The following is a 115,206-nucleotide window of genomic DNA, read 5'->3' on the forward strand; positions in this document are numbered from 1 at the left end:
AGTATATCTACATGTATATATCTTACCTATATCAACATATATATTTCTTGAAGTATGTTTTATCTCGTGTCTGTCTGCATTCCGGCTATAGCTATTAAAATCTTGGAATAAAGAATCCGTACCGAAGATTTGATTACCCCCCGTTCACCAGTCCGATGCCCTACCCAATAGGCCACAGAGATTGAGTTCTTCGCTTACTGATTTAAGTCGTTATGTGAGAGCACATACCCAACGGCTTTGCATACCACGCAGGGTGATTGCGTCAGTAAGTGATTGTCATTAGTTAGCTTACTAAAATTTTCCATTTAGTAAGCTCTCATCACTTGTCATTGATTATAAGCTGATTTCTAATACCCGGGCAACGCCGGGTAGTACAGGTAGTCTTAGTATATACTAAGATATCTATATATATATTTCTCAAAGGTGATCATGTGTGTATCTGTCAATGTGCGTGTCCAGCTGTAGCTATCAAAATCTCGGAATTGAAATTCTGCATTCTGATGGATTTGATCTCACAGAGATTGTTCCCCCAAATTCAAAATTCAGGCGCTCTACCACTGAGCCATACAAAGCGTATTGATCTAAGTCGTTATCATATACCGTATAGCGTATGCACACGCTAATTATTTTAGCATCGCGCCCACACGTTTCGATGCCACTATTAAGAAATATTTTGGAACCCAAGTATATGCTTCTTCATTTTTCATTCGTTAGGGCTAATTTGTTCCGCCCTACGATATCAACAATAATTTATCTCGAACTTAAAATTTGATGATTTGTGTACTGATCCCACGACCAAACGAGCGGAGCGAAGTTTGAGTTTTTATGATAAATGCATGTGCACACAACTTACGAAAATTATTCATCAACAACGTCGCAAACCCTTTTTTCGAAATCTCATCAACAAATTTAACCATCGTTTTGTAAAGTCGTTAAAATATAATAACGATACAAAACACATATAAGCCACGTCAAGCCTACAACATCTAACTAAAGAATTCTACTTTTGTAGAATTCTGACCTTTCGTAACTACTTTTTCAACAACCAGCAGTACCCTTTCTTTTTCCCCCCATTATTACTTTGGTCGTGGGCTGTATGACAGGGGAATTTCTAGTAATTATACATAAATGACCTTTCGACTTCTCTTCAATTAACAATTGTCTTTTTAATTATTCAATTATCATGTTGCTTGTTTGCAGATGATGCTATTTTATATCATACTAGTGACAAGAACGCTAGTATAAAACAAGATCTATCTTCATTAAAAGCCTGGGTTAATAAATGGCAAAAGAAATTTAAAACTGATTAGTGCACCTTTCTACAAGTCGGTAAACATATCAATCACTATCTTGGATACATTTTTTATGGTAGGGCACTTACTAATGTGTCTTCCCATTCTTATCTAAGTATGCTATTACAGTCAAATCTAAAATGGAATTTCAGTACTTAGACAAAATGGAATGGACACTCAGACAAAATAGCAACGAAAGTTACACAAAAGCCAACCATGATTAGAAGAGTTTTAAAATCAGCTGACACCCCTATTCAAATTAAATATTTATCTTTGGCCAGACCTTTGCTTCAGTATGCTTCTCACATGTGGGATCCTTATGAAAAATCAATAAACAACTTAAAAGCTACATAACAAAGCATTAGCTGTATTTTCAAAATCAAGAGACCGATTAGCTTTAAAAAACTTAAAAAAAATATTGGTATTGAGACGTTGAGAGAGAAGGCGAAGGAGAGAGAAGGAAAACATAGACTATTTATTAGGCGTTGAGGGAGCTATTTATGAGGGGATTGAGCCACCATACCAGTGTGATAGCATAGGTTATAAAACTCTTCAGAGAGCAAAAACCTATACACTATATATAAAAACCAAGCTGTGTTAACAGTCTTTTTGGCCTCGTACACTAACGAAGCTTGAAAGTATTTAATATATGCACATAAAGTTAGAGACAACACAAACCAACACATCTAAAACAAGTTCTTACTTGGGTCCACTTTTCTTAATTACTAAGATATTATGTTTCCACACGCTTTTACAAACTCGGTAAGTGCAGTCTTTGTGGGAAAACCCAATAATGAACTAGAAAGTCATAGAAGTTTTTTAACTTCTATGTTGAAAATATTCATGGCTATATCGAGACAAGGGACATTTCCCGCGTTGAAGTCATCACAAACATAATGAATTTCCCTTGACTTGGAAAAATTCCCGATCGAAACGCCATCACGAAGTTTTTACTCTATATTGTTCGCGAAGACGCATTGTAAAAGGTCTAATCGGTCAAGTTGATATATCACGGTTTAGTGTTGCATTACAATTTACTTGTAATCGCTAGAATGGGCCTTGTTCTATCTATCGTTTGAGAAATATCAACTCGCAGTGGTTCAAAGACACAGATTTGCGCAGGATCTTAAACTATGCCCATTCAACTGGCTATGCACGAAATTGCTGTCTACCGAAAAGTTAAATTCGTCTGGGCGCAGTTTGTTTTTATTATTCTTTTGGGTTTGCCAAAAAGTTTGAACTTTATATGTATATGAGGTTACATGAACTTATATGTATATGAGCAGTAAAATAAATCACTATTTTAGCTTCTTTGATTTCTTGAACTGTAATACATACCGGTATTGCCTTTCGCCTATAGTTATTCCTAAAAGAGTGTATGTTTCTCTTCTCTTCTTCTATCGGACACACTAGAGCAGGAACAAGTGGTCTGCCTCATAGATTAAAGTCATTAGCCAGTATTTATCAGTAGTGTTTTACTATGTCACGACTATATGTTATAGCAGCATGTTAGAAGCATCGGTATGTTACGAAAGCAGTTAGCAAGCAATCTTTAATTTACGTTCTCTGACAGTTCGTGGTAAGAAGCTGTTATGGTACACTGATTTTTTGGCGAATATTGTAGGAGGTTCTCCCTTTGCTGCAGCCCTAGTTGTCGCCATTTCAGTAGGATGGTCTTGTATAAGCTCATCAAATGAGCTTGACAAAGCTTTATGGTTTTCTTCATTAGACAAAATGCGGTATAAGAGAGTATGTCTTATTTTCATGCCTCTATCTGCAAGTGTGTCAATCTCAAGCTTTTTCGAGCAGCAGTAATGCTTTCTCTTCCCTTGATGTTAGAAATATATCTTTTGGCTTTGTTCTGCACCATCTCAATATCTTGAACTAACTTGTTGATGGGCGTGTCTCAAACTGAGCTGGCATACTCAACATGGGGTCTACAAAGGCTTGTATACGCTAGAAGTCTGGCTTTCTCTGGAGCATGGTGGACTGTACGTTTGATCATGCCAAGTTGACGATTTGCTTTGGATATTTTATCCTGTATATGCGAGTTAAATTTTAGGTCTTATTGTTGTATCACGCCAAGATATTTAGTTTCAGCAGCAATCTCAAGAGGATTGTTGTCCAGATAGTAGTCTGGCGGAGGAGATGCCACAGTAAGGTTAAATACCATTATCGAGCATTTGCTTACATTAAATGACATACACCATTTGGATGACCAGGCTTTTAAGGCGTCTATGTTGCGTTGGAACTTTGTTTTATCGCTGGCAGTATTGACTGACTGGTATATTAGAGTATCGTCAGCAAACAGACTGGTATTACAGTTGACAATATCTGGCAGGTTGTTTATGTTTACGAGAAACAAAACTGGGCCAAGCACAAATCCTTGGGGTATTCCTGATGTGACGGGTAGTTCATCGGATTGTTGACCTTTAATTAAGACCTTTTGGTTTAGAAAAAAGTCATGGACCCACATAATTATTTGTTGACTGATGTCTGGGATTTTGGCTAGTTTACGCATGAGTAGTTCGTGTGGCATCTTATCGAACGAAGGCTTTAGTAAAATCTAGAACCAGTGCAGGGACAGTACTCCCTTCATGTTAAACCATTAGTTCGATATATGGCCACTCTTGTCGGTCTGTCCTACAGTAAATACACAGTAATCCAATTTTAGTTAATTTTGTTAAATTTGAAACAATATAAGCGGATGCCCAGTTTCTCCAAATGGGTGAATTTTATCTTTAGTTCGCAGTTTTAGAGTTTTTAATAATGCACTCGCTGTTTCAGCTGTTATATCGTATTGAGAGCGAAGTTTTCTATAGACATCTGCGCAGGAATCTCCTTGAACCCCACAACTGGCGGCTCCCCGGAGAGAAAATTGTAGGCGAGGTCTGTTTTCCTCCTCTGACCAGCCATTGTGTTTGGCAATTGCTTCATAATTTTCTATAAACTGATCCACATTTCCCATATCATCAAACACTGGTGCAGGAATGGGTTGGTGAGTTACCGTCTTGTTAACCTTCACTACTTGCATTACTTCTTTGGGGTCAGTGCCACTGTCATCCGAGTCAGAATTGACAAGCAGTTGTGCTTTCGTCAATCTTTTCTGTCGCTTAGTCATATTTGTACTTAATGGCGTTACGATTTTCTGTGTTTAGAGGGCTTTTTGGCGCCTAGTGTTAGGTTTGCCCATAATGGTTAGTCACGATTGCTCTATGAAATATCCCACCGCTGCCACCACTGAAGTAAAATCAGGGCAACTCCCGAACTAGGCCAAGCAGGAACTGATGCTTGGTTATAGAAGCTTAGGCACCTCCAATTCAACTAGCCTTCCATCACTGCCGGCGTAATAGCCATTAATACCGACTCACTATCACAGCCGATAGCAGACTGTGAATATACCGACGCAACCCCAACAAAAGCCGATAAATCAGACTCTGTATAACAGCCGATAGCAGACTGTGTATATACCAGCGCAACTCCAACAAGAGCCAATAATACAGACTATATATTACAGCCGATAGCAGACTGAATACATACCAGCGCAACTCTAACAAGAGCCGATAAATGCAAACTCTATATATTACAGCCAATAGCAGACTGTATAGAGACCAGCGCAACTCCAGCAAGAGCCGATAAATCAGACTCTATATACTGCAGCCGATAGCAGACTATATATATACGTATATACTAGCTCGACTCTACCAAGAGCCGATAAATGCAGACTCTATACATACAGCTGATAGCAGACTGTATATATACTAGCGCAACTCCAACAAGAGCCAATAAATCAGACTCTATATAACAGCCGATAGCAGACTGTGTATAGACTAGCAAGCCAAGCTGTCTAAGTTACAAAAAAGATGTGTTGTACTTGAATAAATTTATTGTGATATCATAGTATGTCTCATCATGCTAGCCAAGTCTCGACTCCCCTCAAATGCAAAAACAACTGTTTATATAAGCGAGCAGAAGCAAACTCAACATATGATTGGTGGTTACAAGTAGTTGAAATTTGTAGGTCAAAACGGCAGTTACTTTTCAAAAAAACAAACGCCATTTACAAGTTAATACATAATATAAAAATCTTGTTACATTTTTGTAATACATTAATTAATATGAAAAAAAAGTTAATAATAAAACAAAGAACCAACGAATATTCTTTTTTGAAGTTCAGAGGATTTTCTGCTTGTAAGCCCAAGATAGTGGGCGCCTTATAATTCCTAAAGCGGGTGCATTTTAGCTTGCATTTATTCCGTTCTTCGTTAGCCGTTGGAACTTGAATTCTTTAGTTAGATAAATAAGCCCTGATTAACTCGCTAGTCTAGTTTTAGTCCTTGCCCCCGTCCTTTCTTCGGCCCTTCTCAGTGTCGCCGAGATTTAATGAGGAGTCGTCCTTTTGCTTAAGTGGTAAAAAGTCTTTTTCGTAAATTTACTACACTGCTTCAAGTTTGTGTTACATTATCATCTCATTTTTAAGTGTCAGTATAGTTACACATAGCAAGAATTTAGTATTTATGACTATTGTGAAACAGTCATAAATTGCCCACCTCATAATCTGGTTAGATACAAAATTAACCGAGTACTCAACTGTTGATTCAAGTTTTAATGCTTTATAAGTAAGTATTAAAAACTAACAGAAGGATCTAGGAATAGAATTGAGTGGCATTCAAACTGGTTGTTTCTTATCTTTGAAATATGTCCAACTCTGCTTCCTAAATACGTTTTGCATTTTGCATTACAAGGTCTCTAAGTTTTACACAAAAACATACCTATTAAAGTTTAACATATCGATACCTTGTATCTTTAAAACAGATAACTATTTAGTTGATAGCAGCACCAACTGAAAAGCTTCCATAACACCAGCATTACTAGAGTAGTTACTAAGATCTAAATGACAAAATCTGTTATAATGAAAAAATAGCTAGCAATTCTGGGTATGAAGTAAATGGTGTCTCTAAAGTGGGCTGAGTGAATATTTGTTAAACTTTTACCAGTCTCTTTTTTTATACGATTCATGCAAAGTAAAACCAGTCATTTCTTCTCTCCCCCAAATTTATTTTCTGTTTCATTAGTAATCGAGTTTCATTAGTACACCATGAGCAACCTTTAATACTAGTAGCTTATTTATAAGGCTTACTTAGTAAATAGAGTCTTTGGTGTTACATATTGTATAAAACTTCAAGGTCTTAGCACTCCTAGTCTGTTTTTGTTGTTGTTTAGTGTAAGAAGTTGCATATTGTTGTATCAACAATATTTGAGCTCTTTTTTCCTTGATACCTGCTTCCGTATAAAGTAATTTATATTAATGCTAGTAATTTTGCCTACCACGTATAACTAACAGAACGCTGTTTACTGTTTTGGTATGAATAGGCAGTAGCTACTACTATCAGTTGTCATGCCTTCTATTTACACCAGTTATGCCAAGTGCTCTGTTATTCTTTGCTATGGCTTTGCTGTAGGGATGGCCAATCGAACAGTGAAAGATGCACATACCGTTAAAGGGACTAATCCTCAGTATTTGATAGAGAAGATAATTCGCTCCAGAATATATGAGTCTAAATTCTGGAAGGAACAATGTTTTGCACTGTCTGGTAAGTTCATGCTACTGTCGTTCTATGGTATTTAGTTGTCAGGTCACTCAGAGTCAGGTCACTCAGACCTTCAGCTTTGCCTATTCAATTCGTAACTTCGTTCATTAATATTACAGTACAGTCTAACGAGTACAGGCTTCTGAGAGTCTCATGAAAAATTGGCGTTTGAACAAAAGATTCGTGATTTAGCTTCACTGTAGACCAAAAGTTTAAAACTCAAACATCTCCAGGAAAAAGGGCTCGCTTACCAACAGATGGCTCTCTTTTTTATCGTTAGTATTCAACTGTTGTATGCAGACCTACGAAATACCGACAGTGTTTTGTTTGGCGTAGCTTATTATTTTATTGGAATAAAACACAAGCTGTTTCTACACATTTTCGTATAACACAGTTCTGATAGCACCAGTTTGAGGTACAGGGTTGCTAAAGTTACTGCAATACATTTCCTAGCCTAACTTCTCTAATAATAGACTATTTGTGCAAAGTTCAATTACTACTATTTTTATATGGAAACGCATAAGTCTTTTTCGGTCTTGAAACAGATGAAAATTTTATATCGAAGTTTGAAAAATCACTGTTTCCTGTAGCCTTCTAGAATGAGTTGTGGTTGAAAACTGAGTTTTCATATTTGAAAGGCTTTATGTTATAAACACAACACAATAAGCAGTTTTTTAACTTGTGAACTGGCAGATGTTTGTTGGCAGGTTTGCTGCTGTGATAGAGACTAAAGTATTTTCGACCTTCAACTACAGGCTATATCCTTCAATTTAAACCATAACTGTCACGAACAACTTTTATCGTATTTATTAGGTAAATCAGACACGCTGATTCCGATTTTGTACTCAAAATAAAGATTAGTCCACTAACCTTCAAAGTCATTTAGGCTTTTTTAAAGCGTTTCAATGTTCGTTTCGAAAACAACACAATCGGCATTACAAGCTCTGACCATAAATATGTGACGAAACCTAGCTTTTTCAGGAACGGAAGTTAGGAATGTTTAGTCCGATTTAGAATAATAGAGATTGGTGTCTTAAAACCCATTGTTATCTAAATCCAGCCTGTTAAATAATTTCAGTTTTTTATGAAAGGTATATAAACTATTTAAAATTGCTCGTAGCTTGTTACATGACGTTTAAATGGGCTGAACGCCGAGAAAAGTGAACTTAAAAAGCGCGGTTTTATCACAAGCTAGCGTTGTTATCGCGCTTTTTTAAATATGCAATGCTAAATAGCTTATCTACCTTTCAGAAAAGACTTATATTATTTTTAAGGCTTAATTTAGATAATAATGGATTTTGAAACACCCATCTCTATTATTATTCTAAATCGGTCTAAACATCCCTACATAGCTTCTGTTCCTAAAAAGCTAGGTTACATCACGTATTTATGGGCGGAGCTTGTTATGCCGATCGTGTTGTTTTCGAGACCGATATTAAAACGCTGTAAAAAAGCCTTCATTACTCTGAATGTTAGTGGACGAATCTTTATTTTGAGTACAAAATCGGAATCAGCGTGTCTGATTTACCTAGTAAATACGATAAAAGCTGTTCGTGACAGTTATGGTTTAAGTTACTAAACAATTGTTGGTGGTTGGATGTCACTCTCGGTTGCATCTTGCACTTTCTAAATTCTAATAAAGCATTCACTTTGTCTGTAGCCGAGCTTCTTGTGGACAGGGCCATAGAGCTGAGGTATATTGGTGGTCACTATGGTGGCAATGTAAAACCAACACCATTTCTCTGTCTAATATTAAAGATGCTACAGATACAACCTGACAAAGACATCATCATAGAATTTATCAAGAATGATCACAAGTTAGTAGCTCATTGAGCCATTTTGTTAGTACACATCTAACTAGGCCATAGTATTCCAGGACAAATTTGCCACTCTTAAGTTGTATTATTCACAATATCTGGATTACCACTAAACTTGATGTGTATATTGACAGGTATGTTCGTGCTCTGGGCGCCTTTTACATGAGGATGACAGGCTCTTCCTTAGACTGCTACAAATACCTCGAACCTTTGCTTAATGACTACCGGAAAATTAGAATGCAAAATAAAATGGGAGGTAAGAAAAAATATTGGCGTCGTTTGCTCGGCCAGCTGCACTTTGATTGTTGCTTTAGTTTGGAATTATGTCGTCTTCTTCAGGCTATTTAATACTTTCCACCATGTCTTCTGATCTTAACTCTTTTTTTGCACTTCTGAGCTAGTCGATATTAGCGTCCAAACAATTTTTTAAGCAGGGCAAAACTTTTATTACGCGTTGCATTTCGCACAAATGATGATAAACGTTTAGCTGCATGTGCGCTAAGTACAACTTTTAGCCTAAAACTAGTTGTTCATATACCATCGTAAATGTAAGCCTTTTTTACAAAGTACTTTTGTCAAAGTATTAAGATCGCGTTAAACAAGGAACTACTATTAGTCTAGTTATTAATTATTTCTATGGTGTTGCTTTTTAAGTTTTAACGAAAAAACTGAAAGTTTTTGAGTTGGAAAACAAACTACGATACGAACAGAAACAATGAAAAAATAAATTGTTATCGATGTAACTGAACCATTATGGATGATTTATGGACGATTTTATGGACACTCTTCTACTGATCACTTGCTATTACGGGTTCGTAAAGATCAAGAATGTCAAAGTGGCCGACAAATGAAGGTGGCATTCAATTACATGGTGGCGCTCTATTTTTCAACCCTTATCTATAGTGGCATTCAAATAGAGGTGGTGTTCAAATAAAGGTGTCATTCAATTAGAGGTTTTATGGTAAATCCGATTTACAACCCCAAATTGTTTCTGAATGAGTCAGAGTTCTTTTAATGAATGTTTGTTTATTTCATATTGTTATTGCATTAATTTAGCCTGTAGACCAGTTCAAGGTAAGTTACTCAAATCCATTAGGTAATTGTTCTACTACCCGTGTAATGCCCGGCATTCGGCTAGTAATATCATAAGATTGGGTTACATACTTTGTAGTAGCAAAGCAAAGATGTATATACCTAATAGTAATATAACATAGAATTATGTACCTAATAGTAGCATATAGTTATATTACTAATAGTAGCATAACGTGGAGTTATACACCTAATAGTAATATAGCCAGGAACTAGGGCTCTGTCTTCTGAGAGAAGCTTTGCTATTTATATGAATGTCAGAGTTAGTCTAGGTTTGATTGTTTCGTGATAGTATTTGCTATAGACAAAAAGGAAGGAGCCAAACAGCTACAGCTCTATCTCTGAAACTCTAAAGTAAACTTTGCGGCAGTAAATATAAAACACTTTAACAAAATATGCAATTTTCTGTAATGTCCATTTAAAAATATATGTTCAATTTATTGTTGTCTAACCTGTGGGAAAAACTCCAAATTTATAGCTTTACTGAATCTTGCGTGCCCGATTTATCTTGCCTTGAAAACATGAATTTTTAACTTTTCAAAAGCTAATTTTAGCAAGGCCATAAGCTGACAGATTCCATCCGCATTATTGGCATTTTACAAGCGCCCTTGAATAGTGCTAAACTTGTTCATTTGTTTGAGTATATGAGACAAATGATGTTACCAGTTTTCTCATATTCCGTTGCAACTTAACTGCTAATCATGCGATTCCAAGCTTTCTGTGTCAACAATTGAATAAATTAGTAAGAAGTGGTTCCTCATGAAAGAGTTACTTGCATAGATAATCGATGGGTAGTAACTATTTGTAATATCTGCTCAGAGCTCACTCAGGACTAGTATGGCACTATTTGTGTTCATTGTAATTGAATATAATACTTCAATCATCTTTGCTATGCACATCATCCTGTGTTGTTTCTCATTTTTTACAGACTTTGAATTGTCTCACATGGATGAGTTTATCGACTCACTCCTGCGAGAAGACAGGGTGTGCGACTGTATACTACCCCGTATACAGAAGAGATTGGTGCTTGAGGAAAACAACGAGCTCGATCCAAGGATAAGCGCTCTTGATGATGATATGGATGACATTGAAAGTTCAGATGAGGAGGGAGAGTTGAGGGTGGGTTGGCGTGTGCTGGTTTTGGCATAGACTGGCAATTCTCAACTACCTGCATGATGGTACATTTTTCATACAGCATAATACTGTCAGTGGTATTTTGTGTTAGCAAAAAAGATCCTTCGATACTCAGGGTTAAATTTTTTGCTGTGGTGCCATATTTTAATTACAAAATCTCGGTCTCAAAAAAATTTAATCGTGTTATCTCAAAAATAAGAAAACCTTTGATAGACCTTTCTTTAGTTTCTTTCATCCTTTTCACGCGTTCTCGGTGTGAGCATGCTTGTCTGTTCTGGTGGCATGTACTGATATGGAATTTTTGCAAAATCGTATTGAAAATGATAAAATTTTTGAGGTATATATCGTTTGTACATTCATCAATATCAAATCATATGCAGGCAATGCTTATAATTATGATGAAATATCACTTTCAATATCATGTTTTTCATCTGGCCAGGGGTCATGAACATACAGGCGTAAAGGTGTGCCCACTGTTGCCTATTCAAAACACTTACATGTACACATACAATTATTTATAGGCATGCCTGTTTAGAATGAAGAATATTTTTTGCAAAAATTATGATTGTTTTTAAACAGTTCTAGGAAGATTCATAGCTTGTTAAGGTCGATCATCAAGACCTAATGATCAACTTTGGCAGGTTATGAAACTGGCAGTAATGGACAAATAGAAGAATAATAGACAAGTACAGTCAAACATGGATAACTCGTCCACGGATAGCTCGAACACATGGTTAATTCGAACATTTCCTTTGGTCCGTTCCCACGTAATGATAAATTGCTATAGATAACTCGAACTCAACACTGTTAATTCGAACTGTTTTTTTGCCCAACGGCTACCGAAACGGTTGTTATCGCTTTAGAAAATCACTTTATTCAAAGCCATAGAGGTAAACTTCATCTTTTCGTAATTCATAAGCGTCGTTATTACCACCATCGGCAAAATATTTTTGTCAACGACTTTTCTAAAGGTTTGGTGAAATTTGATTTATACTGCTACACGATGAATAGCACGGGCTAGCCGGGTCACGCGCGCAAGGATTTTCGCCACGCACATACAAAACAAAAATCGCATGTTGTTTTTGTTTTGTATGTGCGTGGCGAAAATCCTTGAGTGCGTGACCTGGCTAGCCCGTGATGAATAGTTTTCCGACGTTGATTCCGTGTTGAATAAACGTCGGAATGTTGAATGTTTAAAACGTCTTAAAAATTGTTGTAATTAAACTTTAACGTTGTCTGAGCTACAAAAAACTATTCATCGTTTGACCTAAACACAGAATACGTGTGTACATTCAATAAGTATCTATTAAAAAAACGTGAGTGATATAGAATGTACCGTAAAACCTCGTAAAACTTCTTACTGAACTGCCTCGGAGTGTTGCTCTTAACGAATCCCAGGTAAAGTAAGATAATCTTTGCATAAACTTCAAGAAAAAACGGCAAAATTGATCGTGGGTAAAACCCCAAAAGAAAAAAATGTCTTTTCTTTTGAGCATTTCAACAACGATCAAGTTTTGCCAATGTCAATCTGAAAAACGTCCTGGCAATAACATCACCTCAAACAACAAACCAATCTCAAGTGATAGAAAAATCTCTATACTTTTTCATAAAAACGTTTTAAACTTTACATTTGAAGCATTTAATTTGAAACAAGCCATTTGTGCTTTTGATTTATATTATAGTTTGTATATGTACATGTATCTACTAATAAATAAGTAAATATATGGACTTGTGACAGTGCTCTGATAACTTGAACGCTCTGATAATTCAAACACTTTTGCTCGGTCCCTTGAAGTTCGAGTTATCCATGTTTGACTGTATGTGTACCTGGCGTGTTAACTAGCTTATATATAGTCTAATTTTCTTTGTTTGCACCAGTTAGTTATAATTAACGTTTGCATGAATTTCAGATTTTTGTACATCCTTTGGATGACCAGCAAACTTAAAAACAAGATTGTCATTTATTAACATGGAAAATTTGTCCAAGTAGTCAATTTTAGACTTCGGTGATGAATTTGCTAATAATTTTTTTCAAGTTCATGTATTGGTTATTCACACAGCAAAATGTTGTTGAGCAAAGAAAAACATTTCATGCGTAATTTTTGAAAACTCACTATACAGTTTTGATAAATTTCGCATACATTTGCTGGAGTAAAAAACTGTACTTTCTCATTTAGCATACAAAAACTAGATCAACTACACATATTATCAGTTTTGATGCATTCTGGGTATACAAACTGATAATTGTGGAGGTTAGGACTACCGGGTGAAAATTAGTAGGTTGCCAGCTTTGCTCTGATGAGTAATATTCCTAACCAAATAGATTATTACATACAAGATTTATCAGATATTCTGGCCCTATTCTAGTGCTTGTGCTCTATAGTTTTAACCATTGTTTTCTGTGAAGGCAAAATTCATCAAATATAGCAAGTTACCCTCTGCATGTGGAATGCCAGAGGAGCAACTATTTGCTCGGTTTTCCAATACGTATTCCTGTAAAGGAAATCCTGGCGTCAAGCTGCATGGTGGTAGATTGCTCATATTCTGATTGCCACTTGACGTTGCTTGTCGCTTTTGTAGTCTTTTATAAATATCAGCTTAATGTGTCTGCAGTTCAAATTTTGCAGTTTTTTGATGCTTAGGAAATGGCTGCAAAGCAACGAGAGCGAGAAAGCCCCCGTAGACGATCTCCTGTGAGGAAGCGAAGCAGGTCGCCTCAGGCAAGACGAAGAGACAGGCATGACAATAGACATGGAGGACATGACAGGGACCGACACAGACGGTCTAGGGAACGTGATAGGGGTGTCAGGGATGATCGGGGTGTCAGGGATGATCGGGGTATCAGGGATGATCGAGGTATCAGGGATGATCGGGGTGTCAGGGATGATCGGGGAGAAAGAGATCGTGGAGAAAGAGACAGAAAACGACCTCGCTCGAGATCACCAAAACGAAGTGATCGACCAAGGTAAGGCAGGCTCACATAAAAATATTTAACTAACATTGTTGAATTGTCGAGCTCTACGTACTAATTGTCCCAGTTGAATTATGAATATGGCGCCTGGGAAGCGATATGACACGCGTTGCCTTGGTTCAATTCTAGTAGATATCCCCAAACTCAGCTGTACTGGTCAGGTGTTTCAACTCGATGCCATTTAATATTTGGACTAATGTTACACACTAGTCGTATCGATGTTTGACATTTTTATAATATCAATTTTGGCATTAAACACCATAGGACAATGATATTCGAAGTTAGCGCACTTGCAACTAAAAACAATGCAAAAGCCCAATCCAATATGTTCATGACACATACAAGGTCTGCACTTTAAACTCCCAAACGGTTTTTGATTTATTTTCATCAACAATAGTAATTAAACAAAAGGAAAAAGCTAGACATGTGATGAAGCCCATAATACACATTAGCATAGCTAGCCGTGGCGTCGGGCTTGTCATCATTGCATAATCAAGATCAATTCTATGAATAATTAGCTTTTATTCACTTATTAAAAGATGTAATTTAAGTTGTTTCTTCAAACTGACCACCTCTATTTTTTCTATAGTATTAGTGAGTTGGTTCCAAAAATGACCTGTTGGTAATCCAACCTGCGATGGCCTGCACGGGAAGATTGTGGGAGATTTAGACAGAAATTTGAGAACCTAGTTTGATATATTGTGGAAGAGATGTAATTGCAATAAAATTTATGATGGGCTAAAAGTATAATGTAGTATGAATATAGTGATCTGATAGGTAGTATGGATGAATTGAAAAGAGATTTGGTGTAGATGAGGTTTTTTGTGAATGGTTCTACCATGCGCTTTTGAAGTGTTATCAACTTCGTAAGATGGGTGGGAGGTGCTTTGTCCCATGCCTCAATGCAATATGAAAGTTTGGAATTAACCATGGAATTGTATAACGAAAGCAGAGGTTTGTGAGGTAAATATTCAGATGTGCAGTCGATCAAGTCTGATAAGGATCTGTTGTTTTAGTAAATATTCGATGCATTTTTTCCAAGTGAGATTAGAATCGATGAAAATACCAAAGAATTTTATTTGATCTGTTTGACAAATTGGTTTGTTGAAAATGAAAAGGGACGAGTGCTATCTAGATGAGATTAGTTTCTGTTTTTTTTAGTAGCATGAGAAACTAGTCTTATCAACATTTAAGGTGAGTTTGTTATAACTCACCTTAAATTTTGTTATATGAACTACATGTAATAAGAAATATTTAGAAGTACGCAACATGCCTTATGATTCACATTTGTTTTCAGCATCTACCTTACAATGCTTGTTTCAATTCGTGATTACGTTGACTTTGAACCAAATCTGCTCATTGATTTGTTTATTTATATAAAGACTTAGATTATGTAGCAATAGCTGTGTTTCTTTGTCTGCTTACATTAAAATACCATCTAACATCTAATTTATTTGTTAATATCAAGATGATATTTATGGATTTTTGAGTAATCATGAGGTCTTGTATCAGATTAATTTTCAAACACTGCCTTGCAGCAGGAGACATAGGTCACGGGAACGTGGAGGAGCAAGCTCAAAAGACCAACTTGATATTGAAGAAGCTAATGCATTGCGAGCGAAACTGGGACTGGCACCACTACGCCCTTGAGCACTTAAGTTATGACTTGTCATTATAATACACAATACATCAGAACACAAAGTTAATTTGCTACATGATATTTATTTCACATGGTCAAATCTACTTGGATTTCAACATCTTTGAAGCCTTGCCATAGAGTTGATTCCTCATCCCGCGTCTTGCTTGTTTGGCTTTCATGAGTTTGTACCTACAACAGTGGAAGGGAAGAGGGCTAAATCATTGTTAAGTCACAGCATACAGCCAAACCTCAACATACCGTGGAATGAGCGCAAAAATGTTGTAACTTCATTTAGAACATAAGGGAAGTTACAACAATTTTGCGCTCAGCCCACGATACGATCATCTCAATATACGTATTTTTCATCACGATGTAAAAGTTCAGCAAACATTAGACTCCGCATCTAGATTAATTTCAATATATGACCTTTCGAGTTTCTCAAAATGAAACAGTTTTATTAATTAGTGTATGCATAAGCAGCTGTTTTCATATAGTTGAGTCCATATATAAGTTCATATATAAAATATGTTATATATGAATAAGTTTATATTCATATATAACATATACGTGCTTCACACATTTTTAGTTTCAACTTCTTGTTACAAAAGTTTCCAAGGTTATCGAGCAGCTACATATATTGATGGATCAGAATCAATCCAAAATAAGAATACTTGAAACAGCTGCAAGTTTAAGACTGCGCAGGCTATACTTCGGTTAATCCGTGTTTAACATACAAGCGCATTCACAACAAATACTTCTCGCGATTATTACTTGATTTAGTTTTGTCCATATAGTTTCGCGTTTTCACATTGTTTATTTACATTGCGTTTGATTTAACGCTATATACATGCTATTTTCTGGCATTTCGATCATCAAGTATGTGAGCTGTGGAAAAAATTAACTAACATTCAATGTATTTTGGTGGAAATAATTGTTCCAACATACGATAGTTTTGACATAGAAAAATTTCCTTATGATTTTTAACAAGCACAGGTTGTTACTTAGCACATGTCAACTAAACTAAATATTGCAGAGAGAGTAGACACACCCTTTTAATTAAAAGACCCAAAGACGCCTTTTAATTAAAAGACCCAAAGACGCCTTTTAATTAAAAGACCCAAAGACGCCCTTTAACTAACATTAAAATGAAATGGTTTTTCCCTAGTGTACCGCTCTTGTACTGACTCTACCAACATGCCGAATAAATAAGCAAGACGCATGTAAAAATGCTCTTGTGCTCATAGCATGTATTCAAAGTAGGATTATCCGCAAATAGCTACTAACAAAATTAGCTATTACAAATACTTGTTGATTAATTCATGGTTTCATTACAAACTCGATCTGAATATGGAGATAATTAAATCAGTTGTACTTGTGAGATTTATAGATACATGCCTATTGAAAATGGCTGCTATTTTAATTGCAAGCGCAGTCCATCTTGTTCAATTAGCAGTATTATGATAAATACCAAGATAAACTTGTCACAAATTTTAGCGCTTTAATAACAAAAATTCATTTAGCAAGTATGGAGATAGCCCTACAAGATGGAGATGTGCTACTATTTCATGCCAACAATGATAGTTTCCAAATGACAATGAAGAGCGTTAGCATTTCTAGGTTACTACTGTCATGACGGATATGTTGACGTGAAACAAAGTAAAAACTATGTAAACAGAACTAAAGCAAGCTTAACAGTCATACCTTTGGCAGGTTTGACTGTTAAGCCATACGTAAAATTTAACCATTTCAAGTTACAGTGAACACAGCATGAAAGAATTTCATAGCAATTAATAGCAAGTTTTGAAAAGTTATACGACTACAACAAATACTTATCAAATACGCTGAAAATAAAAACTGGCTACTTGTGGAAAATCTATATATTTTGTGTTCTTGAAACTCATGCTAACATTAAATTTTCATTCAATTCTAGCATTGAGTGAATTGTAACTCAGAGGTTATGCATTATATTATTAGTATTAATTAGTAATTAAACAACACTTGTTTGGAATCTTTGTTGCATTTATGTTGAACGCTTAATATTTTGTGCATACAAAATAACTCGTCCCATTTATGTGGCACAAGTACATTGCCTGTTCTTATCACTTTTGCTAATTTGTAATGCCGTTAATGACAAAGAGAAGTTATGTTCACATAGAAATATGCAGCAACACAGTATAATTTTTTAACTCATGTTTTTGCAATAATGTAGACTTGCATATAATAACAGGTTCAGAGTGGTCACAATAAATATGACTTAAAATGCATGAGTTATTGCCCACAAATAGTCCTTACAATTACTTAGGAGGTAGGTGAGGCCTTTGTGGCAAATAACTGGCAACAGCATTGAAAATCTACCATAGTATTAGGAAATCTTACATTGGCAACCCATATGAATAACAGGAGTTGTCCATGCAATCTATATATAAATCTCAAGGTTGTTGTCATCTGTTCAGATGTCTGCCTGTCCTGTTATAGCTATTAAAATCTTGGAATAAAAAGCGTGCTGGATTTGAACTCACGAAGATGGCAACCGCATGTTTCAAACCACGCAATTAACCACTGGGCTATACAGTCCTTAGCATTCTAGCTATCTTATAATATACTGTATGCACACGCCAAATGTGCACTTTTGATTATTAACTAATATTACCTTTGCATTTGTTTTTTTTAATTGTTTAACTCATTTTTTGTGAACACTATCTAATTTTTTAATTTGTAACTTTTAAATGTGCCATTACACTTGTATTTCCGGCTTTCGTAAGTTTTGATTGCTAAATCGGTCAATAATTTTCCCACGCCAGACAATTGTATTATCTCAAGTAGGAATAGCCTCTACATTCTCTCTCCGTTTGGTCAGACAAAGTACCAGACAAAGACAGTCTGATATCTCATTTTTACAATATCGAGAGGTACCAGTATGGTCGTATTCAGAGTTTTGATAGATAGCTTCTGCTGGAATAGTAACCTTTCTTATAACTTTACCACTTTTATGCATGAAGTGTTATTATTAATTCAACATAATCCAGATTTTTATTTCTCAGTTCGTATTAATTGCACCATTACCAAATCATTTCTTATTGTAAACGTAGCAAAACAGACTTAATTTAGCTATTACTTGCTAATTATTTCACATTTACATTTAAACACTTTTATAGTTGTTTTATTTTGTTTCTCAATTCATTTGACCTGCTCAAAACATTTTCCTCATGATATAAAGTTTGAAAGTTACAGTTGTTTGACGAAGTTTGAAAACCTTTACAGTTGTGTTATTTTTTCTCTTACTTTTCTCACAATATGAAGTTTGAAAGTTAGAATGGTAACTGTTGTTATATGTTAAATAAAAATTAATTTTTTGTGCGAAAAGTTTTCGCCGAAAACTTTTATTACCAGGCAATGTCGGGCATTCATCTAGTTCTAATGATCAGCTTTTAAAATTCTGGGCGCAGTTTGACAGTTAAGTCAAAATTATGCCAGGTGTTAACCAAGCTTTTTAAAGAAATATATCCAAATACATAGTAAGATGGGTGAATGCTTGATAATTTATTTAATTTTATTGCTACATGCAAGTTTACTCGTCTATTTAACCAATTTAAAATTTTTAACTTTTCGCCCCGAGTTTAACAATAAAAAGTAGCCTGAGCGCTATGTATCTTAAAAAGAAATGCACTTTCAGGTTATATTAGCAAATTTGAGCCAAGTTCATTTTTATTGCATTGGTAAAAATATTGCAAACGTAACAGTGCTTTATTATGAATTTTTCCTAAGTTGATGTGTAGCATTGCTAAAAATTTAAAACAATACATTTGTAGCTGAATAGAAGTCCTGGAAAGCTGGAAAGAGTAGATCATCCATACACTAATAGTAAAAACCATCCCATCACCTAAAGAACAACATGGATGATATAACGATTTACTCAAGAAGTATCAATTTATGCAGAATATTTTTGACAGCCTGCTGTATCGTAATTATTAAAAATACCTGTCAAAGTCTGTTAATGATGCTCGTGTTGCTATTGCTTGCTGTCTCTTGGCCCAGCTACTCTCAGCCCACTTTGTTGATATATCTGCAGCATTCCAAGCTTTTGTAACTGTGCCAGTCCTAGCACCAGGTCCAATTTTGACAACAAACTTTGTGAGCTGCAATGCCTTGAAATTAATCATTTGCCTAGCTGCTCCGCTGCAGGGTCCATCAACTAGAGCTCTACAATGAAATGCATACAACTATTAAAATTTTTGCGAATGCAAAAACTGTATCAAAAAAGCATTGTAAAAGAACACTCGTTCATAATCCACAAGCTATGGATTCATCGGTGACTCAATATGATTTTGGACATAAATTAGTGGCCAGCGATGTTACGTGTGTTTGGCAAAACACCCATATATTCAGTTATATATATTTAGTTTAAACAAAACACGAAAAACTTTTTATTTAGAGGCACAAACAGAATTGTCGTGACTCTGAAGAGCAAAATCAAGCTGGAAAAAAAGTAAGCAGTTTCACGGCTCAGCGCTTCTCCAAGCGTATAGTGCCGTTAGCAGTAGGCCTGACAATCTATCCAACATAATTAGTTAAATAAATGGTTATATATTAACAATAAAACTTTGAGAATTCGGGGTCCGTGTAAAAATGATTGTGTGATTCAACGGCTTATCAATACATAGTATAGCGGCCCTAGTGAAGAACGCCAAGCTTTTCTATGGCAAGTGACAAATCTGAGCGATGCATAAAAAGCATATCAATTGACATCATTAAAAGAGAGAAAAACGAGTAGTGCTTAGAAACTTTATTCAAAACTTTTACAAGAGGTGCAGTTAATAACTTTACTTATTGTTGAATGCAAATAATCAGAGGAATATAGATCGTTACCGGTTCTGATCTACAACGTCGACGATGACAACAAGTTTTCCCTTGCTAGGCCCGGCCGCTACAAAAGCGACTCGCCCCACTTCAACAAACTTTTGATATACCATGTTTAGAAATCAACACAACTTTTTAACTCAGCGTGTCGGAAAAGAACATCAACTAGCATGCGCAGAGGAACATCCGGTAGCAATAACATTTCCGTCGAGTTTTCTTCCCTCGCCAAATAGAGAAGTCTAAAAGAGTGTCAATACCTATACGAGTTGTTTCTCTCTTTTACTGTGTTGTGCGACAACTCCTTATCATTAGATTCTCACGTTCCCTTTTACGAGTAACATTATATACATGTATTTGTAACGTTAATACAAGAAGCAGGTTCTGGTGGTTGGTGACAAAGGGGTGACAAACTGCTAGGCTAGTTTTACATATACGCTGCAACATCTTCATGAAATTCGATTAAATAAAAGATTTGATTGAGCTTCCCTATGTAGGGGCTACAGTACTAATAATTCTATGATTATATGTGCTGTTTCATCATTAATTTACTAATATAGATTTATTCAAATAGTTTTAGTAATGTTTAGAGATGCAGTATTATCTTTTTACTAGTCCTAGGTAGACTGAAATTCTCATATTTCTGAGTGGTAATTTTAGATGTAATCAATGATATAAAACCTCCAACATGAGGGTTTTATATCATTGATGTACAGTGTAAGTGCTTTGATGGTATAAACTAAAAACCATCACTTTTCAAAATATACAAAAACTGAGATAGCGGGTATTAAAAGCATTAGCTATGTGTTTGATCTCCTCCAAACTACTAACATGGAACTTCTCATCTTGTAGCCTCATATCTGTATGAACATTTCTACATGCTCCTCTGTTCTACATGTTGAGAATCTTCACCTAACATTTTGATGACTTTCAGCACATTTATTAATAGTTAACCTCATTGACCTCAACTAAAAAATCTATACGTTTGTTTGTAAATAAGTTTTCTGTACGCGTCAAAAAATTGCTATAGTTCGAAGAAAAATATCAGAAGGTAATTTTATATACAGTAAACCTTAAAATGTCAAACCATGTCAAAAGTCAAATGTCAAAAGTGTCAAACCTTAAAATACAGTCAAACCTCAACATACAAAGCTTACTCATTCACATATTTGCTTCAAAACAGTCATATGCTGTAGTAAATAGTCTTGTGAGGATACATTGCTTAATTGATTTCAGAGCCTGCAAAAATGGTGATAACTGTAAGTCACTTTCTATAACACGACAACCAAGGCATTATATAAAACTGTAAAAACTAAATACCGAAGCTCAAGCTATATGTGAAAGTTAAATAAATAATAAATAAAGCAATAATCAGTAAAAGGAGCTTTTCACCATTTGAGACATTTAGATGGAAGTGTAGGCTTAGTGATGCATAGGTTATATTGTAGAGTGAGGGGTAAAAATATATGGCATAACTTGTTTTAGCTGGATGTATTTTACATTATCATAATTAAATTTTACATCACATGCCACAAAGTTTTTATGTTGAGGTGATTTCCAGTCCGCTGCTTGACTAAGTATCTTTTGTGCAACAAGCATAGGCATAGGCATAGACATAGACATAAACAAGCATAGACATGCACAAACTTGACATGTCAAATTTGCTCTCCTAAATAACTGGGCAATGCTTTATTGTGTTCAAGAATACAAATAACGATAAGTTTTAATATGCATGGTTTTTAGCAGAGGTATAAAAGAAAACGGTAAACTCTAGAAGTTCATTGGAATGTCCTTGACAAACAGCTAGTAATATGCACTAGTGCTGATTGAGCAGATTAATAGCGTACACATTCCTGCATTGCATATATTATTTACTCTATAATATTCTCTTTCAGCAGAAATGCTCTGCTGTGAGCACTTATTGGTTTGTTATTACTTTCTTTAGGCTAAATTCTTAAACTGTAATGGGTCTCTTTTATAAACAATTGCTATTAAGTACATGAGATATTAGTACTAACTGCATTTGCTGAATCAAATTTCATTGTCAGACCAATCCTTAACATGTTTTCAACTAATGGCAAAGCCAAATTTATGTTTACTTCTAGTTTGGTGACAGGCTATACAGCTTAAAATATCATAGCAGTAATAAGGCAGAATGAATGGGCTACTCATTCATACACTTTCCCAGATGTGTAGGTCTTGAGAGACAAAAAGAGACGATATATTTGTTAACCGAATCGCAATAATAGAAGTTTATTCATGGACTGTCTTTGAACCTGCGCAGACATATTGAAATCGCGCTTAATTTTGTATTGAATTCTGTGAACTGCCTGCAGTTTGATTGCTCTTAACAAAAGGCGAGTTATAAACACTTGAGTAATACAAATAGTAAGCTGTATAAAGTACTAAATGCTGTTCGCTTGGCTACCAATAACATAGCAGTAAGTAGAGCTGACAGCATCTCTAGCCAAACTGAATATTCTATTGCATTTTACTTTCATGGTGTCAAGAACACTTTATAGGTAACGACTGTCATCTACCTTCCAAAATAAGTAAGTCTTTCTCTTCTTTGTACATCACTGCTGCATTCACTGCTACATGGCCTTACGAGAGACTAGCATTGTTATTAGAAGTGTGTTTTTACCAATCTCTTTGACATTATGAAGGATTGCATCACACTCAAAACAGCGTTGGATGGTAAAAAATTATTGGGCAGGCGCTAGCTGCATTAGATGTAAGACTATGTAGTAAAGATGTATTGTGTAGCTTGGTGGAATTTTAATATATGTTTAAAAGAGGGCACGTGTAACAAGATAACCTTGCACTCATAAATTCCTATTTGTGAAGAAGAATTTTGAACAGTTATGATATAACTTACAATCATCAGCCATGGTGACTTAGTTGGATATTATAAATAGCTCATGATTAACGCTATTGACTAGGGCTGCCTGAGTAGTGTTTGATACAGCAGATCTAATAACACCTGCCAAGCCTGCCAATTTGATTAACAAGCACTCTTACTGTTTGCTAGATGATGTGGTAAAGGCTTATTACTCGTCCTTTGCTGTTGTTTTTATACGGACACGCAAATTGAGCAGAGTTGGATGGTTTCATCAGAATACCTCTCAGTGCATTGTCTGGCCTCTATAATGGAACCTTTAGCAGTAAAATCATTTACAAATGCTGAACTAGTAATTGACTGAAATCAGCAACAAATATGACAGTGTCGTCAGTCTAAAATCATTATGTATTACTTATGTAATTAGTTTCTTCGTTTCTATATATACAAGTGTCAGTTTCATATCATCATTGCTTTTCTCTCTCGGAGCATCTATTGTCTTAGCATTCGTTCTAATTCCATAGTGATATGACCCAAGACGATTGGTTTGAAAGCATTCTATAGATATAAACTATTTGTTTTATTGTGAGATTGATCTATCGTGATAATTTCTGAATACTTGATTATACGTGGATTACGCGGCCTGTTGCTAATACACAGCAGAAGCTATAGTCTGTGGGCGATCTAGCATAGCTGCTGGTTCAGTCGAAGAATTTACTCCTGATGCCAACTATTCATTAAAGTCATCCAAGGTTTGTGTCTCATCTGTCAGACTATCAGCAGTTTTATCGGGGTGCTATATCTGTAAAGTAAGTGTTACACATCTTCTGCACGAGTTATGACATTTACCTGTAATAACATGACCTGACCAGTTTCATGGAGTCAAGTCCTAAATTACTTCCGGATATACACAAGAATTCATTATTTTCACTAAAGGTAGGTGATGGATTTGATATACATTTAATATATACACATATTTTAAACGCGTTCAGCAGGTTATAATTTATTACTAATGGTAGAGACTGGAAGGTATAGGTGATTACTATCGACGGAAAATGATGAATATAAATTTGGTTCAGGCAAGATATTGAACTGTTCACCCATAGCGAGGCATAACACTGTCATCAGACCGATGCTTATATATATGTGAAGGGTTTCTGTTAAGGTCTGTACAGAGAGTAAGATGGGGAGCTTTAGAGATTCATAGGGCTTATGATATTAACCCATATTACTTGAGGGACCAAAATGACATGCTGCCTAATTGGACATATTCCTAATATTGCAAAGGCTGGAAGAAAGGCAACCTATGAAATACAAGTTGGAATGTTTGAAAAACAATAAATACTTAGAAATCTGAAGCAAGCCATTCTTTAACATCTCTATGGCAGCAGAAAAACTAGGTTGTGTTAATTGGCCACTGGAGAATCATCAAGCAGCAGTATCAAGCAGTTCTTCATGAAGCATCCTGAATTGTCAGGTATATATACAAATAAATGTACATTCCTATGACCATCAGAGGCTGTTCGTAAGTAATAAGCGCTATTGTAGAAACATTCCACAAAGCCTCAAAATACGCATGATAGACACAAGACTGGCGAAGAAGTAGGAATGGATAAGTACGAAAACCTGGGACCAGTAGGCGAAGGCAGCTATGGAATGGTGCTCAAATGTAGGCACAAAGAGACTCAACAAATAGTCGCTGTGAAGAAGTTTTTGGAAAGTGAAGATGATACAATGGTGAAAAAGATTGCAATGAGAGAAGTACGAATGCTAAGGGTAAGTTTAATATATTATATGAAACTTCCGTCAACTATTTTGTCTGAAATAAGTCTGAAAAATAACTCCTGTTGGTTTGTTTCATAAAACATATTTACCTTGGAGCTATGAGTAAAACTTGGTTTATTTATTTCCTATTCTGATTGAGACTGCTCGTTTCTTGCAAACTCTATAAAGCAAGTACGTATAGTATTTTATTTGGAGACAAACCTCCGATTTCATATCACAGTCGAGTCTTTCTTACAGTAAACCGACCAGCCTGCATGTAAAACCATTCGGGATTCGTTTCCAATACTTAAAACTTTTTTAGCACTATATTTTGGTGATGCGTTCTAGAAATGAGCGAATTAATTAAATTTGAGCCAGTTAGTCAATATAAGCATAACACATGTAGACACTGTAACAGCTTAGCATCAGTAGCGTGGTACCTTTTAGAAAATATTTGAGTGTAGGGCTAGAATCACCCATGCATAACGGGTAGCAGATGTGATAGTGCCAGGCATTTGGATACACAGACATACCACATATTCACAAGATCTTGTTGTAAAAACTACTTGCGCTGCAACCCTGTTCAATATCATTTCAACATGTTTCATATGGAATATCGATGATGCGATTGTGAGGTGAGTAAAAAGGAAACCAGAACAATGTAAAAGAGTATAATATCCTGGCAGTGACTTTACTAAAAATCAATACTTTCACCATTATGCTCTTTCATCTGATCAACCAGTAATGCAGCAATTAACTTACAAGAGAACCTATTAGACCACATAAAGGTATTGATTCCGGTTCAATGCCGGGCAACTGCAACAAACAAATAATAACTACCAAAATAACAATAGGCCTATTAGACTACTGGCATTATCAAATTAAAGTAAATAATTTGGAAGACACTGCGCAAAATGCGAAATTGACTGCTTAGAAAAAGAACTCGGCGTGAAGTTAAAAATATTTTTCATTTGAGCCACACAAATGAATTCCATTTCTGCCACTGAAAACTGTCAGGATTCGTCTCATCAGTACACTCGGTGAACATGAGAACTTGTCTTCCTTCCTCCTCCTTATACGGGTCTGTAGAGTGACTAATACATCGTTTGCTTGATTCCGCTTGAAACTGTTTGTATTTTGTCGATTTCCATTTATGAGTGTTCTTTTCATAGTCGCAAGGATCAGTAACCACATAGCCTTTCTCTACCACGTAAATAACCATTACATCAGCAACTAATCAATACTAAATAGCAGTGTCACTCGAGTCGCATGCATGCAACGACACATACATGCAAATAAACAGCCAGACCTTTTTTAGGTATCAAATTGGATGTACTATTTAAACACCATTTTAACTTGTTTTCATGCAAAGCAACTAGAAAATTCCTTCCGTTGTATAAACCTGGAGTTATGTACTTTTAAACCACTCAAACTAAACTAAGAGAGTCTCGCAGACTAATCAAAAGGATGCATAAGAAAGATTACTAACTGGGATGAGTAGAACCCGAATAAAAGAAATAATGCAAAGGGTACCTGAGGCTGTGAGACATTCTGAACCCATACGGAGTTGTCCTGATTTGAGATATTCTATCATCGTATCCCTTTTATGCATCTTACAGCCGATATAGCCAAGAAATATCATAGCTGGAGTTTGTCTGAAGCAAACCGTTCCACTGTTGGAATTGAAGTAGCCATAAGCAATTGCCTCCTCGCTTGGGACAAACACCTCATCCTTCACTATATTTTTCATGTACCAGTCAAACTGCAATATCCCATAGCTGATGACAACAGTGCAAATTGTAGCTAGTTAATGGGCTGTCATCAACTAAAAACAATAGACAACTAGTCATACAATCTGACCAAAGCTTACATCTCTTGGACAATTCTTCTGTAGGCTTTTTTCAACCATCATTCGCCTTTCATCTTCTTCATCCAAAACAATTTGCTCCTGATGCACTCGGTTGAAGATGGAGATGTACTTTTCCGTAAAATACCGATGTGCTATATTATACCTCGTCTTTTCATCCGGGCTCTGCGAAAAGTTCATACGAGTAGATGTTGGTAGGCATTACATATCTTGTCACGTGTCTAAATCTAATTGTATGTCTAATCTAATCTATAGTGTCTAATCTATAATGTCTAGTCTAATCTATAGTGTATAGTCTAATCAATTGTGTCTAATAGTGTCTATAAAATGAGGGTGAGCCAGGCAATTAGTCCTTTGCACAAACAAGAATAATTAGACAGATGCGAATACGAGTTTAAACGTGCAAACATCTCTCTCCCTGATCATGGAAGCCGTCTTTTGACATTGCAATGAGTATAATAAATTGCTACATATAGCGTAGAATGAAACGCTGTGCCATGATACATATTAGTCTGCATTTAAAAAGCTATATTAATTTATGTGAGGTAAAAGTTAGTTCTTGCATTATTTTCAGCTCATACAACAATTGTATATGTATAGGTATACAGTGTTTGCGTCATATAAGGTAGTACACAAAACTTTACAGAGAGCAACAACAGAATTTATGTAATATAAATTTGTGCATAAATATGAATGTACTCTGTCATATGGCAAAACACTAGAGTGACCAGTTAGCTTCACAACCGTTTAGTCTCTGACTGTTACACTGATCTCAAGCAAATTGCAAAACCAGTTTTTAATCTTACGATGCTATCCCTGTCTTTTTGAAGTTTCAATATTAGTTAGTGCAGCAAGCAGTAAATAGAAAATAATTGGAATTGCCAACATGCCATTTAAGCAATGATAGCACCAATAAACACATTGGCTTATTACCATCTGTAATGATACCACTTTGAGTGTGACTGGTGTTAATAGAATCATCGGCCTATCTTCATACCAATGTATGCCAAAAGGGTAAAATTAGGGACTTTTGGACATTTATTTGAACAGTTTGCCATTCAGGCACCTGCCATTGATTTACAGCTAATATAACAGCCAAAAACATTATTTGAAGTTTAAAGACTTCCAATTGATTATTATAATACTACAACATTATATAGGCTGCTGGCAAACTAATCTCACCGATTTACTTCAAATATTTTGAATGTGTTGAATCTCCCAGGGTAAAGGTTTTAGGCTATACAGTAATAACAGCGTCTGTATCAAGCAATAGTAAAACCCTTTCACACATTCCTCCCGATTGCTGATTTTACTTACAAAAATGTTCATAAGTTGGTGTTCCAAAAGTTATCAGATATTGTACATGGACACGCGCTAGTAATACAGTCAAGTGAAACTAAACAATTATATTTGTACACGTAGCTTACAGGGAGTTTTTGATGAACGTTGATCTTAGCCACCCTCGAGCAGGGCACCACGAAGGCTCCATCACCACACAGCCATGTGGCAAAGCTGATGTCAATAGATCCGCTGTAGTTCATTCCATTCTTTAAGGCGCCGAGCTTCTTAAGATATGACTGTAATATGCAAACACAACGAGGGTGTGGAGCACACCAGCTGGTAGTCAAGTATTTACACTCAACAATGAGCTGACAGGGTTCTACACTACTATACATATATATAGAAAATGGTTCGCTACATAAGACATTTTATAATAACCTTATGGAGCGCAAATGCTGCCGTGTCGAAAGCCATAACTGCGGATGCCTCATTTTCTGGTTTGCTGGCCAACTCCTGGAAGCTGAGCTCATAGGGTTCGACGTTTAAAAACCAATCAAATACCCACTTTCTTTGTGTCCACGATGTTTCGGCAGAAGCTGTCAGATCTGTCAGGTAGTCATATGTTGGCACAGCTATTCTCTGCAAAATTGAAAAGAATGTCTAGCCACAGGATAGGATTGGTCTCTGACCAGTGATTAGGAGTGAATAGTTGTTATCCCATGTACTCACCTCTGGATGTTGTTTAAGAACACCGATAAGAGGAAGGAGGTATCCATCGCTAACAACTACGGTATCATCAATAAAAACTACAATGTTGCCTCTTGCTAAATGTCCAACAACCAATTTGTTTTTGAGACGGTTTTCAGCGTGGCCATCAGCTATATGAATGATTGGACGATAATGAGCAAACTCATTGAGAAGGAGTTGTCGGTGCTCTTCCGTCATGCTCTTATCAGTAGCAATAATTACCTCTTCAAGCAAGGAGGGATCTGTGTAAGCTATTATGCTATTAATAGTCTGTGTTATCACAGCTTCCTCAGAAGCCTCTGTTGAAACTATAACACTCAGACGGACTGCTGCAACAGCAGCAACATCATCAGGGATCTCTTTGCAACTCTCAGATCTTAGCCCACTGGCTAATTGTACTCGTCCTTTAGCAATCGTGCTGAAGTCATAGTAGTTAGATGTCGACCATCGCCACATCACCACAATAACAAGAAGCAGTCCTAGCACCACATAGAATCTCGCATTGGCCTTCATCCTTTGTGTAGCTCCTAAAGACTCCCTTCATGAACCAGACCTACAGAACACTTAGTCCCACAATGAAGCCACGCTTAGAGTAGTATAATACAGCTGACCAGAGTTTAAGAGGCTTGTATAAATGTCTTAAAGCGAAAGACTAGTAGATTATGTATTCTTAACAATGGATAGAAGTGTAACATGGTCAAGCTGAGTAGTAATCTAGCGCTCTTACCTTTCTCTCTATCAGCTACACCAGTCTCATGGTTAGTTATCCTTATAATACTACAAAGGAAGTCGCCATGTTGACGAGTCTATTCATGTAGGCTATGACTAAAGCAGAATAGACAATTGCTCCATCTAACGCATTCATGCATTGCTAAGCCCTATCCGTAGAAAAGCCGAATATGTAAAGCCGATGAACGCGATAGCTTTTCAGGCCGATGCTCGCAGGATTTTATGCATTGCAATGAGAGGCAGATTTAAAATTTGTCAAATAGAGAAACTGCTTAGTAGGGCATTTGATCATAGTTCTTAACTATATGTATACAGTTATCAAATGAGAAATTATATTGTCCAAAATAGTCTTGCAAGATGGCGTTTACACGCTATTGTATTGTTTTAGCAACTCCGCCATGAAAACCTAGTCAACCTTATTGAAGTATTCCGCAAGAAGAAACGTCTCTATTTAGTGTTTGAGTTTGTTGATCACACCGTGTTGGATGAGCTAGAGAGGTGCCCTACTGGTCTCGATGAATCGTTTACCAAGAAGATTATTTGGCAAGTCCTACGAGGCATCGAGTTCTGTCATCAGCACAGTGTTAGTACACGATATTTCTGCTGTGGCGCTTCAGTAGCGCCTTCTCTAGCAGACCATTATAGTATACCTAGTTAAAGTATTTAATGATTCTTTTAAGGTGTACCCTTTGGATTTTTTAGGCGTAAAATTCCGAAGAAAAGAACAATTAATTCTATAATACAGTCAAATCTTTTCAAGCTTGAGCTAGCTCGGAGACGAAATACAATCAAAGTATACTGAGTGCAGTCACATTACTGGTGTTTACATTCCTTCAATATCGCTATTCAGAAGCCTTCAGACAGATGAAATATTGTTTACAGTCACTAACGATTTTTAGGTTTGGCTAACTTTGATTTTCCTTGCGCAATTAATATAGGAAATGCTGCCCTATTATGATGCGAATTGAGTGAGATAAAAGACGACGATGCTATAATGAAAAGCAGAACAAATCATTTGATCTTACAAGCTACTAAGCAAATATTGACGATACACAAGCAGCACCAACACTTAGCCCCGAACAATATCATCATGTGCTGGAATAAAACCATCAACAGATTTACTTGTTTTATAAAATGTAAAACAAACCGAACTGGTGTATTTATTTAATCTTCAATGAAGTTTGTGTTACCTCGACTTCTGTAAGAAATGTGCTTTACGAAGTGTGTACATGATGTGTGAATAGAATCGCTCAGACCAGCAACCATTTGATATTTTCTTAGTTGTCTGCCTAGATTATTTGAAATAAGCTCTCTCAAGCTATTATGTTAATGCAAGAAAGAAATTGTAAATATTTCAATTGGCTACATTACCACTTACCCAGTTTACATTACCGGGTTACGCTGTAACTAGCACCAAGCTGTTCACTTAAACAAGACTATCGCTATAAAATGCGTATACATGTACTAGAAAAAACTACCGTAGCAGACAAATCACCGTGTCATGCAAATCTTACCAGATATGTATACTTGTATGTTACATGATGAAATAACATATTTGCTCAACTCCTACCAGCGTTGATAGTTGAACTCTTTATGCATTAATGGAACAGTTGAGGTACTGTAGCTATCTATTATTTTCCATAGATAATACACAGAGACATCAAGCCAGAAAATATACTTATCAGTAAATCTGGAGTAGTCAAGCTATGTGATTTTGGTTTTGCCCGACTGATGGCACAACCCGGTGAGACGTACACAGACTATGTAGCGACGAGGTGGTATCGCGCCCCCGAGCTCCTAGTTGGTGATACCAAGTATGGCAGAGCAGTTGATATATGGGCTGTCGGCTGCCTTGTCTCAGAGCTGCTAACAAGTGAACCTCTTTTCCCTGGAGAGTCAGATATAGATCAGCTATATCACATCATTAAAACACTCGGTAAGTTTACTGACTTCATCTGCTTCCTCAAATAGGATAAAATGTTAGCTTTATGAAACATACGCGATTGCTGGCGTATCGAGAGTCTCACTGTGGAAGCTTAATTTTTTGTTTTGGCCATAAACCTGGGCTCACAAGATTAGAGAAGTGAATTGAGAATTCTAGAAAATTTATACAAAAAGATCTTTATAATGTTCGAGCTTGTCAAAATAGAATTTTTGCTAATTATCAGGCAATACTTCATATAATTGTATATAGCAAACAATTAGATAAGTTTTTAATATTTTTAATGTATTCAATATTGCATGTGTTGCTTTTGTAATAGTTGAGTGAGTTTAAAAATTGTATAGTAATAAAATTTGCTGACTTTCTACATACTTCAATATCAATGAAATATGACTAATTATGATAAGCAACAGCATATGATAGACTTAAACTATCTGACAACAGGTGCTTGAAGGACGGGTGGAATAACCATGTACCAACAATTATACTACAAGGGAAAGGATTTGTTTACATGACTAATATTGAGTAATCTTGAACAAAGTTTCACAAAAAATCTTGGATATAAAAACTCAGGGTGGTATTATGGTTATAGTATTATGCATCTCAAATAACATAAAAGTTTCCATTTAGTTGAGTTGATAGCTGACTAGTTGAATGCCCGGCGCTGCACTCATAATAAAAATGGGTTTTGCGCAGAAAATTAATTTTAATTCAACATATACAACATTCACCTTTTAATTTCACATTTCAATGGAGGCGTTTGTTTATTTCTGTGTATGCTATAAGTTTAATCAAGTTTATGCTATATATGCTTAATATTTTTAGCAATTGAGGGAAGTCTGGGAAAATATTTTTCTCCTAGTAGTTCAAGCATGCTACTGAAGCGTAAAGTGTGTGTATGTCAATCAATCGCCATTAAAGATTGGCGGGTGTAATAAGTATGTCCACAATTATTCCATAGCATGGTACAGTGGTCATGTGGTGTGGTTAGCACGCGTATCTGCAAAACAGATGTTGACAGTTTTAATGGCAATGCGAAGCCATTTTTTCGTGTGTATTTTATCGCTATAACTGGACATACGACAAACAAACCAACAAACGCTTAGATTTATATATATAGATTACTTTTGGCCTGCACTACAAGAACACTGAATACGTATTTAAATGCTATAAAAAATTACCGGAGATTAAAATAAAGTTGTCTTTTTGATCCTCTTTCTTTGGTTTACTAGTTGTCTCAACAGGACTAGCGATATTGCGAAACAGACCAATTCCCCATAAACAAGTCCTATTTTTGAAGGTCATCCTAAACCTTGGCGAATATTGAAATGCAGCCGAGTTTGTTAACTGGTCATAACATGTCTGGAAGCACTCAAGTTGTATGGTATTGCGCAATATTATGATCGCCAGGTGACACAATAAACAGTGTGCTAGTACGTGCATTTGATGATTACAGATGGTTTTATTATCGACTATAGAGGCGCAACGCCCTTAAACAATAGAAATAATCAATCAGCTCCTTAAAGCTTCTATGAATGCAGACCAAGTCGATCACGATAACTTTGTAATCTATGTAAGATTTTTATGCTAGTTTTGGCAGGAAGAACACCAAATTATATCGATTAACATCCGCCTTGTGAGTAGCATTGATTTACTTTAGTGACTCCAAAAAGAAATTGACTTTATTGAAATGGAAAAAGCTAGCCGGTCACTATATGTTTTGCACCTGCTCTGCACCAATTGACCATTGTATTATGCGGAGTCCTATAGTTGATGACTTTAACCTTGAAAAACCTCTTTTTATAGGTAACCTCAACTCCAGACAGGAAGAAATATTCTATAAAAATCCATTATTTGTTGGTATGAAACTACCAGAAGTGAAGTCAGTCGAACCGTTTGAGAATAGGATGCCAGCAAAATGTTCCAGAGATGCAATTGACGCTATGAAGGTAATTTAGTGATATCAATTAACAAATACAGTAGTTGTTACATGCCTCTCAGTAACTACACGGCTGTACCAAATTTTGAGACTGCTATACAAACACAATTCTTCACTCTCTCCTAAAACTTCTTAAATTTTCTGACAGACCCTGTGAGTAATTAGCTTTGTTATTGTGGGAGCATACATGTAAAACATGTACAAGCAACAGCACATTAGAATGATGAATAAATGCAGCAGTTTCCAGTCAGTGCAAGTAGAATTCATCATCAACTGTAATTATTTGCTAACCAAAAGAAAGCTGCAAACTGTGTGCAACACGTTTTAGAAAATGCTGGCATTAGATGCAGACAGAAGGCCTACATGCAGTGAGATTCTTCAGCACCCATTCTTCACCAAAGATGCCTTTGATGAGCTGTTTCTTCAAGAGCTCCGAGTAATGATATTAAGAGAAAATGAGAAAAAACCACTAAATCGAGTTGCTGCCAATATGGTAGCTGATGACACAGCGAGTAAGAAGAAGGCAAAAAAAGGTTCACATCACAAGGTCAGATGAGATAAACTACAACACGCTATGCTTTGCAAGCGACAAGGCAGCCTTTTTGCTTGACAAATGTATCCAAACAATATTTTTAGGAAATTGAAATGGAAAAGCACAGAGGCTACAAGCACAGTCCACCAAAACAGGAAAAGAAATCGGAAATGAGCATGCCAGCGATTTCCCCGCATATGCCTTTAATAAATGGTTCATCTCCAACACTGAGGTACTGAGTATAGCTCATTTCATAATTAATATGCAAGGACCTCATGGCACTGAATTGCTCTCTCTGAATTTGTCTATAATCTTCTGTAAGCTAATGAAATGGAGTGAGAGTTGAATGGCAAACATGCTGTAGAATACACACGCCCATGTTAGTATATAGCATTAGATGACCAAATCATGATGTTCGACTGAATGAGGCAAACTTTTTCAACATAAACCCTGATTTGCACCATTTACAAATGGTACAGCAGCTAATCGAGGACAAGAGCATGCCATTATTATTGTAAAATAAATTGAACAAAAAAGACCTTGCGGAAGCAAAACTCCATAACAGTGAAACAACCTGACGCGATGTCTATAAATATTACCGCTGCAGCTACGTTCTAAGTTTAATACAAACCATATATTAGCTGGCGAAGTTATCAAATATTCATGTTGGGATTTGCTAACCGATTATTAGTTGATCTTGTACTCCAAAATGAACGCTTTCTAAACTAAATTCCCGATTGTTTGCTGCAGAGCTAACAACAACAACTCACTAGCCAAAGGAAAAGGAGCAAAGCAAAAGACGAAGCATCATGCCCCAGACTTAGGATTTCGCACAGAGAAAACTTCACTACATGACAAATACTCACCCAAAAAAACATCAAGTGGAGACAAAGGACAGCGATCTGATGGCATTGATGATAGATATGAACAAAATGGGTTATCATTGCCCGAGTTACAAAGGGGAGATGGTTAGTTAGGCTGTTTAAAATAGTTTACATGTTATAACAGCATCCAGACCACCTTTCATTATTTACTTGTAAGTTAGTATCTGTCCAAGCAATGTAAAAGATTGTGATTCTGTAGCTTTACATGTAGTTTGCTGCAGAGTACATTGTACACGCATACTTCTTTGTACAGTACATACAAAATAAACACATCTCTTGAGGGTATATACTGGAGATACATATTTCTTTGTTCAGTACCGTATATATTGTCCAAACCTCCTTGGGGGGTGTATACTGTACATACATCTCTGGGGAGTATATACTCTGTGCGCACCACTACCCTGAGTATATACTAAGATATTTTTTAATGTTTGCAGGTCCGCATAATAAAACAAAGAACCAGAAACCTGGAATAAAGCGTAGCAACTCACCACAATTTGCCACACCCAGAACGGTATGTACTCATTTCCAGTCGACTGAAAAGAGATCGTAGATGCATTCCACTTTATTTTGGCTACAGCCAAACCTCAATGTACAATGTACAATGTACCAATGTACCTCAATGTACAAAATTGATCCGTTCTGAGATTTGCTTCGAATGCCACAAACATTTGTACATGTATATCGGAGCAAATACTATTATAGAAAGTATATTGTATTGTTTTGTTCCTAATCTAAAATAACACATACTTTAATTAATTAAATATAACTTTGAAACAAGCAAAAATCAATACATTAATAATCAGTAAAAATGTTTCATGGCTAGAGAGATGCATAAACAAATGAAGTTTTGGCAATGCTTAGGTTAAGTAGCAGAATGATAAAAATGCAAGGAGTAACTCGCTATAGTTGACACTAAACATGGTTTGAATGAATTTAATATACATGCATACATATATTTTTATTTTATATTTATAATTCCTACTATATTTATTATCTTTGCTTCCATTATTAAAATGTTTGGAGAAATTTACAACAATGTATCCTGAAAATTCCATTGCATGTGAAGAGAAATATTTGCGTAAATTTGTCATTGTCAAAACATTCAAATGTAGAGGTAATCATAAATTGAGGCTCGACTATATTTTATTTAAAAACATTGGGAATACATGATATGAGATAATGGAATATTTTGCAGGTTCACTCACAGCTATCCACAGAAAGCCACAGCCTTCCATCAGTGTGAAGAGATTAAGTACAAATGCTATCAAGCACCAGAATTGGCTTACAGGCAGTAAATGTATAACGCGATGGTTCAGTGTATATATGCTACTAAAGCAGGATCACACTTACATTCTCTAAAGTCTAAAAGACAGTGCGGCATTCAGCTCTGCTCCTCAGTATTATATCAACCTCGGACCATGCGCCTCTTTAACATGAACCAACATTATCTATTACCATCATGCCTGCCCGCATCAATCCATACACTTTTTTATCAATATCAATGAATGTATTTTTTTGCAATAAATATTTATAACATGCAAAAATCCCTATCAGACTATTTTACATAATAATCCGTTAAGTGGCAATGAATCTGTTCCAAAATATATCGCTAGTTTAGAGAGCATCCTTGACAATGGCAGCCAAAATCGAGAGAATCTGGTGACGACAACAGCAAGTTTAAAAATCATTCTATAAAAATGGCAACCGATTACAATGCCAACAAATTTAAGAAGAGAACACGCTCACAGAAATATCTCTATTGAGCTAGAAAGTTGTGCATGACCACATACCCGACCAGCTTGCTCAGAAATGTCAGCTTGTTTATAGTTGTTTATAGCTTGTTTACAGTTCTATATCTAAAGAGCTATTCGGTAGCCATAGACGTATTTTACAGCATATAGGACTGTCTATTTGCTGAAAGTGCAGTTTGCTAGCCGATACAATTGCCAAGCCATAGAGATATTTTTGCTAGCCCATCTGATCTTTATCTAGCTCATAGAATCCTCCTCTATGTACTCATCAGAGTCTAAATCGGAATCCTCTTCACTTGTAACATCCGGGTCATTCGCCTGAGCCATGCACTTCTCGCACCCGCACACAAAAAGGTAATTCTCTCTGCAAGCGAACAACAACACTAATTCGCTAGGCAAAGGAATCGTTGACTCTATCCAATGAATGACAACTCCACATCTACACAGACTAACATTACAAGCAATGACCGACCATTGCTCATGGCATGATAACTGTTCGATTCATTTAGGTAACTACTGCTTTGGACCGATGCTTCAAAGTACAAAGAAACAAATATCTACCTAAAAGTTTGTATGATGAACTTCAAATGTTTTTTAGGCTTGTAAGCTTCCTAAAAATCAATTCAACAAATTTTTACCGTCTTAGATACAGAAATTAAGATGCCCCATTCTTGCATTAGACACAACAATACAATGTCACTACTACCTCTCTCAGAGTGATTCACCATCTAAATGAAATTAGTTCAAGTACATATTATTTAAATGACGAATAATGATGAGATAGGGTAGCGATGTCAATATTCCAGCCACTCTCCATGATTCATCTGAGAGAGGAAGCCTTTATGAGCTGCTAAGCAAGATATGTGACCGCACAAAATTTTGCAATAAGGGCACTAAATGTATGAAACTGTAGTCTTACTTAAGATTTTTCTGCCGGCTGTGTCGACTGCTGCCGAGCATGCAGTCATCCAAGTATGAGATGAATACTTCCTACAAGCACATAGGGAGGGAATATATATATCTGCAACAGTGCAAGTGCAACAATAGAGCAAACGTACAACAATAGAGTTCTGATGTGACAGTAGAGCTCATGTGTGACAGTAGAGCATACTTGTAGGACGATGGCGTGACAGAAAAATAAAGTCATATGAGAACGATGGAGAATGAGTAAAAACCTGATCAGGAAGGATGTCCTGAGTAGCAACAACTCGACAGACAAAATTGTTGTAAGGAAAATTGACTTCAGCGTTGGGGACACAGCTGTGATTGATAGCGCTCTGCATCGAGTAGAGACCAGAGCCTTCACAGTCGAGAAACGGATGAACATTGTCACAATCTACCAAGAAGATGCAATATAATGTATATTAATAATTATACCGTGTATATAATGATATATTATATACACAAAATAACACGTAATAGTAATATATACATGTATAACAGTTCGGTTTACTAAAAAGAAATTACTAACAGCAATGCTAATGCAAACAGCCTACAGGAAGAAAAGAATCGATGACCTACATTGCTCAATTCCATCTTCATCTATGTATGTGGAGTCAGCAACTCGTATTTCTTCCCGCATCATGCTAATAAATTCATCCAGCTGATCTTTTAATGCTTTGGGAAGGTCCAGCTCATTGCAATTTCTCTCCCAAACTTCTAGCGAGCTTTTAGAGAAAATGTAAAATGCAACAACGGGAGACCTTGTACACACGGCAGGTAATAAAATCCTAACATGTAACCCTAACAATTTGTTTTATAAGAGGCCAAAATAAGAAATCAGTTTGATGCAAGTGGATATGGGCCAGATTCGACTCAATATTTTTGATTTAAAATGCATGTAGGTTTTGGCAAATGAAACCATACATAACTACGGATATCATCAAACTCCTGATATCATGGCCATGCTTTTTAGGTAAACAAATTATCTGTGGGAAAGGGTAGGATGCATCTCATACACTAGTCAGACTAGAACTATAAATTAATGAATTCACACAAACTACAGTAGTACAAATGTATTCTCCTGATTTCTCCTATTTTACTGATTGTTACTGTTTTCATTTCGTTTTTACAATGAGTTCAGTTTTTTTACATAGTTTTATATAATGCGCTCATTTTAATGCTATATTTAATTGGTTGTGGCATTTATTATTAAGTATTTGAGTTGTGCAACAAATTAAGTGAAGTACAATGCATTCTTATAAAATATTCGCTTCCAGACATGACAGTTTTGACGTAAAAAGAATATCACATCAGAATAACTTTGAAAGTTGGGGTTTAACCGTATAATTTGTATAATTTATATGCTTATGTGAACCCTGATTGAGATAAACTAAACACTAGCCAAGAAAATTTTGCTATCGATATAATTGACGGTGCTTTCCTATCCAACCTTACTCCATGAAAAACTTTAGTCTATTATGTGCAACTGTCCACTATTACAATATATATATTATAGTGGTAATTCAGCGCTAGCATTAATTTTGTTTTATCAATCTTGCACATGTAACTACAAAATCTCCTATATTTATTACACTAGGGGTATAGCAACAGCCTGAATTATTTGAGTTTTTTTCCTTAAAGCGGCTTGAAATATTATGTAAACACAAGCAAACTTCTATAGTTAGCCGAGTTTTAATGAACCATCAGGCAGAAGAGAGACCAAAAAAACAAACTGAAATTTGGCCTATGAAAGAGTTATCAGAAAAAATTTCTTATTAATGTTGAGTCAAACCTTGGTTATACGTGAAGTAATTTTGGTTTAATCAGTCCTAAAAAATATTTTAGACAATACTAGCCAAAAATAATGGCTACAATGACCTAAAGGAATCCAACACAGAAATTGGATGACATTATTGGTGACAGCATTGGTCTCAATGCTGTCTGAGTGAGACCTGGCTATGACATCTAAGAATAACAATATGGTGAGAGGCTATAGGAGTTAATATTGGAAATAATCAAAGCACAAGGTGCTGCAAGGCATGACAGACCTCGTACCGATGCCTTGTCCATTTCTTCCAACCATTGCAAAGAGTGAGCGGAAACCATCGCAAGTCAACCAGTCTGGAACAAGTTCTCCAAAAAGTTGTAATAGCATCTCCCTTAACACTTCGAGGTTTTCCTGCGTAAAGTGAACCCGGAGAGTCATCTAATCTCTGAAGTTCGTTATAACGGTGAGTTGTGAGATATGTACTTGAACAGTCCCAATCATTCACGAATTGCAAACAACCCAAAGCTCAAGAAACATACTACCATTATTTAATAAGAATACTATAAACAAGTATTCACAAATAATATTAGATGTTTTCAGTTGTACCATATCTCAACAGCTTCTTCACTAGAAGTTTATGAGCGCGGAAACTAACTCAACTTTATGTTTTAATGTCTTATGAGTGATGAGGGTAACATTAATTCAAGCTTGCTCATTTTTAGGCAGCCAACTAAATAAATTAATAGCCGCTACCTTGTCATAAAGTCGGAGAGAGTCAGAATGTTTGCTAGTATAATTAGAACTTGCTGAGGGATTTCCACATGATCCGATTATAACGAGTAGTCCATGTTAGCTAAGCATTGCACATGAAAAGTGAGTCCGTGGTTTTCTGTTATTTTAATTATTAATTGTTTAATGAAATGATTGATTTTAACGTCATTGTGAGTAGAATCTTTAAAGTACAATATGCATAAAATGAGATAAAGAGAGTCAAACCAATGCTTGAGTTTTTTCTCAAAATTCTACAGCTCTTTGCATAACATTCCGAAGGAGTTGTTCACTCTTGCCACTCCTTGTTCAACTCTTTACGAGCATGCAACTAGCCTTTCAGTCTTTCATATTTCCCAGAATGAAACAGCATTAAACACGGAATAGAAAATGACTTAAAGATCCAACTGGCACAACATGCGTCAATTTATCTTTCATATTGGTTTTGACTACAGACTCGTGACTAGCATGGGGAAACACTTGAAACTTTAAGTTTTCTTCGAAAAGGAGCTTAAATCTTGCAAAACCTAATGGTATGCTGATGAAACTGAGCAAAAGGTTAGTTACATAGCGGCAGTAACGCGTTATATAACTACATGTACTGACTGCTCGACAAATTAACAGCAACACCTAGAGGTTGAAGGACACCTATGGCCTAACAACTTACAACAAACTGTGGACCCAGCAACTTGTGAACATGGTTGGTGTCCTCTTCTTTTGATTTGCTACAAAACTTTTCCAACTTTGCTAATAGAACATCTTTTTTGTCAGCCTAAAATCATAACTGAAACATAATCAAAAGATGTAAATGTCTTCTAGGTCATACATAACTGACTGTTAAATCTTCCATGCATTTTCTTCCGAGAAAAAGAAATCAACCTAACAAATACAAAACTTTACCCGAAAATATGTAATAAAACTGTTTAAGTCTTGGCAGATCTGGAGCATAATTATGTCATATTTAAGACGTGCCTCATAGACCAGAGAAGAAAATAATGAATGCATCTGGACTCACCTGCTGCAGCATGGCAAACAATTTAACAAAGAGACCTATGCTTGTTGTTTCTGGAGGAAAATGCATGTCCTTCCATGTGTTTTCCAGTACTCTCAGAGGATGACTTTCCAGTTCTTTTTTAGAGCCATCACAGATGCTTCTATGGTACTTGGTAAAGGCTGTGCTCCTGCACTCAGCACAGCAGTAGCGTGTCTAAATATGCCATTGAAAATGTTGCATACTTTACTAAACACCAATAAGATTATAAAACAGAGCAAATTGAGCCACTTTATTCTGATGACGAGTAAATATATCAATGCAGAAAAAAGTGAACTCACACCACAACCTTCGCAAACTACATGCTGAAGAAGTTGAGTTTCGCAGCATTCTGGGTGAGGCAGCACTAAACTTTCTTGCTTAGACAATCTTCTGGCATTTTGCTCAGCAGTCTCAAGACTTCGCATACAGTAATCACCTAAAAAACCAAACATTGAGCTGATGCAGTCAATACAGTAATAACCTAGACCAACAGACATTGTGCTAGATGTAGTCAATACAGTAATCACTTGGAGCACCAGACATTGTGCTAGATGTAGTCAGTACAGTGGTCAGCTAGAGCACCAAACATTGTGCTAGATGTAGTCAATACAGTAGTCACTTAGAGCACCAGACATTGTGCTAGATGTAGTCAATACAGTAGTCACCTATAGCACCAAACATTGTACTAGATGTAGTCAATACAGTAGTCACTTAGAGCACCAGACATTGTGCTAGATGTAGTCAATACAGTGGTCACCTAGAGCACCAAACATTGTACTAGATGTAGTCAATACAGTAATCACTTAGAGCACCAGACATTGTGCTAGATGTAATCAATACAGTAGTCACCTAGAGCACCAAACATTGTACTAGATGTAGTCAATACAGTAATCACTTAGAGCACCAGACATTGTGCTAGATGTAGTCAATACAGTAGTCACCTAGAGCACCAGACATTGTACTAGATGTAGTCAATACAGTAATCACTTAGAGCACCAGACATTGTGCTAGATGTAGTCAATACAGTAGTCACCTAGAGCACCAAACATTGTACTAGATGTAGTCAATACAGTAATCACTTAGAGCACCAGACATTGTACTAGATGTAGTCAATACAGTAATCACTTGGAGCACCAAACATTGTGTTAGATGTAGTCAATACAGTAGTCACCTAGAGCACCAGACATTGTGCTAGATGTAGTCAGTACAGTGATCACCTAGAGCACCAAACATTGTGCTAGATCCAGTCAATACAGTAGTCACCTAGAGCACCAAATATTGTGCTAGATGTAGTCAATACAGTAGTCACCTAGAGCTATAGACATTGTACTAGATGTAGTCAGTACAGTAATCACCTAGAACACCAAACATTGTGCTAGATGTAGTTAATACAGTAGTCACCTAGAGCACCAGACATTGTGCTAGGTGTAGCCAGTACAGTAATCACCTGGAGCACCAAACATTGTACTAGGTGTAGTCAATAAGTAGTGAACTTAAGCACCAGGCACTTCTAAATGCACACAATACAGTGCCAAAAGGATGATTTCAAATTAAACAAATATAGCTATTTTCTCTATACTTTTAGTTCTTGCTTGTCATTACTTTCAACCACAAAAGCGAATTATGGCCATCAATTATTAAACGCCAATGTCAACTGTCCACTTAACAATTAGTAAATGTTAACCAAAATGTTATTCCAGCTAAAAAACCAAGTTATGATCTAGTTTGTGTGTGAAACTAGGTACAGAAGACATCTACTTCAGCAACATCTCGACTCAAGCTTGATAGATTGCAAAATATTACAGGCATCAAAGTGGCAGCAAGCATTCCAGCTGAACTGGCATGCAACAAGTGGTTCCTCTTCAAACAGCACGTCCCCGGCACGCACATACTCTGTTGTAAACAACCCTCTGCCCTGTAGTTAAAGAACTCATAGTATGACAGCCATCACACTTTTTAGACAGATACAACAAACAAGAACTGAACAGCAAAATGCAGCTAAACTATGTTGATCCGTCAACTTGACAAAAATATCAGATATGTGGCGCTGTTGCTAATAGCCACATCGCAGAAACAATCCCTTGAGTGTCTTAAATGATGCTGTATTAAATTTGGGCTCAAAAAACCACCGCAGCAAAAGTTGAAGTGAACCAATTGCGATTTAGTATGGTACACGTGTAAATTTCCACTTAGCATTAAAGCCAAGAAATGTGGAATTATCGGCTACACAGATTCTCAGGTACATTTTACATGGCTTTACCCGAAGCTGTTTAAAGACTTCTTTGCCATACTCCAGTGGCAAACTCCTAGTACTGCCAGACCTCTACATACAAAGTAAGTTCATTCCAAGATTTGCTTCATATGTTAAAATTGTCATATGTTGGAGCTAACATTCCACTGAGAATATATGGTAATTCATTCTACACCTCAAACACTTACACCTATTAAAACAAATGCACTATACGCCGTAAAACCCGGTGTAGGGGAGACGGGGGAGGGGGGGGGGTCAGTTAGGACAGGGGTAATGTGGGACAATGCAATATTTTGGAAATATTTCTCTTCTCATAACTTTTGTATTGAAATTCCAACAGAAAGACACATGTTCTATCCACCATATTGAGATCATGAGCCTGGTGAAAACTGTAAGGAAATGGTGAGTGAAACATTATTTTTGACCGAAAAAGTAGTTTTATACTCTTCCACAAAATTTTAAAGGTTGACTTGCAACAAAATTTACATTACAGTTATTTGGTATCAAAATATTTACTATGTCTACTCACATGATCAAATTACAACTAGATGATTAGACTAGGCTGAAACGAAGCAGTAAAGTAGCGAGCGTCTATATTTGATACGGGCTTTTTGGTAGAACCCGAAGTGTTAGTCATAAACTAGTGCTACGAGACGTTTTATATTGAGCCTTTTATTGGTATTTAACTTCACATGATGACATCACGTGTCAAAACAATAACCACAATGTTTGAGTACGTCATCGAAATGAAGAGATTCCAAACTACGGCATTTTCGTGATGGCTGCGATTAACTGTTCGTTTTTGAACTTTTAAGAGCTTGTAATCACATTTCCTCATACTTTGCACCTACATCACAACAGAGTAAGACATGGTGAGCCTTTTAATACCAAATAACTTTAATGTGAATTTTGTTGCAAGTAAACCTTTTGAATTTTTCATTATGGTTCAAACATTTATACAAAATAAAACATTTTTTCCTATTGGTACGTAATGAGAATCTTATTATATAATAATTATGCTTGAAGGAATTTTTTTTGTATTAGGCAAGTCATTTTGAGTAAAATTTCAGCCTATGGATACAATGGGACATGTCACACTATGCCCTATTTATAACACTAGTTATAATAATCATGTTTTTTGCTATTGATTTTTCATTTTCCATTCTGAAGCTTATATTAGACAGTAAATTGCCATATTTAAATGAGCGAGCAGTGGAAGAAGTTATACTGTAGATAGTGGTTTGAGTTTGCGGGAGGCAGCCAAGGTTTATTGTATACCTAAAACTATCCTGGAGAAGGGATAAAGAGAAATAATGTACTGGATGCAGGAGACGATGTGGAAACGATTGCATAGCGACCAAATTATAGACAGACAGATTTTTCATGATGAAGAAACCATGCTAGAAAATTCCTTAATACAGACATCAAAGCATCATGCAAGTCTGACAAAATGATGATGAGAGAATTTCCATTAGAATAAGCCAAAAAATAGGATACTATTACAGTATCAGGTTTGGTCAATTGCAATTATTGACCTCCATGTCTGTGTTTATGGTTGATGTTGTTTTACATGGAAAATAATGAAGGTTGTATTGTGGAAATTTATTATTGATAAATGTTAGAGGCGCAGACTGGATCCATGTATTTCTAAAGCAGCACAACAGGATTATTGTAAGAACCCCAGAAGCAACTAGTTTATGTCGAGCCACTGGTTATAACAAACGTAACCACCTTTTTTAATAATCTTGAGAGTGCGTTAGCGAGGAACAAGTTTTCAGAGGCAAATGTCTGGAAAGTTGATAAAACTGCCCTAACCACCACATAAAAATCCCCAAGATACTAGCCGAGAAGAATGTCAAACAAGAATTGCAACATCTGCGAAAAAGGGCGCATTGGTAACAACCATAGGATGCATGAAAGCCCAAGGAGGGTATATTCCCCAATACCAAATTGTCTAAAGTTAATTTTAAAGAATCAATGTTGGATGAGACACCACCTGGAAGTTCTGGTTCTGAGCAATCCTCTGGATAAACTAACCAAGATATATTTCTTAAATGGTAGCAGCGTTTTGAAAAATATGCAAAATGTTCCAAAGAACAGCCAGTCTTGCTGCTGATGTATAAGCATTCCAGCCAAATTTCTATTCCTGCTATTGATTATGCCATAGAATATGGAAGCGAATAAATTACTAACATTTCTCCCATATTGTAGCCACAAACTACAACCACTAGACAGAGTAATACAAGGGCAAGAAAATAAATATTATGATGCATGCGTTTTGTTGTACTAAATGAACACCTTTATCCAACCATTTCTGAAGGGCGAGGATTTGCCGTGACAGACTGCAGGAAATGAATCAAATGAGTACAGTTTAATAGGTGCAGGCCTGATAAGTTTTGCTAATGCTGCTAAATGTTGAGATGAATAGAGACATAAGTTGACGAGTTATCACTTTACTAGCGGACTTTGTGAGCGAGAATCGCATCGCCACGTGAATCTACATATACGCTTCTCAAAGTTTGTCGTCTGTACTTCAGTATGTCTAACTATAGGTACTAAAATTTTCAGAAAATTACTAAAATTCATACCGTCAGTTTGTCCAGTCAGTCAATGGGTCCAGTAGCTCAGGACCCACTGAGCTATACCAGGCATATTGATCGAAGTCATATGCCGTATAGCGTATGCATTCGCTAAATGACGTACTATTTGAGCATTACTTGCGCCCACGCGTCATGATGTACCTATTAAAAATATTTTTTGTAACTCGAGAAAACATGATACTTTTTCGTTAAGACGAATTTTTTCCGCCACACCGATATCAACAATAACTTCTCTCAAAATTAAGATTTGGCGATTTGTATACTGATTATATGCGTTATTAAGAGAAATGGGTTGCTCGCCATGGCGAGTTCAGCGTTATTCGCTATGACAAAAGCGCATTCGCAAACGAATAAATGATAAAATTTTAGTTCAAACTTTGAAGTTCACTAAAATACATACTAAAACTTCTTTCAAGCATGTGTTTAGTAAGCTAAATTCATTTAAAAGTTAGATTCAGCATTTATATTACACATCTGTCTTGAAGGTACGAACTCTTCACGTAGTACATTGTAATCCTATATTATTTTTCAGATCATAATCACAAAATGCATTAAAGTTATTTTAGGTACCTGTAGTTACTAAGGTTAACATATTGTTTTGTTACTATTTTTTAATGATAATGATTTTTACCAGGAGTTGATTGCATTAGATAATTATTATGGATTTCTATACCACTCTATGTACGTCTATAGCCTACGATATTTTCGCATGCCAACACTGAAGCGAACTAAAATCATATAATTGTAAACCAAATAATTTTTCATTGTAATCGTAGCAAAAAAGACTACAGTTAGCCATTACTTGCTAATGATTTCCCATTTACATTTAAACACCTTTAAATGATTATTTTTCCTCCTAAATTATTTCAACGAAACGCTTCTTTAAAGGTTGCCTTGCAACAAAATTCACATTACAGTTATTTGGTATCAAAAGATTCACCATGTCTTACTCTGCTGTATGTGAAAATGTGATTACAAGCTTTTAAGAGCTCAAAAATGAACAGTTAATAACCGCCATCACGAAAACGCCGTAGGTTGGAATAAATTTATTTTTCTGACTTACTCAAACAATTTAGTTATTGTTTCGACACGTGATGTTCTCATGTGAATTGAAAGGCCAAAACAAGCTAAATATAAAACATCTCATAGCGCTAGTTTATGAGAAACACTGCAGGCTCTACCATAAAGCCCGTATCAAATATAGATGCTCGCTACTTTACAGTTTTGTTTCGGCTTGGTCTAATCATCTAGTCGTAATCTGATCATGTGACCCATACTTCCTGCCAAACAGCGAAAATAATTTCTGCAGCATTTTTTGACGATCACAGGTGACCAACAGGCTCCTCATTTTTATCAGAGGATGATATGCACTCCTTTGAGCTAAGGTTAAAAATTAAACAAATTTTTACAGTGGGTTGTGAGATGCCAGTGCTCAAAATGACAGCATTAAAATGATGATGAAATAGACGCATAAGGACAATAGACATGGTTTTATTGAATGCGAGAAGCGTATTCGTGAAAATACTTTGACGAATGAGGTTGCATAAAAGTGTAAACAGAAGCCATCTTGTTCAGCTATGTCTCATTTGAGCCATTTTAGAAAGGGATTCTAATCTACAGCGTTTTTGTGATGGCTGCGATTAGCTGTTCGTTTTCGAGCTGCTAAGAGCTTGTAATCACATCTTCACATATTTTGCACCTACCACACAGATATGGTGAATCTTTTGAAATCAAATAACTGTATTGTGAATTTTGTTGCTAGTACATCTTTAAAGTTGAAAATTAAATTTAATAGTTACAGTTGTCTGAAAGTTTGAAAACCTTTGTTTTATTTTTTTTTTCTCAATTCATTTGAACTGCACAAAAAAAATTTTTCCTTGATATGAAGTTTAAAAATTAGAATGGTAAATGTTGTATAAAATTTTTTTTTCTGTCGAAAGACTTTTTTATTACATGAGCAACGCCGGGTAGCACAGCTAGTACATATATAAAGCTCAGCGTTTGTCATTTGTCCAGTTATGGCGATAGTTTCATGAATGAAACATCTGCTTTATGCTGGATTTGAACTCGGAACCTCCTCAGAACTAACCCATTAAGCCAAATGGTTTCCTTCCGATACAATGAAATAATAGTTTATATAATACTCATTATAACTGCCAGTCTTTAACGGCGATTGGTTAAAATGCCTACGCTTTATGCTTGCACTAATTTCCCAAAAATTTTTTTACTAGAAAAGTACCTGCCCATACTTCCCCAAAATGCTATAAATATATGTATACATAGCACAAACGTCATTAAACTTACAGGACACACATAAATAAACCACTTCATTTAAAAATTAAATAAAAGTTAAATAAATGTTGCTTTTTTGTGCAAAACCTTTTTTATTACTTGTGCAATGCCAGCATTCGGCTAGTTGATATATATAATGGGTGAGCAGGCAGAACAAATTGTTAGATAAGCGACACCTCGGGCAGTACAGGGTGAAGAGGTGACAGCAAACACATTATTTATTCACGCTTTGGATGGCTTTACAAGATATTTTCAGCCTTGAGATAACTCAACACTTTGCAGCATTTTGTTCTCCAGTCGAGTGCAGGGCACAAATGAAAATACCAATGAGCTCATTCGTACTTGATACTAGCTGGTGGCTACTGTAGTTAGGCTGTTGAGCATCAAAACTTGATGTAGAAAGCCCATTTTGGCTGGTATGAATGGCAAGTCATTACATCATGAACTGCAAATGAATAAAACAGTCATCGCTGATGATATCAACTGATTAACTGATTAGAACCCAATGCGACATACCTGTTACAACTGAGACATTCTCTAGGCTGAATGGCTCTAAAGTATTCTGCTGTTTGGATGGAAAACAAGGTTTCATTAAGTCCGACTCAGTTATGCCTCATCTCAGTAGACTTACATTGTCACCCCATTTGATGAGTATTGATACTCACGTTTCCCATAGGCATCTATAATGGGCCAGATGTTCCATGCTCAGATGTTTGGCATGCACTAACACAAGAACTGCATAATTTGCACTTGCGACAAGTGCTTCAGAGATGTCAGGGTGCTGGACTGACACGTAACAAAAAAAGGTGTGTGCTCCAAATCAAGTTTACTTCCTGAGGCACGAGATGCCTGAGAATGGTGTTAGTACCAGCGAGCAGAAAATTGGTGCAAAAAAGCATTGGAGATAACTGTTTCTGAAGATAAGGCATTAGAGAAATTTTTGGGTTTGTAAGTTTATCAAAATTTATCCTTTATTAGACCGAGTTGATGCAACCATTGCATATGATCAGTAAAGACAAGTCAATGTTATGTGGGAGAAGGCTCAGGAAGAGGCCTTTGATGCCATCAAAGATTGTGTAAGAGAGGCTCAAATGCTAGGAGTCTTTGATTACAGCAAACTCATTACAGTATTTGCTGATTCCTGCGCACACTCCATAGGATCTGTGCTACCTCAAGGAGACAAGCTGGTAGTTTGCTGCAAAATCTATGACAGAATGCCAGCAGCAGTATTTCCTATCGAAAAAGAACTTTTGACTAAGGACTTTGCGGTGATGTGATTTAAATATTACTGTTATAGGAATGGCCTGGTCACTGTGGAGACGGATCGCTTTCACCGAAGCTAGCATCAACGAAACTTGATCAATTGCCTCATTCCATCAAGTTAGTGCACATTCCGGCGAAGGATATTATTTTAGCTGACACCTCATCTCATACATTTCCAGCAAGTACTAAATTGTCTAAAAATTTGGGTCTTGATCTATTGCTTCAGGTTTGCAGTGTAGTTGTCCAGTCACCTGATGCTACATGTATGAGTAAATATGCTGTGGCTACATTGAGAAATGAAGAACTGGCAGTAGCTTGACAGCTATTTAAAGAAAGATAGCCAACATTAAAAAAGAGAGCTCAAATAGAGGTTTCATATTGGAATACTTGAGTGGCTCTTAATACTGTTGATGGTCTGCTATTTATAGGGATTGGTTGGTCATTCCTACTTCTCTTAGGGATGAAGTCGACCAGTATTTACATCAGGTACACTGAGTTGTCACCAAAACCTTGCAAAGCTCAGGCAGCTGTATTTTAGCCAGGTTTATAGAAAAAAATTGAGGATAAATGTCTAGCCTGTGAACCTTGCCTGTTGGTGAAGCATGAGGGTAAGCGGGAACGAATGCTACCAGTCGCAATTCCTGAATATCCATTCAAGAAACTGGTCATGGATTTGCTTAATGCACATGCGTGGATTATCTAATAATAAAAGACTATTTCTCAAAATGGTCAAGGAGTTGAGGATAACAACAGCACACTCTATGCATACAGGTTGTGAGAGAGATTCTTAATAACTGAGGAACCCTAGAGTTTGTGATCTCAGATACCGGTCATCAGTTTACAACACGCGCTTAGATACAACTATGAACTTAAAATGAAACATAACAAGAAGGTGACGTGAAGAAAAGAACTGGAGCTCCCGAACAGCTATTTGGCAGCGTCAGAACGAAATTAGGCGTTGCAGATATACAACCCTGAAAGGCCTATGTTGGAAATTGTTTATCACCCGATTTCAGACTGACCACAATCGACAATTTTATATTACATCGTCTGATGAAGTTTAAGTAGCCCAAACAAAACATCACAAAAAGCATAACGTTGAAACAATGAGAAGGGAATGGCAACGAATGAAAAAGGAATTCTTTTTTACCATATCTTGTTTAGCTGTTACGTATTTTTAACAACAACCATTAATAAAAAACATAGTAAAATAGCAAAGCGTTAAATAATTTACATACATTAAAATTTAAAATAAATGACATACACGTTCGTGTGTTAATTTTTCGCAAACACGCTCTATAGAGGCTGCCATTTTGTTTGCATAGACTGCAATCCTACCGAAATAAACGTAATTCGCAATAGTAGCGCATACGGTAAATATTAAAAGTAGATTATTACGTGTGTGTATATATACATGTACAATGGAAGTCGGTGATTCTCTTAGTTAATTCAGTCCCCCTATACGACACTGAGCTAATTAAGACACGTTTTGCGTGCCCATGTTACATGCCAAGATTAAAGTCCTCGAGCTATTCGGTGACGCGCCATTGACCGCTAATAATAATAAAGGCCATCAGAACCCTTTATTCACCAACCGTATTTGATATCAATTCTTATTTTTATTCGTTTGCTGCATAATATGTTGACGTTTTAATATTACGAACAACTTTGACAATTACCGTAATAAAATTCAACTCCCTCAAAATCCCAATTTCATACAAGTTATACGTACATACATTAACCAAATATCAACGAATTAATTTCGGTGCCGATCTTTTACGTGCAGTGTCGGCTTCATGTCCGCACTTTCCACTTATTAAGCCAGATGCGTCTCTAAAGATCCGTTGCTGTCCAATTACTATTTGTACGACTTTTTTGCGCGTGGCTTTGGCATCAAATGTTAGTTTCGGCTCGATAATGTTTTCATGCTGTTCTGCAAAATATTATCCCGTTTTTTAAACAAACTACTATGAATATACATTTGTGCTTATGTTTCCTATCTGTCAAACACCAGTGCAATTACAATTCATCAAGCAGCTTTGGGTCAATTGACAAGAAGCTATCAGCTTGTCATCTGTTTAAAGTATTGTTTTGCGTGATCATATACTGATGTTGTTCATTTACTGGTGTAGACCTTCACCATCTTGTTGAGATTCATTTTGTAGAACATATTAGAACCTCTGAAAAAAGTATGTAGAACCCTTTAGTAATTTAATGTGACTACTTAATTTATAATCGCCATCATTATGCTTAGCTCATTTGCTGTAAACCATTTCAAAGTTGATTTGTAAATTTACTTACCATTCTTTTCCATTAATCCGCTGTTTTGCAAATAAACAACATGAGTGTGAAAACTTGTTCCACACAAAAGCTGCTAGAGTATAGGTATTAAAAGTAAAGTAAAATCAGGGCAAACCCTTACCAGGCCAAGCAGGAACTGATGCTTTGTTATAGTTGCCGAGTTGACTGGTGCCAACAGTCAACAGTTATCCGCACACTCTTACACAACCAACGTAGGATCCATCGATACAGACTTTATATCACAGCTGAAGGCAGACTGTAAATACCAGAACAACTCCATCAAAAGCTGCCAATACAGACTCTATCGCAGCCGACAACAGACTGTATAAACCAACATCAATCAACGGAGAGCCGATAATACACACTCCCTATATCACAGCCAATAGCAGACTGTGTATATACCAGTGTAACTTCAGCAAAAGCCGACAATACAGACTCTCTTTATCACAGCCAATAGCAGATTGTGTATAAACCAACACAATTCAAGCAAGAGCCGATAATACCGACTCTATGTCACAGCTGAAAGCCGGATTTAATACACCAGTGCAACACTCTGATCCAAACTGTCAAAGTTACTAAAGAAGATATGCCATACTTGAATAAATTTATTATAGTATCGTAGTGTGTCCCGCCTTGCCAACTAAACACCTACTGCCAATCAAGCACAAAAATAGCTGGTAATATAAGTGAGCTGAAGCAAACTTAACGTATGACTAGTGGTTACTAGTAATTGAAGCTTCTAGGTCAACATGACAGTTATTTTTGAAAAGAACAAACATTTACAGTTAAATAAATGGTATAGAAATTTAGCTACATTTTTGTAATACCTCATACAATAAGGAAAGAGTGTTAATAACAAACAATCAAACGAACATTCCTTCTATACTTTTGGTAATTTTTTGTTTGAAAGTCCGAGGCAGCCACTGCATTATAATTTTTTTAGCGGGTGCATTTTGGCTTGTATTTATCACAATGAGCGCATTAGTTTCCGGTAGCAGTTAAATTATGTCATAATTGAATTACCTGGTTTCGTACATAAGCCTAGATTAATTTGCTAGTACAGTCTTAGCTCGTACACCCACCCACCCTGTCGGCCCTTTTTAGGGCCACCAACATCTAATAAGAAGTTGTTCTTACGTCTTAATAGTGAAAAGTCCTCTTCATAATATTTTTGCAATTTTTCTACACAAACATTTCATTAAAAGGGCATATACCACTAAACTATGGATCGCAACCAATTTTGCCGAACCCCCGTTATACGCTTGAAAACACTAACTGCTATAGAATCGTAGTCCATACAGATAAGGCAAAACAGCGCTATTGTACATAGCAGGCTAAACATAAACACTAGGTAATAGCACTGGCTAACAGTTCATGCAAAGACTATGTTTGTTAAAGAGCTACCTACCTTGTGTGGAGACATAAGCTGCTTTTACACATGTATGCTCTGAAGTGTTTATATATATTTTATTGTGTCGTATAAAATGTCTTTTTATTTTGAGCGGAGACCTGATTGTGGTCATTTGAACATATATACCACAAGGTATTACAATTCTGCACTGGTGATGGTAATTACAGGACCACCTAGTAGTCTTTTTCCTGTTCTTTGTCATGTATGGAATAAACTCAACTTTTTTGTCAGAGACCATGCATAGTATACAAATTTTAGAAACAAGTTTTGTAGAGACTTTCTGCCACCGAAGGTATTCTCAAGAAATATAATTTATTTATTCGGCACCCATTTCATCCTATCCTGAGATTGACAATAATGGCTGGCCAACTAAATATTAAAACGCTACTAATCCTGTAAAGACCACCAATTTACTTTCAGCTAGTTACATGTGTACCAATTTTCAATAACCAATATTTTCTAACCAATATAAACTTAGTTTTATAAGATTTTTTGTCATAATGTTCAGATACCTCTATGTTACACAAAAACCAGGCAAATAAGGCATATTTCTGTTGATATTTAATAATACTTGTGTAGACCAGAACATATCTAACTTTCCATTGGTGTGCGTATTGCCATAATTCATCTAACAAATACTTAAACCATGAATTACTAACAAACAACAGGCTTATTTTAGGTGGTCTCATAATTACAATAACCATGACTTTTGTGCTGTAAGCTAAAAAAAGAGAAAAAATGATAGTTGAATAGCTGTTTATATTTGATTACTCAAAGTAAAAAACACCTAACCTATGGCCGCCATGTGCCAGTTTAGTCAACAATAAAAGTGAACAACTCCGTAATACATGTATATTGCTTTTTAATGTACGATCTTTCTAAAAATAACATCATAAAAGAGAACTTTCAACTCTTCCATCAAACGTTCTTACTTTCACGAACATTTTAAACTGCCTTAAGCTTTGATAACTACAGTTCCTACAACACGGTTTGTTGTTCCAATTACAGCACGGGCCTCCTTTGAAACTTCTTTTACTATTTGCTGTCTCTGTTCTCCATAATGAGTTTAGTCATTTATACCATTTTGCTTATGTACTCACCTTAGCTAATGTTTCATTTTAGGCTCTACGGATGCAATAAGATGAAGCAGTAGATAAAGTCAGCGAAACAGAAATCCTTACAAACATGGCATCTGATGACATTTTGTATGCAGCACTCTTGTTACTATGCATTCCATTCGGACTCCTGATTCGATACACATCGAGCTCTAAAGCTAAAGAGTTTATTTCAGGAGCAGCAGGCATAACATTGGTACTTATTACCTGCAGAAAACATGCATGGCATTCAATACTCACAGTTGTTGTTAACACTGCCATCATCTGTTTATCGAGCAAGCAAAGGTTAGTAAAAATTGAAGGCGTAACATCATCCTTAGGTGATGAGATGCGGGGAGGACACTAATATTAATTATTGTGAATTTGCTGGTATGGCCTTTGTGTGCGATGTACTGTTTTCAACTGAAGTTGAATAAATGGTTTTTGCTATAAGATTTCATAGTTCGTATCTTTAAAAATTGATAGTTGTGGTGCCTTAGACTGTAGATACTGTGGTTGTTTTTAATGGAAGTTATCAGACCACCAAAATATTCTATATTTGTTCCGTTCAAGTCTGGAGTTCCTGAGTCAAGAGTTGCCTTTACGCTTGTTTCCCAGACTTTGCTGGCAGTTGATTTAATCTGTTTAGGTTAAAATTTCGATTACATACTTGGTTGGGAGTTATTTTGTGGATTTACTATGGCTGTTTAAGGTCTGGTCTGCTTCCAGTTAGCACGCAAATTATTTTACATAAGGTGGTAATTACCATTTTTGTATATTGGCCTAGAGTCCTCGAAAGACACAAACACAATACATTTTGTTTTAGGCATATGCATGCATTGAGCTTCCTTTGGTGCTTTTCCTACTTGGCTTTCTTCAGAACATGTCACTGGTTCGGTCTGGAGGAGCCTTCTGCGCCTAGCAATGCTGTACAGCTATTGCTCACCCTTAAGGTATATTCCTACTCTCAAATTGAATATGAGGTGTGGCTGTTTGATTTAGTATTCATGTTAGTCTGACCCATTGTGGATTATGAAAAGGAGGGTGATCTGATATGCCCCATTTATAATAGTGAGCTCTGGTTAGAGTTATTCAAGGAGATATGCAGCAGCAGGCAATGTTTAGACCTTCCACTAGGAGCAGTTGCATGTGATAAACCAATAATTAATGGTGATACCACCCATGTAGTTTTGGTACATGCTGCTTGTGCATTGCTAGTTGAACTAGTTTCCTGCAAATAGTTGGGTGATTCACGTTGCTCTCCATCATATTATCTATAATAACTGATAACGCTGGTCTTATGTATAATATGGTACTTCATCCCCTTCATTGTTCATGGCTGTCACTTAGAAGGTCCCTGATAACTTTTCTTTAACACAGTTTATAACAGAGGTTTGTGTCTATGAGTCATAGTAACACGAATTGATTTCAAGCACCTGTAGTTGGTAGGTGTGGCTGGTGAAGTCGTGGAAACAGAGAATCTTAAAGCAGCCATTGACTCGACAGAGTGTACAGATATCAATACACGATTGAAGCTGAAATACAAGGGAATCGATTATTCCTGCTATCGCCTTGTTACCTACAGTTTTTGCTATATCGGCGCTTTCACTGGTATGCTTCCTTCCAGGTTAATATAGCTCTTTTCGTGGAACCAGATTGCCAAGTTTATCATTCAGGCTTACTTGGTATTTATTAGAACATTCAAGACTTGTGAACTTCGCTAGGTCCATACTTTACTTGCCGGACATTCCAAGATATGGTGCACAACAATGATGCAACAAAGCTTCCTCTTTGGTCAGATTTGAAGAGGCGATTACAACCCCTACCAGTTTGCGGAGCCTTGTTTTTCTTTCTCACCTGGCTTGTCTCCATCGAGGTATTTATCTGTCAATTACCACCGCATGAGAGGAAATTCATGCCTTTGTAAACATTTGCCAAAAATGGTGAAGTAACAAAAATATTCACTTCTATCTCTCTATAGCATCAACATTCCATTTGTAGAATCCCATCACTTATTGAATTGTCTAATTGAGTTGCCCTCCCAACAGCCTCTGGAGTATTGTGATGAAATACATCTATGGTTGACTTTGATGACTCACTCCCCTCTCGTGCTGTTGTTATTGATGAGATTGTGTGTTACAGACAGCAAGAGAGGAGAGGTTTTACGAAGAGACTTCCGTCTTCTACCGGTATGGCTACCTCTTTTTGCTCTTTCTCCGCTTTAGGGTGCGCTTCTATAGCGCGTGGATTTTAGCTGAATGCATGGCGGTGGCAGCGGGCCTTGGTGGCTACCCTTCGCGCGCGGAGAATCGGCCTGGCGCTGGTCCAACGAATTTAAAAGGTTTGCTTTTTATGATCTTTAGATACCATTTTAGCTCCATGCACTTATATGTGTTATTATAGAGAGCGAGTTCAGAATAATAATCACAATTGCATCTTTTACTTTGTCTGCAATTTGTTCAAATTTGACATCACAAGCAATCTACAATGTAAGCCAACTTCTCAATTCATAAAAATTGTGCATCTAAACTGCCATTTATACTACTTTTTTGTATCTCTAGAATAGGCAAGATAATGCGTACAATCATTGTTTCTGCTTTTACTGTGCCTCTTATGACACTGGTTTTAGTATTGGATGAAGCCGAAGATGGAGGCCATGACTTTGAGACGGTGCGCAACATACTGCCCGTAGAAATAGAACTGTCTAGCTCTGTTAGTGCTTCAATCAAGCACTGGAACATTCTAGTCCAGTGGTGGCTGGTTGTTAATGTTTATAAGAATATACCAACACGCAACAAACTTCTACGAAGCATCATATTAATGATTATTAGTGCTTTTTGGCATGGAGTGCACCCAGGATGGTATGCAACCTTCCTCTCGGCCCCCTTCTTGCTACTCGCAGAGGATAGCATGAATAGAGGCTTGAAGCACAAATTAAAATCTAGACGGCTTTGTGCTATTTATGACACAATATCATGTTTTTTAGGAATGCGTTTTTTCGAGTATTTTGTAGTTGGAGCATTCTTTTTACAGTACAATGAGATATATCACTTTTGGAAATCCCTTTATTTTTATGGACACATCTTGCTCATTGCCATTATTTTCATTGGCCAAATCCTTATTCTATCAACTGGAAAGGTTGAGAGACCACATAAGTCATAATTATATGTGATGTTTGCGTTTTTTAATCATTTTTTATGATTTTGATTACATGAAATATTTTGCAAAGCTATTTGGGCAGGCTAGATGCTAAGGACACTTAAGGTGCATGTAATCCTGGCAGTTCACCATTTTAACATCAAATGCACACAGATGCAAATACACAAATGAGTTCTGGTAGAGTGGAAAAATTATGATGCATCTAAAACTCTATTCAACATGCACATTGAAATGGAGCTGCAATATAACAAGAAAGCTTCATTTTTCACTAAATGACACGCAGTATGTTTCTGCGCAAGTGTTTATCAACCAATCAATACACAGGACAGAGAAGGTAATTCAACTATCTAATACAGCTAGTTATTGATACCATAGTTGAAATATTAATAACCTTGGCATCTAGTGAGTGTACATTCCTCCCAGTCAACATGAGTTCAATAAAATTTAACCATTGAGTGATATTTCATTTTCTGTTTTTCAAAACACGAGATGACCAATTTATTATAATTTTGTGTGCTGAAACAATAAATATCTCAAAAAATATGGCTGCTCAGTTGCCTTCAAATTGACAGATGACAAAAATTTTATTCATTTTATCAGTGAATTATACGAAGGACTGCTACTATTTGTTGAGGTAAAGCTCCACAATCATGTGAACAAGTTCATTCTCTTCCTTATCAAGTTTGGACATGAGCTCAGTCTGTAGGAAGCGCAGCCCATCAATATCGTTTGACTGACATGACATCTAAAACAGCAAAATCATCTGACCTGTACTTGTTGTTGTTGGGAGCAGATTTACGTTTGTCTAGCAGTGAACTAGTGTTAGGAACAGAGACACTAGATGAAATCACAAAGAGACAAAAAGCGCATGAGAGAGAATAGCAAAAGGTGAGAGTACAAGAATGGGAGAGAAAAGAGGAAATAGAGGGAGATGAGGATGGGAGGAGTCCGGACTTATGTGTCACTAATATGCATTCACTTTTCATCTATTGTTGGGACAAACTTACGACTAGACTCTGAAGCAGCAGGAAGAGGTCTATATCGAATAGATCCACAATATAATTGTACTCGTCATTGTTAGTCTGCCAAGCATACTTCTCCAAGGTCTGCGCGTGTTCAGGTCGAATACGCTGAGGAGTCGGCTGCAAAAACAAATAGGAGGGTGTAGATGGATGCTTCCCGACTGAACTGCGGACATAATCACGTGCGACCACTGGAGTAAGCTGGCTAAATGTGTCCATGCAATTACCAAAGCTAGCGCAGTGTAAAACCTATATATTCCTGAACATAACCAAGCAGACTAGCTAGCCTACAACTAACCTGCAGTATCATGAGCAAAAGAACTCGCTGCAACTCGCAATGAAGTATGATATCTGCGTAGACACCGAGAGGTTTCTCAGAGCCAGCCACACCTGTAAGAACATGCACTGCCACATTACATTGCATATGGGTCTTTGAGACAAATAAAACATGATAACAATGAGCCATTTACGAAGAGAAAACCATGACACAACCATACAAATATGTAAGATAAAGTACATGTACTTTATCTTCTTAGAAAAGAAACTGCAATAGCAACATGCTCTAGTTGGTTGTAGTCAATTGCAGGGCATATTGATTTGCACAGAAACTTCTACGCCGTTGAATTACGAACTGCAGCGCAAAGCATAGCAACTTCCGCGCTCTCCTACGAGAAGCAACTATTTAGGGGTGCACTGACCTCCACGTTCTTGAGCTAGGAACTGCATCTCAGTGAGTATAGTTAATGCACCTTCAAGGTCACTTTCCTTCACGCGGCATGCTGCAACCTTCTTCATATTTTGAAGACACTCTACTGGATTCTACAGAAATAAGAGTGCAAGTTCTTGTATGTTGAAACATTTCTACCTATTGACTAAACCTATATGCCTAAAAAGTATACCATGTATGCCAAAGTACTCTGTAAAACTATTGCTTACCTGTAACTGTAATTCAGCAGCTCTCTGGAAATGAATGCGTGCTTCACTCGGCTTTTTAAAATCCTAAAAAAGAATAAAGGAAAATAAATCTGGGGTGTTGTTTGACATTTGGTCTGCTTTATCCTCGCTGTCTAGTGAACAAATTTATTCACGTAAGTTAACTCTAAAACGTCTTTAATCGAACAACAAGCGGGTCAAAGGGAAATAACTTTGGTTACCTACCATTAAAACAGTGGCTAACTCTTGACAGTGACAAGCAGCGAGTGCAGGTTCTCCAGCCTCCAAGGACACCTGCGTACAATGACAAGTGCCATACACTAAAGGTGGTCTGAGACTAATGCCAATCTGTGCATCATTCACACTATCAATGCTATCTGATCCTCAACTTCAAAGAAGTTACTAGCTTGAACTACTGGTAAATGTGTAATAGAGCGTAATCATTTCAGAGGTCCAGACTTGAGGGTTTGAAAGTGACAGGCCTATATATAAAACATTAATGTAAAGTGAACAGTGAGTACTGCTCATGGATGTTGGATGATTAGTACTGCTTATTGAAGATTTTAAAATATTCTACTTAGTTTGCTGGCTTTAAAATTAAATTACGAAATGGATTATTCATGCTAATGTATACCAAAATCGAAGAAATGTTTTAGTAATTATATTTCGGAGTTTGTGTTTTTGGAAATTAGTGTTTGCGTTGGCTCACACAGTTATCTCTAACGGAAATGATCTGCTTACAGTAATACACTTATAACTTGTTCTTTTTAAGCAACTTTTAAACAACTTCTAGTCATCTAGTCAACAATTAGCTTTACATTTGTTTCACAGAATTCACTAGCAGTTAACTTGAACTGATTCAAGCTCAATTAAAATATGTATTATTTGGTCGGGAGTTTTATCTGGTTTTACCATCAATGTTAACGTCTAACTTGCTTCCATTTAGCACACCAATATATTTGGCTACCATTAGTTTTTGGCGCATGTTATAAGTAGACATAACTTTTGATGTTTCAAAGGTTAGTTGCGTAGAGTTGTCTACATCAAACATCTAATAAGCATAATAAGACAACCCTCAAGTGTGTGATAAATACAGATTTGGCAAAGTGCTGTTTTTTTGGATATACTGATGAGTCATATAGAGTGTTGAACAAAATGAGTCACAGGTTCCTCAAAGAAGATATGATTACAAAAACAATATGCAACGAGGGCAGTCCAGTTGGGAATAAGTGAAAAACCGTACCAAACATTGTACATGAAATCCCAGTATTTATAAAAACTGTCAAGTAAATGGAAGAGAATTAACCAACAATTACAGGTGAACTGACCAAATTGTGATTTCGTTGTTATGAAAGTAAATAGCATTAGCAACATATCAGTAATTTTAAACTTTGATTTCACTCACGACTTCTGCAAACCTTATAACCCTACTAGCTGTGCTGCCCGGCGTTGCCCGGGTATTAAAAATCAGCTTATAATCAATGTGAAGTAATGAGAGTTGCCTGCCACTTGGTATTAGCCTGGCACATTGCTAATGGAAAATTTAAGTAAGCTTACTAATGAGAGCTATTCGTCTCTGTGACGTTGCGCAACCACGCTGTGTAGTACGCAAAGCCGTTGGGTATTTGCTCCCATATAGCTACATGTATCGGCTAGCTAACAAATCAATCTCTGTGGCCTAATTGGTATGGCGTCGGACTGACCAATGGGAGGGTCCGAGATCATACCTTCTTCGATTCGGATTCTTTATTCCAAATTTTTCATAGCTATAGCTGGCGAGACACACGTACACACCAACACTGAGAAATATATCTATAGATTGCAAACCCTATTATAATACTTGATATTATTTTATTTAAGCAAGAGTGTATAATTATTAACAAAAAACTAAAGCTGTTTTCGTTCACCTGACCCAAAGGTACATTTTAGTGCAATTTTATACCCTAGGACACTTATGTATTCGCGGCATCTAACTTTCGCGTTTTCGCGGTGTCATCCTCTCGCGAAAGTTTCATGTGCGAAACTAAACTATCATAACAAACGAGCGAAAAAGCGAAACTAAATAGCTTTGTTCATTGATACTGTATAATTGAATTTTATAACGACATTTATTTTAACGTTTTTAACGACCACTATAGCATCGTTAAAATATAAACCGACAAAATAATTTGACTGTCAAAATTTATTACGTTATTATTTTGCAATTATTTAGGATTATTTTCCCATTAGGAATGATTTATAATGATAGGAATTTGATATCAATGCACATGCATTAGTTAGCGTTATCGTTTGCTGGGGACATCAATCAATGCAGTGAGCACCGTGTGTTGAAAGAAAATAAGACACATGCACTGACACTCGCAGTACTACACAAGCAGCATGGCTCTGGAAAGGTTTGCATTCACCACTGACACCTCTTCAATAACTTGTAATTTTTTGAGATTTGTTTTGTTTTAAGTGATGTGACTGACGAGACGTTTTTAAATTAAAATAGGCAAAACATGACCGCAGTTAATACGCTCAGAAAAAAAAAAACATCTTTTCCTTTTGAGCGTTTTAACAAAGATCAATTTTGCGGATTTTATTTCAAGTTCATTCGGAGGCTTTTACGCTTTCGATGGGACACGGCCAAGCGGGTGATTGATAAAACTTAATCTTTTGCAAACCTTTATAAAAGTCGTTAACAAAAATATTTTGCCTCTGATGATGATAATAATGATGCCTAAGAAATACTAGAAGTTGATGTTTGTCTCTATGGCTTGGAATGAAGTGACATTCTACAGCGATAAAAACCGCGTCCATGGCCGTTGGGCAAATAACTTTTCGAATAAAGGATGTTGAGGTCGAGTTATCTGAAGGAATTTATCATTGCGTTGGAACTGACCAAACAAATCCGTTTGAGTCAAACTTGCGTTTGAGATGAAATGTTACATTTTATCTGAGGGCGAGTTTTTCGAGTTGGACTGTACTTACCGTAAAAAATTCCCAAAAAGTTGGGGCAGCTCAGCCGGCCAGCTGCCCCAGTGAAAACTGGCCTGTTGATAGTCCAATAAACAAATGGCAGCAAGCGATCAAATTGCATTATCGACCTTGCCCACACCATTCTACCTGCGGTTCACAATTACAAACTAGTCGCAAATTGAAATTTTTTTTATCGGTGAACCGAACCTGAGGAATATAATTATGTTTGTTCCACTGCATTTATTTTCACATCACTATATTTTCGCACTCATCAGAGCTGCGAAATTAAGTTGCTTCGAAATTTTACTCTGTGAGCTACTCACGAAACTAAATACTAGCGAAATATAAGTGTCCTAGGGTACTGTATATTATTCTACCTACAAAAAGGAAAAAAAATTGTTTTAATATATGTAAGTAAGATGTATATTTTCATATATGTGTGAGAGTTAAACAAATAATCGCGCAGACAGCTACAAGAGTGCATAGTCAACAGTAACATACCGCAACATACTATGAGGCAGAAGGCAGGCTAAAAAGGCAGATGAGTAATAAAGAAAATGAGCCAGTTTTTAAAAACTTTTAAATCCTTTTACCAAGTTGTGAGTTTACAGCGAAGCGGAAAGCCGAGCTTCATGAAGCCTGTCAATAATAACAAATCATGTGCTAACCTTGACAGCGTGCTCATAGCAGTTTATTCCTGCTGTTAAGTTCTCCTCGTAAGATGGACATAAGAGGTCAGTAGATTGTTTCTCAGCGAGGACAAAGAAGTGGGCGGCTTCAAGTAGACACTGTACTTCACCAGAATTATTGCCAAGCACATGCTCACACCTGACAAATATACCATATTCTATATCAAAAGAGAATTCAACTAAATTTTTGATTACGGTATTCTAGTTTCATGAGCATGCAACTCCATAACACATTCAATCTGGCTACTACATTAGATGCCTTTATAATGTAAACCTTTTACATAAATTCCATTGAACACAAAGAACTTATGTAAAGTCTTTGCTTCGTATTACATAGAAATTGCGTATAACGTAAAGTGTCAAGTTGATGCAGGTTCCCAAATTCTATTTGAATAATGAGCATTCCATAAAGTTAGACTTCAAAATATCACCTTCTTCCTCGCCGCACTTGGGAGAGAAGACGATATATCTATTATATATACTTTTACTTTATTTTAGACATACACGATATTTTTATTTTTTCAGCATAAACCTTGCTGTGGAGAAAAAAGAAAATCAACTTAAATTGACATTAATGCCAAATTGCCATAATCACGGACACTAAACCAAATGCAAGTGATAAGAGAAAGAGGAAAGTTATCGATACAACCCAATAATACCACAATTACCGTATAGTCACCAAATGAAGACATTAAGTTTTTAAAATTTTAAATAGTCCCAAGGGTGAATTTGAGAAAATCTGGAAATGGATTAGGAGATTTACATGCATTTTACTGTTCGTATAACGTAAAACGGATTATTTAAGTTGTAGGGGCGTCTACTGTATAAAATTTTATCTCATAATAACTAAGTGTGATCAATTCACACTTTTGAGCTTCTACAACTATTAGTCTTAATAGCACTGTTTCCACAACTTTGTCTGCCTCATTTCCTTAAAAGCTTGTTATTTTGAAGAAAGATAAGCAGAATATTTTTGCACCAGCTAATTTTCAAGCTTTTGCACCAAATTTCCTGCTAAAAGAAGAGAAAGAGAGAGAGAGGGGGTAGAGAGAGAGAGAAAGAGGGAGGAAATAGGGAGGAGAGGGTAGAGGTGGAGGAAGGGGGGGAAGGGGGAGAGAAAGCGAGAGGAGAGAGAGAGAAAAGGAAGAAGAGAGAACATTTACCCAATTATTGGCTAAATGAATAATAAAAACAAGAAATGCAGATGTTTTGCGGTAGTCTGTCAGCAAATGCTCACCTGGCTTGAGCAAGAGAACAAAATGCCGCATATGATGGACAGTCTTGCTGACCAAGATTTTTCGCCAAGGAAGCAAATTGGTCCCTCCCTTCAGCTACATTCGGCTTTTTGAGAAACCTCCTACAACCAAACAGAAAATTGCAATCAGTCATACAATAGATGAACATACATAGATGACCAGCTAGTAGTCTTATTCATATTTACATATGCAGACACTATAGCACTATAATGTATATTAACCACTAGCCAGTCAAGTTATGTACCATTATCATCAGCTTCAGCTAATGTTACTTTTAAGCATTCTATTCCCTCTGAGGTAGATTTCACTTTTAGTATACAAAGTAAAAAAGGATTTTACTACTTCTAGACTTACAATTTAGACTTACATATGGTCCAACTTCATTTTTATAATTTGACAAGCTACACTCCAACCATACTGTAATGGTAACCTATTGCTGTTACCAATGAAGACAGGTTTGAGAGCTTGTTGAAAGAATTTAGGGATGATACAGCAGTCAGCCCAAGTTGATTAGTAAGAAGTATAGTAAGCTAGTAAGCGTGTCTATTCGAACATGGCTGATGCGTTGATGATGATGACAACTAACTATTCATTAAGCAAAATGTTGTCCTTTTGGAGCTTCGCGGTATGAAATCATTACTGAAAACTGTTCCTAGTGACTTTTGAAAACAGTACTAGAGAGAAATTGCACACTGTATGTATAAATTAGGTTTGACCCATATGAGTGTCTGAACATTACACCATGCAAACAGGATTTTACCATGAACAGTGCAGAGCACAGTTCCTGACCTTGCATAGTCTAATTTTAAAAGCTACGAAGTATGTAAAAAAGAAAGCTGGCAATTCTTTATGTCTATTGATGAGAGAATTATTAAGGCATACTAAACACTATTCCTTCAGCACAATAAGTTCCCAGTTGCTCAGCGGTACGCTGAGAGATACAAACTACCTATGTACCCTATAAACAGCCCAATAGACAGGCCCGATGTGCTTAGTCCTTGCCATACCTTTCCGTACATCAGTAAATGGCCAATGTGTTGATAGGTTACGTAGAACCGCATTAAAAGTCAAGTCATAAGTTTGTAGTTTTTCTATAACTCAAGGCCATTACTATGAGTAGTTGGTAGGATCAGGTCAGGCTTTGTCTGCTACCAATGGACCATATATCCCGGTACTATCTGTTACATAGGTCGGAAAGTCGGCGACTGACCCGGCTCCCTTATCTCCAAACAAAAAAATTGAAGGTAAAGCTGGGCATCCGAGCAAAACTAAGACAAACATCTGTCAAAGGCTTTTGGTGGTCCACTTCTAGTTGGTGCCATGTAGTAACACGGGAGGACGATCATCGACAGACTTATTATTCAGCCAACCAGTGCAGCAGCATTAAAATGTCAGCATAGAAATGTCAGCTTGAAAATGTCAGCATGTCTTATCCAGTTCTTGCCTGCTGGAAAACATTTTCAGACTGCTGAGAGAGCAGTATCAGTAAGGCGAAGCCAAGGTATCACTTAAATATTCGCATGCAGTTCTATGGACCATGGCCAAATAACTCGCACCGGACTCAAAAAAGCACATCAGCATACATTCAGAACGCAGACTTCTATGTCGTACTGCTGCACTAGAAAAAGATGAAGAAACAATTAAGTATCAGGAAAAATAAGAAACTCTGCAGCTCAAATTACATAACCACACTGATTGAAAACTTTTGCATCCAATAAACAGTGCATGCCAGGAAATGTACTGTCTTGTGTGTGAAGTCACATGTTAGACATTGTCAGAGTTAACCTCGTGGCATTTGTAATTGTCCGAAAGCGTTGCTTTCGTAATCGCCAGAACGCTAACTACATTTCATTTATTTTCAGAGTAATCTGTTGCTATTTGAGACCCATTTTCAACGATTATAGGGCTACACATACATAACTATCTATTCATAGATAAGGGTATTCTCACCAGTAACAGAGAGATATATGAAGACCTCTGATAGTAATAATAACAACTCATTAACTGTTTAAATCTAATAAAATGAAATTTTTTTCTTGTTTGATTAAGTTCAAGAACCAAATATCATTTTTGCAACTAGCTGAATTTGATTGTATAAACATAGCTTTTTCTCCTGGAACAAATGTATAACAGTGTGAGCATCGCAAAAATGCTAATGCCATCAGAACTACTATTCATCCATAAACAGTTAAATCTTGGAAGACAATGTTAATCTTTTCAGATATGTTGGATCAAATATTGCGGAGAAACACACCATATATTGTTTAAATCGATCTACTGCCCAAAAACCTAACAATACACACATCAGGTAGCCTCACATGAGATTAAAACAAATGCATGAAATAAATTATGTAGAAAAATATATACATGTATGTGAGAATCGAAGTGTGGTCTAAATGATACAGGAGATGGGCGGTGCGGCGGTAGATGTGACAATAAAAACAGAGCTAGTCTATCTTACATTACATAAACTTAAAATTAACATAGCTTAATTCAATTTATTTTGTATATTCTTTGAATTTTATATTTAATTACAAGACAAGGTCAAGTCTCTCTCGCTTCTTTGGTTGTTGGCTTTCTTTTTCTAACTTTAGCTTTCTGTTTCACAACAAATACTAGATCGTTTCAAAGAATCTTTGAAGAATTGATCTCAAAATGTTTGCCCATGTTTCCTATAATTTCTTGCCTATAAGAAGAGCAATACCTACTTCCTGTTTTTAGTACTACTTCCACTCACCTCATCACCTAAAAAGTGAGACAAAAAATCCTGGCATATTGATATGTCGGTTTTGTTGAGGACCCGGCTAGTCCGTGGTATGTGAGAAGCACTATGCAAAGAGAAGGGATTAATACACTTATCTACTGATCAGCCACTGCTGCAGATGAAGGCAACTGTCTATTACAGCCTGTCTTTGCAACTAATAATCCCCATTTATGCAAAATGTGTGGCACTTGTAAAGCAAAAGCTAGTAATGATGTTCTAGCAAAATAGGCAGATCTGTTTGATGTGGCTCAAGACAAAACTCACAAGCAAAAAGACCACTTGGGATTTATTTTTATGAGGATGATAGTATTTTGGCACCTCCCAGACTCGACAATGTCTAAGCATAAGTGAACATACTCATTACTGCCGCAAAAAAATTTAATTTCAAAATTATTTAAAAAAACTGTTGGCCTCTATCAGCCAACAGAGTTTCTAGACGTCTTCCAAGTGTGCACGATCACCATTAATGGAGAGCCACTGAAACGATGCAAACATCTCAGATGTACATAGATGGCAGTGTTAGGACGAATGATAGAATTCTATTGTGAATAGAAAATGCTAGGGCCGAGTATAGAAAATTGAGTACTAGGCTCTGGAGTGATAATAATTTTTCAGTCTCTGCGTAATACCAGGTATACCGGTTCAATGTTGGCAGCTTTGCTGTATGGTGCTGAGAAATGGACCAGGGTACAAACTGCAAGCTCATTTACAATCAATCATATGTATCTCATAAGAAGATAAGGTGACTAATATGGGATATTAAAAAGTACAAATACCATCACTCAAAACCATCTTTATTCAAATGAGTTTGAGATCAAGTGAACATGTTGAGAGGATGGGTTATGATTGGTCACCTTGACAACTGCTGCACACCCAGTCTAAACACTCACTGAAGAGAGAGCAAGCATACCACAACTTCTTACAGCACACTTACGGGCAAATCAGGTAGACATGTAGACCCTATCAATTCAGAGAACACATAACAATTTGAGGTAGTTGGAGAAATGAAAAAAGGCTGTGGGAACTGCAGAATGAGTTGATACTGTTTTAACAGTGAAGATGTTATAAGATGCTTCTAGAACTTATTAAGTAGTTTACCAATGAATATTTTTGAGCTATGCTAATGTTAAGCTTCCTATGTTAGTGATAATCATTGCCAACAGAGCTATATTTACATTTATTTCTAGTTATTGCCTATTCTTCCTAAACATTTATTCATCGTTGTATTTGTTCCATTGGCTACAATACTTGTAAATTAATACCTTGCTAGTGAAGTAATAAAATTATAAGATCTTCTTTTCCCAACATTAACTTCAGCAAGGCCTCAAAATGTAAAACTAATGCTTTTGTTGTAAAACTCCAGGCTCTTGAAGGAGATGGCACAACAGATGATTCACGGACTATGTGTAAATATAGAACTTTGAAAATCATTAGTTTCCACATTCTTAAACACAAGCTGATAGCAAAAAAATTTTGGATAACAAGAGAGACAAAAGCCATTTTTCCATTTCTTTAACCGCTGTCCTTCACTGAAAGTATGACAAATTGAAGCTATTGGAAATATCGCTAAATGCGTAATTAAGAAGAACTTTGGAAACTTCTCTGAAAACATAAAAGCAAGAAACCCGAAACCTTTTAGTTAAATTATCTCTAGGAGTAGAAACAGAGACAATGGCTCAGGTATAACAAACCTGTGTAACTAGACTACCGACTCCAAAGTTGCCATGAGTTTTGTGAAAAGTTCAAGTTGGTCTTTACTATAAATGACAATAGCATTCTTGAAGTCCCGACTAGATTTACTGACCAATCAATGACTCCACAGCCAGATTTTAGCAGTAGTGAAGAAGTATCGTCTTTGTCAAGGGAGAGTCTTTCAATTATTAGAAAGGGTATAGAGTAATAATCTTAGTGCTGCTCAGTTGAAGTTTCCTCGCAAATGACAAGCGAACTCATGCGACATCGTATTCATGCCAACTTTCATCCTTAGACACTCTATACTACCAGTCGTATATCAAGGGAGTAGAAGTGTGCTAATGAAGTTTCAATAAAATTTGCTAATGTAGCAAATAATGTAATGCTAATGTAGGAAAAAACCGACAGACAAGCCCTTGAATTATAGACCCATATCTCTCACTAGTGGATGCTCTAAAACAAGGTCCCAATAAGGTTCAGTTGGACCTCCAGGGTTCACCGTGCGATTACAGAATGTCAACAGATAAAATGCTGATGTTCATGAAATGTACCTATTAAATAGGTACATTTCATGAAAGCTGCTGCACTTTTCATATGTTGCTGAATAAACGATAATGAACACAACACTAGCTATTAGATCAGTTCTATTATTAAATTACATGTAATAGATAATTTATCGCAAGCTGTGCATAAACTGTGATTAAGTTTTTTTAGGCAACACCAAGACAATTATGACAACCCCAATGCCAAATTTGGCTAAGCAGTGCTTTCCAATTTAGCTTCATTCATCCATAAAGCAGCGAAAGACCTTGCACTAAAATTATAATGCTAGCGGAACCACGGATCTTTGCACTTGCGAGTAAAAAGCAGCCACAAGGTTTTAACTGAAACTTCTGCTTTACTCATAAATGACTAATTACTGACTGTATTAAACGAGTACATGTTACCATATCATATTTTTTGATCAAAATGAAAACATTACACAAATTTAATATATCAATAGCCTTATAATACATTGAAAAGTGTGTTGATCATAGAATATTTAAAACAAAAATCGGATGAATATCAGATGAATATGCAAACTTACTTCCCGATCCAAACGTAAAATAAACAGCTCAAACTCAAGAGACAAAATCTTCAAGTATACCTTCCCGGCAGTCCATATTTTATGATTAAAATTTGAAAAATTAAAAAGTCATACACTAAAATTAAGTCGTCCGATTGAGACAGCAGATGGGCTTAAACATTTCCAATTAACAATTCTGACTATTGTAAATCAGTGCATGGGGTAAACTCGACTTGGAATGTAACTTTAAGGGTTCATAGCGTGTAAAGCTGGGAAACCCAAAGTGATAATAATGGAATATATTATTATTCATGAAATAACATATCTTTCTTGATGAAAACAACGCTTTGACTGAGTGTCAGCACAGATTGCAGAAAAAATACTGCTGTGAATTTCAGTTATAACACAGCTATGACTATCTATAACTAATTTTGCACTCAAGTTAATGTGCTAGTTTTCGTCTCCAGTAGAACATTCGGTATTGTGTTACTCGGCAAACAAATATTCAATCGCACAGTTTGGAACCTCAACTGATAAGATGAATTTGAAATTGGTTCTTGGGTAAAACTTTTTCTGTTATGGCACATGACAGTTTGCCTAAGCCTACAACGGTGTCATGAAGAGATGCCAATAATCAATTATTGAACCTCTTGTTATTTTCAATATATACATAAAATTTTTTACAAACGTGTTGAGCTGTCTAAAATATTTGGCTGGTCTTTTTGTGAACGATACAACTTGATACAAACATATAACTTTATTTTTACATAGTCAGGTTTTATAGGATCAATTATGTAAAGTTGCCTGCCAATTACGCAAAAGCCTGGACACCCAGTTCAATTTTTAAAAGTGCACTGTAACTTCTTTGATAATACTCAAATAAAGTCTTAATAGTCAAATAAGTCAAATAACTCAAATAAAGCTCCTTTTTTATTTATCTAGGTGTGCATGTAGCTGATCGCTTAAGTTTTAGTGATCATTTAAATCAAACCATACCAAAGGCCACCAGCACCATATACATGGTAATGCGAGCTCTGAAAGGTTGTTCAAGTCAAGCAGAAGGACTATATTTGTTCATGTTTTTCCTTATTAAAATATTATTCAAAAACTTGAGTCTGTTAACCTGAACATTTTTAGCTGGATGTACAGTTTAAATGGATTTGATAGCATAACCTCTGCTAGAGAGAACAGGGACTGGCTATCAATTGAGCACACACACGAGTAGTAAAGAGAATTGCACACTGAACAAAAATTTATTCAAAAGGTTAAAATCACATTTTAAAAATTCATGTACGCAACAACCTTCTACTGTACTTGAAGATAAAATATAAAACCAACGTCAAGGCATAGGCCACGAGAAACTCTTATGTTACTATACTACACGTTTTTCGATATTTTAATTTGATTATTCTTCCCAGTCATTTAGCCATTTTGTTGTGGCTTCGAAATAATCCTGCAAAATCTGATTTCATTTTTGTGCTTGATTGGCAGTAGGAGTTTAGTTGGCAAGGCAGAAACTGTGTAAGAAACAAACAAGCAAAAATAAAAACTTGATGCTGCGTCGATAAATAAGTGCATATTTTCTTAATTAGAAGCGTTATGAATGTTGTTTGCTTTTTTCCCGTCAAAATATTTATTTTGAATAAATTTCACAATACTTTGATAACTTTAAAATCTTCACCTTTTCATTTTTGCAGATATATTTTTATAAATTGCCATATAGTCAGTATTGCGATCCATTTTGTTTCCTCAGATGGTTGCTGTTCACAAGGACCTACGGGTGGGTAGCCTACTGTCGTTTTTTTCTACTGTCGGTTTACCGAAAGCGATGCTTAAGCTATAATTTAATCGAATGTAAGCGAACGCATATTCACCTCGAATGCGCATCGAAATTTTCAAAAACTAACGCCAACGAGGCGACTCTTATCTTTGGCAGTGGCCTTCCACTCAGACTAGAGACGCCTCTCGTAGCAGAAGACCGTCGGTTAAAGTATAGACGTAACTATAGAATTTTAGAAAGTACAGTATTTCGTTAATTACCGCAAAACTGTTAGGATAACTGTTATTATTCCTTGTACGTATTTGATTCGAAATTAGCGTTACCATGGTTGGAGGTTTCACAAGCGATGTCAAGGGCAGCACTTCGGCAATAGGCCAGAATTATAATTAGCGTAGCCGGGTGACGTGATTCAACTCACGCTCACCAAAGGTAAAAAGGTAAACATTCTTGCGTACAAACCTGCAGCTGATCGTTCGTTCTGGTCAATGCTGAACGTGCAGCATAGTCATGGCATTTAGCAGCGTAAAATTAGCTCCACCGATTGAAGTGTTTGCCTTGGTTTCAGCCTTTAATGCTGATAACCACCCTGACAAAGTTAATGTTTCTGTTGGAGGTATGTATACAAGTCATCCATTACCTTCAACAATATAAGAAACCATGATATTGTTGTTGTTCTGGCGAACGAACCTAATTTGCTACAGATCTCTATTTAACCATACCATTATTCAAAACACTTGATGTTTAAATAATCGTTTGCCCTTTTGTCATTTTGAAATTTAGCTTACAGAACTGAAGAAGCCAAACCATGGGTGCTGCCTGTGGTGCGAAAGGTGGAAGCGAGTATGGCCAGCGATCAGGCATTAAACAAAGAATATCTGCCTGTAGCTGGTCTGGGTGCATTCACAGAGGCTTCAGTTAGAATTTTATTGGGAGAAGACAGTACAGCTATACAAGAACAAAGAGTGAGTGCCCCAATGCTTCACCCGGGTACTTTATAATGTTTAATTTGATATTAAGCCTTTTAAAGGCTTTTTAAAGGCTGTTATGACTTGAAGCAATGATAAGATCCTTCTAATATCTTTCATATTTTTGTCTAAAGGTTTTGGGGATTCAAGCTCTCGGTGGGACTGGTGCTCTGAGATTAGGAGCTGATCTATTACATCAAGAAGCTAACAAAAGAATAGCATATGTCAGTTCACCTACATGGGGTAAATCATTGCAACTACTAATGCACACTATTCTATATAATTATATTAAGATATACTTTTATTATTTGCACTAAAATTCTTAGATGCTTGTTCAAATGTTTTAATTATCAAAAATGTTATTGTAGGGAACCACATTGGGATATTTGAAAAAGCCGGTTATGAAGTGCGCAAATATAATTATTGGAACGCCGAAAAACGGATCTTAGATATTGAGAGTTTTAAGAAGTCTCTATTGGTAGGTTTATTTAATGTGGACATTTTCTAGAAGTTTCTGTTGGTAAGTTTATCAGATATTGACAGTCTCAAGCAATTTTTGTTGGTATGTTTATTAGATATTTACAGTTTTGAGAAGTCTGTATCGGCAGGTTTGTAATGGTCAAGTTGGTGGTATGTACTAAAGATATTCAGAGACATTCTTTAGAGAAAGTATTTGTATAGTAGAAGGTAAAAGCATTTCGGTTGAGGGACTGTAGGTGCAGATTTGTGTTAAGAACTGCATTTATAGATAAAATTATTTGACAGTTAATGGTACTCATAGGTGTGCAATCACAAAGCTCAAGGTCAGTGACCGCTGAAAGTCTTTAGGATTTACAAAACATAGAATTATCTGAATACTGTTCTATTGTTAGTTTAGTGTTACTATAGTATTAAGATATTTGCCTTTAAAATTTATAGCTTGCTGACAAGGCTACTTTTTATAAAAGCATTAAGAGATATCATGGATACTGAGGTTACTCGATTTGTTCCTGTGAAATGAACTTGTCTGGAATACAAGGCTCCATAAGCTGACAAAAATGTAGTCGCAGTATAACTATGCATCGGTCATATTTACCTGCATATTTACCCGGCTTTTAAAACCATATAATTTATTTATTAGCATATTACTAGCATATTTATTTAATTCTATGCAATTTTCATTTAGTTTTTCAATGTAAGTTGTATTTTGTTTTTGAATGAAATGTTTTAGTCAGTATGACTTGTTGCAATTACAGGAGGCCCCGGAAGGGGCTGTTGTGGTGCTGCATGCCATTGCCCACAATCCAACTGGGATTGACCCAAGTCAGGAACAGTGGATGGAGATTGCCGCCATCATGAAGGTTTCTCATCGCATATTCTTTCATTTTATTAATTGATTCTCCAAGGAAGATGGTCTGTTCCAGCCTCGAAATGGTGTCTATGTAGAACACGTGAAATGGTCTATTTAATGTTGGCTACCGGTTTGTAATTATGCTAATAGATTGAGTTGGCATTCACTCTGGTCGTGCACAAAAATTCCTTCATTGCAAGGCTGGAAGTCATTCTTGTGTCGCATGGTTGCCTGTAGATAGATAATCATTCAACCGTGCAAGAAATTGCAGCAGCGCTTGCTTTACAACTCAATATATTGTTCATTATGTCTTTCACTTTTGTGCAACAACGCATTGATCAACATGTGCTCTGGCAATAATGCCACATGTCTTTCAACTTAGATTAGGCCAGTCGTTTTATTCTGTAGGAACGACACCTATATCCATTCATGGACATTGCCTATCAAGGCTTCGCATCTGGTGACCTTGATGCTGATGCTTGGGCTGTCCGCTACTTTGTAAATCAGCGATTTGAAATGTGCGTCGCCCAATCATTCTCCAAGAACTTTGGCCTCTACAGTAAGTTTCCTAGTGTATCTGGCAATTTACACAAGACTGTTTTTCAGATACACCTAGTTCACATAAATACAATTTGTCTGCTATCCAGCGTTGGTCTTGTCTTTCTGTTTGCTACAAGTTTTGCATGCACCACCTGAATGTTATTCAGCACAGGTTAACTCACAATATGATATACTGTATCATTTTTTTAAAATAACAAGTTTCAATTTAATAACAATACTAGCTTCTGTTGACATCATTGGTTTATGATATGTGCAACCCATCTTGTATTTACCACAAGCAGAGAACTACTCATCTTATAACAAAGCATCAAATGAAGTGCAAACATGTCGATAGAGCTTCACATGTTGTTCCACTCATATTCCTCACAAAGCTCAGCAATATTATATCATTCTTTTACTGACATAAAAGGAATTTACGAAGAAGCTTCTCTCACTCTTTTTGTCCGAGTTCACATAAAGTGAGAAAAAGTGAGAGTAGGATGGTTTGTGTTAGTTTGTTTTAAGGTCTGCATTTGTTTTTGTATTTTTGTATGTAATTATGCATACCAGTGGCTATACCATAGAGTATTAATTGCTCCGAGTTTCTGTTTGCCCCATTTTCCATCTGGATAACTATTGACAACGCGGCCTGTAGGTCTGACCTTGTCTATGCTAGGCTATGCCTATGGAATACTTCAACTACCATATAAGGTTCAAGGACAATGCATTAAAGCTTAATGTACCTTGTTATAATTATATTGATAGTATTCCAATCTTTTTTCAATGCTTTTGCGCTAATTATATGGCGCCTTACAGTGCCTTTAGTTTGCAACTCGAGTTGATAAGCCAAGTTATATTTACAAACTCAAGTTTGTAAAAGTAAGGTGCAATATATTGGTATTACGGTAGCTTAATCGTAGTTCTGGTTATATTAACAGTGGTACATCAATAAACACCTGTTAGCTAATAGAAATTAAACTATGTATGTATGTACTGTAAAACTAAAACTTATTGCTTTTACCATGAACTCGAGTTTACAACGTACAAGTTATAAACTAATTTTGAAGAACTCGGCTTCTGCAAACCGGGAAAATCTGCTCAAAAGCGAGTTGAAAAACCCGAGTTACTGTTTCCGAGTTGGCAATGATCCAACTCAAGTTTGTAAATATAAATCGGTTTATCAACTCGGGTTGCTAACTCGGGGCACTCTAATCCGCCATAAAAAGCAAGTTTTACTTTTACAGTACATACATAGTTTAATTTCTATTAGCTAACAAGTGCCTATTGATGTACCATTGTTAATATAACCAGATCTACGGTTATGCTACCATAATACCAATATATTGCACCTTATTTTTACAAACTCGAGTTGGTAAATATAACTCGAGTTGTAAACACAACTCGAGTTCATCAAAAACTCAGCCCGAAATCTTTGAACAGCAACTCAAGTTGAGAACATGGGAAGCGAGGCACTGTAAGGCGCCATACTTATTATGTATACCACTGTGTCGAAATGTAATTATTATACCATAGTCTCATTATAATACCTTGGTTAGTAAATTGAAATTATAGGTTGAAAATCTATCATACTTTTCATTTTGGTCATGCGTAAGAGGCTAATTATAAAAGTAGCCACAATGATGTGGTTTACCCATAGATATATAAACCGATATATCTATGGTTTATATATCTATGGGTTTATATCACTCATCTATCAAGCAATAAGCATGACCTGATCATGAAATGCTTCTTTGTTTTTAACCTTCAGTGTGTGCATTAGTAACTTACTACACTCTCAAAAATGACTGAATAGGCGTCAGTACTAATTATCTTTAAAATCCTTTGGCAGGGCTTGTTTCTTTTCAGTTTAATATTTAAAATTAGTCACCTAGTGCCTATTTGTGTGCTATTTGTCAGTTTGATTCATATACATGTTTGAAGTTCTCTAATTTTGATTTGTTCTACAACTGACCATATTACCATGTAGGATATATCAGTTATTTTTATCTAAACATTTCATTTAAATAAAACAGTCCATTTTGGATAGATGCAAGACATGAAACTATCAAGCCTGACTCTTTACTACTGAGTACATTTTTGGAAGTTACTAAAAACTGTACAGTTGCGCTGTTTTAGATGAGAGGGTTGGCTGTCTAGCCGTTATCCTCCCTGACAATTCTTTGCTCTCGGCTCTCAAATCACAGATGGAGCTTATTGTCCGTAAGATGTTCTCCAATCCGCCGAGTCATGGAGCTCGCATTGTCTCAGCTGTTCTTAGCAACCCTGCACTCACTACTGAATGGTGTGTCCTCACTCTCTATCCAGCTTTATAAATTAGATACAGTAGACGCTCCAACAACGTAAATAATCCGTTCCAGGAACGTTTACATTATAAGGAATTTACGTTATAAGAACAGTAAAATACATATAAATTGCCAATCCGTTCCAAGATCTTTTCAAACTCAACCCTTTGGGCATACAAAAATAAAAAACTAGACTTAACTGTTTAATTTGTTGGCTATATCGTAACTGTAATATTATTGGTTTGCGTCAACAACTTGTCTCCTTTTTCTGATCAATTTCACTGGTTTTCTAGACTATGGTTGCGGTATTTTACAATAAGTTCATGGAATGCACATATTTGGCATCCATTTACAACACATAGATGATTAGTTTATTTTTTCTAGACAGCAAAGTTTGTTCTGCAAAGTATAACTAATGACAGATATTTTATACGTCTACAATACAGCAAAACAAAAATATATTTTTACTATTAAAAGAGCACTGTCTATCTTATTAAAAAGCACCGTCTATCTGTTCATCGTCTATCTTTACCCAGGGGTCAAGGCTAGGATAATAGAAGATAACTTTCGACGATGCTCCCAACTCGTGACATTCAGATTGGTAGACCGATGCTGTAATATCTACTATATAAACGGCAATCGTTGTCTGTCTGTCTATCTGTCTGTCTATCTGTCTGTCCGCCTTATAGAGCAGTCTTTTCTTTTATCGTCGTACGAATTTCGGTCGTACGAAGCGAACTGAATTAATATGTGTAGTAACGGTAAATAAATTATAGAGCGGTCTTTCTTTTTCCATTCGGTCGAACGAAGCCAACCGAATTAATATGAGTACTAATTATCGTAATTTCGTAATATCGTAATTTCGTAATATGGACTATTAGCCGCTACTTTTCTCTGACGATTTGAGCCAAGCGGCTTATATAAAGGTGTGGCGATTCTGTTGTTTTTCTTTCACCGCTCGAGCGCATTAACCGAAATCCCCTGTTAGCACGCTTTTTAAACGGCAAATTTTCTGCCGTGTTAAAAAGCACCTTTCCTGAGTTCTGCGGCCTATACAAAGGTGTCTATACAGCTATACAAATGTACTATTCATTAAATAAAATAAATTAATGAGTAGTTATTTACATGCAATTAATATTTACTGCCAACGTGTACCGAGAAGGTCACGTAAACGTTTGTTTCTTGGAGCCACTAGAAAAACGCATTTCTCACCTACTAAATTTCCACATCAAAAAGGTAAGTGTTTCTTATACGATGTTGTATTGTCTATGAATTGCCACATCTCCACTACTTAATAACGTTGGATTTGCCGCTGTTCGTGATAGTGGGTCATGTTCATTTCCTTCAGCAGCCGAGTTACTAATTTTTTTCCAGCTCTGAGTAGGCCTACTGTAACTTACTATTACAGAACTTTCACGAGTACTCTGAGGGTTGCGATACGCTATTGTGAAAAGAAAGAGAGCAGCTGCTATCGACTTACTGTCACCCTGCATCAGCCATGACCAGCTATACGTCGCCTGCTCAAAAGTAGGCACACGCCGAAAACTGTTTCTTCATATGCCCGACAGAAAAACCAAAAATGTTGTCTATCCGCATGTGTTGCGTTGAACTAAGGGAGAGAGAGAGGGAGAGAGAAAGGGAGAGAGGGAGAGCGAGGAGGAGAGGGGGGAGAGAGAGAGAGGGGGAAGAGGGAGGGAGAGGGGAAAGAGGGAGAGAAGGAGAGAGAGAGGGAGAGCGAGGAGGAGGGAGGGGGGGGGGAGAGAGAGAGGGAGAGAACGAGGGAGGGAGAGAGAGGGGAGAGAGGGAGAGGGGAGAGACGGAGATGTAACTGCATAGTTGGCGTTGTTTTACAGTATGAAGACAACTCTCAATAAACCTCTTGCTGTACAAGAATCTGATCCCGTTGACGGGTAATGCAGCTAGTCTGCACTAATCGATTGCTTTTAAGTATTTATTAATAATCGCACAGCTACATTTTCTGTTTCTGGACACATCTGACGATCTATCATGACGAACTAAAATGTCATGAAAGTTGTATATATAATAGATATAATGCTTGACGTACTGCATTTTTTTACCATTTAAATCGAATTTAAGAAGCTGCTCCTACTTGACATTTTACGTATATGAAATTTTTTACGTAGTATAAAGCAAAAACTGCATAGATTTTTTTATGTTATCTTGAATTCGTGTTATAAGAGCCTCTACTGTATATTTTACAAGTGATTGCAAGGTTGTGACATATCATTAGTCTTGCACTGTGTGAATTTAGGATGTCACGCATTAACGCACGCAACGCATGTCACGCTTAATTAACGCACCCAATTACGCTTGATATTCACTGCGTTTCACTTAAAAAAGGTTTGTAGTTGCCTACTGCCGATAAATTTGCACCCTACCGTTTTAAAGCTTTAGAGTTACACTATGTAGATCGCTCCAAGATTTGTGATGTACCACTTCAAAATTTGTTAAAGTAAACTCACTATCAAATCACTGTCACTTTTCAATTCATGCGTAGTCAACTAGTTGCACTAACTAAGCCAGGATGCCCGATCGCAATTTTATTTTTGTGTTCTTTATTACTCTCTGTATTACAAAGTACAATGGAATTACCACTGGGCATACATGTCTTACTTTAAAGGTCGCATGAACGACGATAGAACTTTTTCGTAGCAGAGACTCGCGTGGCTTTGTGCTGAAGTGTGCTAAAATGATTTTACCTCTACCATGGTGAGCCTAGCCAAGTATTATTGATTCGATCCATCAGCAGTGAGCACTTTTATGATCTTGAATAATACTCTCACAGTGAATGCCTTGCACGAATTTAGCGAATTAAAATGACGTCGAATGCATTAAGATTTTACCGTTTTTCATTATTCGTAGTGGAAGCAACTCCGACCCCATTTAAAACATGGGTGTTTCTTACTTAAAGGTTGACTTGCAATAAAATTCACATTACAGTTATTTGGTATTAAAAGATTCGCCATGTCTTACTCTGTTGTGTTGTAGGTGCCAAATATGTGGGAATGTGATTAAAAGCTCTTAAAAGCTCAAAAACGAACAGAAAATCGCAGCCACGCGAGTCCGCCGTAGTTTGGATTCGTTTTCCAAAACGGCTAAAATGTGACGTATATGTGCGAGATGGTTTATGTTTACATTTTCATACATCCTTATTCGTCGAAATATTTTCACAAATATACTTCACGCTTGCAATAAAAACCATGTCTATTGTTCTTATGCGTCTATTTTATCGGCATCGTAATGCTGCAACTTTGAGCACTGATATCTCAAAACTTAGCATAAAAATATGTTTAATTTTTTAAACTTAGCTTGAACGATTGCATATCATCCTCTGATAAAATGATGAGCCTTTTGGTCTGCTGATTTGGTTAAGTGAAGTTGCAATCACTACAAAGCATAATCTTTAGAATAAGCTTAGCAATGGCTAAATCACTTGTTTGCTGGTTAGGAAAGAGAATGTGAAAGTGATGGCGGACAGGATAAAGCTGATGAGGCAGAAGCTGTATGAAAAGTTGAGATCGCTTGGTACCCCGGGTACTTGGGAGCACATAGTTCAACAGATCGGCATGTTCAGCTTCACAGGGCTCAACGGTAAGCGTTTGTTGCGCGGCATTCCAGTAGAAAGTTGGTGAACTAGAGAGATCTTTTGAAGCAATACAAAGTTTAGTATTAAACTGCCAAACACAGCATACAGGTTGTGTTAGCATACAGGTTGTGTTAGCATACAGGTTGCGCTAGCATATAGGTTGTGTTAGCATACAAGTTGTGTTAGTATACAGGTTGTGTTAGCATACAAGTTGTGTTAGCGCACAGGTTGTGTTAGCGTACAGGTTGTGTTAGCATACAGGTTGCGCTAACATACAGGTTGCGCTAGTATACAGGTTGTGTTAGCGTACAGGTTGTGTTAGCGTACAGGTTGTGTTAGCGTACAGGTTGTGTTAGCGTACAGGTTGTGTTAGCATACAGGTTGCGCTAGTATACAAGTTGTGTTAGCGTACAGGTTGTGTTAGCGTACAGGTTGTGTTAGCGTACAGGTTGTGTTAGTACACAGGTTGCGCTACCGTACAGGTTGCGCTGGCGTACAGGTTGCGCTAGCGTACAGGTTGCGCTAGCGTACAGGTTGCGCTAGCGTACAGGTTGCGCTAGCGTACAGGTTGCGCTGGCGTACAGGTTGCGCTAGCGTACAGGTTGCGCTAGCGTACAGGTTGCGCTAGCGTACAGGTTGTGTTAGCGTACAGGTTGCGCTAACATACAGGTTGTGTTAGCGTACAGGTTGTGTTAGCGTACAGGTTGTGTTAGTACACAGGTTGCGCTACCGTACAGGTTGTGCTGCATGTTCTCATAGAAAATAGCGCTTCAATAAACCTTTCAATAATGAAGTAGTTGGACAGTGTTATAAAACCGACTATTTTTGCTATAGCAGAGAACAAATGTGAAATATTTGATGCATGAATTTTAATGGTGCTTAGTGATTGTCTTGCATTAAACTCGGCTTAGCTTGGGATTTCTTTCCTTTCCAGTCAGATATTTGCACTGATAACTACACTGTTTTCACGGCAACAATCTATGAACATGTTTATCGAGGGTAATTGTCTTTGATGCTCATGAAAGAGCATTTTTTGGTTTCTAATCATACAGATGTGTAAGAGGCCGGTTCTCTGAAACCAGACAGGGTTGGGAAACTAAATATTTTTGATGGAAGGCATGGAGTATATGCGTGTGAAGACAACTCCAGGTGGAAGGCAGGAGTATTTGCTTGTGAAATGTGGATGAAAACAGGCAAAAATGTGGAAACGCGTAGTGTTCGTATAGACTAACACAGACACACACGATGAGATATATAGCGGATTTATTAATACTAACAAGGATCTAGACAATGTCTGTATTTTCATGTCAATTGTCTTATCTTGTATGGCTTGTATGGCACTGCTACCCATAATCGTACGGATATTGAAGTATAATCCAAACCCATTAGATAAATTTATGTTAAAGCAATGGTTCAATTTTTTTCCAAAAAAACTACATGCATCTGCGACATATGCATTAAAGTAACCCTTGAGAACAAAAGCGCTGATTTTCATTTTTCGCTTTTTCACGACTTGACTTAGTTCAAACACTGGCTAAAACTAAGTAATGTATATGTGTACTAGCGGTGTTATGCTGTATTTTAGTTCGTCAGTGCGAGTTCTTAACCAAAGAGTATCACATTTACCTGATGAAGAATGGCAGGATCAGCATGGCAGGAGTGACACTGAAGAACGTTGACTACTTGGCCACAGCCATCCACGAGGCTGTTACCACAGTTGCAGATGACCCCAAGCTATAAATGTATTTAATTTTTTAGCCAGACAATTTAGATTAAAATTAAAATAGGCTACTATATTTTATATTCGTGTGTGCCAATTTGTATTCAATATTTTTCATTACTTATTCAATCACTAATTTTTTGCTGTACGTCGATTTGGTCATACAATCAAATATGTATCCTAAAACTTTAAATATAGATGTGTTTGCCGTGAAACTTGCGTGGTATAAAGCCCCAAGGCTTCGTGACACCCATACATGTAGACACCTTGTATAAAGCATTATGGCAAGTACACACCCAATATAATGCACAGGTGTGTACAGAGTGACAAAAAGAGCTTTCACCTCGGCTGCATTTCATAATTTCATGAATTTAGTGATTGTAAATTTTATGGACAAGGAATTCACATGAGATGTTCATGCTCATAAAACATTAAGCTTCTTTGCGAAAAAACCTGTAAGTAATCCCTATGCACTCTGCTACCATTGTTCGATGACTTATAGCAGCACAGATGGGTGAAATAGAAAAGAAAAATTTAACACGTGGCTTCAAATTTTAAATACATTTGAAACAAGAAAGACAAATACTCATGATATAAGAAAGCATTCTGACTTTTTGTGTGATGAAGAATTATCTCCATTAGAACGCTAGCGGTTCAGTGTGCTGTGAAAGATCGTCATGTGTAATCACTAGATCCATAATTATTTTGCTATGCAGCGAGGTGACTGGGTCGTGTAACGGTACTGCGCTCGCATTTGGACCTGAAGTTCAAGACTTGATTTCTGTGCGAGATGACCTCATTTTTATGGTTTTAGTGTGACTTGAGACAGATGGCCACGGCTCCTATTGTAGTGAAGACTAGCTGAATATATAATAATTACTGAATTAGCTGAATAATATAATTACCCAATGAATTTGAGTAACTTTAGCTAATAACCAGAGCTTTACTATAATAAAAGCTGTGTCTGAAGCCAGCTTAATAATTGTTACGTTACGCATAATGACCTCTCACACAATCATGATTTCCTAGCATGCTAGTAATAACAGGTATTGTAATCGATGTAATGAGTATGATCACAATTATTCCATTGTATAGCAATGTAGCCACTTGGCTTAATGGTTTAGCATGCCTGTCTTCAGACCTGGATGTTCCGAGTTTGAATTTAGTAAGAAGTGCACTTTTAGTTCCTACAACTTCATCACTACAACCAGACACACAAATGACAGACAAACAAACACTGAGATTTATAAAAATAGATTTAGTAAAGATTACAACTTCAAGCCAAGATAAGTGAAATGAAACATGTGACGAGAGTGTGAAATGCAACATGTGACGAGAGTGTGAAATGAAACATGTGACGAGAGTGAAATGCAACATGTGACGAGAGTGTGAAATGAAACATGTGACGAGAGTGTGAAATGCAACATGTGACGAGAGTGTGAAATGCAACATGTGACGAGAGTGTGAAATGATATGTACTTGTATTTATAAACATCCATAATACCATCGTGATTATCCATTACTTGAACCGTTTGTTGGCAAACGACTATTTAAAATGATAGTACATGCATATATAGTAAAAAAGTACAAGTCCAGAGATAGGCTGTCTCATCAAAAAATGAATATTATCCTTTACTTTGGTATTAATTACTATTGTAGCTAACTGCACCGGGTTATTACACAATATTTTATCAAAATAATATATTACATTCTTATATAAGATGCCAGAGACATGAGCCAAACTTTTTCTCCATATTGCCACTGCATCACCAAACCTCAACAATGGAATGCTGCCAGTAAACAATGTAATTATAAGTACGTCATAATAGAAAGATTGCAGACCTTCCTGATATCTTCCAGCCATGAATACATCTCATCCATCGAGTCAAACTACAAGAAGTCAATAAATGTTGATAAGAGAGCAGATAATTCCCACTTTTTGCATACATTGGAATATTTATATTGTCAACCAGAAACAGGTGACTACTGACATGTAAGGGTTCTTTTCGTATACTAGTGCGTTACAAGCAATCTTCGAGTGCTAAAGATAGCTTTGCCAGCTTACTCAAGTTTGTCAGCTGACTCAATAACATAACTTAATAACAATTAAATGCATTGTTTACAATAACATACTGACCTGCATGTAAAAGGTTCTTTCTGGTGTTTGGATGTCGATGAGGTTGCTACGAACACTTGTTAGCTCACTAAAACAAAAAAAGCAGTCCTCACATACCAGCTATGAAAAACAGCATGCATCTCGTGACAGCAACAACAACAAAAATAGTTAAGATAATCATCGTCTGAATTTTCCAAGCATTTGCTGATCATTTAACTATTCTGACAGCATACATACATGCAGCGCAATAAAAAAAATTAATTGGACGGCAAGCAAGATAGACATGAAGACAAAAAGCTAAAAAATACCTTTGTGACACTCGAACATCCTTGATGTCTGACACAGCAATCCTCTTCAATGGCTTGTCAACCTAAAGAAAGAAAAACTAATCTGATACTTTGATGTCCATAAATGCTGGATGGTAATCATATCACTAGTAGCGCTGTAGTCTTTCACAGAGACATCAATCATGTTTTAGTCAATCAGAGTTGGCAGTTATTGACACTAATTACACTTTATTTCTTGGACTACCAGCACCGAGTGCTCTAGTATTGTTGCATGCTGTCTAAGGAGTGATGCGCTTTTTACGCAGTAATCGAATAGTATCTTACTAATAAAAGCATCTTTTTTAAGAATAGAATACTTATGAAAAATTGTAGAATTAATTATACAATTAGTTCTAATGTTTGTAAGGCACCTTGAAGTTTACTTTCCTATAATGACCTATAAAAACGTAAATATTGCTTATCATTTCCCAGCCAGATTGCAAGAGCACAAATGTACACAGTGCTCTATATGTATGTACACTGTGTACAAATGTACACAGTGCTCTGGTACACCTATGTCAGGCATCTAATCAGTCCATCAGTGCCACAGCACAATTGTTTAAAGGTTGACTTGCAACAAAATTCACATTACCGTTATTTGATATGAAAAGATTCACCATGTCTTACTCTGTTGTGTTGTAGGTGCAAAATATGTGGGAATGTGATTACAAGCTCTTAAAAGCTCAAAACGGACAGAAAATCGCAGCCACACGAGACCGCCGTAGTTTGGATTCCCTTTCCAAAACGGCTCAAATGTGATGTACAGTGCACCCCCGAGATACGATGTTAATCTGTTCCAAGGCTGGCATCGTATGGCAAAAAAATCGTATGTCGGGGTATAGAAACCATTGTAATTACACAATGAAAAAAAATGGTAAAAATCGTCCAAAATTTTATAAAAATGCTGTACATATTGAAAATTGGTAACAAAATAGTATGTTAACTTTAGTAACTATAGTTACCTACAGTAGCTGCATTGTATTAAGCGCACCTAGTGATCATAATCTGCAACGCTGTAAAATTGTAATCTGTGTACCAAATGCAGATCGTAAGGTAAGAGGTTCTTATCTTCAAAAGGTACGCATAACATAAACTTTGAATTCACTTCAAATAAGCTTAGCTTGCCAAACTCACCCTCAAAACTAAGTTTTAGTACGTATTTTGAACTATTTTAATGAATTTCAACTTTTTATCATGAAATGTTATCTTTCATAAGTTTCTGTCTTCACTTTCATTATAAAATTTAAAGTGTCTGGTTGAAACTTTTTTCAACAAGAATTCGGCCAGAAAGGCTGAGCGGTGCAGTTATCAAAAGCAGCCCCTCACACACCTGACCATTTAATGGCTACCAAAAAAAAAAATTTCATTTACTATTATACAGGACTTACATACCTTTGGAGTAACGTGACTATAGCTGGTACATGTAGCGAATAAAGCAGAGGAGGCAAAAACGTGTTAATGCTAATTATGTTGCTGTACACTTGAAGATTAATTTAATACGTAATGAAATGGAATTTTTATCAGGCTAAAAAAAGTTGACTAGTCCTGTCCAATTTTTCTTCCGGTTAAAAAGAAAAAATGCTGGTGCAATGCAGAAAACTGCTAGCTAGCTAACGCTTGTAGGATCTAGAGAAAGTGCTACAGTAGTTTTTCTTGTATGAAATGTGCACAAGAATCAATGTAACCATACGTACAAAGTTTGTACGTATTTATACCCTAGAGGACAGGGCCAAGTTTCAGAAAGTGACGTGAATGCGTCAACTATCTTGAGTAGTTAGTTATATGAGTGACATACATACGATGAAATGTATTCGCGTAGGAGATAACAAGTTCACCTACAAAGACATGGTTAAACAAGAAAAGAAAACATAAAATCAAAAAGAAACAAATAAAATATGAAAAACATGCCACACAAGAGATAAATAATACATATTATACATGCATTGTTTTAATGTACCAGTCCATGTCAGTAAATTAAACACTTGAAATATTTCTGCCAATGTGGGGTTTTCTGTATCTTCTATTTCCTCGCCCATACTAAATGGTTGCTCCTTTTGAATGCTGATCGCGTGCATGGCCCTCTGACTCCTTCAAATCTTCAGTCGTATGCTCCTTCTTGTGCTTGCTTTAATGGAGTTCTTTTTTAATAATAATTGCAAATGCTGATTGGTTGCGATCATATTCCTTGACAATGTTAATAATACGGGTGCCTTTTTATTTACGACATGCAACTTTGTTGACATAGAAATCATTTTTTCCTTCGTTTTGTAACGTTTGTATCAGTCTCAGATTCCACAGCTAACGAATTAAATGTAGGTACTTGTAGTTATATACATATGCTGACTTGAAAGTTTATAGTAAAATATATTATAACGCTACAAATGAACATTTGCTCTCGCTGGTGTATTTTCCGCGCGGTATGCTGACATGAGAGAACTCGATCATCGTGTCTCTGCTAAACTTTCTGAAAATGTTTTCGGCAAATATATTTTGATGTCTTTTTTATTTTGACGTGCGTTATGAGCTCACCGACCGCCAAATTTTAACTCGGGCGAAACTTTTCTCAAAATCGTATGGTGAAATAAAATTCGTATAGCGAGGTGAAGATCTCACGATGTTCGACTTCGTATGGTGAAAAAATCGTATATCAGGGTAATCGTATCTCGAGGGTGCACTGTAGTTGTGAGAGATGGTTTCTGTTTACACTTTCTTGCAACCTTATTCGTCGAAATATTTTCACAAATATACTTCACGCATTCAATAAAACTATGTCTATTGTTCTTACGCGTCTATTTTATCATCATCGTAATGCTGTCACTTTTAGCAGTGATATCTTATAACTTACCGTAAAGATTCGTTTAATTTTTTAGCCTTAGCTTGAAGGAGTACATATCATTGTCTGATAATCATGACGAGCCTGTTGGTCACTTGTGATAATCGAAAAGCGCTGCAGGAATTATTTGCGAAGTATTGGGTTACATGATTAGATTACGACTTGCCGATTAGACCAGGCCGAAACAAAACTGTAAAGTAGCAAGCATTTATATTTGATACGGGGTCTTCGGTAAAACCCGAAGTTTTTGTCATAAACTAGTACTACGATAAGTTTTATATTGAGCCTTTTATTGGCCTTTCAATTCATGTGAGAACATACGTGACAAGACGATAACCAAATTTTGTGGCTACGTCATCGAAATAAAGAGATTCCAATCTACGGCGGCTTTTCGTTTTTGAGCTTTTAAAAGCTTGTAATCACATTTCCACATATTTGGCACTTACAACACAACAGAGTAAGACATGGTGAATCTTTTGATACCAAATAACTGTAATGTGAATTTTGTTGCAAGTCAACCTTTAAGGAGATAACAAATTACTGAAGACTTCAATTCTACAGTTCCCACAAGTGTCAAGGACAGTCAAACCTCGACTTAGGATCGCTTAAATATACCCATTCTTCGTCATACTATGAAACACTTAAATATTTAAATCTACATCCTAATTAATTTTTAACATGCGGCATTCAAAGTTTTTGAAAGCATTGCCAAATTGTAAATCATTACATTTTTATGCTGTTTTTCTCAATGTGGTTCTACAGTATTCATTTAAGAACAAACAGTGCTTCATACATTCACTTTTCCGTTTTAAAATCACGGAACTCAAGAAGACTAGTTTGATTGATTAGCAGACTATTGAAAAAATGAAAACGCTTTTTTACGATTAAAGCAAGAAATTATGAAAAATGTGAGTAAACTCTTTTGAACCCTGACAAACTTTTTATCATGAAAATGTAAAATCCATACAAAAAGAGGTAGCTATGATAATTAAAGTCAAACTTTGATGAAAAGTATCAACCAATAAACTAACAAATATAAAAAAGAAATGTTTATTTAAAGTTAACATAGATTAAGTTAGATTAGCTCTGTATCTCTAGCAGTACCTCTACTTATGTACCCTCCATCTCCCGCAATCATCAAGCCTACAACTTAGTTTGATCACCAATAATGTAACAGGAAACAGACAAGACAGATGTATTTTTACTTATAATTATCTTAGTAATTCAGTTTCCTACATACTGTGTAGTTTTTGACATACCGGTCTATACATATATATTTCTTAGAGTTTGTGCGTGTGTTCCTCTGTGGTTGTGATTGTCCAGCTATAGCTATTACTTTAGCATTGCGGCCACGCGTAATGATGCTTCTGTTAAGAAATATTTTGGGACCTACGTAAGTATATGCAACACGATGCTTCTTTTTTTTCATTAGGACTAATTTGTTCCACCCCACGATATCGACAATAATATATCTCGAACTTAAAATTTGGCGATTTGTGTACTGATTATATACGTTATTAAAAGATATACATCACTGAACTCGCCATGGCAAGTTATCCGTATCCGTTATAATAAAAACGATTCGCAATGGATAAAGGATAAAACTGATGTTAAAGGTTTGAAGCTTAATAACTTACATACTAAAACTTCCTTCAAGTATGTGTTTAGTAAACTAAATTCATTTAAATTTGATGCAGCGTTTATGTTACATGTCTGTCTCAAAGGTAAGAACTCTCCACATAGTACATTGTAATGTTATATTATCTTGCAGATAACAACCACAAAATTCACTAAAGTCATTGTAGGTACCTATAGTTACTAAGGTTAACATAGTATTTTAGTAGGCATACTATTTTTAATGATGATGATTGTTTTTTATTGCATTAGATAATGACTACGTATGGGTTTCTATACCACTATATGTATTTCTATAGCCTACAATATTTTCGTAGAAAATTGAGATGCCAATTTTTGCAGGCCAACACTGCAGCAAACTGAAATTCTATAATTGTATGCCAAATAATTTTTTATTGTAATCGTAGTAAAATAGACTATATTTAGCCATTACTTGCTAATGATTTCACATTTACATTTAAACACCTTTACATTTTTATTTTGCCTTCTAATTTATTTCAACGAAACACTTCGTTCAAGTTATCAAATTTTAAACTTGCAGTTTGAAAACCTTTATAGTTGTTTTATTTATTTTTAATTTAGTTATCCTGCACAAAACCTTTTCCTCATGATATGTAGTTTGAAAGTTAGAGTGGCAAATGTTGTTATATGTTAAATACAAATCAATTTTCTGTCCAAAGACTGTTTTACTACCCGTGCAATGCGGGTAGCACAGCTAGTAGTTCTATATAATGCATTTGTCTCAATGTTATACATAATTAGTACGCTTGCCAGTCCCTGTGCACTGTGAGTGATCATCATGAGTAATCAGTAACTCAGAGAATTACCATGAGTGGTGTAGTGGTAGCGCGCTTGCCCTTGAATCTTATGCCATGGGTTCGATTCTTGTGTGAGGCAATCTTTTTTCTATTGCCCTTAGCATAGCTTCTTATAGTAAAGATTACTTTAAACACATACGTGTATTTTTGAGTAGTAGAACAAATTAATTGAAATATATCTTTTTATAGAAATACTTGCACCAAGGCATTACAGTTTAGTCATACAAAAAAGATCAGAACGCATTAACTTTGCACGCAAAGTTTAACTATACATCGAGCTCAAGCGAGCACTCTAAACAGTTTGGAGTTGTCCAATATACTAACAACTTGTTTTCTAGGGCTGCCTGCTCCTCCTCACTATAAATAGTTAGATATAAGTGGTTGACTTACAAAACCAATACAATAAGTGACCTACAAACGTGTTGGAATATGAAGCAAATAAGAAATACTTACAAACTCATTTTTCGTGTACGTCAACTCCTCTTCTGTGAGAATCAAATACCTTCTCTTCCAGTTTTTCATCTGTTAAACAAAAGTATAGTTATGTGTGTATGATGTAGAGGCAGACGTCTGTCCTCAGTAACAGTCAGAACAATAATGAAAAAGTAATATGTTATAGATTCCAATGAGAGATATAATACCATGATTTATAACTACATCTACTGTACAACCAAAATTATATTTGTATTCTTCTAGATTAATAAATATCATTGTGTGTGTGTTGGCCGATTTTATCCAAACTTTCGTGCTTTTCAGAAGGTTACCACATATATTTGGTTTCAAAACTCTGTCTGGTTCTTGAGAACCACCATCTTAAACACTCACCTTCAGACTGTCTGCTTGGAATTGAAATTAATTATGGGCATCGCCTGGCTTACGCTAGTTCTAGTAACTAATAAATTGACCGGTCCAACTTATTCAAACCTCCAGAACCAAGCAAACTACTATTGCAGAAAAAGAGTGGTAGTGAGAACAGCGACACCACATTAAAATCACTGACAGCTTTTAATATATTTCTGAGGAGTTGCCCCTAATTCTATACCTATTGAATAACAATTGGTGCTTGTTGATAAAACATTAAACATAAAGCCAAGGTCTTAACTAAAATTGACAGCCACACAAGTAATAAAATTCTATCAATTCAACCAGATGACTTGTAAGAATACTAAAACATGCAGCTTGAAATTTTAACTGACTTCAGGATAATGACTTCATGAATATCCTCATATTAACCGAAAGAAAGTGCATAATTTCTGTCACAAAAACCTTTGCTCACAAAAGGCAATGTAAGCCTGGTGAATGAGCTTGAGCCATCATCTTTCTAATATTTGCTCTCTAAAAGCGAGTGCTGAACGTACCGAGTCACACACAATTTAGTGATTTTGAAATGAATTGAAGTGAATTGAAGTGAATTGAAGTGTATCAGTCCAATGTTCAAACAAGAGACTAGATCTCACCATAGATATATATACCTATGTATATACCTATATATACACCATAGGTATATATATCTATGGATCTCACTCAACCAGCGTTACATAACCAGTTTGAGCCTATAGTGGGGCCCCTAGATATCAAGATGTGAATCACCACACCTAGATCCATAAGTACAAATCCCCCAAATACGGAACTTGGCAACAAACAAAAAGACAACATCTCATAGGATGATTTTAAAAAACTTCTGCAAAATTAACGATTAGAGTACCTCTGAACAGTAGTAAACGAATTATTCGTATTTTCTTAGATATAACAATATGCTCGATAAAAATTAGGTCTAGCCCAGAGAAACACTCAACAGCCCAACTCACCTTAGCACCTTGCTTCACGCAATAACCTGATCTAACTACATGTGGACGGGTTTGTCCAGAACCCCTTCTTTCAGGAGGAAATGACTCCACTCCTGTGTCTTGGACCTGGGGATGAGACAATGTTTATGCGCTAGCACGGAAGCTGTGTAGGTAAAAAGAGAACTGGTGCATGCTGTCATAAAAATGTGCAGAAACGAGTCAGACGGATAGATTTGTACCCGTGAGAATAGGATAAGTGAACCCGTGAGAATGTTGTAAGTGTACCCGTGAGAATATTGTAAGGGTACCCGTGAGAATATTGTAAGTGTACCCGTGAGAATATTGTAAGGGTACCCGTGAGAATATTGTAAGTGTACCCGTGAGAATATTGTAAGTGTACCCGTGAGAATAGGGTAAGTGTACCTGTGCGAATAGGGTAAGTGCAGTGATAAATAGCCTGTCTTGACAAGCTGTTGTTTTTGCGTAGTTGTCCCCCCGTCGAGCGGCGAGCAACAACAGCTTGTCACAAGACGTACTGCACCTGATGCGTCAGCTGCACATATAGGGAGTTGTTCTCTTCCGTCTACGCAACTCGGCCGCGATGTTATGCCGGTCGCCCCATTGGTAATCATAACGGATTTCACGCAAAAATTTATGTAGAAAAAAACAAGATTACAACGTTTAACCATAGACCAGTTTCTGTGATAAACTTTAGTAGAACTTAAGAATAAAATAAACTCAAAATAAAATCCATAAGAACAAATAAAACTGACTGATACAAAAATAGAAATAAAACTGACTGATCGCACAAATAACGACATGTTTAGTCGCTGTTGTTGCCTAAGTTCTCAAATTCTAATAAAATTTACTGCAGAGAGGGGTCGCCAGTTAAACGTTCTTATCTTAATTTTTCTACATAAATTTTTGCGTGAAATCCGTTATGATTACCAATGGAGCGACCGGAATAACATCGCAGCCGAGCCGCGTAGACGAAAGAGAACAACTCCTTATAAGTGCAGCTGATGCATCAGGTGCAGTACGTCTTGTGACAAGCTGTTGTTGCTCGCAGCTCGACGGGGGGACAACTACGCAAAAACAACAGCTTGTCAAGACAGGCTAAGTGATAAAGTGCTACCCTAACTCTCCCTAACTAAGTTATGGTTAAAAAATCTGTGTGTTTTTCAAGTATAACTAGAGTTAGGGTTAAAAAAATTTAGACTGCCAATTCTCAATGTAAATTATAGCTCTATTTCATTGATTCAAGTACACTAATGTCATTATAGTCGACATTCAATGGCCATTCAATATAAAAGCAGCATACAATACAGTGATGTAATGGTCATGTAACATTAATACAGTTATGTAATGGTCATGTAACATGACCATTACAGTTATGTAATGGTCATGTAACATGACAAGATTGTGATCCTAATTGATTGTCTACAACAAAGGCTAAGATCAGATTACAGCAAACCAATGGCAGTCAGCATTTGTACTGAAAGGCAAAGGCATTGATTTTTATTATTTTCTCAACTTATTTATTACTACAGATCTGGTCATTTCTCATATCATATACATGATTTTAAAGCCCTGTAGGCTTTGGTGGCCGGTGCTTCGCCCCGGACCGCACTGGGGGTCTTACAGCAGGAAACTTTGAGGAACAATTATTAATTATAATTACGCAGCAGATTTATCAGAAGATCGTTCAGCTACTCAAAACAAATCACTCGTTACAAAGATTTTGCCAACCCTTCCCATTATATTTTGTTTGTATTTTTGTTTATATTTCATGAATGTTTTTCTATCGTGAGTACATAACAAACAAAAACAGTCTTTATCATAGTACTGTGGTTTTACATAAATAAAAAAATTAAGGATTCTTCATCAGGATGATTATGACATATTACTTCTACATATCTACTTCTATTCTACATGAAAGAAAACCACACCCATTCTCTAACATTTATGCAACACAATCAACACCTACATTGTGCCTGAGTAAAGCCCGGTAAAATCCTTTTACAATATATCATCATATGACAATGGATGTCTTTTAAAATTTTATTTATTCCCCAACGAATTCCATGTAGTTTTGTGCTCTCATTTCATTCGAAATGAGGAACAAAATATTGTAAACGACACCATCTTTTTTATGTAGTCCGGGTGAGCCTTGTCATAAATTGTTTCATGTTGTTTAATTAACGAAATAAAAAGATCGTCCCATTTCTTTTTTAATTTTGCTCACACACGTAAGCAAAAATGTGACGCGTGCTCGCTAGAATTTTAACCAGCCAATCAGAGCAGAGATTCGACCACGAAATTTCAAGCAGGACCAAAATGGTTCGTTTCGGCTAGAAATTTCTTTGGCAGAACAGTTTAAAACTGACACCGACGTCGATTTGCGTCGTTTAGTTCATTTCGGCTCTCGTGTGACCACCCCTTACGTGTACCCGTGAAAATAGCCTAAGGCCATAACCAAGAGACAATCAGTATAAAATAAGACATAATCAAGTAACAAAGTATCAAGTAATATATATGGAAAGGATTTTTAGGTTGTTGCACAGCAGACCACCGCATTTTAATTGCTTACAGTTTTAGCGAGTAGAGTAAAAAAGCTGTTATATTGTATAGGAGTGACGACTCCCGTGATCACAGCGATATATATATTTAATCACTCAAGTGTATTACAACCAAGCAGCATACCGAATCATATAGAATAGCGCACTCACATTCGAGGAAACAGGGGTGTGAACAACTGAGCCCCCTACCACTGTGGCAACATAGCTGCCGGTCCATGATTGTCTGTCTGGCTTCAAGCAAGACTTGTTAACCTGAAAGGCAAGAAAGAACTGATGCCACACTAATAAGCAACAGCTAAATGTAAAATATCATGTTACAGAACTCTTTGGTCATCCAGGTCATCAAAAAAATCCGGTCGTACAGATCCCGCTATAAGCTTGCCCACAGAATAAATTATGAGGCAATTGAGCTAAAATGCTAAGCATAAGTTACCGTATGTGTATATCTACATCAACTAAAATATCATCGATTCACAAAATATTTTCAGTCTCCACGAGGTCATTTAATATTTGTAAAACATGTTGAAGCCTATTCCCTGCCTTATGCACCCTCGCTTTATTTCAACCAAAACAAACAGTACACAGACACTATGCTAACTTATGTCTGACTACTTGCTAATAAGATTTAGTGTCTCAACTTAGTAAGAATGGCAATGTATAATTTTGTGTAGATGTTTGTCAATGAATATGTAAATATTATATACTTTTTCCCAAGTTTTTACATAAATTCATGCGTGAATCAATAGCAGCACGGTCTCCCGAGTGAATGTTTAATTTTTATTAGTTGCTTGGGATTTCTGTGATAATCTTATTACACTTATTGGCAACATACATTTATTGCGCATTCAAGGTTAGAGCAGACAGAAAGATCAATACTGAAATTTATTGGACACTGTTATTAAAAACCTACAAGACAATGAAGTTATTACATGGCTTTTTAAAACCAGAGTGCAAGCAGCTTCCATCTCAACTTAATGTGAACTGAAATATTCGCACAAACTCGAAAAACAATACGTGTATCGGCAAAATTTCAGTTGAAATGATTTTAGGCTTAAGCATTTTAGCACAACTTATTGCCTTGCAGTAACAACAGATAGTCCCTGCATTTTATAGTATGGCAAATGCCATAGGCCCTACTATCTATAGACTTATGCCTTATGGTTATATTACTACTCAAACTAATGGTTATTGCAGGCCAGCGCTGAGGACCACGTATAAGAATAGACCAGGCTATAAACTGCTACAATTGCTGCACAAATACCACTTGACATGTCCTCTAGCGGCCTATCCATCCCCTACGGCCTATCCATCCCCTACGCTCATCTACTACCTACCTCATCTACTACCTACCGATATCCTGCTGGCATCTTTAATACAGTCCATCCATTCAACCATGTCCTTCCAAGACTCGGCAGCGAGGTAAGTTATTTTAGCCAACGAATGAATGGCTGCGAATAAACAAAAAGTAAGAAACCTGTAAATTGTGTAGAAATAGCTTTAAATAGCTCTTAAAATGTATAATCCCTATCTTTATATGACACAGTTAATCCACAAAATGGAAATGACCAAAACCAACAAAAGAGGCGAGTTTTATTACTAGTAAATTTGCATCAAACTTTACATGCTTGCAAAAGATGCGCAAGAAAATGTCGTGCAAGCTATTCCGTTTTAAACACTTTCCATACGTCAGTCATCCAATTCGATTTGATCAGTTCCAAGTGCGCCGCATTAACCTCTCAAATATAATGATTTATTTTTTACCAAAGCGCCCGTGTTAATCCGCCGGATGTAAATGTCCATTGAATACTTATCAAATGGCAACTCAATGTGTGCACAACTCCAAATTCACTTCCCCCCCCACAATAACAATGTATTGAACGAGAGCGAGTCGACAGCTACAGTAATACATACATGTACATTACACAAAGCTCAGCATTATCCATAAGTATTTATGTACTGAAGTTATATAAAACTATGAGAACAAGCAAAAGGAAAAAGAGAGGAATGCTGACATATCAAAGGAGAAAGAGAGGAATGCTGACATATCAAAGGAAAAAGAGAGGAATGCTGACATACCAAAACAAAATTGTTTCTGAATCTTAGAGGCTTCTTCGACGAGTGAAATACTATCCGTTGACAGCTTTGTGTATACTGGCCAGTTGTCGTGGTGCACTGACATATGATCCTGTTAAAGAGGGACATACATACATACTCTATAGTTTTACCTCTACTGAGATCTTTGGCGTGAACAAGAGTTCCAACTCTGTCAGAATACTTTCTCATTCTAGATAATGAATAACTGAAGATGTATTTTATCAAGTAACTATGTCTTCAGTCTTAAACCACCAGAGAGATCTAACACTAGATTTTTTTCAAAGACGCATGTATATAAAGTGTCAAATGTGTGAATACAGGAATTCTAATGAGCCTTATTAGAGATATTAGAGAAGCACTATCACAATCTAACTAACAAGGAATACAGGTTTTCAATGAAGAATCGGCATTTTAAAAGCCATGAATGTGCAGAAAACAATCAGGTGAACAATAGTAAAATTACGGAAGTACCTGATTGGAAGGAGATGAACATTTAGTATAGCATATAAGGATCTGTTTTGGACGATCCAAAACCACAAAGCATTTGACGAAATCAGAATCTCCTGGTGACCGGCAGTGAAGACATCCCTGGGATATCAGCTGGTTCTGGTCATGTTGCACTGGCATTCTCTATGACTTGCACACGCCTAGAACCCAAATGAATAGCTACAATTCCGAGACATAGCAAACAAATTAAAACATCCACTACTATAGCCTAACATAATCTGTTTAAAGAAGCGCTTGTCCCTTTTCTCCTCAGGTGTCAAGCTATAATAGTTATAATAACCTCACAATTGAGCAGCCATGCAGAAACATCTAAATGAGTAAATTATATTGCTGAAGAAATGCTGAACTAGATATGGGCTGGGCTACACACCATCCAATCCTATCATAGAGCAATCTTTTACTTGTATGGACACACCTACCATTTTCAACAACAGCTATTCAACCTAAATATAGCTATGTAAACAGTATCATTATGCCGCTGTTCTTCCCCATGTACATATGAAGAACAGTAGCCTATATTTACAGACTAATGTTAACAGGAACCATCAAATAGACTCATAACCTTTCTAGGAGAAGATTAGTCAAGTACTCTCAAGCTGAAGCTTTTGTGTACAGCCGTTAGTTATCTATAGGCAACAAGAATGGATCAAGGCTTCAAATACGCGTCTTACTTTTGAGTCAGTCAAGCTAATAATAATGTTTAGCAGCTCCTCATTTTGCCCTTCAAAATTAACTGCACTATTAGATAGGCTTTCGATGTGGAAATATTGAACATGTAACTAAAAAAGCCATAGCTACCATGATTAGTGATTTCGTAATGATACAATAGCCATAGATCATCCAAAAGTAGGAGAACAGGTGTGTATGATAGCAAGCGCACTTTGAACAATACCTAGGTGTTTGATTTTGAATACATTTACATTTTTGGAACAAAAATATAGAAGTACAGCAGTTGATGTCTTATAATCACTATGTATCATATAATTCTTGAGACATCATTCTGATATCTGCATGTCTAGATAAAGTGAGGACTTCCTAATATTATCCTAAATATGAGGGACCATAGATTTGGTTGAAAGAGCATTGTGGAATTGTAGAACATTACGCAACAATTTCTATAACTAAAATACCGAGTAGAAAGACATGTAGATTTTTCTATTTGGTCAACGATCTCTAAACAATGCTCAGTACTTTATTCCTATAAATCTGAAATTAAATATAGATCAGCCACTTTCTTATAAACCTTAATTTCAACTCGTCTACATTTTTACCACAGGAATTCCATCAAAGACTGATGGCATACTCAGTAGCAAATAATAAGTCCTGACATAATTTTTCATAAGTTGTTGACACCATATCAGTGGTTCAAGCCACAAGAAAAAATTATTTCGTTGACTCTCTAGATCTGTGAAGATCCATTAAAGGTTTACTTGCAACAAAATTCACATTACATTCACTATGTCTTACTCTTCTGTGTTGTAGGTGCAAAATATGTTGAAATGTGATAACAAGCTCTTAATAGCTAAAAAACTAACAGTTAATCGCAGCCATCACAAAAACGCTGTAGACTAGAATCCCTTTTCAAAACGGCTTAAATGGGACATAGCTAAACAAGATAGCTTCTGTTTACACTTTCATGCAACCTCATTCGTCGAAATATTTTTACAAATATACTTCCCGCATACAATAAAACCATGCCTATTGTCTTTACGCGGCTATTTCATCATGATTGTAATGCTGTCATATTGAGCACTGATATCTCAAAACCTACCGTAAAAATTTGTTTAATTTTTTAACCTTAGCTCGAAGGAGTGCATATCATGCTTTGACAAACATGACGAGCCTGTTGGTCACCTTTGATAGTCTACAAATGCTGCAGAAATTGTTCGCGCTATTTGGTGGAAAGTATGGGTCACACGATCAGTTTACGACTAGATTAAACCAAGCTGAAATGAAACTGTAAAGTACCGAGCATCTATATTTGATACGAGCTTTTCGGTAAAACCAGAAGTGTTTGTCATAAACTAGTGCTACGAGAAGTTTTATATTGAACCTTTTATTGGCCTTTCAATTCACATAATAACATCACGTGTCAAAACAATAACCAAATTTCTTGAGTGCGTCAGAGAAATAAATTGATTCCAACCTACGGCGTTTTCGTGATGCATTTTCAGCGATTAACTGTTCGTTTTTGAGCTTTCAAGAGCTTGTAATCACATTTTCACATATTTTGCACCTACATCACAGCAGAGTAAGACATGGTGAATCTTTTGATACCAAATAACTGAAATGTGAATTTTGTTGCAAGTCAACTTTAAGGTTATCGGACAGATTCTACCAGATGAGACAGCATGTTCCAAATATATGAGAAGTCATGATGAAACTCAAAAGCAATTTGGAGGTGAAAAACCTATCAGTGCTTTCCTAAAAGAAGGCAACTCTAAAAGCTCTTGCAAGTAATGTTTTAATATGGTAGCTACTTGTGTCACTATCATATAAGTTGAGAAATCTGCTAAGGGCAGACAAGTCTAAATACCTACTCGAGTTTGTGCTGTGAAAACATTGTTATAGTGCTTACAACTTGTCTAGTCTGCAATCTAAGAAGAGAAGTGCTATTTCTTGTTTGATATGCTTACAGCAGAGCTGACCAAAGCACTTTGGCTGTCTCTGAAACCCAACCAGACATTTTCTGGGAAGCTTTGTATTTCACAGAATAATGAGCTAATGATAAACCTAATTCTGTTAGAGTAAGATGCTTCCTCTACAGTTTTAGACTGTAATATTAGGTTAATGAGCCATAAAAAAGTGAGTCAGCGTATAAAATAATTTGCTATGGATTATGTAAGCTCAAGTTTTGAATAAATGAACTTCAACTTAAGGTTTTTGGTGGTCTTGGGTTAAAAACAGTGCAGTGAAGAAGTAAGCCAGCTGGCAGCATATAAAAACAATTGAAGTCATAGTTGCACTGTCATAGCTGTGTTCAATAGTTTAACATAGATCGATTCTAGTGCCTTGTGTATGTTTCAATTGAACAGTATTTTAATGAGGAGAAAGAATCTATTGATCATACGTCTGCGTTTTAAGGAGTATAAGACTCAAACAACCAATTGCATTCGTTAAAACTAATCCTGATTTTGAGCTTCTTTATAAATCATACAGATCCACACAATTTTAAAATTATAAAAAGTGGCTTGTTTGTTGGGACTCGGACATCATTAGCATATTCTATTACGCATGACAGAAGTCAGTGTAGGCTATAAGTTTGTCTTTTTGAAAAGCATTCTACAGACTGTTTCTTAGAAGCCAAATATTTTGTAGGCCTAACTCATTTTAGCAGATGAACACGTCCAACTTGAGATTGGTCTGCATTCTCACTTCGAGGTACTTAGTGGCTTTAGCTTCAGGCAACATCTTTCCTCCTAATACCTTATTTTGACACAAACTGTGTCACCATATATCCTTTAACATTTGTTCACATTAAAGATAGCATTTATTTGAGACTGTTGAAGGCTGCAGCATCGTCAGCTTGAATGTGGCAAGCATTTTCTGTGCTGGTCGCTTTATAGTCAAAAAATGTGAGGCTAGTCCGTAAAGGTTATTTGACACCTTATTGCTGGCGGCAGATCATTAATACAGTCCAGAAAAATTGCTTTCTCTTATGAAATATTCTACCGAGTTGGAGTTAAACTAATGCAATACAACAATGCAATGCAACTTAAGCCTATATAGATTAAGTCTACAAAATATTTAGTAAGAACTAGTATGGGTTCGAGTAGATTGGCTCTGCATGTTCGATTGTTTAAACGGCATACCTGGGAACACTTTTCAGCTTTATTAAGTAACAGAAATGCCTGACGTGCTGCTCCAACCAGTATGCTACGTATTTATGTTGAACAGATAGAAAGCCTATAAGCACATACAGCCTCCTTGGGTTCTAGCGTTCTATAGAAAATCATTTTGACATTGTTTGCACTTTTATTAAGTTAGTGAGCAACGGTGCCGTCCAATTTTTGCTAAAACAAGGCCAATCCAAAATAATGACAGGTATAACATGCAAGCCGAAATGTGTAATATTAATTTATTAAAGCTCTTGAATCCAATACTTCTGAAATACCTAATCAAGAATACTACATAGATTTTGCAGAAACCACCTGCAAATTGCAGCCGTCGAAGACCCGCTTAATTATTTAAATTTATGCTCAATATATTGTACACATAACCAATGATCATACAACTTTATAAAAATAAAAACGAACATAAAATATTTTAAAACAACGTCTAATTATACCAGTATTACCTCTAATGAAGAGATTGCAGGATTGTTCGCCGAACTCAAGACTCTTCAGGAGAAAACTACTTTAACCGTCTCCGGATATTTGTTTATACTAATTGATACTGATAATACAAAGCTTTGTAAACCAACAAACATAGCTTTATTACAAAACAGAGGAAACAACTTCAATTAAAACACCTCGCGAAAACTGTCTCCACTTCCCCATCGATTAGAAGTTGACCGTTATGTAGGCCAAAATTAAACATTGCAATTGATGTTTGGGTGTCTAGTCGGACGATTTGAAATTCTCATACCTGTGTATTAGCTTTAGCGCTATGTGAAGGTTCGTATTTTCACTCCAGTATTAATTATGAGTTATTGAAGTTATCTCCTGCTTGAACATTAGTTTTCGTATACATGTATAATACGACCACTATTTCGACCGCGGTTGAGGCTGCAAGAAGCTCTTGGCTGCGGCTACTTGTCACACACGCAACAAGCTGATGTAATTTGGGTTTTGACTTATTGTGGTAAATTGTACGTCGAGTTAAAACGACACCCGGGCGAGTGAACATAGCCACCACTTGATAAAGGGAATCAACGCCATGGCAGAAATTTTGTTAGACCCTGATATCAGATTTTGGGTGTTTTTACCTATAGTGATTATAACATTTCTTGTTGGCGTTATAAGACACTATGTCTCATTACTTCTTCAATCTGATAAAGTGGTGGATAGTAATGCGTTGCAAACTAGGTAAGATATTCATTTTAAAATTATCACCATTATTATTACTCCTCGTTTTGTGGCCTTGTCACGATTAAAATGATTAGCGTTAGTTGGACTTATATGACTATTCTTTTAAACTAAGTTATTTATTAGCTATTTTGGTTTATGTACACTTAAGGTTATCACATGGAACCTTTCTACAATTTCAATATATGTACTTATTTGACCAAAGAATACTGATGCTCGGCGCTGGTTAGATGTAAGAGTTCAGTGCAAATATGCCCTCAACAATTACAAAATGGCTGGTTTATATTGATTCTGAACATTTTGTTATTGGCAAATACGTTGCACATGTTATGACTATGTTTATTAACGGCTACCCTCTTTTTAGTCAGATGCTAATGAGAAGCCGACATCTCCGCGAAAATGGACGATATATTCCCACAAAGGTATGCATGTTTAGCCTTTACAACATATGGTTCAAGATTTAATTTCTGTGATGGTTAAATACAAGTTTCTTTTTCACTCCTGCTCAAACCTTCAGGCTAAAATTCTAAACTTCAAGATTCTACAAACTTCAAAAACTTTAAAATTCAAATTCTAAACTTATTTACTGCCTCGAATCTTGGGCAATTCACCCGACATATTTTTAAATAAAATTAAAGTCTTTCAGAAAAGGCTAGTGCGAATTATATGTCATAAACCCTTTGACCATCCATCAAAAGAATTGTTTACTCAATCTAATATTTTACTAATAGATAAGTTATATACATTAAAGCTGCTGCTAAAGGGGTCATACTGTATTTCATTTATCTGGGAATGGGGGACCACCACACTCTTATAGCACTCGTCACTCTCTTCTAAATCTTTGTATTCCCTTATTTACATCTAGTGCTGGGCAAAAAAGCTATTCAATATCAAACAACCTTTTATTGGAATAACCTACCTGGCCGATTAAAAGAAAATTGTAAACAAATTTTACTTTGAAAAACAAGTAAAATGATATCTCCTGTCTCTCTGACTGGGGTGGGCTGAGGCCCGCCTTTGTCCTGCTGCTGTTAGCAGTTTTTGGGGCTTGCACGACATTAGCTGGGCTACAGTGCACCTATGGCTTCATCATCATTATCTCGTGCTCAGGCTGAGTGAATTTTGCTATAGTTTTTTAATTTTTTCATGAATTTGTATTTAACCTGATATATTTACTAATATGCAGTTTCTTTTTCTGTATTGTTTCTGTTGATGAACACACACACGCACACATAACGTCCAACTTCAAACTCGAGCTAACAATAACCTACTACAGGAAACAAAGAACACAAGTAATTTGCCCATGAAAATAGTAGAAAACCAGTATTTGCAAATAATATAGTGAATGTTATATAAACAAGACATAAACCATAGCCACGATTTCATATGCAGGAAGAACGTCAGAAATTTGTTTCTGAATTGTTATTAGGTTTTAGTGGAAACCACCTACAATTTACTGTATCTTTTTATATTTTTGGCACACTCAGCCAAATCGTTGAAATTCTGTAGATTGTTACAGTAGATGTTACAGTCACGTTGAGTTGATGCTCTCTTATAGGCTTTTTATGCTCGTAAGCATTTCTTCAATGATAGAGAAAAGGGGTATTTTACACTCAAGCAGAAAACTACTGAGACACAGCAACCAAAGAATCCGATGTCAGGTTTGTATAATTAAAGTTATAGCTTGCAGGTGTGCTTTTGCTATGCTTTGGGCTCTTTGTCCTCGTACTCATCTGGGATGTACACGTACTTGTAGATCCGAGCATGATGACTGACATGATGAAGGGAAACCTTACTAACATGTTACCGATGATAGTGATTGGTGGTTGGATCAACTGGGCTTTTTCAGGATTTCTGACTAGTAAGAAAGTACTGCTGCTTATGTCAATTGTTAACGCTGCCTTGCAAAGTTAATGCAATCTGGTGTAGTTTTTTTTATCTGATATACGGAATATACTTGGTTTGCTGAATGGTTAATTAACATATTGATAGTTAAAAATAATTACTGAACTCCCATAACGACGGACATGATCACAAAAGTGCATAATTGATGCTAAATATTTAATTTCAACTATTGATAATGCTGATGAAATACTGTGAGCATAAAGGAGAATCCGGAGGCAGCTTGTTTAGTATTAGCAGGCCTGACAAAAAATGATGAGAAATACTACAAAAAGGACCATTTTGTCTTTTTATAGGTCATTCTAGTTTTATAAAACAACTAGGAAAATCGCAAGCTCTGGAGATCATGTGTTAAATATTTAAATATGGTGTTGAATAATGTAGCTTCAAAAAAATGAAAAAAACATCAAGCTGATGTTGTTGAATTAACAGTTTTAACCACTAGCTGAGACAGTGCATTTTCTGTGAAAAGTTACTAAAAAGTTTTTTAAGACATCATCATTATGATGAGAACTAAAGTATATCTTGAAGAAATAAAACAAAATTTTTTACAGCCTCAGTTGCAATAAAGAAACAAAGGAGATCCGTATTGCTCAATTGCGAAGGAGATTGCTCAATTTAAAATATGTCAAAAGGTGAATTTACCAATGTTTTCTGCTAATGTCCATGCAATTAAAACAATTCAAATTTAAAGCTAATATTTGCTTCTGAAGTTCTACTTCAAGATTTTGTTTAAATAATGCACTGCAAATTTACATGGCGATGATGACAGGATCACTGAAGAGTTGTGAGTTTTGCAAACATCCGATCAGCTGAACTTCTACAATTAACTTTTGCAAACTAATTGCGAGTACTGCAAAAATTATTTGTGCATAGTTTGTGTGTAGTATATCCTTTAGAACAAGGAAATACCAAATCCAATGAACCATAAGGAGGCCAGCAAAACTTAGAAAACTGGGAGTAATGATTTAATTTTCAGTTTACCTCAGATTTTGGAAACACACAGCGCAGTTTTATTTGGATATTTTTGTGGCTGTCGTGTCAAAAGATCATGAATTGGATAATGTGTTAAGTTTATGCTAAACCTGTTTTAACGTTGATTACAAGTGTGTACCTGCCTTTGGTATAGTTAACACATTTGCTACAAATACTGATCTGGTTATGAAGATCATGCTACACAACAATCAGGGTTTTTTATACATTTGCTGATATAATTCAGTTTCAAACTAAATGTTCGGTTTCGACAATGTTTGTTTTACATGTATATCGAATACAAGAATATTTCCGGAAATGCATATATGTAATTTTTGACTGAGCAACGCTTTTGATATCCCTGTAGGTGCTTGATTTCTCTGATGAACACGTATGATGCTCCGATATCTTTGGGTTAATATAGTAAAAGTTTACTTAAAAACCGGTAAGGCAATACAAAATAGTAGAGAGAATGAACAGTAGACCGACATGTAGGCATCACATATGATATACAATAATACAAATAAATTGGTTGGAACTCTTGGAATTGATCAATTTACTATTTATTTAATACTAATTTAACGACTGTGTCTTTAGTTTTTGATCACATTTCTAGCGGACTATAATGTCTGTGGTGCTGTTCTTAGCTAAAGTTCCTTTCCCGCTTACCCTGAGATTTAAGGAAATGTTGCAACGAGGAGTGATGCTGCCTTCATTGGATGCTGCTTGGGTCAGCAGCGTATCTTGGTACTTCCTCAATGTGTTTGGGCTCAGGAGCGTTTATTCACTCATCCTCGGTCAGGATAACGGTCAGTGTCACCACTCACCCACACCTTTTCATTGAGAATTTTGTGTCTGTCTGATTATGACTGTACATATGCGCTCACTCGCATTACCTGACCTCCAAATTACCTATGGATATACATGCATGTTTGAGTGCGTGGAGGAGTGCCTTTCATTATGTATAGCAGTAGGAGAGTATTTACTAAGAACCTACATGTAGTTTGGCATATACTGATCTTCTTAAGTACCAATTAATATATGGTTTATGCGGGTAACACATCTTTATTATCATTATTAAGTAGTGTACTAACTAACACCTTTCAAGTTCTAAACAGTTTAATACCAAGGAGTGAACTATAAATGGAATTACAGAGGAGTAACAAGGAGTTGTACTTGTTGTACTTGTTACTTGAGTTGTAACAAGGAGTTGAGTTATACGAGGAGTGAATACTAAATGGAGTGAACAGAGTAATGGGTGGCTGTTAGTTTCACGGATATCCAACACCGGATAATTCCACTGTTATAACAGAACTCTCCAAACTACTTATTATTGAGTGTTGCTAGCCTCATCTATGTTCTATATCTATATTCTATCGCTTCAGCTGGTAACATGTATCTCAACTAATATCATTAAATATAACCTATTTTTACAGCTGCTGACCAGACTCGTGCCATGCAGGATCAGTTCAGTGGCAACGCTGCTGCAATGGCTCAACAAGATCCTGCCAAGGCATTTAAAGTAAGCTTACTAGTTCAAGAGATGGAACAGAATGTTTATCTGAGGCATTCAGCATTACATGCACATCTAGATTTGTGTTAACTCAAGAACACATGTATGATACCTCAATAACACATGTATGGTACCTCAGCAACACATGTATGATACCTCAGCAACACATGTATGATACCTCAGCAACACATGTATGATACCTCAGTAACACATGTATGATACCTCCGCAACACATGTATGATAAACACAGCAACACATGTATGATAAACTCAGCAACACATGTATGATACCTCAATAACACATGTATGATACCTCAGCAACACATGTATGGTACCTCAGTAACACATGTATGATACCTCCGCAATCCATGTATGATACCTCAGCAACACATGTACGATACCTCAGTAACAGGTGTATGATACCTCAGTAACACATGTATGATAAACTCAGCAACACATGTATGATAAACTCAGCAACACATGTATGATAAACTCAGTAACACATGTATGATACCTCAGCAACACATGTACAGGTACATTAACTCAGTAATAAATTCGCGTTCACTCAATGATGCATGATAAACTCAGTAATAGCTATGTTTTAGTGTTTCAGACCGATTATAGCAATGAGATATAAGACCAGTTAGGTAATGTGATCATTTTTATGAGTGGATGGTGTACGCATATAAGATTCAGAGTATAATCGCACGGCTTTCACAATGCGGGATGCAAAGGGGTGCGTGAGGACTGAGTCATTAACAAATCACTTTAGCAGTACTATGCTTCTACAAAGTGTCATTAAATGTCCTGAGATCTCCATCAAACTCCATTTGTTGCAGGCTATGATAACTAACTACTCGCTGTACTGCAGACATGTTTAGTAAATGCTAAAAATGCTTTTATTGAATTCGTTTTTGTGTCTAGTATTTGGTCATTCTTAATTATATATAGCTCAAGATTTAAGTTTAATCAGCAACAGATTTATTTTATAATTCTTCATGGAAGCGCAGACGATAACGCTCTGCTCTCTGAGGTCAAATCTCAACATAAGAAGATAATCTTCAATATACAAGTATAAACAAATCGTATTATACATGTACATAGTTATGTTACGGCACACTACGATGTCAATCTCGAAGTTGAGAGTTACTGTATTAATTGCTTATCGTTAAAAGTGGCAAGTGAAGGAAAACTCAAGTTCATGAGCCTGCCTGTGCCTCAATGATTGCTCGTTGCATGAGCCCAGTCGACAATAAATATTTTTTAATGTTTTCCACGTGTGGCCTTCTGGAATACACCTAAAAAACTTACTGCGTTACCCTGAAACTAATTCTCGAGTTTGCTAATAACCTAGCAAAAAGCTGCTCAATGGATTACCATGTGGCATAGTTCTAGCTTAACATGGTAGCTAAACTCCAAGCTTTTCAATAATTGGTTGCACATAGGCGTTTAAAGTTTTTGCTGTAATTGTATATATTCATATATTAGATTACTGTTGCAACAGAATGTCTTGATTTGTTACTATAGCTGAGAGACATTTTTTAGCAAAGTTCTCCACTATAACACAGATTGACTTTTTCTCACTCAATCTCTGTTATTCTTTACAGGCCGAGTGGGAGGCTCTTGAAATGTATTCGTATAAGTTTGCACTTGAGGGTGTAGAAAAAGAAGTATTCTCAGCGTCACATGAGGATTTGAGTACAACCACTTTGCAATGATTGTCAACGTTGATATACTGGTTACTTGTAATGTAGCGTAACAATTGATTTTCCAACTTGTCAATATAAATGTCGCTGTCTATATATATACACTTGGCATTGTATATAGATGTATTGATTGGCTTTGTTTGTTCATGCAATAATATAAATGCTTTATTAGAATTATCTGTGTTATTTTGAAAACTGCAAGTATTTTAAAAACTAGCTATTTTGTCCTACAGTTGCCTGTAGCTGCAAAGTTTTTGTTAGCAGTTGGAGAACAGGCTATCTGTGCAATTGGGCTTTATTTTATGGGAAACATGCCCCTGAACAATACTGTTTTCTGAATGGTCAATTGATGCTATAGTTGAAATGATTCTTTCTTACTTCCCATAATTCTCAGCATAATTATGTAGTGCTTTCAATCTCAACAAGTCTCTTTGGATGGCAATTACTGGTCGGTCATGCACTTTTCGGCATGCGCAGACTTAATACAAGTGAATGTGTCAATCTGCATGCTGTTAGCCAGCATGCAAACATAAATGGGAACAAGAACGAAAGAAAATCCAGCAGCTAGACATGGTGTGATGTTAGCAACTTCTCTTTGAAATCTTAATGCAGATAATGATCAAACAGTATTAACCTTTCGAATGTGTATGGGCATTTGAAGTTTAGCAGCACTACTTACATTAGTTATAAAATTTAAAACGTGCAAAGCGCATAGCCGAAGGGATGATAATCTATATGCAATGTATAAAAATCTATATTTGCCTCTCCGTGTGTCCAGTTACAGAGATGAAGTTTTGGGAATGAAAAATCCTGTGCACTTCGGATTTGAACTAACAACTTGTTTGTTTATGATTGCGAGTTGTTGATTGATGGTCTTTAGATTGTTAGTTTCAGCTCTTTGTAATGTAAAGTCCATTCAAAATACAGGAGTACAGTACTATAAACAGAACATAGATGATATTACAAGTACTGCTAGTAATGGCAGCATAGCACAACTAAGCTAACAGACATGTTATTAACATCGGGTCAAACAGAAACAAAAAAATATTACATATAAGATTGTACAAACAAAAGACATGTTACATCAAACTCAACAAAAGTCAAAGTGCACAGCCACTAATTTCCCACAAACAACAAGTTTTGTTGTCACTTACAAAGCACATACGCTTGTCTATTTACTTGTGCAGCACAAAGTTGTTTTACTTGGTCAGAGTTTTCGGTTGTCTACATCGTCTCCATGTTGGTCTGGGAGAACTCTAATCTGCAGCATCCTTTGGATTGTCATTGTTAACAGGTATGTCGGCCATAACATAATCAGAAAGAACATTCTCAGTTCTGAAATCGGCGGTATCGATGGTTGGGTACAGACCCGAGGTTGGACGGTTTACATCAGCTGCATTGTACTGCATTGGATTTTCTGAGCGGGGATATGATGATATGATCATACCCATTGTGGGTGTGTTTCGGTACTCCAGGAGTACTAGGTATGGGTCTTCGGCTCGTCGCATGATTCGTTTCATAATCTTCACTGCTGCTTCAGCTTTGCCGTTACACTGCTGGTGTCGTGGTGAAAAAGTAGTGTGCGTGTGTGCGCGCCCGCGTGTGTGAACCCCTACTTCTGATTAAATTTAGCAAACTCTGATGATGTCAATTGTGAACCATTGTCTGAGAGTATCTCATTTGGTATGCCATAACGAGCGAAAGTCTTCTTACAAAGCTTAATGGCTGTGACAGACTGTAAGTTGACGAGTTGTTCGCATAAAAAAATCCGAAAAGTAGTCAACTAGTATCAGGTATTGTTTGCTCTTGTAACTCAGTATATCCATGTCAATCTTACTCCAGGAAGAGTCTGAGATATCGTGACTATGAATAGTCTCAGCTGGCTGGGGGCATCAAGACCACATGTGACACACTGCTCTGTTCTTCAATGGATGTCTTCAGACATCTTGGGCCAGAATACTGCAGCGTTAACTCTCCTCACTGTGGCCACTGTCTCTTGATAGCTAGTATGCAGTTTGTCCAAAACCATTGATCTGGAATGTGCTGGAATAACCAACCTTAGACCTCTGTAAATGACCCCATCAAGCATGGCCAGTTCATCCCTGAATACATAGTATTCTTTCAGTGGTTCCGGAACATCTGTTGGCCTTGCTGGCCATCCTGACGTGATCATTGACTGTAGCATGCTTAGTGTTTGATCATATTTAGTGTTTTGTTTAATATGTTGCTATGTAGTCTCACATGGAGAGATCTCGTTAAAGGTTTTGTAATGTCAGATCCGACATGAAGGTCTTCAGTTGGTTAACAGGAAAGATCTGTTTATCTGTTACTCCTGCTGTGTTTGCCTCGTCAACAGGGGCTCTTGATTCCATATCCGTAGTGACTTGCTCCACACCAGGTTGGTAGAGTACTTTCATGGGATACATTTGAAGAGTCAGTAGCATAGACTGGAGCCTCTTTGGCGCCTTGTTCAGGGATTTAGTGAAGATCTGTTTCAACGAACTTAGGTCGGTATGCACTGTCACATCTGGATTACCGAACACATACTGGTCAAACTTCTGCATTCCGTACACTATGGCCAGTAGTCCAAGTTCAATAAGCGTGTAATTTTTCTTGCTGATGGATAAACTTCTCGAACCATAACACACAGGTTGACCATTTTGCAAAAGCACAGCTCCGTGCATCAGTGCTTGCATCTCTTTGAACGACCATCAGTTTGTTGACCCGAAAGTATTTCAGTCGGGAGGCATCTACGATAAGACGCTTTATTTGATTGAAAGCTTTTGTTGGATCTATTTCCTACAAGACGTCAGTGTGCTTCACCACAACCATCCGTCTCAGAGGCTCACATTCCGCTAAGCAGTTAGGATTGAACTTGAGCCAAATAGTTTACATGGCCAAGCAATCGCGTACTTCATTGCTATTGCTGGTTGACTCCATGTCCTTAATCGCTCTAATTTTCTTCGGATCAGGTTTAACACTGTCAGGTGTAATGATGTGACCAATATATGGTTGCTCACTTAGGTGGAATCAACATTTCTCTTTGTTCAGCTTCAGATTCACTCTCTTTGCTTTTGTCAGCAGTCTCTCCTTTCTCGTCAGTGGACGATTTTCCATATATGAGTATATCATCTGCTACTACAGTGACTCCCTTGAGACCACCAAGTGCATCTGAAAGCCTTCGTTAGAATTCTTCAGGGCTCGAAGACAAACCGAATGGCATTCTCAACCACTTGTATTCTCTGAAGTGTGTCCAGAATATAGAAAGGTCGCTCGAAAGATCACTCAGTTTGATCTGAAGGAAGCCATCTTTAGCGTCACAAAGTGCAAACGCTTTAGACTCATCAAGCTCACTGAGCACATCCTCCCGAGTAGGCATAGGAAAATGATTGCGCTGTATGGCCTTGTTGAGATTACAGGGGTCCAAGCTGACTCTCAAGGTACCGTTGGGTTTGCAGACAGAAACTCTTTTGCTTATCCAGGCAGCTGGATAATCAACAGGGGAAACAATTCCTTTCTTGGTGTATGAGTCTAATTTCTCCTTCAATTCATTGACTATAGACAGCGGAGTTTTTCAATTGTGACGCTGGCATAGTACAATAGATTCATTCAGTTCAATCTTGTACTTGCCTGGCAGGCATCCGATACCAGTGAATACATCTTGTCTTCGTAGCTGCCTAGAATCTCTTGTAGATTGCTACTACTCACTGAATACCTATTCTTCTTTGACTGCGATTAGACCAAGTTTCAAAGATGCATCTAGGGACAGAAGACTGATTTTGTTGCTTATGAACCAGAAAGTAGAGAGATGTTCCATCTACCTGTATAGTGCAGCCACCTAGTGCTGTTGTAGTGAAACCATCAGACTGATGAAGCTTGGAGCGATTGTTGTCCAGCTTAGGTTTGCCAAGATCAGCGAAATCTGTAAATTTGAGAAATTGTAGAATACTCCTGTATCTAGCTGAAACTTGACCTGATTGCAACTTTCACCAGAGAGTTTCCTCATGTTTGACATAAGCTTTCCGTTTTTACACACTACTTGGACATATAGAAAAGAATTCTCTGAATTGTCATTCTCTTCCTCGACTACCTGCACACTCTTCTTAAATCCGCATTGAGTTTTATAGTGATGGTACTGTGGCAATTGTGACATTATACTCCAAAAGCAGGCCATTTTTTGCGAGTGGGATAAACCGCAGTTATCGCAAAGATTCTTGTTCGTCTTCTTGTGAGCGGACCTTACGGCAGATTTTCCATCATCTTTGGCAACAGATGCTTGGTTCTGTTTAAAATGCTTACTCTTAGGTCGAACAACCTGAACAGGTTCATTTGACTGTGTGGCTGCCATGTTATTCTTTGAATTCTCTGCTACTCTGCATTTTTTGATTGCTTGTTCTAGACTCAATCCTTGGTCACCACCAGTGTCATCCAAGAACTTGATTCTGAGTCGATCATTACTTATGTCCAGCAATAGTGCTTGGAGAATAAAATCATCATACATTGCATCAAGCTGGCATTCTCTTGCCACTTTGTGCAATGCTGTGACATATTCATCAATGCTCAGGACGCCCTGTTTGGTAGAAAAAAGTTGATGCCACTTGACTAATTTGTTTGATCCTTGGTTGCAGAAGGCATCAAACTTGGTGACTGTATCAGCATAGACTTCCTTGGATTTTTCACCTGTGAAAGTGAAGGATTTGAAGATTTCAAGTGAAGGATTTGATGTCCACACCACGAGGGCCTGTGAATCTATGCGTAATTGCTACTTTAACTTTGTCTTCAGAATTTGATTTCTCAGCAGCAACAAGGAAAAGACAAAATTCTTGTTTAAATTTAGTCCATTGATTGGAGAGATCAGAGCCATCTTGTATAGGCGTTGGAATCTGAAAGTCAACACTCATCTTGCTGGATTGTGAGGCTTTGTGGGTACAGCGTCAACTTCAAAATCAGTGGTATCAGTGTCAATTGGTAGTGCAAGTAAACTGGTGGAATCAGATTGTACTAGATTGATAATTCTTCAGCTGTTCACTCGGGGCACCATATTTGTTTAAGATTGTTTGTTGCGAGTTGTTGATTGATGGTTTTTAGATTGTTAGTTTCAGATCTTTATAATATAAGGTTTACTCAACATACAGGAGTACAGGATTATAAACAAAACATAAAACAATATTACACGCACTGCTACTAATTGCAACATAACACAAGTAAGCTAACAGACAAGTTATCAATACGACCTCCAGTTCTGTAGACAGGCATTCATCGAATACGCTACGTAGTCCAACTTGCTATAGGATAGAATAAATTGGCTATAAACCAACACATGCCAACCTTTCATGGCTTCACGCTCAGCACTGCAGCTAGCGTTATGCGTAAAGCAATACCAGAAGAAAAATGCATGCCCATATATGAAGAAAAATGATTAAACCCGCTTGGCCAACAAGACTATTGCAATCAGTATAAATCCATAGTGGGCTCTGCAGCCGGTAAAGTAAAAGTTACACAGAAATAAACGCGGTACACATAAATAAACGCGGCGCACAGAAATAAACAAAACATTTTCATTTAAAAGTTGTAATGCTGAATGTTGTATACGTTGATTAATAATAAAAACTTTTTGTGCAAAAATCTTCAATACACGTACAACATCGGATATTCAACTAGTACTTGTTATTGTCCAGCTTATTTATTAATATCACAGATTATCTTTATACATAGCCTAAAGCTTAGCAGAGAGACTCGCTATAATGGCAAAAATCTAGTTACGAAAGATACAACTAAGAGACGATCAACATGCGAGAACTGCCTCTGAAAGTGTAGTAAACTTAAAAATCAAGTGAGATATTCTAAAAAACAAAATCTATGACAAGTAGTGGTGGCCCTGAAAAAGGCCATGAGAAGAATAACTCCAAAGAATTGTCTTATTTGAATTGGTCCCAAGGACGGTAGGCTCATTGAGGCACTTCTGACACTCGGCACAGGAAAGTGTGATAGACTGATCAAGGGAAAAGGTGATTCAGGCGATATATATAGAAAAGGGACTTTTGGGACAGTGTATGACCTAAAAAAGATAACAGACACCATGTATTAAGATTTTTACGCAATGAACAATCTTTTATAATTTATTTCTTACTGTTCGCTCATTTGAACTATTTTCTTATGTTCATGATTACGTGTCAGAATAATCTAGTTTTTGTTCCAATTAATTATCAGTTGTTTGTTTGGGTTACTTAAGTAAGATTGTTTCCGTTTTTATTCATACATTTTCTTGAAATAAGATTTTGTAATTAGTCCTTTTCATTATTGAAATATGTCTTACTGTTTTGTTGCGATTACTGTTCCCTATCTAGTATGTAGAATTTTCTGGACTTTTTATTAGTGTTTAGATTGTTACACTGCAATGGCTCATTGTCTAGCAATAATTTTTTATTGTTACCAATGTGAAAACTTGTAGAAAGTTGGCAGTCAGCAAGACTATATGATTGGTCGGTTTAAACAATAATCGTCAATTTCTAGGCCAATCGCTTATGTAATATAAATACTGCCACAAGTTTTTAGGCAGTTCAGCTTGTGTTTTCCTCTTGAAATAGACACCTAATATTATTGTTATAATAAAACTGTTTTACTTATAGGAGAAATATTAATTCTAAGCTTTACTACAGACTAGCAGCAAGTTCGGAAAAATTATAACAAACAATTGGATAACTAAAGATTTATTGCTCTTAAAAAAATTTTGTTCTTTCTTGTTGGGTTCAGCAGGTTACAGCGTTGGTTTCAGCGCACTCTGTTGGTTTCAGCTGAGCACAAGTGAGTTGGGTTCAGCTCCTTCCTGTTGGTTTCAGCAGGTTGTACTGTCAGCAGTGTTGGGTTCAGCGCACTCTGTTGGGTTCAGCAAAGCACATGTGAGTTGGTTTCAGCTCCTTCCTGTTGGGTTCTGTATATCATTGGTTTCACCGCACTCTGTTGGTTTCAGCAGAACACAAGTGAGTTGAGTTCAGCACCCTCCTGTTGCTTTTAGCAGGTTGTACAGTCGGCAGCGTTGGGTTCAGCACATTTTGTTGAGTTCAGCAGAGCATAAATGAGTTGGTTTCAGCTCCCTTCTTTTGGGTTCAGACCCGGTTCAGCAGGTTGTAGCGTTGATTACAGCGCAATGACTAGAAATAAAGGGTTGTCCCCACTACACTCTTACGAGTTTTCTTCAAAGGGTTGAAGATTTTGTT

The 115,206-nt window shown here is 36.5% G+C and overlaps 10 protein-coding genes across 15 annotated transcripts; 5 read left to right on the forward strand and 5 right to left on the reverse strand.

The window, feature by feature from the left end:
• The first annotated feature begins 4,271 nt into the window (after positions 1–4,271).
• Positions 4,272–15,653, forward strand: LOC137385686 (pre-mRNA-splicing factor 38A-like). The gene is made up of 7 exons (XM_068072211.1): positions 4,272–4,290; positions 6,755–6,886; positions 8,544–8,700; positions 8,835–8,956; positions 10,718–10,908; positions 13,566–13,888; positions 15,433–15,653. The coding sequence occupies exons 2-7, from the start codon at positions 6,757–6,759 to the stop codon at positions 15,542–15,544; spliced, it is 1,035 nt and encodes a 344-aa protein (XP_067928312.1). The 5' UTR covers positions 4,272–4,290; positions 6,755–6,756; the 3' UTR covers positions 15,545–15,653.
• Positions 15,597–20,561, reverse strand: LOC137385687 (large ribosomal subunit protein eL14-like). Its single transcript, XM_068072212.1, has 3 exons — positions 20,400–20,561; positions 19,512–19,733; positions 15,597–15,722 (listed from the first exon to the last, which is right to left on the reverse strand). Exons 1-3 carry the CDS (start codon positions 20,501–20,503, stop codon positions 15,635–15,637), a joined length of 414 nt encoding a protein of 137 aa, XP_067928313.1. The 5' UTR covers positions 20,504–20,561; the 3' UTR covers positions 15,597–15,634.
• A 2,287-nt stretch (positions 20,562–22,848) lies between these two features.
• Positions 22,849–36,243, forward strand: LOC137385602 (cyclin-dependent kinase-like 4). The gene is made up of 10 exons (XM_068072098.1): positions 22,849–22,939; positions 24,775–25,002; positions 30,003–30,197; positions 31,259–31,550; positions 33,363–33,505; positions 33,824–34,042; positions 34,132–34,259; positions 34,778–34,995; positions 35,349–35,425; positions 36,110–36,243. The coding sequence occupies exons 2-10, from the start codon at positions 24,835–24,837 to the stop codon at positions 36,155–36,157; spliced, it is 1,488 nt and encodes a 495-aa protein (XP_067928199.1). The 5' UTR covers positions 22,849–22,939; positions 24,775–24,834; the 3' UTR covers positions 36,158–36,243.
• Positions 25,668–29,945, reverse strand: LOC137399260 (probable N-acetylgalactosaminyltransferase 9). 2 transcript variants are annotated; one of them, XM_068085301.1, is made up of 7 exons: positions 29,613–29,945; positions 28,868–29,438; positions 28,577–28,777; positions 28,285–28,434; positions 26,861–27,022; positions 26,524–26,752; positions 25,668–26,193 (listed from the first exon to the last, which is right to left on the reverse strand). In XM_068085301.1, the coding sequence occupies exons 2-7, from the start codon at positions 29,396–29,398 to the stop codon at positions 25,958–25,960; spliced, it is 1,509 nt and encodes a 502-aa protein (XP_067941402.1). In that variant the 5' UTR covers positions 29,399–29,438; positions 29,613–29,945; the 3' UTR covers positions 25,668–25,957. The 2 variants fall into 2 exon arrangements, with proteins under 2 accessions (XP_067941402.1, XP_067941393.1); XM_068085292.1 differs by having other exon boundaries at positions 28,868–29,945.
• Positions 36,244–36,421: 178 nt separating the features above from the next.
• Positions 36,422–50,894, reverse strand: LOC137385603 (histone-lysine N-trimethyltransferase SMYD5-like). Of its 2 annotated transcripts, none has more exons than XM_068072099.1 (10): positions 50,847–50,894; positions 42,980–43,091; positions 41,476–41,612; positions 41,159–41,350; positions 40,811–40,915; positions 39,656–39,786; positions 38,187–38,332; positions 37,841–38,001; positions 37,585–37,655; positions 36,422–37,029 (listed from the first exon to the last, which is right to left on the reverse strand). In XM_068072099.1, exons 1-10 carry the CDS (start codon positions 50,892–50,894, stop codon positions 36,903–36,905), a joined length of 1,230 nt encoding a protein of 409 aa, XP_067928200.1. In that variant the 3' UTR covers positions 36,422–36,902. The 2 variants fall into 2 exon arrangements, with proteins under 2 accessions (XP_067928200.1, XP_067928201.1); XM_068072100.1 differs by having other exon boundaries at positions 50,821–50,876.
• A 3,526-nt stretch (positions 50,895–54,420) lies between these two features.
• On the forward strand, positions 54,421–57,563 carry LOC137408898 (lysophospholipid acyltransferase 7-like). Of its 2 annotated transcripts, none has more exons than XM_068095522.1 (6): positions 54,421–54,694; positions 55,215–55,341; positions 55,831–55,999; positions 56,113–56,264; positions 56,531–56,729; positions 57,018–57,563. In XM_068095522.1, the coding sequence occupies exons 1-6, from the start codon at positions 54,480–54,482 to the stop codon at positions 57,548–57,550; spliced, it is 1,395 nt and encodes a 464-aa protein (XP_067951623.1). In that variant the 5' UTR covers positions 54,421–54,479; the 3' UTR covers positions 57,551–57,563. The 2 variants fall into 2 exon arrangements, with proteins under 2 accessions (XP_067951623.1, XP_067951628.1); XM_068095527.1 differs by having other exon boundaries at positions 54,492–54,605.
• A 601-nt stretch (positions 57,564–58,164) lies between these two features.
• Positions 58,165–71,944, reverse strand: LOC137408934 (40-kDa huntingtin-associated protein-like). The gene is made up of 9 exons (XM_068095529.1): positions 71,612–71,944; positions 64,390–64,509; positions 63,132–63,291; positions 59,728–59,796; positions 59,506–59,568; positions 59,268–59,388; positions 58,868–58,959; positions 58,555–58,689; positions 58,165–58,292 (listed from the first exon to the last, which is right to left on the reverse strand). The coding sequence occupies exons 1-9, from the start codon at positions 71,668–71,670 to the stop codon at positions 58,170–58,172; spliced, it is 942 nt and encodes a 313-aa protein (XP_067951630.1). The 5' UTR covers positions 71,671–71,944; the 3' UTR covers positions 58,165–58,169.
• A 137-nt stretch (positions 71,945–72,081) lies between these two features.
• LOC137408918 (aspartate aminotransferase, cytoplasmic-like) lies at positions 72,082–82,401 on the forward strand. Its single transcript, XM_068095528.1, has 9 exons — positions 72,082–72,323; positions 72,491–72,672; positions 72,810–72,918; positions 73,044–73,153; positions 73,911–74,015; positions 74,414–74,564; positions 76,682–76,847; positions 80,318–80,460; positions 82,041–82,401. Exons 1-9 carry the CDS (start codon positions 72,218–72,220, stop codon positions 82,193–82,195), a joined length of 1,227 nt encoding a protein of 408 aa, XP_067951629.1. The 5' UTR covers positions 72,082–72,217; the 3' UTR covers positions 82,196–82,401.
• A 145-nt stretch (positions 82,402–82,546) lies between these two features.
• On the reverse strand, positions 82,547–101,373 carry LOC137408950 (pleckstrin homology domain-containing family A member 1-like). Of its 3 annotated transcripts, none has more exons than XM_068095530.1 (11): positions 101,168–101,373; positions 96,835–97,010; positions 96,346–96,454; positions 95,620–95,717; positions 94,420–94,521; positions 91,712–91,816; positions 90,357–90,425; positions 84,600–84,661; positions 84,313–84,379; positions 84,018–84,065; positions 82,547–82,935 (listed from the first exon to the last, which is right to left on the reverse strand). In XM_068095530.1, the coding sequence occupies exons 2-11, from the start codon at positions 96,988–96,990 to the stop codon at positions 82,876–82,878; spliced, it is 876 nt and encodes a 291-aa protein (XP_067951631.1). In that variant the 5' UTR covers positions 96,991–97,010; positions 101,168–101,373; the 3' UTR covers positions 82,547–82,875. The 3 variants fall into 3 exon arrangements, with proteins under 3 accessions (XP_067951631.1, XP_067951632.1, XP_067951633.1); XM_068095531.1 differs by lacking the exon at positions 82,547–82,935 and adding an exon at positions 82,971–83,036; XM_068095532.1 differs by lacking the exon at positions 82,547–82,935 and adding an exon at positions 83,003–83,032.
• Positions 101,374–101,662: 289 nt separating this feature from the next.
• On the forward strand, positions 101,663–108,163 carry LOC137394324 (ER membrane protein complex subunit 3-like). The gene is made up of 7 exons (XM_068081045.1): positions 101,663–101,897; positions 102,262–102,319; positions 103,456–103,558; positions 103,654–103,758; positions 105,419–105,580; positions 106,208–106,293; positions 107,891–108,163. Exons 1-7 carry the CDS (start codon positions 101,749–101,751, stop codon positions 107,999–108,001), a joined length of 774 nt encoding a protein of 257 aa, XP_067937146.1. The 5' UTR covers positions 101,663–101,748; the 3' UTR covers positions 108,002–108,163.
• Positions 108,164–115,206: the final 7,043 nt, after the last annotated feature.

This window comes from Watersipora subatra, chromosome 1, assembly GCF_963576615.1.
Source record: "Watersipora subatra chromosome 1, tzWatSuba1.1, whole genome shotgun sequence".
NCBI classification, from domain to species: domain Eukaryota; kingdom Metazoa; phylum Bryozoa; class Gymnolaemata; order Cheilostomatida; family Watersiporidae; genus Watersipora; species Watersipora subatra.

Coding starts and splice junctions, on each gene's coding strand:
- LOC137399260 (XM_068085301.1), bottom strand. CDS start 29,398: ATGAAGGCCAATGCGAGATTCTATGTGGTGCTAGGACTGCTTCTTGTT. Junction 28,778..28,867: donor TTCTTAAACAACATCCAGAG/GTGAGTACATGG, acceptor TCAATTTTGCAG/AGAATAGCTGTGCCAACATA. Junction 27,023..28,284: donor ACGTTCATCAAAAACTCCCT/GTAAGCTACGTG, acceptor AACTTTTCGCAG/AGCCCGGATGAAAAGACGAG.
- LOC137408950 (XM_068095530.1), bottom strand. CDS start 96,990: ATGCCAGTGCAACATGACCAGAACCAGCTGATATCCCAGGGATGTCTT. Junction 84,662..90,356: donor CGTACACGAAAAATGAGTTT/GTAAGTATTTCT, acceptor TTCTTTCTTTAG/GTTGACAAGCCATTGAAGAG. Junction 84,066..84,312: donor AAAGAACCTTTTACATGCAG/GTCAGTATGTTA, acceptor GACTTCTTGTAG/TTTGACTCGATGGATGAGAT.
- LOC137385602 (XM_068072098.1), top strand. CDS start 24,835: ATGGATAAGTACGAAAACCTGGGACCAGTAGGCGAAGGCAGCTATGGA. Junction 30,198..31,258: donor AGTTCTGTCATCAGCACAGT/GTTAGTACACGA, acceptor TATTTTCCATAG/ATAATACACAGAGACATCAA. Junction 31,551..33,362: donor TCACATCATTAAAACACTCG/GTAAGTTTACTG, acceptor CTCTTTTTATAG/GTAACCTCAACTCCAGACAG.
- LOC137408934 (XM_068095529.1), bottom strand. CDS start 71,670: ATGGATCGCAATACTGACTATATGGCAATTTATAAAAATATATCTGCA. Junction 58,960..59,267: donor CCTAGCTCAAGAACGTGGAG/GTCAGTGCACCC, acceptor ATGTTCTTACAG/GTGTGGCTGGCTCTGAGAAA. Junction 58,690..58,867: donor TTTTGCTCATGATACTGCAG/GTTAGTTGTAGG, acceptor TTGTTTTTGCAG/CCGACTCCTCAGCGTATTCG.
- LOC137408898 (XM_068095522.1), top strand. CDS start 54,480: ATGGCATCTGATGACATTTTGTATGCAGCACTCTTGTTACTATGCATT. Junction 54,695..55,214: donor TGTTTATCGAGCAAGCAAAG/GTTAGTAAAAAT, acceptor ATTTTGTTTTAG/GCATATGCATGCATTGAGCT. Junction 55,342..55,830: donor AGCTATTGCTCACCCTTAAG/GTATATTCCTAC, acceptor AAGCACCTGTAG/TTGGTAGGTGTGGCTGGTGA.
- LOC137385686 (XM_068072211.1), top strand. CDS start 6,757: ATGGCCAATCGAACAGTGAAAGATGCACATACCGTTAAAGGGACTAAT. Junction 8,701..8,834: donor TTTATCAAGAATGATCACAA/GTTAGTAGCTCA, acceptor GTATATTGACAG/GTATGTTCGTGCTCTGGGCG. Junction 10,909..13,565: donor ATGAGGAGGGAGAGTTGAGG/GTGGGTTGGCGT, acceptor TTTGATGCTTAG/GAAATGGCTGCAAAGCAACG.
- LOC137394324 (XM_068081045.1), top strand. CDS start 101,749: ATGGCAGAAATTTTGTTAGACCCTGATATCAGATTTTGGGTGTTTTTA. Junction 101,898..102,261: donor AGTAATGCGTTGCAAACTAG/GTAAGATATTCA, acceptor CCCTCTTTTTAG/TCAGATGCTAATGAGAAGCC. Junction 102,320..103,455: donor GACGATATATTCCCACAAAG/GTATGCATGTTT, acceptor GCTCTCTTATAG/GCTTTTTATGCTCGTAAGCA.
- LOC137408918 (XM_068095528.1), top strand. CDS start 72,218: ATGGCATTTAGCAGCGTAAAATTAGCTCCACCGATTGAAGTGTTTGCC. Junction 74,016..74,413: donor AGATTGCCGCCATCATGAAG/GTTTCTCATCGC, acceptor TTTATTCTGTAG/GAACGACACCTATATCCATT. Junction 76,848..80,317: donor CCTGCACTCACTACTGAATG/GTGTGTCCTCAC, acceptor TTTGCTGGTTAG/GAAAGAGAATGTGAAAGTGA.
- LOC137385687 (XM_068072212.1), bottom strand. CDS start 20,503: ATGGTATATCAAAAGTTTGTTGAAGTGGGGCGAGTCGCTTTTGTAGCG. Junction 19,734..20,399: donor GACGTTGTAGATCAGAACCG/GTAACGATCTAT, acceptor ATTTCATTGTAG/AGCTCTAGTTGATGGACCCT. Junction 15,723..19,511: donor TCATTAACAGACTTTGACAG/GTATTTTTAATA, acceptor CCACTGTTGTAG/GTACAAACTCATGAAAGCCA.
- LOC137385603 (XM_068072099.1), bottom strand. CDS start 50,894: ATGGCAGCCTCTATAGAGCGTGTTTGCGAAAAATTAACACACGAACGT. Junction 40,916..41,158: donor TGTTTGCCATGCTGCAGCAG/GTGAGTCCAGAT, acceptor TTATGATTTTAG/GCTGACAAAAAAGATGTTCT. Junction 38,002..38,186: donor TGAAGATGGAATTGAGCAAT/GTAGGTCATCGA, acceptor TCTTCTTGGTAG/ATTGTGACAATGTTCATCCG.